Source organism: Aptenodytes patagonicus, chromosome 2, assembly GCF_965638725.1.
Source record: "Aptenodytes patagonicus chromosome 2, bAptPat1.pri.cur, whole genome shotgun sequence".
NCBI classification, from domain to species: Eukaryota; Metazoa; Chordata; class Aves; order Sphenisciformes; family Spheniscidae; genus Aptenodytes; species Aptenodytes patagonicus.
The window spans coordinates 124,224,571-124,332,392 of NC_134950.1; the positions used below are offsets into that span (position 1 = coordinate 124,224,571).

Genomic DNA, 107,822 nt, shown 5'->3' on the forward strand with positions numbered 1-107,822 from the left:
GAAACAACAAAAAAGAATATGCACAGGAACTGAACACCACCACATAGATAATAGGGGAAAATTACAAAGGAGGAACTCATGCTATTTTGGTATTGGGGTTAAATCAAATACTGCTGAAACAAAATGATACAAGGCACTAAGAAGGTCTGTGAACCTTTATTGCAAATAGAAATCTGTGATATATAAAAGATTTGAAGGAACCGCATCGAGTTTTAAATGCTCTTTTTCAGTTCAGTTTCTCCTATGTACCTTCACATGAACAGTTCACAACACGTTGTACCATCCAAATACACGCCAGCACATGCACTGGGTATAAAACAGGGACAAATATGTCAAGCACCACGTTACTGTGGGTTGAATCTTCAGCTGCTTAGTATTACACCTACTCTTCAGGGAATGGAAATGAGGGTCATGCATGCAGTAGTGATTAAGATAATCACCACTATTGGCGTTAAACAAAAAGGGTATGCCTTGATTTTGAAACTCATAGCAGTCAAGCGTATCCAGGAGAAATTTATCACAAGTAAACAAATCTGAGCCTTTAAGTTTTACAGGACAGCAAGGTAAGGGATAGGATAATATTGAAAATGTCAAAAAATAGAAGGTAAGTAAATAAGTAAGACAAGTAAATAACATCTCTTTTTGGAGGAAGAAGGAAGCAGATGTGCTAGATGGCTCAGCAGATCTGTTCTAGGGCTTCAGAGACTTTAACTCTCTGCTCTCCACAGACTTCCTAGGCTTAGCATTTCTATGCCATGCTGCTCCACCTGCAGAACGGGAGTAGAACTTACCTAGATGGCAAGAGCACATATCCATAGCAGGAGAAATGTCTGTGTTACAGTGTGCATACCTTAGAGCATATAGAAACTATGAAGCCCTAGTTTGCTTAGGCTCAGTATAGCCAATCACAGAGATGTGACATTTGAACCTGAGCTAGTCACAGCCAAATAGTATCTGATGGTTTTAATTAAGAACACCTACCACAGCTATGAATATGGACACGTTTAGGCTCCCTGAGTGGAGAGAGACAAACTGGATCCCTGGAAACATTCAGGGTCAGGTTGGACAGGGCTCTGAGCAACCTGATCTAGCTGAAGATGTCCCTGCTCATTGCAGCGGGATTGGACTAGATGACCTTTAGAGGTCCCTTCCAACCCAAACGATTCTATGATTCTATGAAACTGCAAAGGAAGCATCTGGTGACTAAACACTTGTATTTTAGATAGCTAAATTAAAAGGGGATATATCTCATCCTACACATGGATTAACAAACTAAAGCTCCAGTTCAGTAAACACCTGACTCTTGACATAGGATTTAACCCCTGTGAAGGGAACGCACAACTGGGAATGTTTGGTTGAGTGGAGCCTAACACTACAAAGGCAAAGTAGTTCACAGCTTATGAGATCTCTGCTAGGTCAGTTTGACAAATGAACACCACCATTCTGCCTGTCTAATAACAGTAACTTATGAACAAGCAGTACTCACCATCCCAGCAAGCTAAAGAAAGAGAAAAAGAAAGTTTAATTGAAAAATTTTGCATCTGAAGAGTTTTAAAAATAAATGCTGAAATCACTGGTGGAACATACACTGAATTTAGTTTCCATGGTTCTACAGATTTTAAGACTTTCAGTGACTTATGATGCGTGCATTATTGTCTTCCACTGCTATGTATGCTTGCAAAACTCTCTTTGGTTTTACTGGAGAATGGAGTAGAAGGACAAGCAGGACCTGGCCCTGCTCTAGACCAATTTGTGCTTACATACAGGTGAATTCACAATCTTTTTTATTTAATAAAATGTTGAAGTTCACAGTTAATACAATCATGCAATTTACAATATATGCACAACACATCAATGGCAGTCATCAGAACCATCAGAACATTGCACATATTACACTCCAGACCACCGTAACAGGAAGAAAATGTTTTGTTTAATACCTTAGTTTCTCTTCAAAATGAAAAAGAACAAACATATTTTCCAGTACCAGCAAAACATATGGAGTCTAGGTCTAACCCTGCATCCTAGAGATCCCGTCTCCTGGACTGCCTTCGAGACCAGCAGGTCCTGGAATACCCTATGAAAAGTAGCATGTTACATCTGTGGCATTCGAAGAACATACACAGGCGATGTAAAATTTACATTTTCTATTGGAAATCAACAGATTTCCTTCCTTATTCCTTTATTTGCTACATGCTTAAGTTACACTGACTTAAATACAAATGAGAAGTAAGAAAGAAGAGCATCAGGTCTGACATAATTTTCACTTTTATGAGATAAACAACCTGGATAGCATCAAAGCACCAATTTTATTCTAGTCGTTCAGCTCATTTTTGTTAAGCGCATTTTTTCATCCAATATGTTCAACGCCCATTTAGAAATACAATCCTCAAAATAAAATTAGCACATGCACATCTTTACTTTTGGTGGCAAGAGCCTCGTTTAATTTCTGGCCTTTTTGGAAAAGCAGTGCTGAGTAAAAACAGTCCAGTGGGACTGAACTCTTCTTGGTTTGTTACCACCCACAGCTACCAGCTCTCCTTTCTGTAGGGAGCAGCCAGCCCTCATTACGCCCTGTCACAGCAGAGAAGATCTGAAGTTATTATTCAGCCGTGGAAAAGCTTGGGGAAAAAAGGCAGAAAGAAACACACAAGAAGCCAGAAAAATCAGGACAAAGAAGTTAATGGGGAATAAATGGAATCATCATACTGCTCTTAAACCAGCAAATTTATTCTACAGCAGTTTTTTATCTAAAAGGCACAAAAGGAAAGTGAACTGGAACAGCAGGTAGGACATTCAGAAATGGTCATTGCTTCTGTTTAGTGTGACGTACAGAGGGACAGAGCATGGCCAGCATTAGCAACCTTTGAAAATAACAGACATAACATCTAAAAATCAATACAAGTGTGCGATCAGCACGTCAAGGAGGAGCCTATTAAAAAAAAAAAATCCATTAAAGAACAACAATGATAAGGTACTTGCCATTCTGCCTCTGTATTCTTTTAGTCCACATTCCCCTGCAATTCCCTTGTCCCCAGCTTCACCTTAGTTAATTGGAAAAAAATGTAATTAAAATGTGAAAACAGGCTCTTCTGATAAAAACGCAAACTTCTCAAGAAATTATGACAGCATTTTCCCACTGAAACACAGGGATATGAAAGACTGCACACAAAAATTTAGTCATGGATTCATGCAAAAACCCCAAACCTACACAATGACCAGACAATGATTTTTTACCAGGGAAAAAGAAAACAAGATGCAGCTGTTATTTTAATGCAGCATCATAAGATAACAAAAGGCATGGAACATCTTGTTTCACACAAGTGAAAGCACTTCTCCCTCTAATCTCCCAAAACCATACTGTTGACTGGGGTGTATTTTCTCCAAATAATACCTTCTATGGCAGAAGTGTGCTGCTTCTAAAATGTGATCTACTTGTTTACTAAAGCACACACTGATTTCCCAGGAGAAGAGTGAAGAGCTGGCAGTTCAATTAATTTAACAAAACGTCTAATCACTCCCTAATTACTGTAAAAATATTGGAGAAAGTATTAACGGGCAATTTCTGTGCACAGAACATTGAAAATGTCCAGTGATATCAACAAGAACAAGCCCCTGTCAGATTTTCTGCACCTATGGGGGAATGTGTATCAGTCAGCAAACTGTCAGAACGTGAGGCACTCCTTACTCTTCTTTACTCCATACACAAATGGCCATTTACCAGGAAGGTTTGGGTCAGAGGTCTGGCACGCAACTTGCCCACATTGTCTCCAAGCCATGATGCTCAGCAGAACGACTCTGCTTTTGCTGTGGCCATAGGTCTGCATCCACAGAGAGTACAGGTGTTAAGCAGCCTTGTTAGCTGAAGCCTAATGTATAATACCAATTTCACAGCTCAGTCCTATTTATGCAATCTGATCATCCAGCATTTTTATTGTTTTTAGAACTGGTTGAGGCTCTGTACTTCACATTCAGCTTGAAAAAAAGTTTGAATCTTTTTCTGGAAAGTCTGATTTTTAAATTTGTGATCCTGAGTTGGGACCCAAAAAAAGAAGGGAAAAAAAAAAGAAAAAAGAAGCATCACGTTTTTCCATGGGATAGGAATTTGTTGTTTCACTCAGTTGTCATTATTATATTACTTAATAAATTAACTGAAGGAAATCCTTCACTTGTAATTTTTTGAGCAATCATGGATTTCCTATTAGGAAAACAGGTCCTATCAAAAACTTCTATAAACACCACTTTTGTTTTGCAAAACAGTGGAGGGACAAAAGATTTTTTTCCCCAGCTAAATGTATTTTGGCATTTCAATACAAGAAACCTAAAATTCATAACAAGCCCACAGGGATATTAATGGTTGGCATATATCAAACACAAGCTTATTAAATAAAGACTGCCAGAATGAATTAGCTGGATTTAGAAACATATAGAAACACACAACAAGCTAGCTTGTTATCTTACTTTACAAATTACCAACTATTTTTTTTATGTTGAGAAAATTATTATTTCTGTGTTTTAGTTCTCTTTTTTAAACTCTTGCCATATAAAACATGTCAACAGACTGTTGGACTTGCAAAATTAGGAACTTGAAAGTAAAGGAAGGTCAGGACTTCTGCTGATAAATTTCCAATTTATTTCTCTCCAAAATTCTTTTTTCTCCTTTGTCCATATATTAGTAGCACAGAGTTAGCCTGAATGAATTCACTCTGACATGGTCATACCACACAGCAGAGCAAGACCTCCTTAGGTCCATCTACTTTTACTGTAGGGACGGCAGAAGCTGTTTTCCCAAAGTTCCTGTCTATAAGCAAGCTGGTCTGAAGCTTCAGGAGTAGGAAAAACCACTGCTAGTCCCACTTGTGTGGCAGCCTCTGGATCCTTAGAGGCCAGAAGAAACCTCTGCCTACAAACACTATGTCTGCTTAAACGATTAAAGTGATGCAATAAATTCAAACCTTGCTGAAAAGACAGCACCTGGAGCAGCTTTACCGAGTAAACTGTAAGAGGGACAAAGGCAAACAATAGGTGGGCTTTCCAAAAACCATTTCAGCTTAGGCTGCTTCCCTCAAAGTTAGGGCTCATTCAGGACACTTGGGCCTTCCCTTTCCATGTCTTTGTGAAAGTTGCTTCATTTTATAGCAGCCAGCATCAGATTGTTCTTCCCAGCAAAACACCTGCTCCGTTTTTATTTAGTGCTCACTGGCTGGAGAGGGGAGAATGGCAGATGAAAGCTTTCAGTCATTTACCACTTACACAGGTTACCCCTCCTCCTCCTTTAACAAAACCGAATCCTACTTCTTTTCACAAAATGCCAGGAAAATTCACTCAACGTATGGAAAGTTATCTACAAAAACTATTTTTGTTTTTAAAAAGAAATATTGGCAATAGTACCAGCCATTTTTGGAACGGCGTAATTCTATCAGCTACATCTGAGTTACACCTGTATAACCTCAATGCAGTAAAGAACAGATTATTTAAGCTCACATATATGAAAGCCAGAGAACTGTTGAGGTAAAAAAACCAACATATACCTTTCATCCAAAATATCCAGGAAATCCTTTATTTCCCTATAATGTAAAAAGTAGAGATAATTAAATTCACAGTGTCATCCCAGCACTGTTTTTTAATTGGCATTTGAAAATAATACGCTGTTTTGTATGTATAAATACCTACATTATATGTATAATATATACACTGCATATGTAAAATATATGGAAAGATACACACACACAAAAAAAATACTGCTGATGAGGATCTACTTACAGCTTTAGCTTGTCCCAGTCATGAATAAAGATTGAAATTATCATTACACTGGCAGCTAAAGGGGACCAGTCTTAGCACATGAAAATTCTTGAGGCATGTTTCCAGTAAATCAGATGTAGGGCAGAGGCTGGTATTTGTTGGTGGTGATATGCCAAGCTGTATTTTTCATTTCCAAAAAAAACCATACTAGCAAGAGCTTGGTGTTGACCAGGAGACATTGTCTTGTAGGGACACAATGTGCCATACCAGCAACATTTAAGGGCGATAACAACTTGTACTTTTTTGAATTCAAGGGATAGGCTCATGGATCATTTAGCCATTGGTGGATCCAAAATCTCTCTCCAGTATTTCTCAAGACCAAGCCAATAATGCTTCTGTCAGTGTGTGGGATGAGCATCTCCAGTTTGTCTTCTCCTTCCCGCACATTCCTTGCTCACAATTTCACCAACAATTGCCACAGTCTCTGGCTCTTCCCAAGGAAACCACCAAGGCCACACTGCTCACTTCTCACCAGGACCTTGCTAATGACTTACTGAATAGCATTACTTGTGTTTCACTTGTTTGCATAACGGAGCTTAATGGCTCCTTTAGACATATTCTGAATAAAAGACATTTTTGCAGCCACCAGCTCTTAAAAACCGTAGGAATGTAAAACTAGAAGGAAACTTGCTATGTGATTTGCCTGGTGTTTCTGCCAAAACATCATATAATCCTGCTTCTGAAAGCATCAAGATTTATCTAAAAATCTACTGAAGCCTCCTGCATCCTACAACCACTACCAGAAATATATTCTATTATCACAATATGAACTAGCTTCATCAACATGACAAATGATGGCTCTTGGCCACAGGGGCCTTACAGTCTAAGGTTAAGGGTGCAAAACGCACTGTGAACCACACTGATTTTAGCAATTCATTGTTCGGTCTCAGGTATGTGCTCACATAGAACAGCTAGTGAATTAGTCATAGTGAGTGATAATCAGAAATAAAATCAGTACTTGTGTAGGTTAGAGTTCTATCCCATATGCCTTGGGATAAAATTCAAATAGCTATAAATGGTGCCTATTGTTTGCATTTCCCCCAGCTTTCCCTCTTATTGTAAATCACTTCTAAAATAATGCAAAAAAAATAATAATTTCCTTATGATTCCTCTTTCAGTTTTACCTTTACTCCTTTTTCTCCAGGTAGGCCATATCCAAAACCACCATCTTCTCCCTGTAAACAGACCATTTTTATTTAAGTGTTTGCATTTGTACTCTTCTTGTGTCTATCTGCACCTTATTTTACTGACCAGGTGTTAATTCAAGTGCCTTGGAGTACAGAATCACAGGAAGTCTGATGTCAGGAATTGCAATACAGTGGGGAGGAGCAAGATGACTTCTACTCCATTTCACCTCATACATATGCACACTGTGCCCCTGAACTGGTCCAAAGAGAAGCAAAGTCTCTGCAGTCTGTGGGAAGTAAGATCTTAAAAGCAAATACAAAGGTGGAAGTTGGTCCTGGCTTGACCCGCAAAGACAGGAGGGATGTTAGGAATATGTACAACATTGTCTCCAAAGCTGACCCAGTCTAACAGAAGGGAAGGTATTATACATAGAGGAGAAAGCCAAGTCTACAAAAAAAAAAAATCCTCCTGCAATCATTGATTACTCTGAAAATACTACTGCACTGTCTCTAACAAAGCAAATCTTTAGAAAATCTAGCCCCAAAAGAAACTGCATTTTTATACTACTGCTAGAAACCGATCAAACTCTTGTTTATGCTCTCTTCACAACCAGCACCATTAGAACCATATTCCAAAATATCAGAGACAGAAAGTTTCAAACTCAAAACATAAAGCATATGGTCATTCTCTATTTACTAATTGAAATGATATTTCTTCCTGTCCTGGTTTTGGCTGGCATAGAGTTAATTTCCTTCCTAGTAGCTGGTACAGTGCTGTGTTTTGGGTTTAGGATGAGAACAATGTTGATAACACACCGATGTTTTAGTTGTTGCTAAGTAGTGCTTACACTAGTCAAGGACTTTTCAGCTTCCCCTGCTCTACCGACTGAGAAGGCTGGAGGTGCACAAGAAGCTGGGAGGGGGCACAGCCAGGACAGCTGACCCAAACTGGCCAAAGGGACGTTCCATACCATGGGACGTCATGCTCAGTATATAAACTGGGGGGCGTTGGCCAGGGGGCGGTGACCGCTGCTCAGGAACTGGCTGGGCATTGGTCGGCGGGTGGTGAGTAATTGCACTACGCATCACTATTTTGTATATTCTTTTATCATTATTATTATTGTTATTATTTTCCCTTCCTTTTCTGTCCTATTAAACTGTCTTTATCTCAACCCACAAATTTTACTTTTTTTCTCCCCGATTCTCTCCCCCATCCCACTGGGGTGGGGAGTGAGCGAACGGCTGTGTGGTGTTCAGCTGCCTGCCGGGTTGAACCACAACATGTGGCCAGAGCCATTACTAACATGCATACTGTGCTGGCTCTGCTTGCTTGTTTTTTTTTTTTCCCAAAGGAATTTAAGTACCATATAAACCGCAATCCAAAAAGAAACATGATAAAACTTATTTAAACTTCAACACACAATCGCTACTCAGATCTGCTACTGCAGACATCCCCTGGACCTTTGCCTGGGAAATAGTTCCAGATGTGGATTCCAAGAACAGAATAGGCCGGCCACTTTTAAATCAACAACATTAAGGGAGGGAATTAAACAAACAAAATTAATACAGTAATTTAACTAAGGGAACCTTACTTTAATTCCTGTTTTCCCAGGAGCTCCGGGAGTCCCCGCCAGACCCACAGCTCCTGGTTCATTCTGAAATAAACAAAAGGAGACAAATACTATGATGTAAAATAAGGAAACAGAGAAAACACACAGACTCTCTCCCAGGTTGGACTTACATTTTATAAAAATTGACTAATGCCATAAAATTTGTAGGCTACATAACCACTGTCTACGCCTCCTTACAGCCCTCCCCCTAGAAAGGAGCCCTCAAGGTTCCAGGAAAAAGGTTGATCCTCCAGATAACACACAAGATGACGTATCCATAAGATCAGCTCTACCTCCACTTCAGGCTTCCTGTTTGATTCTGGGATTCATCTGCAATCCACAGTTGAACAGAATGACTAAGAAGGAGGAAACTTGTCCTGGTTTCGGCTGGGATAGAGTTAATTTTCTTCCTAGTAGCTGGCATAGAGCTGTGTTTTGGATTTAGCATGAGAATAATGTGGTAACACACTGATGTGTTAGTTGTTGCTAAGCAGTGCTTATACTAAGTCAAGGACTTTTCCACTTCCCATACTCTGCCACCGAGGAGGTGCACAAGAAGCTGGGAGGGGGCACGGCCAGGACAGCTGACCCAAACTGGCCAAAGGGATATTCCATACCATGTGATGTCATGCTCAGTATATAAGCGGGAGGGAGTTGGCTGGGGTACAGTGATCACTGCTTGGGGACTGACTGGGCATCAGTCAGCGGGTGGCGAGCGGTTGCATCTTTTTTTTTTTTCCTTTCCCTGGGTTTTTTGTTTCTCTCTCTCTCTCTCTCTCTCTCTCGCTGTTTTACTTTCCATTACAATTTTTTTTTCAATTTCAATTATTAAACTGTTCTTACTCAACCCATGAGTTTTCTCACTTTTACTCTTCCGATTCTCTCCCCCATCCCACTGGGGGCAGGGGGAGGGTGAGCGAGCAGCTGTGTGGTGCTCAGTTGCCGGCTGAGGTTAAACCACGACAAAACTAAATGGGAGAAAACTGTAGGTGCTATTATATTACTTGTAAGTTAAAATTAAGAATATTGATAGAATTTGTCTAGAAAGTGGGTCAGAGAACATGATCCTATTTTCTCCAGGACTTTAATCCATTGTAGGTATTTTTGATATAACAAGAGTTTGGCTTAACCAAATTTTGCCACAACCTTTAGCATCCTCTCTCTGAAATATCTGGCTGCAGAATGACAATAACCAACTCATATAGTACCAACTAAATGTTCTCCTCCAGGCATGTGGCAGGGATTAGTTAGCCAACGTAAATAAAACTTGGCTTCCTAGTTGTAATGTAGCACACTCCACTTCTTCCTTTCCCTTCCCTTAAATAGCAGAAGCTTTAAAAACTTTATTATGCCATTATTACTTTTATTGGGATAGCACAGTTTTTCTAGTCTTCATCATGCCAATATTTTCTTCTGTCAGTTCCAAACAAGTACTATTATTTGTCCTTATATTCTATACTTAGCAAAAATATCTTAACAAAATTGCTAGCAGCTGTCCATCAACACGGCCATTTAAAAACCTGCAGAGCAAAATACTGACCGCTATTACAGGAGAACCCGTACTGCATCAGTAGCAATGGGAACTTTGCTTGAGCAAGCCAGGCTAGCATCTTTGTCTTTTGGCCTCGTATTTGTAGCCAAAGAGCAGCTACCACACTATTCTAAAGAAAGCCACACTATTCTAAAGATTTTCTGCAGAAAATCAACGGATGTGGGGTTTGGATGATACATCAGAGCAAAGGCAGATCTACCCTCCCAGCCCTTCACAGCTGGCTTCCAGAAGCTGTGACTGACAACTTCTGTTACTGAATGTGACCACAGACCTTTGTATGTAACACTCAAAGACCAAAACTAATGTGTTTCTCAAGAAGCACATGCATTTTTTCCTTCTTTTAAGCAGGTGTAGAAAATGCACCGACAGGAAGACGGAGCCCTCTCCATTTCTTTAGCATATTTTTAAATGAACAAGTCTCATTACAGGGTAATGAAGAGGAAAAGTACTCTTCTGCGTTCTCTTTACAATGGACACAGTGACAAGCATATTTTTCTGTATACAGGACAGATACATGAGGATTTCTATCTCTGTCATCTCTCAGGGTATTTACAAATGTGTGGAGTGGGGCTAGAAATTGATTTGACTATATGCTAACTAAGGCTTACACCAGTGAGAGTACTGTAGCTAGGGATACTATCCATAAAGCTGTCAAACAACTGCAGTAACTTTATTTCTTTTACAACAACGATAACAAAAACCCAGCAACACAGAGTAGTGTTCAGTGGACTTAGGTGAGGATTGGAATGGTGTGAATTAAATATTTGTATTCTAAAACACAGAGTAGAAATATTAAAAATTCTCTGTATCTTGCAGATCACCGAGTTGTTAGGGGAAGGGACATCAGAAAGGGCAATGCTTTCTCCAGTGCCCAGACCAGCATATCACATAATATGTGATATAGAAATGAAAACTGGAACAGTTAACCTGAGTGAAAAGATTAAATGACCACAGACTAGAGTCATTCCAGATAATAATGCCATGAAAATAGAAGAATAAAATGTCTTTCTGTAATACAGTATTGTATTTTCAACTGAAATGCTTCAAATGACAGTGTATCTAGCATGGACTATTTTAGAGTATAAGGAAATTGAATAGTTTATTTCCAAACAAAAGTAAGTTGATATGGTCAGATAACAAAAGTATTCTTCACAACAAACAGCTTTGTAGATATAAGGAACTGCGTAACCACATGACATTCATTCCTGGGGAAAAATGATATTACCAGAACAAGAGGCAGTTTCCGTGTGGTGAATTACAGCAGGAAAGAAAGTGGGACAAAACAAAGTCTAATGGATTAAGCAATTTGACCAGACCTTTGCTCTTAATGTGGTTCTGTGACTGGCTCTGTGTTCCTGGGAAAATCTACCCCGGCTCTCTGCTTCTGCCTCTCCTTCCTCTGCTGCTGATCAGCCCAGGACTAACTATTTGGATCTCAGATGTTTTTTCTAATAGGGTGCAACTCCACTTCCTAGAATAATGGTACTTCTGCTAGGGGGAGTGGAGGAGTCTCTAGGGTCATCATTAAGAACACAATAGCAGTCCTGGGTGTCATATGCCAACACACAATGTATTGTATAAAAATATTCTGATACAAGATTTCTTTAAGAAAAGGTTTTCAAATACTGGGCAAGGAAAAAAGTGGTCAGACATGATTCCTAGTCACTAGTTGGTGGTTGTGACCCACCTCACACAGCATGACAACTTGAGTGCTAACTGGAAGACAGGAAATCAATTCCCTTTTTGGTCACTGAACACCACACTTGCAAATAAACACACCTTTAACATCTACATAGCATGTTCAACCAAAATGCCTAGGACTGGCTGCAAAACACTGAAGACAGTCAGAAAACTGGACACCTTTTGGACAGAACTGACAAAAATAAGTGAAATTCAATTGAGAGATGTGCTTCATAAGTCAAACTGAAGCCTCCTCAGCTCACTATTGGCAGAGGAAGATAAAGATAAGCAGTTGGTTCCCATGGTAAATTGTTTGCTGGGAAACTTATCTTTAATTAATTTTTTATATGCAGTCTTATTTAACTGTCACATAAGGAAGCATTCAAGATTCTTTCCAAAATAAGAGCAAGCATTCCATGCCTGCAGAAAATACCGCTTTAAGAGTCTTGTTCTCAAGACAAAAAGACAGCATTTTTATGGATAAGCACATAACAGAAAAAATATTATCTAGACTTGAATGTTGAGTGGCCTCTGAAAAAAAACAAGTGAAAAGAGTTTTTCTTTTCCATGACAATCTTGGAATTGGGCACCAGAATAGCGAAGAGGATATATGTGAGTGATCTATAGGACATTTACAATTCAAAAACAGTCTGTTGCAAAGTTGGTGCTCACATCAGAAGCAGGGTAGGGCACAATAGTCCCAGTGTATTATATTTGATTCTAAAAAACGTTTATGGAGACCATGACTTTGCAGCACCAAGGTTGTCCCCAACTAAAATGTAGCATCAAATTCTACAGGATGAGGTTCTAAAAAAGTCAGGCGTTAATTTTGTAGAAAACAGAGATATTAGATAGAAAGCAGCCTTCTGCTCTCATCAATATGACCCCTCCCTTCACATATGTAATTATGTTTTCAACTCCAAAGTCTCAGGGAACAATGTTACAATGAAAACAAGACTCATCTCCTATAAGCCACTAATCGGCTGGCATTCCAACAAACTGGAGCCACATAAGCAATTTAGCTTGTACTGCCTCATATAGAGCAACTAGTATTTTCACTCTTTTTTACTGAGAAGCAACAATTTGCTTGAATCCTGCCAATATTTATTTGCAAAAGGACAACAGGAAATAGCAAAGTGAGGGACAGAGGGAGATCTGGGAAGGCTGCCACAGGTAGGAACTCAGCATCGTCTCCTTAGTGTGCCAGACAGCTACTGATCAGGAAAGGGGAAAATTTCTGTGGGCGAGGGCTACACTGTACAAGTGAGCTGGGTGAAAAACATGCCTGCAGAGAGTAACATCCTTCACCCCTCTCCTGCTTTCCACCCAGTAGCCCTGCCGGTGAGTTCAGAGCAAGGGCAATCAGACCAGAAAGCAGGAGGTTGAGCTGGTTTCACGACCACTGATCTGCCCAGTACAAAAGGCAGCAGCTATACTTCCCTTTCTCCACATCCCCCTAAAAACGTCCGAAGTTCAAGGGAAGGGAGCTCATGAAAACACATGGCTCTGTGGGAGATGGGAAATGTTTGGCAGTTGACAGAGGAGAGAATGGTAGTTTCAGAGAAAGAAGTGAGCGAGCAGGGGACTCTCCTGGGATTTGGGTGTTACTGGGAAGCATATCACCAGGAAGCCAATAAGAGGGCTTATGGGAACACACACTTGAGAGGTATTAATTCATACATATTACTTAATGTGTTTAACCAAAAACTTTTAGCCTGTCTGGCCAAATTATTCCACTGGATTGTGAAATCAGTCTGTTTACTTTGCTTTTGAATTAAAGTATTCAACTACAATCGTACACATCGGTTGACAATGCACAGGAGGTTGTAGGAAGGCAGAGCGTGGAACCAAAAGGTTAATACACTCAGAACAACACATCCATACCATCGCTGCTCTTGAAAGCAAGCCCTTACAAAAAAAACTGTGCTACAGGTTTTTTGCTACAGTGGAACAAAATTTACTCCCAGAAAGGAGACTAAGGAGCAAAGGCAGAAAACCTCTCTAAGACAGATTTTCACTAATTAAGGAACTAGAATTCCTATTAACTAAAATTATGTTAATGGTTAGATTAATAACATTAATTCATACTTGATAGTTTCTGCATGACCAAATCTGTGACCTTTCTTCTCTTTTTCTGTCTTAGCTTACTATAATGAAACCGTCAAGTCCTTTGTTAATAGCTTGTTATAGATAACTACAACAATGTATTAGGTATAATTGCAGAATTTATCACACCTTGGAAAAAATACTGATGCAGGAGAAGTGCCTTACACTACCACATTTTTCTCCGTTATTGCTAGGAAGGTGGCATTATTAGAAATATTTTATATATGCTGATAATATTTTATCAGTAATAATTAAGTTTTATGGAAATTTTTTATTGCTTTTGTCTCTTAGCAATATGTATCTTCTTTTCTGGTCAATACCATGTACTGAAAAGAAACTTGAGAAATCAATGTAATGAAAAACATTCAGATTGCAATCCTCATTTGGTTACACATCCAGTACCTTACAATTAAACAACACGGCATGCTTTCACTATATTACTACTGGAGGACTCTAACCATCCTGGTCTCCCTTTCTGTCCTTTCTGACCGTTAATGCCTTTTTGTCCCTAAAAACCGAAGTGTACAAAAGAGTTCAGTTAACACACACAAACCATTAGTGTTGGGTTTTTTTCCCTTTGTGAATAATAATAATAATGTTTACCTGAGGTCCTTTGTATCCTTGTTTTCCTCACAAGCCATACTGACGAGGCTGTCCACGATTGCCCTGTTTTTAAGTGACAACAAATCTTCATCTTATTAAGGTTTTCTCTTGTGACCTAACAGAGACTAACATGTTATAATTATTGTATTAAAAATGTCTATTTTTTTTCTTTACATCTTCCTGCTATGGATAACATATTTTCTTGCATTTACAGATGTCAAGAAAAATTCCAGAGGATCTAACCAACCAGTCTGATTTCAACACGTTGAGCACTGCAGACCCAGAATGAACTAGTAATCAACACAGCAAAAACAATCCAAAGGCAGTACTCCTGAAACCACACAGTGATAATGTTCTTGAAATAAAATCTTGTGTGTGGACAATATGCGAGGCACTAAAAATCATTTAATACTGTAGTCACGGGGAAAGACTTGCTGAGCACTAAAAGCAGCACCTTCTGCTTTCGAAGGCGTAATGCTGAAAATTGATACGAACAAGTGAGAAAAGAAGTTTTATGTAACTAACACTACTTACATGCAAGCTATAAATACCTAAAATTTGCAGTTTTATCTGTGCAATATTTGGAACATATGGTTCACAGTGTTTTAGTGTAATAGCATGAAGCATACACATAAAAGTCCAGATGAGGGACTTTTAAATAAAAAAAAATTAAATGTTTAAATTTAATTTTAAATTTAATTTAAATTTAATTTAATTTTAAATTTTAATTTAAATTAAATTAATTTTAATTAATTTTAATTTAAAATTAAAAAATGTTTCTCAAACAAATCTATTGCAACTACTTTGAATTCTCTTTTTCAAAATTCTTGATTAAGCTTCTATGTGGAAAAGGGCAGATATAAGAAAAGAATAGTTCTTAACTCTGGTCCCCGTTGTCCCCTTTGTCCTGGTATTCCCTAAGACAAGGTAAAAAAAAAGGCTGTGAGGCCAAGTTAGGTATCATCCGAATGCTGTTAGAAGTGGGTAACTTGTTGTGATTACTTCATTAAAACTTTTCAGCTGAAAGATAAACAAAAGCAAAATTTATGCTTTTTTACAAAAAAGTATACTTACAAAAAGAGTAGTCCAGTTTTGGCCTCCAGTGCCATTCTGAATGTTGCTTAGGAAAACGTATTTTTATTTAACAATAAGAGTATTGCTACTCACCAAATTAAATATTGCTATCAAAAGTGCATGCAAGGCAGAGGCTAAAAAGCATTCTCCCACTAAATCAAGCCCAAGCAAGTTAAGAACTACTTTTTATTTTCACTGTGTACAAGCTTCCTCTGTTAAAGGAACTTACCGGGTTGCCTACACCTCCTGATGAGCCATGTGAGCCTTTTTGTCCTCTCTCACCCTGTACACAGAAAATTTAATTTCCTTAGCATCACTGCAATTTCTCATTTATTCTTTTGTCCATTTTTGCATGCCAGACTTTTAAGACTGTCAAAAACTGTCTTGTAGGACGTCCCAACAGCAACATTCTCTGTCAAATTCTTTCAGTAAATAGCATTGGCCACCAAAAGCAACCAGTTACACATCTCTGAATGGACCTGGCTGATAGCACTATCTAAGAACTGGCAAATACCGTTACAGCTCTTCTCAGAAAGATTCCTACAGTATTAGTCTTCCTATTAAATAATGGTACAAATAAACAAGCTTGTAATAGTACTGAACTTCAGCAGTATGCTAATGAGTAAAATGTGAATCCATTGTTCAACCTTCTCAAAGGTTCAAACTGAAAAGCTCATTTTGAGAACGTAAGAAGGTTCTCGAAACCTCAATCATAGTTCAAGATAGTCTTCAGTTAAAACCCCTTAACCTGGAAAGAACCAGAGTTATTTGGAAAGCTTTACCTGTTCTGAGCATCTCTTTTCTTTCAGAGTGCACATAGAGCTTGTTTTGTATTTAATTCAAGAGCTTCTTTCAAAAAATTGTGTTTTGCCTTTGCAGATCAGAAAACACCTTGAGACTGGTAACATACTGCTCATGAGGGTAAGAGGCTATCTCGACCAGCTGTTGATCAGAAGCATCTTCAACACCTATGGCAAACACTGTCATGCCACTTCTCCACAGAAGAGTAGCAACATCACTCACATTGTCTTGAGAGAGACTATGGGTAACCAGAACAGCTATTTGCTCTAGCCCTTGCTTCTTTCTGCTCCCAGCACTTTCAGTAAAGAGTTTTAGCCTTGTGGCTTTAATAGCTGCACAAGTGTTGGCTTTTCCTGACTCAGCAGAAAGATCCTGTATTATCTGCAGAATTTCAGCTTTCTTTGTTGCTGTGTTCAGACAAGACACCACTTCTTGTCGATCAGTGTCCATCACCAGGCCAATTCTTACGCATTTCTCCTTCACGTCAAATGAGGATGTTAGGTTTTGCAGGAATTTTTTTAATTCTTCAAAGTTTGACTTTGAAGTACCATGATCAACTATAAACACGATGTCAGCAACCAAGTCTCCATCACACACTGCAGTGGAAAAAGGATGAGAGTAAAGCAATGTTAGTGGCCATCTTCTACGCTATGCCTATAATTAACTAAATATGGACTGTTGGGGTTTTTTTTCTAAGACAAGGTTTTCTGCTTTATTTTAAAGTAAAAGAAGTTTGTAAAAATGTTTTTTAGCCAAAGTTGACAAACTACTGAAAGACAAACTGATAAAACCTCATTTTAAGTTAAAATAAATGATCAGAAAAGCTAGGAGATATAATAGCAGAAGTGTTTATGGTTTTTATATGAAGCATATTCTTGTAACTTCAACTCTTGCCTGTATTTTCTAGTGTATTAATCCAGAAAATACATATGTAATGATATTGGTTGGACCATGCACGCTAAAAATCTTCAAGTACAGGGGGTTTTACTTATTTTTTAATCACTCACAGGGTCCATAGCCTCATAAGGAGTTGTATTTCATTAACAGATACTAGTTGTATCAATTACCAATGAGTAAAAGCAAAAAAAAAGATTACTTCCTCATCTCCATTCCTTTTAGTATCAGAGAGTACAAGTGCCTCACATACACCTACACATGTAAAAGCACCAAGTTTTAAGAATAATGCTAAGTGCAAAACATCATGGTCATGAAAGTATGTCCATCTCATCCATATTCCTACTTCCCTATTTTAAAACATGCTAAGGCTAGGCAAAGTACTTAAAACCCTGGCTAACACATTCCTATTCTTTGTTTTTCAGCAGCCTGTGTATCCTGAACGTTACACAAGTTGCTGGAGATGAGAAGGTACATGAGGCCTAGAGTGGCTAACATCAGACTGAAGGTCTAAGCCCTTAAATGTCATCTCTCACATCATTGATTTCCTTACCTTCTATTTCTTTAATGCTCTCCATTTGGAACTCTGCAATAATATGGGAGACGTTTTTAGAAAACATAGGGATGTCCCATTCCTTAGGAAAATAAGAAGAGAATGACTGCGTAGCCATCAAGCTCAGTTGTCACAGCTTCATGTATCCCAAGGGCTATCACTTTTACTCCATTGTCTTGTAACATTTTTGCTGACTCTTCCACATCATCTTCAGAAGGCAAAGAAGACAGGACCCCTAAAACCTGATTTTTATCTGCTCCATTAACCGGTTCTTCAAAATACCTTTCATAAATGTAACAGAGGGCATTGCCAGTTTTTAGCGGCGCACCTTGCAATGCTTGCATTTCTTGCACATGATCAACATATTCTTCTTTGTTTTATATGTGTCTAGTTCAAACTCTTCATGATCATCATCATTGTACTGGACAAGTGCAAGACGGTATTGGTTAGATTCCAGTAGCAGATTGTATATCAATTTGCTAATAAAGTTTTTCACGTAAGGAAATGCATAGTTTTCTGTGTCCTGTTGGCCAGGAAGCAACAGGACAATGTCTACAGTATCTGCAGAGGCCACACAAAAACATAGCATTAACATTTTTTAACTAAGTGTCCAGACACAATTAATATAATGTTGAGGCAATAAAATGACATAGTGCTCACTCAGCAATAGTTCAGGAACAGAAATAGAAAAGCTTAAACAGTTTCTACACCTAGAAGCTGGTCTACATAGTTTTTACTTTTTTTAAAAGCCTTTTCACTGTTGCAACATTTAACTAACGGGGTTCTAGACAAATGCTGACTTGCCCAACATCCGAAATTCTTGCTGACTTTAACAGAGGCTGCCACATCCGTGATTCCTCAAGATCCGACTGTAACTTCATTTTGAGGAAATGCTGAGGTCTTACATTTCTTATTAAGGAAATGAATTGTTTACGTTACTCCTAGTAAACAAAACGCTTTCAAGTACTCAATTTCTTTCAGAATTTGAATTCTTGAAAGAAATTTCTTTCCTGTGCCTTCTTTCAGTTACAAATATCAAGGGCCTGGATTCAGTTCATATTTTGAAATTTTTCACATTTTGAAATATTTCATGTGTCAAAACCCAGAACAGGAGTTCTATTCCAACTAACTAATTCTTCACAGACCCTTTAATACCAGTTGTTATGGAAATGGAAACAAATTTTTCAAAGAATGGAATAAAACACTGCAAAATCCATCATTTGGAAGTTGGCAGGTTCAGAACTGCTTGTCAGCACTAATTTTGCCACGCATACATCCTGTTTCTGCATGACAGAGTTCCCATGGGAAAAAATGAGAAAGTCATTAAAGACAAGCCTGTAGTTAACATGCAAGAGGGAGTACGATTTAACATTGCTCAGGAAACTTTCAGTTTATGCTTTCCTACGTTTGCAGTGATTGTTTTGGCAACCTTAACTTTGTCTCTGTGTGATGTTTGTCTAATACAGAAGAATTCATAGTTTCACTAACTATGTTTAGAGTTATTTGAGACTTTCTGCTGAAAAAGTTTTTTTTAAAGGAAACTCTACACATCCTTTGTCTACTGTAGCCTTTTCAGACAAGGTGGAAAAACAGCTTTATCCCACAAAAGTTGTATCCAGATTTAGGAAATTTGCATACAGCTAAAAATTAATATTTCTTTTACTTTGCAGCTCTTACCAAGGAGAGTTTAGGCAGCTGGATGAAACAACTGCCAGCCAGAAATGCTCAAAGCAGTAAAAGTTGCACTGCTCCTGAGTAGCACAACTGCACAGGGGTTGCCTGAAATGGGACACACTCTTTCTCCTGTAACAAATCATAACTCTTCCCCTCCTTCCCTTCCTAATGTCCCTCTGGATGGTAGAAAAAATCCAGGAAAATAATGTTTATTCCATGCAAGGAATGCATGGTTTAGGACCCCCCATCTGACAAATATTTTAAAAGTAATAAAAAGCTGCCCTAATCTCAGAGTAGTGTCTTCTAATTCCCTGCAAATGCATTCATCCTGTGGAACTCTAGTAGTGTAAATTGAAATATTAAGAAGTTCCCTACATCAGCAAGGTCTGATCTTCAGCACAGAAATTTACTGTGCCGCTCAAGAGCCTGCATGCCTGTTGACTCTCTTACCACTCTCACTAAGGATGCAGTTAGGGGAGAAATACAGCTTGCACTAAAGCTCCAGTGTAGAGTCTACTGCATATCCCAAAACTGTAGTTCAGAAATGCAATACACACACTTAAAAACTAGGAGGAGTCTAAAGAGGGGAGAGAAAAGATTAAGACTACAAGCAATCTTCCCATTTTATCTGCCACAGAGCTATTGCCTTTGTCCAGCTGAATGGTAAGGAGTCTACTCCATTAAGAAAAAGCCCACAGGTGATGTTGTGCTCCTTCCTTCTCTCTCTTCCAGCCGCCTCTCTGTACAGACCACACAATATACATTACAGATCACACATGCAATATTGAACTAGTGTTCAAAACCTGATATTTAGCCACAAGCCTATATTTGCTAACTGATGTTCCTTTTTTAATGCTACACAAAAGTTATCTTAACATTTGGAAACAAAATACAATATAGTCTAATTTTGCTGATGGATTTTTTTTCATTAGAATGCTGAAAATGATCATTACTTTCTATGGGACTCACATGAGGTAGCACAGCTTACCTTCTTGCACAGCTATGTCATTGTAATCAGGTATACTTATTAAGTCTAGAGTCTATTAACTAGAGTTCCACAGGATGAATATATTTGCAGGGAATTAGAAGATACTGCTCTGAGATTAGGACAGCTTTTTATTACTTTTAAAATATTTGCTAGATAGGGGGTCCTAAACCATGCATTCCTTGCATATGCTGATGTTTACTTGGATAATATCATCAATGATCTGTGGCATATATTCTGAGAATTTAGGCAGCTCCGCTATCACTGGATTTTTGTAGTGAAATGGTGGGGTGGCCATCTCAAAAAGTTCGTTATATGGAGTTTCTTTTGTCTCTACAGCTATTATCTTTACTCCAAGACTCTGCAAGCTTCTGGCAGCTTCTCGAACCTCATCTTCTGAGGGTTCTGATGTCAAAATCACAATTATTTGTTGCTTTTCTTTTTCATCTCCTGACTTTTAGAAAAAGGTTTCATAAATGTCATTGAGGGCATTTCCAATTAGCACTGAACTCCCACCATTAAGTGTAAAGTCATTCCTGATATGATTCACCATAGGACCCTTTCTTCTGTAAGCGTCCAGCATAAATTCAGTGGACAAATTATCACTGTACTGAGCAAGCACCACCCAAAACTGGTTGGACCTATTGGTAGGCTGTCAATCATACAGATCATAAAATTTTTCACCTAGGGGAGAGGTGAAGGTTCCATAGTGTTGGAGCTGTCAGCTAAGAGAACAATATCTGGAGGGACTGAAACACAGAAAACTTAGTTTGCTACATCACCTTTCTCTTCTGGAGCTATAACATCGTCGGACATTGCAACTGTCAAGAAATGAGACTTTGAAAGAAATTCTGCACCTCAGTTAAATGTGCTAGTGATCACACAGAAAAATGGATGCCTGCAGATAGGGAAATTTCTAGTCAACTGCACCATGACAAAATTAACCAGATATTCCATCAAGCGTAGTTTCACTTAGCAATCCAACAACATACAAATGAAGGAGGGCAGGACTAAGATATAACCTCTATCTTTCGGCTTTGCCTGCTTACAGCTAAGTCAGTCTTAGGTGGTCTCTCTTGCACACACGATCATTATGTAGATAAAATTTTCATGAAAAACATGGAGGAACAGGCTAGGAGGCAGATTGCCAGCACGGGAAATTCAGCAAAAAGGGCCACAGCAAACCATGTTTACACATACCCAGGAGCCCTGTATGGGGGCAACTGGCAGCTACACTATGCCCTGGCATGTCTGTGGGCATGAGTTGCAAGGTGGGGTCACGACAGGGATGAACCTCCTGCAGCCCATTTCTAGGCAAGGCTGCACTCTGGAAAATGGCCAGCCTCAGCTCAGCTCAGCTCAGCTCAACCCTCACCCCCCCTGCAACGTCTCACTTCATACCTCACTTCACGCTTTAGCTCATACCTCAGCCCTCCTTTCACACCTCACACTTCAGCTCGTATCTTGAATTTCACCTCACCCCCAAAATCTCAGCTCACACCTCACCTCACACTTCAACTTACCCTTCAAACCTCACCTCAAACTTCATCTCACCTCAAACCTCACCCCTCAAAGCTCACCTCACATCTCTTGTTACTTCACACATCACCTCTCACCTTACCTCCCACATCATATCTTACACCTCAGACTTCACCTGTTGCCATCCAAACTCAGCTTCAGCTACTCTGCATAGAAGTTTCTTTAACCTCTCAAGCTTCTGGTCAGCATTTAGTGCAAAAACGGCAAGCAAAGATTTTTTTTTCCCATTAAGAATCGCATTAAAAAAAGAGATAATAAAATACCAGTGTTCTGGGGAACAGACGTGTGTGTCTCAAAAAGGATGAAGAACAAAGCCAGCAGCATCTTCATCGCAAGGCAGAGTCCTCTGAGCATCCTCTCTGAGGGAGGTGAATAGAATGGCCACAGTCAGAAAGTTGAAGAAACTGTTTTTTCACCATGCATGTGTAATCAGGAGGAGTCGGCTCTATTGAGGTCCAGATGCATCCTGCTTTGTAATTTTTTTAAATTTGGGGGAAAGTGGAAAGCACTTAACTAGCTGCCTGTTGATCAAATGGTAATTATTATTACAAAAATTATTACTACAAAAAAAGTGTCTTTTGAACAGCTATTAACCTTAATGAATGGGCAATGTTTGTGACTTCAGGAAGGCTGGGTATCTTATATTGAAATACTATTTTCCATGAAAGGTTTTAATTTTGTTTTTTAAAGTAATCTGTGGCGAGAAGCTTTTTATACAATATTGACTGATGATCCAACTTCCGCTGACTTTAGTGGGAGCAAGACTGCACTCTGAGGCTTGATTTGTGTGAACTTATTTTAGCTGATATTCAGCGTCCATCGGGTAACAGCATTCAGATGCTGAAAGTTTATGGAAATAAACTAACAACCAAAGGAGTCATTGCTCTCCTGAACGTTGCTCCTGCTCTTGATAGCCAGTATGAAAGGAGGAGGAAAAGTCCCATTTAACAGTGAGCTTTTCTATTTGCACTACACTGAATTTGGAGAGCTGCAGGAGTAAACCTATGCCAGATAAAAGCTATTTCAGTGTGGGCTGTGTTGTACTTCCAGCCCTGCATGGAAAATGGCACTTTAAATGACTGAGCAGCCACTCCTGACCCTTTCTATAAAGTGAAGCCCTCTGCATGCCAGTTCGGTTGCCAGCTGGCAGGCTTTTAAAAGCAAAAATGATTCATAGAAATAACTTCCAGTCTTTCATAAGAAATCTTAAGTTATCTTGTAAATATTCCCCCCCAGGTCTCAGGCTATGATCTGTCCATGCCTGTAAACATCTGCTTTATGGAAATACTACACCCATAGCGGCCTGCACTTGGAGCCAGAGCTGGTGCCGGCAGCTCTGTAGGCTGGGTCAGGCTCCTGGGAAAACTGCTCACCTGCGAGGAAGAACTGAGTAAGAAAAGTCCTGGAGAAGCCCCGCCTGGATCCTCTGCCCTTTGCCTCTGGGGGCTGCACTGCAGGTTGGTCCCTCACCCTCAGTCCCTCTGTGTACTACACTGCAGGCATGCAACAGCCCGGCACCTTCCACACCCGGACCCCAGCCCAGGACACGACCACCCGGCTCAGCCTTGGAGTAGCTTCATCACCAGGGGCTTGTGGTGCTGCTCTAAGTAATTTGATACTTCCCCCTAAAAATTCTTGGAAAGCCACGTTTCCTCCTTTTTCTGACAGCATTGATAAAGCAGTCTCTTGCAGGACAGCATAGGACAGCTAGCTCTCAATCCCTGTCTTCTAAGGAGGAACACTGAAAAACCTAATGTTGACAAATGTCTAACATCAGTGGGAGAAGTCCTTGCCCAGTACCAAAGGAAAATGGGCATCTTCAGGTACCAGGTGCTGAAAGTTTTGGCAAGTGGCTCTGTAGGAAATCTTTGCTGTCACTTCAGATAGCTGAAATGGAATATTGTGTTTGTACAACTTGTTATTCTTGTCTGTTACTGCTATTTCACATGTGGCAAAATTCCAGTGATTCTCCATCATCCTGCATAGATCTGCTCTTGATTTACAGTGTAACTGAGAATATTGTTTGGCCCATGCTTGCTCTAAGAACATTTTAGTATCAATGAAATCTGAAGTAATAACTGAAATACTAGGTATAAACTGTGCTTGTTTTCATTTGTTTTCATTTTATCTTACAAGTCATAAATGTTCCATCTATTTCATCAAAAATAATAAGCTTACTTATTAAATATCTGAATTGAAATTCTGCTCTTAAGCATAGCAGAGCAAATGCAGGATTATTAGAAATACCTTCAATTTTTTATCCTCTATGAACTAAGGTAATAATCAAAGTACTCAATAAATGATGCCACTGTAAAACTTCAAAATAATTGTGCACAAATGGCTAAAAAGTGTAATTAATTTACAGATGCCTGCCCCTCTGAATGGACACAGAAGTAGTGTTAATTCTACTGTTCTTTTAAAAGCTTCTTGAAGGAGAAATTTCATATTACTGAGCAATGTTTTTAGGTACAAAGCAAACTTGCATTAAGAAAGGGAGGTTTGTTTCTTAAGGGTTACTCTTAAGAATGGTAAGCCCAAAGAAAGAGAAGGGTGAAGGCACACACATGCTCCCAAGGTTTAGAAATCACGAGGTTCAGACTGTATTTAAGGGTGCTGTTTTTCATCTCTAACCTCTTCTTTCATCCTTTATGTCATGCAGGGCAGGTACAAAGATAGAGAAGAACAATCAGTTCCTATGCGTGTACTGATGACAGAATCCTTACTGCAACAATACATTTATTTTCAGGATTATTAGTACGTCATTTACTAAATATGTATATATAAATACACATATATATGTATACGAATGATTAGGAAACAATTGGCATAATTTGGAAAGACAGCAGATTCCCTCTGGAAGGAGTGCAATAAAATAAGTTAGTCAGCCCTAAGCCACTGTGGGAGCAGGAAGTGATTCTCTGTTTCTGCACAACTGAGCTGAAGTTCTGCATAGTTTTGCCCGAGGAATTTCAGGGAGCTCTGGTGCTGCATTCAGGATTCTTCCCATAACAGAGAGGAAGAGAAGCAAGAAGCACCATGCCTATGCTGCCCTGCACCTCTGCAAGGGCCGGGTCCGCTGGCCAAGACTGGAGCGAGCAACTCCTCCAGAGGGGCAAAGAAGCTGGGGGATGCTCTCTCCTTCTGGAAGATCTTAGCAAGCAGATAGGTAGCTGTTTAAAAAACCCTACTAACCAGAGGCCAAATCTTTGTGAAGCCCTGCCAGCCACAAGAGAGCACAAGTCTCTATGAGGCACGTTCAGGAGGACACCACCAGCAAAAGACAGCTTATATAACCTATTTCTGCTCTTACAGCACCCTTGGAAGTGGTAGTTTTTCCAGATTCTCCCTATACAATAGAGTAGGACTTGTAAGTCTAAGGTTCATTGTTCATTGCTACATTTCTATTCGTTTTTACATTTTTTCAGTTAGGTGTCCTGGAAAGTGATACCCACTACTGATTTCCATGCATTGTCATTACATAGACTATTTCTTGCTCCATCCCACTCACAGAACTAAATTTTTTCTATTTATCAAATCCAATTGAATTAGCTTTCAGTTACATTTTAAACATTTACATTTTCAAGAAAAGGATCACCCAGCATTGTCCTCATGGCTAGGTCGTTACAGCAAACATGATTAATAACAGTGGATATCATTCATCTCCTATAATATTGCTTTTATTAAGTGTCGGAGCTCTGTAAGACTTTAACACCATTCACACATAACTACATCAGCGTGTAGAACAGATATAATCTGGAAGACTTAATTTACTTTCCTTAAGTCATCACCATTTCAAAATCCTGAGTGCATAGTGTTAGCCTGTGTGTGTATGAGTTGACATTTAAACATGAATATATATGCATAGCACAAAGGGAGAAAGAGAGGGAAAAAAACCAAAAACAAAACGACAAGTCCAATAGCTTTTAGGGAAAATCAGTAGCAATTTCAGAAACTCAAATCAAAGCTTTTGCAGAGTCACATATTAGCAAATGAATACAAAGAGACAAATTTCTCACAAGGAGAAATTTTTTGTTGTTTTTTTAAAGAAAACCTTTTCTGATGAGCAGAAGAGACAGTTTATAACACTTACCAGACAAAGGGAAAGGTGTCTGAATGGAACATTTCAGACCGTCAGGGTCCCTAAATGGCTTATGGGACTGATACCCTTTTATAGGGTTTCAATTAATTGGCCATAGAAAATCCTCCCACAATGGTATTAAATAGATACATTCTGGTGGTTTGAAAGCCTCTAAAAAAAATACATATTTGTTGTCTTCCCCTCTTCCTATTCTTTCCCTTTTTCCTTCTTCACTTCCCACCCCTTTTTCTCCGGACCAAGCACCAGGCTGACCTTCAGGGCTGAGCTGCTTCAGACATCAGGAGCAGCAGCTCTGGAATTCACATCTGGCTCCTCCATGACATCCCGCTTCTGGGATTTTGGCAGTGCAGTCACCCATGGCATCCCTCAGCCCTGTACATCCATAGCAGTGAGGCAGTGGCCAGCAGCTCCTTCAGGGTCTTCAAGGTTGCTGGTGCTCTCTTCCCTAGTTGGGACTAACATCTTGTCACTCCCAGTCACCATTTTTCAAGTCTTGACCAAACTGGTTGGGGATGGGGCATCGGCACAGTCTCATTGGAGTATACCAAGGAAAATAAAAGGGCTGCTACAGAGATTCACTGGCTCTGAATGCCTCAATAACACCGTGATACTTCCGGCCTTGCTATCCTGCGTTCTTGGACCACACTTTCATTGTTTCACTTCTCAAAATTCAATATATCTGTAATATCACAGTGACTTCTTGGAATTTAAAAAACAGATTTAGTGTATAGATGATGAACAGTTAGCCAAAAGCTGCAGTTGCTCTGTGTCTATGTAACATACAGAAACCTGTTGATTTTAAGCCTAAATTTAGGTGCTGTAGGAAGAAAATCTATATAAAGCCTTATAAATCTGTCTAGAGCCTTTGCAGCTATCTGAAAATATTTGTAGAGCTGTAGAGTATTTGTAGGCAATTGGAATTTTTTTTTTAATGCAATTTGTTGTTCTCACATTTATTTCCACTTCAGGTTGCGAGCGGATGATATTGTAGGACACACGAAATCTTTTTTAAGATAATCCCACAGAGGCCTGACAGCACTACCTACTTATTTATCTCCATTGATTTCAAAGGAAATTTCACCACAGTAAGAATTTGATAATGAATTAAAGCCTTGATTTAACAAAATCCTGAAATGCTTTCTGGATCCAGAGGCATCCAGGGTACAAGTAAACAAGCCACATCATGTTCACCCACAGACCTCACCTCAGAAAGGGAAAATTATCTTCTCCAAGATATTTATGGAGGAGATGTATGTTCTCCCATAGCAGTGTTTCACCTTCACAGGGCCTACTCCAGCTCTCTTCAAAATCATAGGAGTATTTGGGGCTCTTTTTTTTTTTTTGTGAGGGATAATAGTATACCAATCTCATGAGATGCCTGCAGAGAAAGTTGTCTCTGTTCCACCTCTACTGAATGAGTCAGTCTGACACAGACTAGAGCCTCTGGGACTCAGTGATCAGGTGTTACGAATTTCTGCCTCCCTTTCACAGAATAGAGGACACTGACACTTCTTCTGCAGTAACACAGGCCTCCAGCAAGATCAGCTGGTGGATGTAAATCACCTGGCAGAAGCTGAGCTTGAACAGGCCAGGAATGATGCAGATGGGAGAGGAAGGTATCTGGAAGGATTTGTAGCCATGATCTAGTCTTCTTGGATTGGCTGTGCTCACCCTTGTTTTTTCAATGCAGTTTAGGAATATTTTGGGAGTCTTCCTTATCAATAGTAAATTCTGATATGACAGCATTTGCTGTTATATCACTTTCACCGCCAGTGGTTCCCTTCACCACTGCTTGGCTAGGAGACTCTGCTCTGAGCCGGCCAGCTTTGGACAAACTCTAGTGTAAACTACAGCAATGCAATATTTCTGAGCGTAAAGCCAGTAGCTCTTTTAAAACTGCAGCAAAGTTACAGCCAAGCACTTTTTTTCCTCAGGAGCTCAGGCTCTGCTAATCTAAGGAGTCTGGCAGAGCCTGCTGCACTCCATCACAGATACTGGGGGTAAGTTAGGCATAGCTGAGATAGGGAGACAGGACCAGAATGGGGATAGGATAATTGCAACATGGTCTTTCACTACTAGAACATCTTCTTTGCCAACACTGGCAGTCCTGCATTTCAACAGTAATTATCTAGAGATTTGGCTCCTGATGGCCCTTCAGACATGCTCTTTCTTGGGGCCGCGGCTGCTAGCACTACCTTGCGTTGGGAATTCTGTGGGAACTCAGAGACTTCTTGTCACTGAAAGTGTAAAGAAAAGAGAATCTTTCAGAACTTAAAGCTGTGGTTTAAATTAGCCAAGAAAACTAATTGCAGAAGAGGAATCATATGTTATTTCCCCCTTAGATTCCCCTAGAGAACACTTGATCTTTTTCTTCATGTCACTGTTAGAGCAAACTCTTGCCCTTCCTTGCTGCAGATCTAAGTTAACTGGTCGTTCATGCGTTCTCAGCTATTTGTACAGGCTTGCAATAAGTATCTGGAAAGATGTAATACACAGCTTCTACCTAACAGATGCTTTAATTCGATAATGACATCACACAGTCCCTGGTTTTCACAATCAAACACCGTATTTCTCAAATGAAATGATCTTCCATCAGACACACTTTAGAGCTAGCAATAAGATATTTTTTTTTCCAAAAAGGGGGAGAGGGGATTTGGAAGCAAGTAATCCTCGATTTTCCCTAAGGTCTTGAAAACTGCTGCCAGACATCCCTGGAGCGTGAAACATGCATTTACCCAGAAAGAAAGCAGTCTGGGCAGAAATGGGTCATACAAGATGCTTCACAACACTGCTTGACTCCAGAAAACAGTGGATGTATGTGGAGAAGGTATCTATTATCCAGCAGGTGCATTCAGGTTTGATGTGAGCTGGACTTATGCCAGCTGCCTCTAAAGTCATCAGGATCTTTCCCTTGGCTTCAGTGAGAGACACAGTGATGTACACCTACTAACAGACTGACCTGCAGAGTTGTTGGAGAGGAGCATCGCTATGGGGCTGCCAAGAAACTTGCTACAGAGGTTCAGAGAATGTCTGGACACTTCCTTCTCTCTTCTTCCATTTCATGAGAAAGAGCAGGTCCCAAGAGCAGAGCACATACCACACAGAAAAGGGCAAAAAGATCAGTCTGGGAAGACAAAACAGACAGTTAGTGGACAGTGACCTTGCACGAAGCAGAGGTGATACCAGTGAGCAGAAGGCAGCGCCTGGATGAATTTGCATCTGCAGAGAAACCTCCTTTGACTAAAGACCCCAGTGTGGTGTTACTCTGTCAAATCAGCTTCTCAGTTCATGAAAACTCCTGGATTTGTCATTGATGGACAGCCTGATACAACATTAGCACCATCTCCAGGGGCTGGGACAGTGCCTTCACCTGACAGACCTGACAAAGATCTGGACTATGACAATATCCAAGCATGAAATTATCAGCCTTTACGAAACTCTATTACAGACTGCTACCAGGTTTCCACACTAACACAGGCTTTGCTCGGAGATTTGGCCTAGTTGAGGGGAAGAGGAGGGACAGGAAAGAATGGCTGATGACCACTAAAACATACTCCGTTTCCAGAAGCGCAGTTTTATGTGAGGCTATAAAAAGGGCACAGAGAATCTCTGGTCTAGAAATAGCAAATTAAAAAAAAAAAAAAATCAATCTAATTTCTTGGTTACAAAAGATTTGAATTAAAACTTGCTAGGAAGGGCTTGCTATTGTGCGGGTGATTCCTTTGAATCAGAGCAATGCCTGTATTTTTAATGGGCCTTTCTGCTAGAAAATAACACAAAGCCAGAAAGCCGGATGTTTTCCCTCAAACGTGCTTCAGATATTTTCTCTCTCTAACACAATCTGGCCCCATTAAATTAAGATATGTATCACTAGGTCTAATTAATATAAGATGCAATCCGAAACCTTTTACAAATTAGTACTAGATTATAAGCACTTTCACATCGTTATAACCCTTATAACAACAAATAACGAAATAAGCAAGGGCATTAAATTTACTCACTTTCATTCAGCAGAACTCACAGGCAGAGTTTTGGTCCCAGGGACATCTGTTCTCTGTTGATCACCTTCCTTTTCAGAGGATTGGGCCTCAGAATTCAGCTACTTTGGGTTACAAAACTTAGAATATGTGCATTTGGGTTGACATATGACAGTAGTAGCAGTAGGTTTAGTAGATCTACCTTCTTGCACTTTTTAAAGTACAGATTATCTTAACTAAGGCCCTCACCAGCATAAACATCATACACAGGTTTACTGGGGCAAAACTAAATTGCTCCCTAAACAGATTTATAAGTGCATGGCTTGACTCTCTAAATACAGCCTCTGATAACATCCATAAAGAAGCCATTTCCTTGTTACTTCTGAGAGGTTCATATTTCTTTTATAGTTTGGGAGGAATTGGGGATTGAGCAGGGAGAGGTTGCTCTTAATTCATTCAACTGAGCAGCAGCAGCAGGTACATCTTCAGAAGACTGCTTTCATTAGAGGAGAGAATGTTATCTCATGGCAGACAGTCATATCCCAGTACAAATAGTCATACCCCAGTTTCTACTCTGTTAATGGACAGCTATTCCTATATTAATTAATTTGTTTTTAAAAAGCAGGGTTTATTAGCATTGGCACAAAGGCCTTGAGCTATGGTGTTTAAACTACTTTCAAACTGGAGCCAGCTGCAGGAGAAGACATATGGTAGCAGAGGCTATGTAAGCATAGCTGTACAAAGGCACCTGGGGGACAGGGTGGGAGGAAGGGCATGCCCTGACCCGAGAAGATCACTACGTGCCACACCGTACACTAGAGATCCTTTTACAGTTCCACCATCCATTTACACCACAGCCATTCAAAAGAATGCCAAGGGTTCATAAAAAGTAGGTGCTAAGTACTCCATCATCTAGAGCAATGTTCTGAAGTTTAAGCACCCACAGCACAAAAAGTACAGTATCAACTCAGACAATGTATGAAATTCAGCACCTAGATTTCTCACAAAAGCCTGTTAAGTGCCTAGAAACAGCAACACCAGAATATTTCACTGGCATTATAACAATATTTCACAAAACCATTTCACTATCTGCTGAACACTGATGTTTTACAACTCAGTGAAATGTAGCAGTCAGAGAAGTCTGGTCAGTTGCCCGCAAAATAATTCTTTTCATATGTTACCTTGTGTAACTGATCTGAATTCCTATAGTATTCCATAGGTCTGAAAAGGGGAAAAAAAAAAAAGAATGCCTGCAAACGCAGCTTGCTGGACCATCTGACACAACCAGAAGGATGAGAGAGGGATTAGACAATAGGCCCCTAAGCATCCTGTGGTAGCTACCATATTCCTCCCTTTGGAAAAGAGCCCAGGGGATTTATGCCAGGGGTGAAAGGAGAAGGAAAAACAGATTAGGAGGCTTTGAGAGTCATTCTTCGAGGGGGGGGCAGCTGGTTGGTCGTATTCTGCATCGCTCCAGAAAGAGGATCATCAACCAGCCTGTTTGAGGTAATGAGATGGAAGATGTGTGTGTAGAAAGCCGGTGTGTGACTGAGCCGGTCAGTCCACACAGACATATAAATTTCTCCTTATCAAGGAGAGAGGATCCCACACAGTGGGACTCTTCCCTCACTGAAAAACAAGAATTTTGAGCCAGCAGCAAGACTAGCCCCAAATAACAAGAGCCAACTGAAAGGAAGCGATGGATTGCAGGCAGCTGAGATCCATCAGGGGACTCCATGTCTCCTGAACCAAAGAGAACCTGAGATATCAAAAATGGCTTCTGCTACAAGAACAGAGATGTTTGATTTTTTACTTCTGCCTTCCAAGCAAAAGAATTATTTACTTATCTGAACAAAATGAGAACATTAAAGTTCTAAAGAAAATAGATCAAACTGCCAAGCTGTCCCGTCTTAGAGACAAGATTTCTGTGAGTCTCATGTAAAAACCAACCTAGTTCTCCAAAAAAGGCATACTCACTTCTCATGTACACCTGACTTCAGGGGAAGGAGCCATTGATTTTGAAAGGGGAGATAAACTACTGCCCACTGGCAGCATCTGTGGAGAAACAGCTATTAGACACAGAGAACAGCATTTTGGAAATCTAGATATTAAACACTTCAGAATTAAAAGCACTGTACATATTGTAGTAAAAAGCAAACCCAGGTTCAATTTATTACTTCACAAAATAAATAGACCAGCTCTAGCCCCCAAACAGACAGCTAAGGTGCCCTCCTTAAGTACCATTTCCCAGTCACAAATGTAGAAAAAGAACAGAAACAGAGTGGAGTATCTCCCACTCCATGGCAGTCCCATTCTGTCACTTGCAAGAAAACCCAAAGGTGAAAGACCAACAGCTTCATCAACTCACCTGTCCCCACTCAGAGTTTGGGTCAGTAGCAGTAACCCACTAGACATTTTGTGTGGGGATGGGAATCTCCTGAGTTTGATTTTAATGAGCAAACATTGTACCACCTGGCACGAGAAGGCACGTAAACAGAAGATAGCGGAGGAAGCAATATGCTGCAGCTGAAAGGAGGAAAAGGAATGTGCTGCAGCTGGAAGGAGAAAACAAGATAAAGGCCATGAAGGCATTTTGTAACGAAAAGAAGGAGGAGGAAGAATGGGCCAATCTGCTAGAGCATAGCTGTGCATGAGCACAAGGCTATAACCTTTCTGCAAGCTGCAGGTAGCGCGTGAACACCTCTGCTTGCTATAAAAGATGCTAACAAAGAGCAATAAAGGTCTTTAGCTACTGCCTGCCAGAGTCCGTGCTGCTTTAATCCCCACAATTTTGACCCTTCCTCAGCTGAGCTAAGGGTGGTACTGTCACCTTTAGGCATTGAGTTGCTCAGCATTATTATAGCCCTAAGGCTGGCAGAGCCTCACAAGAGTCCACTCTGTTCAAAGTCACTGTTCACAATAGACTCCCTCTAGGTGATAGCCAAAAGCACCAGGTTCTGGAAATCCAAGTTCCTTAAAAGTTTGTTGAGGAACTCTTGGCCAGTAGTCCATGCAAATCTAACAAGATATCTATTTTTTTCTTCTCTGTATTTGTCTACAACAAAATTCCAGGTGAGTACAGCCACCTCTACAAATAGTGGCCCAAGGTGACAAAGTTAAATGCACCATGACTTCTAAAGACATAAAATGGGCAACAGCAGAGTTTATGTAAGTCAGCAGAGTGTGAAAGCTCAGCTAAGTCCCACCCTTCTGCAGGGCATTGCATTTATTATCTTTAATCAGAAGATGTCCTCAGGATTTTTTCTTTCCCTCAAGAGCAACCACAAAAATCTAATGTTCTAAAATGAATGCACTTGTCTAACCTTTGGTAACAAGGGAAAGGGACCAATGCTTATTTACATATGGGAAGCCACACTACGAGAATACACTTACATCTCTTTCTCAAGAACTAACAGAACTGAAATATTTGAGAATGATTGATTTTATTCACATGTTGGATTATTCAGAAAAAAATTAAAAAGCGAAGAATGACTCTATGGTAGAAAATCCTCTAAATCAAAGTGAAGTTCTAGTAAGTCTATGTCCTTTGAGAGCTAAATGCTTTTTGGTATTTTCTATAAGCAGGATAAATGCAAGCAAATGCATGAAAACATTTTGACATTAGTGTCTCGCATCCAATGTTATTTCATGAAAATGTCTGAGGTACTGTTTTGTTTTATTCAGTACATTTTGAAAGTGCACATTTTGGTATTTATGGAACAAAGTCAAGTTTCAATACTTTTATCCCTTTTAAACAATACACTGTTGGCTAACACAAGTTTCTCAGTACTCAACATGTATCAGATCAACTGAGAAATAGTTTTAATTTTATTTTCACTATTAAGTTACTAGATAATAACTTCACAATCAAGTATTTCTTTCAACTGAAACATGGAAGCTGAGTGGCTATGCAAAGCTTTCTCTTTCAATCCATTTTCCCCATCACCCTGATAGTGTAACTGAAGAATTAAAGTAATTTGTCTCTGGACTAGAAAGACTCTATACACAAGAATCCACATTCTTCTTGTGTTTCAAATCTATTTTTATTGCCTCCACAGCCCCCGTACCAGAACTGACCACACATTTTCTGCTCTTTGTCGTAGTACCACTTCAGAATGTAATTCTGACATTCTCCACTATCTTGAACAAGGTCACATGCATCTGGAAAAGGCAAATAAGAGACAGATTTAATGAAAGAAAGATTCACCCTTCTCAGCATTGTAATTTCAGGGAAAAGTAATGTTCAGTGCAAACTGGGAGATGAGAGAGGTGGCCAGTGTTCAAGGTCTTACAATACTTCACTAAGTATTCATCCACAAACCCACAGTGCCGGCATGGCCTGAAGTCCCTCTTCTTATGATTGATTTAACCAGAAAGAATGTCTGAAACAACTAGATTCAGTGGCATAAACAGAAGGAATGCTAAAAGGTCTTTAGTCTTCTAACATAGACTTTTTACTAAAATTATTGTAAAATGATTATACCTGGATTATAGGGACGAGGTAAATAAAACTTTTCAGAATGTCCCTCTTCTTTATTCCAACTTGTTATACTGGTATCCATCAGTAAAATTTCATAAATGAACATACATAGATGGTTAAATTATCCAAGATAGTCTCTTAGCCAAATCCCAGAGTAATACAGATTTAAATTGCATAAATTAGCCCAAAAGTAGGTGAGACTAGCATACTTTGTAGCAATCTGGTATTCAGTAAGTACAGATCTAATCAGCTTTCACCAATGTAAATTCAGAGTTACTCAAATGAAGTCAGAAGAGCAGCTCTAGACTTTGGTATCTGTATGACATCGAAGGGGAAGCACTGAGAAATAAAGCAAAATACTGATAAAATTACCCAACCTAAAGATTTAAAATGACATAACCTTCTTCTCCTAATCAACTGAAACGCAATAATCTCAAGCAATAGATCAGTACAAAGTACATCTCTCAAAAGGCAAGTTCTGGAACTGTGCTACATGTTTTTAGAAGTAAACTGTTGGGTCACTAATTACAGCTCAGGATTGGAAACGGCAATCCATATGTCTCCCGTAAGTGGCTTAGGTCACTGCTCACAACATCAGTGCAATGACCCTGACTATTTCCCCACAGGAAATATTTTATTTGTAAAGTATAAACAGTAACATATCTTCACGCTGCTGAATTTTCTGTGTTACCATAGAGTTCATGCACTGGTTAATGGGAGCACTGATTCAAGATTGTACATGTGCAGTTAGGCGATTGGACCAATTCCGTCTGTGCTCAGCAAGTCTGTCATGCACTGTGGAGGTATGGCATTCCCAGCAGTACATTAGCTCTTAATTAAAGATCCAATACTAAAACAGTTTTGCAAAAGCATTGGTCCTCTTTCATCAGGGATGGGGCTACCAGACATTCCCAGAATCATTTTTCAGTGGAGAGGGATGAAAAACAAAAGGATGGCAGCTGTAGCAACGAGCTACCACACCCAAACCTATGCAGACACCATTGCATTTTTTTCACAGAAATTCTCTCCAATTGTAGTCTAAACAACAAAAACAATAGTGTTAAAAGAATGTTGGTGACAACTTATCTCACAATCAGCTTCCCATACCTATTGTATCAAATGGCAAATCTGCAAAGAAAAATGCCTAATTAGGAAGCAAAGTAAAAAACATGAAGAATATTTTGATAGGATACCTCTGCTGAGGGATCCTGTTCTTCCTACAGGAACAGACTGTAGCAGAGACATATTTAGTTCCTCCATGTTGAGCTAAGTTAGCAGCAGGAGTAACTCAGTAATTACAGTGCAACTTGGGGATTTAAAATGATTAGCTGTTTTAGTAAAGGGGATTAGAACTTTAGATTATATTATTACAAAAAGTTACAAATCAAAGCTAAAGTCATAATGAAACCTGCAGTTCAGCCTTTAATTACAAACTCTACTGTATAGATTCGTACTGAATACAAACATATGGTGACAAAATGCTTTGGAAAATGTAATGGAAATGCTTCATACTGCGTAAATATTCAACTGAGCCCTTCACAATTTAGAGTCTTGTTACTGAATTAAAAAAGATTTTCATATTCTAAAATCATACCATAATCACTATAGGCAGCTCTAGTCTCTACTGTTGCCTCCAAGTTTTCCTCATTCTCCTGAGTTTCTCCATACTCTTGTGGCTTTTCTCCTTCAGTATCTTCCTCTGTGAAATACTCATTCTCTTCATAATCATATCCCTTTTCTGGCATTGTGTATACAGGTTCTGTGGTGGTATCTCTAATATTCTCCAGGACTCTACTTTCAGTTCTTTCAATGTCTTCTAAACCATGACCATAACCAGCTTCATCAGTTCCAGGAAAAGGCATCCTTCCAAGGAGAGGGGAAAAAAAAGAAGAAATTAAGTATTTAAGCACCAGTATGGCCTTGAAAAATGCATCTGGTTCATTCCTTCTGAATACCGTGAAAAAAATTTTTGATCCTGATCCTGTTTCTGTTAAAGCTACTTTAAATATAACTACTAACCCAAAGGGAGAAATCTTATGCTCAGAGATACACACTCCAAAAGTTTAACAAGCAATTCCAAACCTTTCATTCATAGACGCTTGCTGTTGTGTGTCTTCCTGATCTAAGTTTTCACACTCTTCTTGAAGTTCAGGTGAAGGATAGCTGTTCATTTCTTCTGTGGGGAAAGCACAGGTACCACGGGTGAGTTTTAAAGTCCTCCAAACCCCAGTATGTTTAATAAAAAGTACCACGATTTTTTTTGTTGTGAACTGGAGTTGCATCTTTCAATAAGTAACACACCGTATCTAGAGTGACTGGCACTATGCCCAGGAAAATGAAAATTATGTTAGAGATCAGCTAGACGAGAATGACTCCTGAACCAACCTTTTATACTTTTGTCTTGCTCTGTAATACATTATTTATCCTTCTATAGAAACTTTGACATCTCTAAGCACATGCTTCTGATGAGGATTTTAAATCAGTGACAATTTCCTTCTTGATATTCCCATTTGTATTTCAAAGCACCTAAGACCTGCTAATCTGCATGAATGTGTCTTGAAAAGGGAAGAAGTTCTTTCTCTGCTCTGCAGAGGAGGAATAACTGCAGTAAAGAGAGGTTACTGCAGTAAAGAGAGGTTAATGCCAAGTCTGCTAAATGTTTAAACTTGTATCTGCCCCAAAGCCTAAACAGGCATAAACAGCTCAGTAAATCTGGTCCTGCCAATGGTCAGAGGAGAAACGTAGGCCTAAATCAGGAATATAACCGTGTTCTCTTAGCTGAAGAATGATCTGTCTTTAGTGAAAGTGGAGCCAACAAAGCCACACATTAAATACAAACTTAAGGGAAAAAAACTACTTATGACTTTGGCCAAAGGCACCATTAGAGTATAATGCTGTTCTGTCATTACTGGCACTTCTATTAGTGTCCAGCATCTGCAGCAAACTAAAGATGAAAGATTGGCTAGCTAAACTATGACTAGAAACTGAATGATAGCGCATATACACTGACTACCTTTTTCTACACAGCATTTCTTTCTTTCCATAATTTAAGCAAACGCCGTTGCATGCTACTTACGTTGTAGAAGATTTAGAAATGCCCGGCTAAACCTCTGAGCATATACCATCTCAGACATTGAAACCCTGCCCAATGTCAGTAAGTGCTGGTCTGTGGGGGAGCTTGACAGCTCCATCAGCTGATTGTCACTCACATCATTGCCAAGTGCAAGAGTGAACAAGGTGAATCCTTGGCACTTGGCTCCGAGTGAAATCTCTCTCAGCTTCTCTCTGTCCCACGTGCTTGTTTTGCTTCCAACTATTGCAAATATGACCCTGTGTTTTCTTTGGCTGGGGGCTTTAAAGAATACATTTTCAACCGTCCACTGTAGGGCAGAAGCAATGGCTGATGGCCCTTCCAGTTGGTGAACAGACTCTTGGATATGTTTCTTCATCAAATCTTTATTGCTGTATGTGACTAGATCAAACTCCAAGGCCACAGGGGTCTGGTTTCTATCAGGCAAGAAGCCCATGGGAGCCTGCTGCACCAGTGCCACTCTGATGCCTCCATATGATTCGTTTGGCTGTGAGGAAACGACAAACTGATCTAGCATGTTGCTCACAAAGTCTTTGGCTCTCTGAAACTCTTTGCTGCTGATGCTGCGAGAGCTGTCCATTATGTAAGTGATATCCATATCCATCAGAACAGGGGGAGAAAAGGGCACCTCGCAGTTGGTACTCGGTTTGCATTTATCTAGAGAGGAAGAGGCAATAGGCAGCAAACTATTTAGCAATACAACAAAAGCAAGAGTTTAGAAAAAAAATTCACACAGTCCTATTCATCTATTTTATCTTTCCTAAGTTTTGATTAAAAAAATCAATTTGGCAACTTGAAATCTTGTTGTTTTAGTAAGGAACAACAGATGAGTCTTGCTGAACAAGGTTTTGAGATACCATGGGAAATCATTCAGGCATGAGAGCAAAAAATGTTCATAAGGTAAAACTTAACAGATAAGAGCTCCCTTGAGAAATTTTCTTCTGTCAAAATCTAAACATTGTAAAGGACACTGGAACAAACTCTGTTTTTCATCTCAGACTATTGTTCAGCATTCTGAAATATTATCATTTAGTAGCTTCTCCCCCCCTCACAATGTAGAATTTACAGTAAATGAGCCTGGTTTCCCAGAATCATAATGCTATTTTAAGTGCATTTCTGTTAAAAAGGAAATGCCAAACACAATAATTCATTTCACATGGCTGAGACAGCAACTAATTAAACAGCTTTTGTGGTTTTGAGATTCTAATTCTTACCATCCACTGAAGGGAAAATTCAAATTGTAACTTCTCAGCAGTGGTAATCTGTAACCAAGGAATGATCTGGCATGGAGGGCAAGAAGGCCCAGTTGCAGAAGGGGTTAAACTGGCTGGAAGCAGGAATGCCAGAGACAGAACGACTCCCTGTAAGGTAGTGAAGTTTCCCTTGGTGATGATAAGAAACAGCCACACCATTGTCTTGTAGCCATCCTGGAATTCAAGCACTCAGGGACCACCTTTGGGCAGCAGAGCTGGGCTGAGGTGCCCCATGCAACCACTCATGGGATTGGTGCTGGTGCAAGCGTATATAAGGAATCAGGTCTTAATGCATCTTTGAGACTCCTTGTAGAACCACTTATGGCAGTAGGACTATGCCCAATACATTGTTCATTAATATTTTTTTTTTATATTTAAGCACAAACGTGTTTAAGAGGTATCATAAAAATTCCCCAACACCACATTGCAAAATAAAATCTATAGGATTTGTTATGGAAAGGGTGAAAAGACCGATACAACAGCTGGAATTTGTAAGATGTCTTACCGAAGCAAAGTGTACAATATGTGATGCTCTCCAAACTTTCATCCTGTTGTCTTTCCCAAACAAATAATTGAAATCTTCTAGTATCATCAATCTATGTTTTAAAGCAGACACAAAAGTGACATTAAAAAGATATACACAAAATACAGATGTTTTCTCTTTGTTCTTAATACTCAATGTCATTACTATTTCTCTGTTAAAATAGATAGTATCCCTAAATTGGTGATTTCACTGCTATTGTAATATTGAACAGCTACACAGAAGACTTTTTCAGTTGCCATTCTGGAGCATTCTGATTGCCCTGGAGCATTACAGGGAAACCGCTTTGTGCCTAAAGGTTTAACTCCATGCTGTGCTATACAGAGACTGCCAAGTTAGTATAGCTGCTAATGACAATTAATTGCTGTTAGCACAGCTTATTAGCTAGGAGTAATGCATTAAGACAGTCATGATAGATTATTCAAAGCTAGCTCAGATATTTCTGCATGGTGTTGAATTTAGGTCCTCTGTTCACATTCACTTTATATGTTGTCTTTCTGCTCTTCCTAGATCAGGTAGGGACTCAACTTCTATTCTCTGTTTGTATGCAATATGGCTACTCAGGTCTTGATTGGGGTGGCTGTGTGCTACTGTAATACAAATGAGGGGAAAAATGAGTCATTGTGGGATGGCAATTGAATGCAAATGAAAGAAAACCCTCATGGTTTAAATTCATATATCAAGAGCTTTTCTGTAAAGGTCACCATATTCTCCCCTTGACAATGCAGAGCACTATGTTCTGGCCTGAAAAATACTTTCTTTTAAAAAAATGGGAAGACAGCTTTATAGGTATGAATGGAAATCTCAGCACAAGTAAAAGGTATGAAGACTTTTTTTTTTTTTTTGCCAGTGAAGGGCTATCACTTTTTTTCTTTTCTTAGTAGGGTGCTACAGAGAAAAGTGCAGGATCTCCTATCTCGGCTCTTTCTGGGACAAAGAGAAATCCTTCACAGTGAAGATGTTTTCTTGGGAGAGAAAATTCTAGCATTAGAAAATTCTAGCATTAGAACAACCTATGTGTTGCCTGTGATCAGCTGAAGAAAGACAATCTTCCCCAGTAGAAGATTTGACCACAGAAATGCTTGAGGAACCCTGAATAAACTCCAACAACATCCTACAATTTCACTGACCACCCAACCTCATCCAAATATGATTCAAGGGAAAAAACATTTCCTTGTGGACTAAGATAAATAAAAATGGCTGTATAATATCATAATATTGCAGGAAATGAATTTATATATGGATAAGCTAAAATGGTGATGAAAGAAATAATTACTTCTTTGCATTAAACTTAAACTTTGTGTGTGTTACACACAACGCATATACAACACAACTTCTGATTAATGTCTGTAAAGGATGTTATAGATAGGCCTCTTCAAAGGAATTAGAACTGGCAATGACTGTTTAAGTGATCTCCAAACTAAGGCTCCTAAAGCAAACTAACCAAAGCCAGTAAGTATCTGTGGCTACAGGCTGGTAGGATCATGAAGATTAAGCCACCTCTCAACTGCAAGGGCAGAAGTCCACCTGAAATAAAAAGTGAGGTTGTATTTTCTTGGGTGGTGGTGGGGAGGTTGGTTGCCTTCCCATCACTGTACCCATAAAGGAGAGCTGGGCAGTGAATCTTTTGCCTTTCCCGCTGCTAAGCAGCTTTTTTAAACTTTCCTACTCTAAAAACTGATTTATGGAAAGTTGGCACCTTTGTAAATACCAGATGTCATCATACGCATTTGGATTCGTAATCTGCTTATGCTAAGTAAACAAAATACTGATGCTTGCTCCTGTTTATCCTGTGGAGCAACCCAGTGAATAAACTATAAGCTTCCTTCTCATACGCCAGCAGAATGTTTTCATGATGCTAAATTAACATTCAGCCAGACAAATATGTGAATTGACTAACAGATATGAGGCTGCATGAGAATAAATGTAATATGAAGATTAAAGGGCTGACTTAGATGTTACTAGATCAGAACTTAGATTTAAGTTTTGCACTTTTTGTCACATGTAAGTAAACACAGTTTCTTTCTATAAGGATAATTTTGAAGAAACAGCAGCTGGAAGGAATTTTATTTCAAAAAAGTTAAAACTGAGCACAGATGATAAAAAAATAAATTGAAAAGAGAGAGAACATGGAATCCATATTATGAAACCTTAAAGAAACTTAGAATTGTTTTCCTTTGGTAGCTGGTAAAATGGATTGCTTATTTTTGTTTACTATCTTTTTATATGAAGTCATATTTTAAAACAAAAGTTGTTAATTTTCTCCTGTACTAATGGCAATACAGCTATCAAAAGAGGTTTTGCTTAATTTAATTTTCTTTTGAAAAAAAACGTGGAGTACTTGAAGCCTTCTACTACTACTTTTTCTAGGGCCACAGTTTATTAATTAAATGGTTAGTACATGTCACAACTGCAGAAGAGAAATGGCATAGGCAACCAAGTGAAATTAACACAATGTTATTGAAATTCTGTGATTTGGCCTAAAAGCACAAGTCATAAATAATTCATGTGCAGAAAGAGGTCAAATGGTGATCATTACGGTCAAGGGAATCAGCGTTTCTTTGTTAAAATAGTAACCTTTAATATACCCCTTTCTAATCGGGGATCGGACAGCTCCTGTAGAACTTACTGGCTTGAGAGCACGCTTTACTCAAATATTAGTCGATAATAAGCAAATGGATGACTGACTCAATTTCCTATAGTCTACCTACTTACTGAGAAGGCACGTCTGACATTTGGCACTTCACTGAAGGCAATAACCACTGGAGTGATATCCAAGGCACTCAACTCAAGTACAGCTGTGCTGATGGAAACATCATCCTGCGATGGACCATTGGCAAAAAATAGGGCAACTTTTCTTGTGAGGATGCCCTGACGAACACGTTTGAAGACATTTCTTGCAACAAATCTCATGGCTGCCCCAATATTACGTTTTCCAGTGGATCTCTCTAGTGGTATTCTCTGGACTGCTTCTAGCAGCAAGTTGCTTTTTTGGAATTCTGAGAATCGGATGAGATAGCGCATATTGGTATTGAAAGAAACAACGGAGACACGAGCGCCTGTTGGGCAATTGCTTTCACTGATCTTAATGGTCTTCAGCAATAACATAACAATGTTCCTCATTCTTTCAAATGTAGCTGACATAACATCTTCAGACATATCGAAGGCAAATACCACTTCAGTTGGATAAACTGGACATGTGTCTGTATGTTGAAATAAAAAATTTGTGTGAGAACCTTTCCACAACTCAAACGTTAGTTTTTTCTTCAAGTCTATAAAAGAATGGACATGCAGATGCCAGATGGGCTTACCTGATGAGCAAGCTGGAATGAAGAGGTAGAGAGCAAGTAATTTATTTTGGACTCATATTCATTAAAATAGTGACATATTCACTTGCCTTCACTAAAGAGCCTGATCCAAAGCTCAGACAACTGACAGAATCTTCCAGTGAGAGACAACACTCCTCTTCCACAATCAAATATTCAAAATACTGCAATTTTACTGGATGAGAATTAAAGAAATTGTTCTGGGTTCTGCTGAGCATACAAGTCTGAGAGAGAATGAACACTCCAAATCCGGAGGACAGGTGATACACAAATATTGTCTTCTCTCAGAGAATTCCCCAAAGGAGGTTGGCACAATGTCACAGAATTAATTTAATCTTAAATGAGGACAAGAGACATTTATTACAGTTTTTGTAATTAAGAGAGAGGAAAAATGAGCAAAAAGCGTAAGCCTGTTTCATACACCTCCTGAAAACCCCTCACAGTTAACAACTACCAGACATCAGATTGAACCCAGATTCAAACTACCAGTCTACAGGGTTTCCAGTGGAGTTTATTCCTTTTAAGAAGAGTGACTAGGTGGAATCAGAGGTAAAAGAAGATGCTCCCTACTTACGGCAGTTTTTTCGTGTAAAATTCACAAGTTCACAAGGCTGCAGGAGCAAAACAAAAAAGCAATTAATGGCAAATCCCAGACCATCCCAGACTGGGAATCTTACTATTGGTTTGAGCTGAAGGTCATATCCCAGCTCCTGAACTAACTCTCACTACAGCAAATCCAGAATCACACATTCCAGTTCCTCTCTATTTCAAATAATACAGGGGCTCTGCCCCTGCTGCAGAAACTAAGGGGTTTTTTAGACATGTCCTGTTGGCATTTAATCATGCTCTGGAGTATTAAGCAACCATTTATCCTTTCTTTATTTTGTGTAATAATCTGATCTAGGAGGTCACCAGGCAATGGCACTTCCATAGAAGAATGGGCATTTCAACAGCAACTCACATAGGAAGAGAGAGGTCCACGAAGGAGGAGAGGACCCGCTTTGGACATAGAACACACCTGCAATAGTGTTGCCTGCAGGTAGTTGTCCATGCAAGAATTAGATGGAGCCTTTACTCAGAAGTGTTCATTTTACATGGGATCAGGATTCTGAAGAAATCCTGCCCTGCTATTCCCAGTGAAAACAGCTGTTGCTGAAGAAATGCCTTCCTTTACAAGAGGGTGAAAAGTAACCCTAAACCTGAGCTGGTGTGTAAACTGATGTGAATGAAGAAACAGATAAAGGAATTAATGGTCCAACAGTTAGTCAAAGTTTGGACATGGTGTTAATCCATATGCATAATTGTTTCTCAGTCCTTGATTATTTGCACGGTCAGAAAAACCCACTGCACTCTGACAAGTATTTGAAAAGGATATGGTTTTCCAACAGCTAATTGTGCTTATTGCAGTCAGTGCTTATAAATGGAAGAAGACTAAAACTGTTAGTTCCATGCAGTGTGCAGTTAGCTGTAAGGTAGTTACTTACTTCCATTAAAATGGTGCCCATTGGTCCCTTGGCACCCTGAAATAAATTAAACACAGGTCCAGAAAATCAGACCCTGATAAGGTATTTCCGTCTATGACTCTGTAGCCCAAAGAAAATGCAGGCATACAGTGTTTACCTGATAACCATTTGTGAATTTGAAATATGAGGAGACATCAGTTCCCAGCAGAGATTTCTGTGGTCCTGTTCCCAACAGAGTTGCAGACTACTTCTCAGACCTATTTCTCAGTCCATTTTCCTTCCTGTTTTTATAAATGTTCAATACTTGTTGCCCTTAAGGACCAGTATAATTCAGCACCGGATTTCCTTTCTAAACAGCACTTTCTGTGGTGTGGTTCAGTTATCTGCACCTTACATCCTTTTCAACCTCTGATGTGTGATAGGCTTGCCCTCTCCTCTTGCAGGGTACAATAGCCACAGTTCTACCTCGAGAGATCCTGCAAGACCATACACACATCATGACTTCTCAACCAGGCTAGCTAGCTTTGGCTGCTCTGCAGCCTTCTCCTTGGGAGCTGTGGGCAAATGCCAGGATTCCAAGCATCTTTTTTCAAAATAAAAGTATTATTTAATCTTCATAACAGGAATAAAATACAAGGAAAATAACTTTTTTCCAAGACAGCTTGAAAGTTTTCATCATGTGTGCAATTCAGATGTGTAGCAAGACTACTGAAAATTTTCACTTACTCGCAGGGGGCTGCAGTGAGACACACCAGAAAAATTTGAACTCCACATCCCACAACCTTTACCATAGCCTCTCTCCACCATAAAACTACAGTTTACCAAGATCATGTACTTCCTTACATCCCCAAATTACAACCCCATCTCCATATTTGTTGCTTCCCCCTCCAATTAAACTTCCATTCCTCCATCTCCTGCCTGAGCTACCTTCCCCATCTCCTCTGCTGTCTTGCTGCTAGCACCATCGCAGCCACTCCATGCTTTTATCTTCTTATGTTTCCCAGCAGGTCCCAGTTCTTCTTTGGTACTGTTCAGCAAGAGTTGACTGTGAATTGCCTGAGCCCTAATGAACGCTACTTGCAATAGCTTATTAGTGGTCACTGAGCTGTGCAGACTCGACCCATACAGATAATCATGCCCCCAAGTTAGGAAGGATGGGTAAAACAGGCCTGTTTTGGCTGGCCCTGCCTACTAGCTGTACCCCTTCCTGCATCCCTATCTCTTCCACTTCCCACAGAATTCCCACCTTCCCATTTCACTGATGCACTGCTACTACAATAATCCCACCAAGCCCATACCTCCCAAGGTCCACTCTCACTTCTACATCTAAAGAGGAGATCTCGAGCTTGAAATCTCTGAAGACTTCTTGGACCCTGGATTGGCAAGGCCAACAGCTATCTGGCTCATCAGCACACAAAGTCTGTTTGTCTGTAACGTTATGTGAGCAGCTAAGCAGCAGGGAGGGCAATGCATTCCAGCTGGCACTCTTGGCCATTCTTGTGCCCAGCATCATAAAATAAAGTGGGCCAAGCACATTCATGGACCAGCACAGTGTAATGACAAAAAAAAAAATTGTTTTCTAAGTTGCATGTATCCCTTGGGCCATGTTATACAGATAAAGGTACTGTTATCAATAATGTTCCATATTTAAACTAAAAGAGTAAGCTTAAGAAAGTTTAACAAGAAAATAATTAACAGTAGGGATTGTTTTTGGTCACCATGGAGCTGATTTACAGAACTGCTGCAAGATAAAGATAGACACATACAGGGATTTTCCTAACTGCCTACAATGTTAGTCCTAAATCCTACTGAAATCCACGATCCTTTCCCCTGCTTAGATAGAGAATAAAACTTTTTGTTGTATAAAATGCAGATCACAGACACTGGAAAAGTACATCAAGACATCTACTTGTATATAAGGATTAATAGGTCAATTTAAGCTTCAAGTAAGTGCCTGCAATTGCAAGTCTGATTTTAAATGGTTTTTTTTTTAAATGAAAAAATACATTGGCTTTCAGCAGAACAATCCAGTTCTACATTTTAGTACTCTCTTCTTTTTTAATTAGATATTTACCCAGCCTAAAGACAATACTAAATACTGTGGAAGAAATTCTGCCCTGCATTGTATCGTTGCAGTTCCATTTCCAACAGCAGGTGCTCTTGTGCATACACATTCACAGGCAAGACGTAACTCTATACAACCGCCAGGCTGATTACGCATAGTTTACCAGATGAAACATTGTTAAATATTCCATTAATCTAACAGCAAGCTTAAGAGAAATCTGAATGATTTTGTAAAATAAAAATACATTACCATAGGTCCTGATGGCCCTTGGTCCCCTGGATCTCCCAGGGAACCTGGTGTGCCAGCATTACCCTAAAAATAGAAATACAAGTTTTATTCTTTATAATTGCACACACAGGTGCAGAATTTCAGCAGACAAAAACCTCTATAACTATATTGTGAGTTGGATCCTGCATTTACATAAAGATGACTACTATCCCTCAGAATTATTAGCAACTAACATCTCTAAAGACTTAGACCTGCATTCTCTCAAGACCTCTTCCCCCGGATATGGCAATAAAAGATCAGAGTGGGAACCAATTTCAAAAATTTTTGGTGAGGAAACACTTAAGACATAAGGGCTTTACTTATAGAACTGTTCACAGAGTTAACAGATTTATCATCCTTACTCTTCTACCCCTAACTCCTTTGGGTCCTTCAGCTCCTGGAATTCCCGGGTCTCCATCTTCTCCCTGAAAATTAATGAAATCCAGGACTTTACAGGAAAGGAGAAGACAGACAGAAAGACAGATAACCACTTCCAAACAAGAATAATGTAAAACAAGACATAAAGAAAGCAAACATGCCCATTTAATCATACCTCTGGACCAGGATATCCTATGAATCCAGATTCTCCCTACCAAAAGAAAGGACAAAGACTTCCTAAGAATCTAGAACTTTGTGATCTGCTTAGTGTTTAAAGTCTTTAAACTAAAAACTATTTCAAATTTATTCTTAGCGTTCCACCCCATTCAAGTAACAGTGGCTACTACTCTGGTCTCAAATAACACCATTTTAGATTAACACCTTGTTCATCTAAAGGAAGAGCATTTCAAAAATTTCCAACAGTTTCTGAATTTTCAAGAGTATTCCATTTCTCAAATAAGTGTTTTATCAAAACTTATTTAGGCCTCCTAGCAACATACAGTGGAATTCACATTCAGCAATCGTAAGTATAACATTCAGAACTCAGCGTTTGAATGCAGTTTCAAAATGTTGTACCCTCCATACTAAACAGTGATACCATAATATTTTGTTGGCATATTAGAAGTCACTTCATTACTTGTTTTCAGTTACTTCAGTTTTCGGTGTGTTCTTTGCTCGTATATGAGAAATACGAGAACTCTCACAAAGACCAATCAGAACTGAAGTGTGTCTTTCCTTGACATTAGAGTAACTATCAGAACTCACACTGCTTACTGTCCTTGTCCTTAAGAGTTCTTGTTTGTCCTTAAAACTGTCCTTGTTTTAAGAGTTCCCTCCCATGAAAGTGGACATGCTTGTCAAACATCATATGACTTTATCCTACAATTTCTAGAAAATTACATGCACACAGGCCCCACATACACCTAAGAGAGTGTAATGTGACTGTGAACCTGTATAATTAATAGCAACCTTAAGTAAAACCTATACTAAAGGCTGTTCTCTTAGCTATCAGGGGAAACCAACTCTTTCGGGATCAGTATTCTGGGGTGAATTGGTTTTTTGTTTGTTTTTATTAATTGCTTTAATACAGGCTCTGCCAAACCTTGGGCAGACACATCAATGTATAAGAAGGGCTTTAAGTCAATCCTTTAAAACAATGAATAATGACAAGAAGATTTAGCAGAAACCTTTTTTCCTCATTTCTTGTAACAAGAAGGATGTTCCCTGAAACGAACAAGTGGGAGACTCCAAGAGATTAAAAGAACTAGTCTTGCATATAACATATGTGTAACCTGTGAAACTCTCCCATCAAAGGAAATTGTTGGGGCTAAGAAGGTAAGAAAAGAGGTTGGATAATAAGAAGCATCAAGAGTCATTTTAATAAAAAGCCATTTTAGAAAAAGAAGCTCATCAGTTGGAGAGGCTCCTGGGAAGCTTTTCTTATCTTTTCTGCAGCTTCTGCAGCACTCTGCTTCTTCCACAAAAAGGGAGAGTGAAACAGATGGGCCTCCAGTGAGATCCATTGGACCACTTCTGTTTCACAAGCAATGGGAAAGGATTAGTGTTGTAACACTACACAAACTCTTTGAAAGGAGGACGGCAGCTGTTTCCAATATCCTGACCATTTTGCTCACGGACTGACCCATTGGTGCCACTGGTGCCATGATTTTGACCTCATCCTTTCGGTATACTTTTTATTTTAGCTGGATTCTTGTATGTTTTTAGAGAAGTAGGCATTTCACTGCTATTTTTTCAGGGCTGTGAAGGGAATGATAAGAATTTCTAAATATGTAGCAATCCAGAGGTTAATCCACAGATCTTATTGCTGACCATAGGAGCACAAGGAAGAATATTTCACATTAAAACAGCAAGGATGTTTGGAGAGTATCACCCTCACCTTGGTAATCAAGGAATCCCTCCTCTGAAAGAAGAAAACTTAAAAGAGTCCAAGGTGGCTGGCCCACCAATGCTTGCCAACAAAAGTGGCTAGTCAAGCAGACTGAAGTGGGGAGAAAGCACTGTGTACTCCAAGAAGTACAATCCCCCATATCCATATACATACATACACACATCAAGGGAAAGAGTAAGAGAGAGTGGTTCTCAAAAGAACATCCTATTGCAGAATTTCTCACAAGGATGGTTGTGGGAAGAATGAGCCTCTTACTGAACCTCAGAAATGCACTTTGGCCACGTCTTACATTTCTTTTGAATCAAATATAGATGGTCATGTTTGATTTGACACTGCAGAATGAAGACTGTGAGACATCCTGACTCTAAGCACTCACCTTAGCTCCTCTGCTTCCTTCAGGACCGTAGGCATCTCTGCCATCCATGCCCTGCATAGGTTGAATATATCATGAGTTAGCTTTTAATAGAGGATTAGACTCACATCCAATTTCATTTTGGAGTAAAGATCTCCCATTACAATGAGGTGCCCAGGCTATTAAGACTGATGAAGTAGGGCAAGCTATCACAACACAGTCTAAAAACAGTAGCAAATGGTGGCATAATCTGTAGAGAGAAAACAAGGATTAAGGCCACAGTTCCTCTCCACTGTGTGCCCTACCTCTAGCATATTCTCTCTCTCCTAGAGAACCTGGTGGGAAAAATATTCTCTCTAGCCCACAAGGAATCTGGTGTCAATAAGGAAACTGAGAACCAAGTGTGAAATAATTTTAATTGTATCAAATGGAGAAAATAGAAGGGAATGAACTGTACTGATTCACAACGATGGGTATTAAACTATAGGGGCCCTGAATTCGGGCAAAAAGACTCACAGGCTTGCCTCTCCATCCAGCTGGTCCCACTGGGCCCTTCTCTCCAGGGTCACCAGGTTCACCCTGTTATAATTGAAACATAAAAGGTATTAGTTTGGCTCATTCAGGATAATTCTTCTTTCTGAAATGTAAACTTGTCTGCTAGACTGAAGTGTGCTTATACATTTTATAGACTACTTGATGCCGGTCGAAAGCATTCCATTACAGACCATGTTTCATGGAAGGTTCTTTGGGGTGGAAATGGAAAGTACTTGGCAAATCAGAATATGCTGAGCATTCATGCAGCTAAACCCCAAAGACCTTCATTCAATAAAACTCCTATTGTTATACAGAATTACCAGTGAAAAGAGTGTTTTCTGGAAAAAAGTTATATTAATGGTAGCAGGACATAGCCTGGAATTCTACCAGCCTGAAGCATCTGTTGATAGCAGACAGTATTTCTCAGGCAGGCTGTCTGCACTGTGCTCTTAGTCCTCTTGCAAGTTTTCTTCAGTTCCTTTCTTGGTTTTCACTTTCATAATGAACTTTCTTCTAACAAGAATCCCAATATTAAACAGCACAAAACCAGATGGAGAAAATGGAATGTATGATGGATTAAATCCCTGTGTTTCTTCCCAATTTTTGTCACTGTTTCACTGTACGTTTTCACACAGTGACTCTTCTCATAGTAGCACTTTGACCTTCTGATACCTCTCTGTCACTGAATGTAATAACACACTGAATGTAATAACCCTTTAAAGAGACTGAAAGGCTTAGCTAACTGGTATTATTTATGCCTTTTAGATCCAGAGATGCAACAACACCTAAAATGAGATATTTTTATTTAATAAAGTAAGTCTCCCATATCAACGCACATTAATGAAAGGAAAGTAAGGGATAACATTTATTATAAGTAAGTGAACCATAGTGTGGACCACCTATTAGTATAAGCCTTTCTGTTTAACTTCATGTTGGTTCAGTTCTTCAACATGTTCATTCCTGTATAATATACATCATAACAGTCAAGGTTCCTTGAACTGGTTAGGAATCTTCACAACAAAAAGTTTAAAATAAGCAGCTATGCTTCACTGAATGTGGAAGTTCAGACTGGACATTAGGAAAAGGTTCTTCACTGAGAGGGTGGTCGGTCACTGGGACAGGGTCCCCAGGGAAGCGGTCATGGCACCAAGCCTGTCGGAGTTCAAGGAGCGTCTGGATGACGCTCTTAGTCATATGGTTTAGTTTTAGGCAGTCCTGCGAGAAGCAGCGAGTTGGACTCGATGAACCTTGTGGGTCCCTTCCAACTTGAGACATTCTATGATTCTATGATTAACTGGTACACGTATTTTTAATGGATTGGACGGATTCTAGGAATCATAGCACAAGCTCAAGGGTCAGCAGTGCCATATCCCTACTACATTTTGTGAGAAGCCAGGACCCACTGAGAACCATGACCACAACAGCAATTAAAACAGCCGTCATGGAAACACTAAAAACTTCTTAGCATAGCTCTGACACCTGTAAGATTACCTTGAACACATCACTTGCCTTCCCATGCAGTCTAAAAATGTGTATAAAACTTAACATTCTTCACATGTTCCATAGGAACAACGCAAGTGTTACTTCATGCATCTTCAGTCAGATTCTTGAATGAATGATGCTGTTAGATTGCTGCAATTAGGTACCTTAAAAATCTTTACCTTTGGTCCTCTCGCACCTAACTTTCCAACAGAGCCAGGTGAACCTGGGGCCCCCAGACTAGCCTGTAATCAGAAGTTATCAATTAAAAGCTGCACAATGAAGACTCAAGGGCTCATTGCACTCAAGGATTCATTGCCACTTGAAATTATTACAGAATCAGTGTATTAGCACATTAACAGGCTTTTGAGGACCATAGTAAGAGTTACTGGTCAAGCTACCATTCCAGTTATTTCCTGTTTTCTGTACGACTGCTTTAAAATTCTCAAAATGTTATTAAGTATGACACAAATGTTATTTTCTATCTACATAGATACCTAGTGAATACATGCGTATGTGCACAAACAATATGAATATCTATATACACACATACAAATGGGTGTGTAAGCACAAGCATCATTACATGACTGAAGCAGATGCCCAAGGCCAACAGAGGAGGACATTCCAGTCCTGAGTTACACTGGTGTAATTCCAGAATAAGAACCCCCAAAATCAACAGCATCACACAAGTGAGAAGATCAGCAGGCAGTGCTCAATAGTTACAATGTCATCATACACTAGCATTAAATCTCACAGGCCATAGTTTAATGAAACCACTGACCATTATCTAACTTTGCCCTCAACTACACCACTATACATCTGTATTTATACATGCTGCAAGCCATGCTGTTAGTCCTGATACTATAGAACTGAGAGTGGAATCTAGAGCTAAGGCTTTTCATTACGAACATGCAAAAGCTTGGTAACACTGAAGTTCACTTCCTATTCACCCACCTAAACTTATTTTCAAGGCTGTTATTTTAACATATGAGGCTGCAAATCAGTTTCCTTAAGTACTATACTGAAAAACCCTCAGTTTCTTCTTTCTATAAGTTCTTAAAAAACTCTATATAAGAATAATATCAACACTGAGAACGAAAAACCCTCATGTGTACAGCAGGAATATATTATTTAAAGCTAACCAGAGGGCCTGGCATGCCTTGTGGTCCTGGAGGTCCTCTGATCCCTTGTAGTCCTCTTGGGCCCTGATGTAAAAAAGCCATTGAAAAAAAAGTCAGTTCAATGTTGATAGCCTTTCAGTGAAGATTAGATTGCTGCAATGACCAGAATCCAAGTGCCTGTTTTGCAAGCGTTAATGCACAGGTGAAACTTCTGGCTGTTTGGTTGTAAAGATTTGCCTGTGTGAAGCAGCTGAGATGCTCGTTGCCTGAGGGCCATATTCAGAGAGCCACTGAAGTGTCTAAGATACCAAGGGAGCCATAAGCAACCCACTATCAACTAGGCACACTTTCTCCAAATGCCTGTATCTTAAAACTTAAAGTTAAGAGCATCTTTAGAGCATCTAAGAGCAGCTGAAATCTGGAAGCTACTATAAGTAGTCTACCACCGTAATTCTCTTCAAAATGACTGCACCAAGCAAATTTTTAAAATGCAAAGCTTTCCTCATTAGTTCTGTCAATCAGTATATAATTTTCATCATTTCAATGCACCCTGGAAATACACTATATTCAAAAATGCAATAGATTTTATGTACCTATTGCTAGCAATTTCTAATGAATTCATTTTGAAGATATCTGTTTGATAATATCCTGTAAGCTAGCGATGTGTTGGTTAAATTACTTATTTCTGCTATTCACTTTCCTCTTTTGATTCTACTAGAAGCTGCACCCACATAAACTGAAAGAGAAACTTGCCACATTTAATTCCTCAGGGTTACAGAGAAGATTTGCCAGGGAAGAATCTTACTCATAATAGTCATTAGTTGAAGTAAACAAAGCATTACAAAAGAAAAACAAAAGATCAAGACTGACACCTCATCTTCTCCATAGCTAACACAAAAACAACACAGAAGTTTTTACCTACCTGTGGGCCTGGAAGACCAGAGTCTCCTGGGTAACCTGCTTCCCCCAGATCTCCTTGCTCACCCTGCCAGAACAAAAACAACAAAAGCAACCAAACCAAACAAATTAACACCTGTCACGTGTACATCAACAGATAATTTCATATCTGCACAGAGTATGAGTTGATAGAATGCTTTTCAATGCTCCCAAGCAGCTTTTAAGCAGCTTCAAATTCCCATTGAAGAAAACTCAATTAAAAAGCAAGAGAGTTGATCATGCCTTCCTTTAGTTTATTCTTTCAGTCTTCACTATTTTGGCTTTGCTTTCGGAACACAGACTGCAGTGTTGTTCTTGTCTGTTACAAACACCTCTCTGAGGCTACACGACATCTTCCTTGATGATGAGAAAAAAAAAAAAAAACCATAAACTTTTCCAGCTCCCATCTACATAAAGTTGCCATCTAAGGATGAGTTAGTTTAGCTGACATGCATAAGAAATATTTGCTGTATGCTGGATTGAGTAAAATGGTGATAATTAGCACCAAGATTTTCCAGGCCTTGCAGATCTCCTTTCACCAGAGAATTATAAACATATGTCTGAAGATTCTCAGAAACAGATGGTTCTGGAAAGAATCTCCTGAGGAAAACTGCATTCAGAAGGTTGTACTTTCATTCTCCACCATATGAATGAAATGAAAGATAACAATAGAAAAAAAAAAAAAAAGGTATGTGAGCAAGCTTATTTGTAGCCAGCGTAACAATACAGTAACACAGAACATCAGTTACTAGACTGATACCAGGCTCATGCCAGCTGTAAAAAAATCAAATAAAACTAGATTTCCACAAAAATCACTTTGACCGCAATGAAAATGGACAAATTTCTTAGGCACACTCTACTAGAATCAAAAACCTATAGAAAGTTTTCAGCTACTTAAATTAACTTTGAATCAAACCCAGAAGAGTTGTTGTTCTTTTCTTTTTTCTCTCCCCCCCCTTATCCTCTCTCTCATGCCTTCCTTTCGTTTATTCTCCTTTCAGTCTTCGCTATTTTTCTTTGCTTTCAGAACACAGGCTGCAGTGTTGTTCTTGTCTGTTACAAACTCCTCTCTGAGGCTACACCACACCTTCTGTTCCTTCTGCCTGCTGACTACTTCTGACTGTTAAGAATGGCTAGCTACGCTTATTTTTTTTTAAACTATTTCAAAAAGTTAGTCTCCCTTTTATCACAAAAAGCAACAGATAATTTGAACTAGAAATCCTGGAGAACTGTCCTTTTCAGGATATGGTCAAAAGCAGTGTGTGCATGCTGACTGCAAGGGAAGTTAACTTTGTTGACAAGGGTGTTAGTTCAGTGCCTTTTATTAACAGCTAAACCCGGTACAAGTCCTTAGGCATTAGCTGGGTGAATTCTGGCTCACTGCCTGTAATTTGACTATTTGTCCCTGAATACCTCACCACCAATATCTATCTTCATCTGAAAGAGGGATTCATTTCCATTCCATTCCAGCACAAACCCTTCCTCTTCCAGAAGGACTGGCCGTATCGTATTTCCTTACAGAGCCAGATCCTGTGGTCCACAGAAGGGCCCTTGAAGACCCTGCAAACATTAGGACTACACAGTTCTGCTTCCTGGCCCAGGGACACCAGGAAGCCTGCACAGTGAAGTTCTCATACCTTGTGCTGATAGAGCTACGCCCTGTGGCAGCTTTGCAATACGCTGCCATGCAAGAGATCTCCGTAGGAGGACCCAACACCCAAAATCTCACCAAAGGATGGATGCCAGTGTCATATTGCAGGGTTTACTGTTCCATCTAGTTCCTCCAGGAGATGTGTAAGACAGAAGAGGGTAATTCTCTTTGCCATTTCCTTTTTACACCTCTTCAGTGAACAGGTTATTTATATAAGCTGTGCTCTGAACATGGGTTGAGACCTAGCTTTTAATGCCTACTGACATGCAGATGTTTTTTGTTATACTTTTAGAAGTCAAAGCTGGTCATCAAGCACTTAAATGAAAACAGTTTGGAAGTTCTCTGTTGCTGCAAGGTTCAGTCATCTCTCTTCTTCCCTACCATACTGCAAAAGGGTGGCCTCATCACTGGGGGAGGGGGCCCCCATGGAGATGAAGAGGGTTGTCTCAAAAGGTTCAACTAATTCTGCACTCTGTGATTTTAGTAAACAAGTTGAACATTTTTATTTTCTAACCACATCAGAGTTCTTGTGCTTATTAGTACAACAAAGATAAGGCACAAATCCATTTCCACAGACTTCAATTTTTGTCCTGTTACCCCCATAGCTCACTTGGATTATTTCTTTCTACTGTTACCTGACAGAAAAATGCAAAGATTGTTAGAGTTCAGCAGCAATCAAATGGAAAAAAAAGAAAGCACAAAGTTACATAAGTACTTAAGAAATGGATTTCTGAGCTATTAAGCAAGAATTGGAATAATTAAGAGGCAGGCTTGATGAATATTGTTCAATATTTTAATCTAAAATGTCTGCATAAACCCTGTAAAGAATTTCTGAGATAGAAATAGGAAACAGTAACTATAAAATGTTCGTATTCTTTCAAGTTACGCTGATCCCTGTGAGTAGCCAAAGCATGGTGCTTTCCCCCCTACTGACAGATAGTATCAAAATCGTCCAGAGTCTATTCCTACCTGCAATACCCCAGACAGTGAAAATTCTGGATTCTCAAAGTGAAATCCAAATTGGGAATTTCAGAAACCAGATGGGGCAGAGGTTTCAGCCCAAGGCCCACCTGTGTATTGCATGAAGCTGGGATGTGACTGGACTGTAGAGTTTGGGGAACTTGCAGGACTCTCACTTCTGACTGTCATTTCCCAGTGAAAAATTAATTTGAATCAGCTTAAATGTAAAAAAATCTGTGTTACCTGGCTGCAGCACACAGGAAGACAGTAATAAAGGTATAGCAAAAACTCTGCTCCTCTAAACAGGAGAGGGACAGAAAGCCCAGAAATGAGAATCAAATCAAACACTGTGCTGCTGAAGAAATATTACTACCATAAAAGACACCCCCCATCCCTCCCAGTAGCCTTTTTCCTTTGCTGAAACTTATTTTCTATATTGCATCATTATGGTTATTCTCACTATTATTTATTAACATTTTACACTTGGCCTTCAGTTTAAATGCTTGTTGCTGTTGCAGAAAAAGCACTCGATCCATGCAAAAGTTTCATGAAAAATCATGAACCTTTTGCCAAATTAAGAACACGGCAAGCACTTCAATTTACATACTGCATCCGCAATTAAAAACATGAGAAACTTATCAAACTGAGCAAACTGTTACCAGGTGTCCTCTTAACAGCATGTTTTGTACAGGCCGAACACTTTCATATTGTGAACTTCAATAAAGGAAACAGGGCTTTGGCACAGACTTTGAAACAATTGCTGCTTGAGGACTGAGACAAAGAGTGCATGCACTTCATCCTGTCTCCTCTTTGATACTAGGACTGCACTGGAATTGCATGAGTATGACTTGGAAAGAAGAGACGGGGTAAAGCTGGTCTGAATTTTGCCCTGACCGTGCTTGTGAGTGAAGAGTCACATCAACAACCTCTACTCAAAATGCTGGTTTGCACATTTATTCAGAAGCTACAACTCTGCCCATTCCCCAGACTCCAACACAGAGCCAGACTTCAAGACATACTCCATCCTGCAGGTACTGACAGTGTCATACATGAAACTGTGATGTTTCCCTGGGTTTATATGCGCTAAGATAAAGGGGAAATGCTATACCAAGGCATATACCATCTTCCTTATCTGTGTTAGCAACTCTGCAGAGAGACTGGGTCAAATGTGAACTACTTGTGCTAAAGCAATGTATTTCCTGGAATGATCATATAACCTATACTTGAGAAAGCAAGCAATAGGATAGAGATAAGGGATATATCTTGCAAGCAGATGTATGGAAGTCATGGGTTTAGATGTTCTTATAGACTCCTGCCAGGGTGATGGACAATGGAAAATGTTTGTTCACCCTGTCCTAGAAAAAAAAGTGAAAAGAAAAAAAAAAAAGAAATAAATCTGAGTCTTCTCAGGTTTCTAGAATTTAACTAATCCACTCTTGAATATAGCTGCTTTTAGATTTGTTTTGATAACTGTATTTTGTAATTTATACCCTGGGACAAACAAGCTTTCTTTTCTAAGAACACTATCTAAAACTTCATTTAAGAGAATGGCAGTGATGTCTTTACCAATTACATGTCAGGAAAGTTTCCTTTCTTTGTGGCTCCATGTGGTATAGGTCTAGGAAAACCAGGGCTACTACCTAACAGTGACATGAGAGAATTTTCCACCAGAGGATCTTTCTGGAATGATCAGTCAGCGTGCACTGGGACTGACCTATTCCTTACATCCTATACAAGCCTTCAAACTACACTATATTCTCTTAGATATCTACTTGGGAAATTAAATTATTTTCAAAATCTTGATTCTTTTATACGCTTTGAGCCAATTTTCAGAGCTGCAGTTAACAGTTATGTTTATGTTTTAGTAAAGCATCATTTAGAACTTGACTTAATTTTGCCTCTGCTGCATACGTGCGTCATGCATATATCTGTGTGTATGCAGCAAAGGAGGAAAACACTCAGACTTTTGGCCTTATGCTGCAGGAACACAGCCTGACTACTCATTCCCATCATCCTTAGCGACACTCTCTTCTCTATTTATGTTCCCACATTTGCCTTAATAATAAAAGTAACTGTCCTTTTATTTCAACAAAAGCTCCTTTCCAATTATAAATCCTTCAAGTCAGGAGGGCCTCTGGTACATCCACCTGAGATCTAAAGGTTGTCTTGGCTTGAAATAGGCTTTTGATTGTTAAACACTTGTGTCTTGGATCACACTGAAATTTCCCCCTTAAGAGGAGCAAACGCTGAGGCTGGACACGTAGCTGCATATAGATAGGTAGCAGCAGTGTCAGCCACTCACCTTTATACCTGGAGGGCCTCTTCGACCTGCTGCACCCTAGGAAGCAGTGGCATGAGAGATTACATCCAGAACACTGAGCAATATGTGAAACAACAGCTTATAATAAAATACATTACACATACAATCAAATCAAATACAGCTTATAGAAAGTAGAGATTATTTCCAAAGAAAGGTTTCAGGTAAAAATGAGAAAAGAGTGGATTTGGGACAGAAATTCTTACACAAGTAAGCCTTATCAAAAAAAGGCTTTAGACCCTTACTGAATGCAGAGGGAAGGCATCTCAACAAAATTCTGGAAAACATCTTCCCAGTCAGCTGCCCCTTGGCTAAAATAAAGAGAACAAGAGCCCTCTTCTCTCCCTCTGAGCTAAGAGGTCTGCACTGCTTCCCGCTGCCCACTGCTCAGCAGCACTAGTGAATGTTACTGTTAAACTTCACATCACTAGAGGCCTTTAAGATGTTTCTGCAGCCTGACTGAGGAGTGATCATCATTCCAGACTTTAGCATTAGGCACCTTTCTGACAGACTAGAAGAGGCGCCTTCGTAAGTTCCAGTCTCCAGTGGATTTAAAAGAGCAGCTCAGCTGACAGTGAGTTTATATATAGGCTTGAGCAGGCATATGGAACTTGCAGTCACAGGGAGGAAGAAGGGATAGATTTATCTATGGTGAAATTATGAAGCAATTAAGGCTCATAGAAAAGGTTGAGTTTAAGGCTTGTGACTTCACATGAATCAGACCTAAAATTAATTGGACAGCAAATTCCTGATTTAGAAAAACCTAAACCACATTGCAATACGCATAAGCTACTAAATGTGAAGCCAAGTATGTTTCACTATGAAAATTTTAGAAGATTTTTGTTCCCTCTCATTGTAGGAGTTTTAAGTGTGGGATAAAAGGAAGAGAAAAATTTGGTTTTCTCAATGGGAACCTCATTGTATCTTGTATCAGTTACTTCCACCTTGTATTGATTACTATTCTTACATCAGGGCCAGCATCACCCTGCTCTCCTTGGAGTCCATGTGGTCCTGGGTCTCCCTGCAAAACAAAGTAAGGAACAAGCTCTTTACTCTTTCTTTTTCTTGTACTTACACGTTCTTCTTTATACGATCCTTCTTTGTTTCTTCTCCTAAGTAATTTCATTGCAACCAGTTCTATCATGCTACATGCTGATTCTTGTTTTCTGCAAATCATTTACAATCAAAAATTATAAACCGGAGAGATCATGCTTACTTTGGATTTCTAATCCATCAGTTACTAACAGCTGATACTTGGTCAAGGCTTTTGTGAAATCATATTTGTTGACTTCAGTCTTTCAGCTGGACTTCTTAAGATGAGAAAGTTTGATGAGGTTTGTTTCCAAAAAGTCATCAAAACACAATTATTCTCCACAAAGCGACCCTAACAGTTTTTCTGCTGCTTTCAGCACTCTCTACATAGACATATATGCACATACACGTCTCAACATGTGCAACAACCCTACTCGTTCAGATAGAATGAAACTTCTAAAATAGTGGATTTTTCTCACGTTGCTAGTTTTCACCCTCTTAAGCTTTCATCCACCATCACTTATATAATACTGTCCAACTACTTATCATCTTTGCTTATTCTTTCCAAACAAAGTGCGACAGTAAAACGGGCTGTGCTTTTCTGTTATGTTTCTTTTCTTGCAGTACCGCTCAAACACCTCGTAAAAATTCAGACATCACTATATAAGCACATATCCCAGCTCTTATATTGTAGATACAGGTCAAAATGGAATTTATCTACCACCCTAAGGAAATAGCAGTTACATAGTAAAATGAGTACAGCCTGTTGATAACCATGCATTTTTCCCAGCATGGTTTTTAATGTATGCTTACAATCCATTACTAGAAGCCTCTCAGGATGGTGATGTAAATTTGTGGTAGAATAATATATTTATACTAAATCCATACCTTCCCTTAGCTCTATATTATAAGAATATTTCCACAGTCTTTGTTAACCTTTTTAACCTTTTTTTTCTTTTTTTACAGTATCAAGCACTTCTCAAAGCTTTCTGTGTTGCAGACATACACTAAAGGCAGAATACAAAATAAAAGAGCTGCTTAGTCACCGGACAGCCAATAGCACTTAGCAATTATGCAAATCCTCTCTCGGTAATATAGAACTACTTGCTTACTTGCCGTGCTGGGTTTCCCTTTTCACCCTTAGGACCAGGAACATTATTGCTAGTCCCAGGATCTCCCTGGAAAAGTTAAGCAGAAAGCTCAGCATTTTCAGTGACCACACCTTTATTACTCTGATTACAGAGGCAGGATATGGAAATAGGATTAATGAGATTTGTCATTGCAGCCAACAAGAAATACAAAGGCTATTTTAAATGAAGATGCTTGTAAGAACACTATATAGGCAGTTCTGCAAAGTCCGCAAGTTTCTTTTGCAAAGAGATGGAAAGAAATATTACTAATGGGCAACAAATTAAACCCTGAAAGTGTGAAGCTGTTCTGGTTGTTTGGGTATAGTTAATTGAGTTAAGATCATAACTAGTTAGTGAGTTTCAGATGGGGTTACACTAGAATGGAGTTCCATTTAGCCACTTAATGCTAGACACAGGTGAAATCCTGATCTCTCAGAGAGGCAAGTTACCATGACACCTAATTTTTTTTTCTTCATAAGCATTAAAAGACAGGAGTCAACACTATATTTGACTGTTTGGAACAAAGGTCTTTGAAATATGTGTGAGAAGACTTAAAGTTGTGATACAAGAAGTGTGGTGTCTCCACTGAAATTTTAGTCCTCAGGGACTACATTTATATAGGGCTCTGGAGCATGCAAGGAAAAAATTGTCAGCATGAAGAAGTAACTTGCCTTTTCATCATTATAAATTGCTAACCAAAAGTCAGTGCACAGGGTGATCCAGAAATTCCTCTGTGGGGTGGCAACCACCAGGGAAGACTAAGTAGCTCCAAAAGGAGTTATGTTGCCCATGGCAAAAACAAACAAACCAAAAATGCAAGGAACAAGCAGGACACCTGAGGCTTAAACACCTGCTTCCAAGCAACATATCAAAACACATCAGTCCATCTGCATCTAAAGAGTTCAGGACTCCTGGAATATGCCATACTTCTTGCAGAGTAGTGCACCATCTAGGATTGTGAAAAACTCTTCAAATCACATGTATTTCAGGCAGGTCTATCAAAAAATCCAGGCACAAATCAGTGCAACCTAACAAAAATGAAGGAATACACTTACATGATCTCCTCTTAGACCAGATTCTCCTCGTTCACCTGGTTCTCCTCTGGGGCCTTTTCTGCCCTAAATTCATAAAAAGATCACAAGCAATTTGGGCACAGGTAGAAATACTATCTGTGGTAGAGGAAGGCCAGATAAGAGAACACAGATCTGTTTAAGTCAATGGAGCTACACTGATTTACAGCAGGAGCCACATCATATTAGAGAACAGGCAGCTATTAAAAACAACTCACAGGCATTACAGATAGCATTACACTTTGGAAAGATGTTTCTATAAAACCTAAACATTACTATAAAGGATACTTCACCCGCTTTCCCGTGTTGCCTTTCTCTCCAGAAGATCCAGGAAATCCACGTTCTCCCTAGACTCACAAAGGGGGAAGAAAGAAGAAAAAATTAACGGTTCTTCTTTCTGATAAATGTGTGTCCTGGTTTCGGCTGGGACAGAGTTAATTTTCTTCCTAGTAGCTGGTACAGTGCTGTGTTTTGGATTTAGGATGAGAACAATGTTGATAACACACCAATGTTTTAGTTGTTGCTAAGTAGTGCTTACACTAGTCAAGGACTTTTCAGCTTCCCATGCTCTACCGACTGAGAAGGCTGGAGGCGCACAAGAAGCTGGGAGGGGGCACAGCCAGGACAGCTGACCCAAACTGGCCAAAGGGACATTCCATACCATGTGACATCATGCTCAGTACATAAACTGGGGGAAAGCTGCCCAGGGGGGCCGCTGCTCGGGGACTGGCTGGGCATCGGTCAGCGGGTGGTGAGCAGTTGCACTGTGCATCACTTGCTTTGTATATTCTTTTTATTATTATTACTACTATTACTAGTAGTAGTAGTATTTTAATTTATTTCAATTATTAAACTGTTTTTATCTCAACGCACAAGTTTTCTCACTTTCAGTCTTCCGATTCTCTCCCCCATCCCACTGGGGGGGGTGCGGAGCGAGCGAGCGGCTGTGTGGTGCTCAGTTGCTGACTGAGGTTAAACCACAACAATGTGGTTCCCAAATTTTGTCTGGCAGAATCCAACTTCAATCAGATATGCAACTCTAAACACTAAACAACAGAATTTCTGTTCAGGTTTAAAGCCCATTCAAAGGCACAAAAATCTGTACTTTTGAACCCTGAGGAAGGTGTCTTTAATTGCACTGCACATTTAAAGCAATGATTACCTGCTCTCCATCAGTGCCGTCAAATCCACTCTCACCATGTTCACCCTGTAGCAATAAGCAAAAAAACCCTATTAGCATCAGTCCATTTGCCTCTGAGCAAAGGAAGAAGTGTTCACCCTACTTCTGGAAACCTGAATAAGAATAGTGGTTTTCAATGGCTAGCAAGAATAATTAAGAATAATAATTATAAATAGGAATTAATAATTCAGATTTTTAATGAATTATTAAGTTTTAAAACAATTCATAGTTAAGAACACTTAATAAGAACAATGGTTATTAAAACTATAGATCTTCATCAGGATTTAAATTCTGCTTTTCCATCTGTTAGTTTTCAAATCTTTTTCCCAACTGCAGCACCTTCAAAATCTAGATATATTCCAAAATATAACAACTATTATCTGATCTAACATGCTGATAATCTTGTAATTCTGGTGTCAACCATCATATGTGTTTGTATTGTGGTTTGGGGTTTTTTTAATACTTTTATACTGTGAACGGTGTATTGAAAATCTAGAAAGAATAGCCATGATAAAAACAGTTGCAGAAGACTGATCTTGGGCTTTAGGACATGTTAAAGAAACTTCATTACTGTTTCAGCAATGTGATGCTTGCAGTCACATTCCCATTCAAACACACACTGCTCTTCTCTTCCCTTTGTATGCAAAAACGAGTCACCATATTGCTACCATTTATGGAAGCCATTTTCTCACAAAACACCCATCCCAACCTTAGGGAGTTTGCGATGTTAACCTCTTGTTCAGATGAAGAGTGAGGCTTCTGAATAGAGTTATAACTGTGAGAACCTTATTCATTTATGTATGCTCCACAATGTTTCAGACCTGGCCAAATAGCACACTCAATTTTTAAAGGCTATTTTGAAGAGCTTCTTCCGTCTTTCTTTACTAGGATTAAAATGAAGGTATTAACTGTGAGTTTTTATTTGTAGTAAGAAATTAACTTAGCAGAGACCACTACCCTGAAAGCTGAAAGGATATTCAACAAATCACTGAAAGTGGCACAAGAGCATGTTGTAAATGCTACTTAAACCAACAGGAGTCTGACTCTGATAGAGACTGCAGATACAATTGCTTTGTAGGTTTTGATGCTAAACTGACTTTGCAAAACCACCTAGTTAAAGTTCCTGAGGAAAATTTTCATTCATTTATAAGAGTTTTGCATGTACTACAAGAAAACTTAGCTGGCTGTACATTTTGGTAAGATTAATATTCAAGAAATTCTTGTCTGTGACATAAGTATTCCAGAAAAATTTTGAGCACTAAGTAAGCAATCATGACTTTTATTGAAGTCTTAATTTTTCCCTCATTTGTTTCCTACCTCAGAAAACCTGAGCTAAACTTCGTAGTATTAAATATTCAATATTGCCTTTTTTTCTCCAAATAGCTATACTAAAATGCCTTGCAGACTTCAATAAACTGCCTCAACCTTACTAAGTTAGCAGTATTGAATTACATTTTTTATGTGCTGAAAGTTTCGTATTTTTAGTTAAAATAAAATTGGTGGATATAATGACACAACATAATGAAGACATTCACATAGTCATTGGATTTCAGTAGAATTTGTGCTCCTGATAAGTCCTACTGTACAATTCAACTTGGAGAAATCAAAATCTTCAGCAAGCACTCTCCCTCTTCTATAGTAAGATGCTTCAGATATTTAAAGGAGGACAAATTACTTCAGGGAACAGAGCAGAAAATGGAAAAGGGAAGAAAAACACATGGGAGGATTAAAAAAAGTCAGTAGAGAGCAGTACTTTAAATAGAGCTGAGGTATCAGAAAAACTCTCTGAACTTTCTCACATGTACAGCTGCTCGGGTTTGGAAACAAGTATCTTCTGAGTCTTTGAGGCTCTGAAATCTTTTCTAGGAGTGGTTTTGCATCAAAGCACTCAATACAATTTGAATTCCATTTTAATTGCTCTAGCTTGGAAACTAATATTGCCATTATAGATCATTGTCTTCCAGGCTTCACATTTTATTAACTAATTGGTGACAACATCCTTTTGACGAACAGGTATGATTGAAAGGTTAAATAAGCAGAATTGCAAGATCAGTGGATGACAAAAACAGCGGAAGAGAAGTTTGGATATTGAAAAAGTGTCAGTAATGATTCAGTGAAAATGCTGTCCAAATGCACAATAAATATTAGTCACAATCTTTTTTCACCCCTTTCTGCTCTGCTTCCTCAACAATTAGAATATGAGATTCAGCTGACCAGAATTACCACCTTGACAAATTATTAAAATAGCCAGTAAATAAATTCTTTTCCTGTCAATTAGACTAAATCAACCAACTATGACAGCAACCATGCTAAAAATACAAGTAAGACTGCTGGGTTTTAATAATGTCATACCTAACAGCTCACACTTAAATCCATTCTTATACAACCATAGCAAAAGTACATTAAATACTCTAAAGTTTTTACACTGTTTTCCTTTCTTGTCGATATTTTCATCTTACAAGGTAACAAACCTGAAAGGAAGCAGAACACTGTTCTCGAAGAAAATTGATCAGTGCACTGGTTTTGGCTGGGGTAGGGTGAATTTTCTTCATAGTAGCTTCTATGGGACTATGTTTTGGATTTGTCCTGAAAACAGTGTTGATAAGACAGGGGTGTTTTCGTTATTGCTGAGCCGTGCTTACACAGAGTCAAGACCTCTTCTGCTTCTCACACCACCCCACCGGTGAGTAGGCTGGGGGTGCACAAGAAGTTGGGAGGGGACACAGCTGGGACAGCTGACCCTAACTGACCAAAGGGATATCCCATACCATATGACGTCATGCTCAGCGTATAAAGCTGGGGGAAGAAGAAGGAAGGGGGGACGTTTCGAGTGATGGTGTTTTGTCTTCCCAAGTAACCATTAGGCATGATGGAGTCCTGCTTTCCTGGAGATGGCTGAACACCTGCCTGCCGATGGGAAGTAGTGAATGAATTCCTTGTTGTGCTTTGCTTGTGTGTGTGGCTTTTGCTTTCCCTATTAAACTGTTTTTATCTCAACCCACGAGTTTTCTCACTTTTACTCTTCCAATTCTCTCCCCCATCACACTGGGGGGGCGGGGAGCAAGCGGCTGTGTGGTGCTTAGTTGCCAGCTGGGGTTAAACCACTACGATCACACATGAAAACACATACCTGACTTCCTCTATAGCCTCTGGCCCCCTGAAATTGAAAATAAACATAGATGAAACTTGGTGAAAGTGTTTTTATCAAGCTTGAGAAGCAGGGCACAATAGCTTGCGGTGCAGAGGCATGCTGGGCTCAGTATTCATAGTCCCTACTGTAAAACCCCCTACTGCCACATAGGGAATTGACCCCTTTCCTGTGGGAAGACAGTACAGCCTTCATTTTCATTCCCATTCTTTATAGTTTTACCTAAGGCCAGTCTAGAGTTGGTGGTGGAAAAGTCATTGGCAAGTTGCTGAGTCAGCAAACTCCTTAGCTATTTGACCATGCTTCGGTTACACAAAATACCTCTCAAAAGAAGACAGCAAAAATTGTCTGCTATTCTTACAGCTGGGTCTTACTGTCCATGCAAGCTTCAAGAAGACAGTACAGGGATTTGTCCTTGGTACAGAAAACAGGTTTGTGGGAAACAAAGTTAGGAAACACTTCAAAGTGACATACTTGCCTTATAGCCTCTGACACCTGGACATCCCCTGTCTCCTTGAGTCCCATTGAAACCAACTGGGCCTCTCTCCCCCTAAGAAACAAAAGAGAATGTTCAAACTCATTGATACAATGGTTTGTATGTTACTGGTTAAGTCATCATACAAGATTAAAGCAAGACAGAATTATATCACCATTCACTGCACTAAGGACACAAATGGAAGTCACCTGGAAATTTTCATACTGGCCATAAGAGAACAGTCAATTACTAGTTTGAGATGCACCCTGGTTCTCTGCTCTCACTACCATGCCATGTTTTAGACTGCACTACCAATCTCTGACTGAAATCTCTGTACTTGAAGGTAAGCCTTTTGGTGAGCTGTTTTCTAACTGAATATTGAATGCCTTTCCTCTAGTCACTGATCTCTGAAGACTTCTATTCCAGGTTTGTTAGGATGGAAGCTCTAAAAAAAATTGGAAAGAGAGCAGCATCTCCCAGCAGATCCCCTTAAAATTGCTGTCTAAAAAGGTAAACAATGACAAACAAAACGAGAACAAACACACAGTAAACATGAGAGCTCCTGTACTACCATGCAAAGGAGAAGACAAACTTGAAGAGCCTAAGATCAGAAGAACAAAGACCGTTCTCTTCCTTTTCTCCTCTTTAAAGAAAGGTCTCTCTCTAAACTAGCAGAAAAGCAACATGGATCACATTCTAGATTAAGTTAGAGAATGGTGCCACAGAGCTACACCATTATATGAAGAAACAGAAGTTTAAGCGTTTTGGCCTGGCTGCATTGCCTATGTGAAACATTAAGACTAATTCCTGAGCTGAGTACTACACCATGATAAACCAAAGCTGTCCAGCATTATCTCCTCAACCTCCTTTTCTTGGGCCATCTTCTGTAGTCTATTATCAGCAGTCTGCTTTCTGCTGTGTATTTACTACATTTGGATGCTTCAAATTCTTAACTTGTGGCTGGAAAAAAGTTTAGCCTTTAGCAAGGAAAATTTACAACATGGACGTCACTTGTAGGCTTCACACGCAGGAGACAAAGAAAGTTTCTGAAAGTGTGGACATGACTTCTTCTCATCCTTCCATAGTAAAGAAAAGGAAAACAACGGGACCAGAAAATTCAGAAACAAGACACCTGTAATTTACCTGTTCTAGAAGATTATTCTGGATTCTCAGAAGGTCAAAAATAGAAATTCAATTTCCTACATAAAAACAAATTCAAAAATGTTTTCACCCCTTCACCACTTCAAAAAAGACAAGATTTAGAATCTTTCAAATCAAAATGCTGTGGTGAAAAATTTGGGGCATCCCATTTGAATGTGTTCAAAATGTTTCTCATTTTAAAAAACCTCAGGGTTTTAATTTTAATTCTTACTTGTATCATGTCATTCGTACCTGTGAAAGGATGTGAAAATAGTTCTATTCCTGAGTAAGAGAAATATTTTTAAGTCATTCTGGAAATCCCTTATATGGAATTTTATTCTATCATTCAGCAAATCAGGCCACCTGAAAAAAAACACACTCTGTGGAAACTGCCCCAGCAGTTACAGCCAGTGATTTCCAAAGAAATTGTAAGACTACTATCACAATGCATTTTCTCGATAATCCCAGATGACAATTGTTCTTTTCCAGTATTGCCTTTCTCTGAATAGACAGTTGGCTTGCCCCAGGCTGCCTCTCCAAAGGCAAATTCAGGCTGACCAATCTACTGTGAGAACTGGAACTACTCCAGTTAAGTACAGAGAGAAATCCTTGGCTGCTTCTTGGTTTGCAGGCTTCTCACCTGCAGTTAGGAGTAATATTCATGTCATAGGTGCAGTGTTGTGAACCTAGTTCTGTGTTTATGGTGCTAAGGAAATTATGCCTTATTCTTTGTGGGATTTTTGTTTGTTTCTAGACAGCAAAAGAGGAAGAAATACTCCCAGTGGATTGGGCTTTGGCTTATGCACATTATGTTGAAGTTTATGTCAGGAACAGCACACTGCAAAGGATTTGGAAATCACCAAAACACGCTACAAAATTTAGATTTGTTACCCAGTCATAAGATATTCACTCATGCTAAGACGGGAAGGGATGGCCTTTTCTATAAGAACTATCAGCACAGAATCTGGTACAGTCTGTCACGAAAAATGAGTATATGAGTTAGCCATAAATATGCCACATAAAATGCTGTTGTGTGATTCTTTCTAATTGATTCTTTTTCTGCATTGGAAGTTATTACTAGCTATGGTGAGGTACAGATGCACACAGAATCAAGTCCGTCTATTTACATTCAGATACATGTTGCTTAAACACATTTTAGGTTAATGTTGATGAGCACTGAATGAATGAGTAAGTGTAGACAAGTTCAGGCACCAACCAACATCTTAACAGGAAGGAATAATGTTTACTTACAATCCCACCTTCCTCACCAGGATGGCCAGGAGATCCTCTGTAACCCGTACTTCCCTGAAAAACAGGAACTTGAGATAAGTAACACTGTTCTCCAAGCACACTGGGTTCATTTCTATCAGATTACCCTGCACATGGAGATAGAAAACATTTCCTGAAAATTAGATCTGGTTATGCTGAGGAGGGCAGGCTCCATCAACTGCATTTACACAGACACTCTGCACAGTCCCTATGTACTTGACATGGCTGTGAAAAAAATAAACAACAATGTTCAATATAAAAATTCAGTATGTTACTTCAGGAAACTGTCTGATGGGTTAACAACGCTCATTGGGATATTTGGTCAAATTAAACATCTTCCTTAGTGATTTGGAAAAAGAAGCATTATACAGTAATGAAATTCTAAGGTGAAATGAAAAATCTAAGCAGTTGAAAACTTGTTGGGACAAAGATATTGCAATACCTTACAAAGACTTTTAGGAATATTGCAACTTTGTATTTGAAGTGATGCAAACCTCATACCCTCAGGGCAAAAACTTGAACAGAGAGAAACTAGAACATAAGGAGTTTCTAGGAATGAAAATGAACAAAAATGAGACATGAATTTGTGCTGCAAAAACATGCTTGTACAATTGTAGGCTGTACAACCCAGGCATCATGTGTGTCTGCCTGCAAAAAAACTATGTCTACATTCTGAACACTGTTTTGTCTAAGCATGTTAATCTAGACATTTTAGTAAAACAGAAAGGTGTAAGAAAATCAACAAGAGTAATGGAAGAAATCAGTAAATTGGTTTATGAATAAATATTAGAAGACTATATTTTTGCTAAGAGATAACCAAAAATTCATTTAACTGCAACCACATAACTGAAGAGTGTGAACTACAGATATAATTTACTTAGCATGCTACCGGAAAAAGTAGAAATAATGGAATGAATAGTAGTGAAATGGAGACTACATATACTAAAACCCTTAATAATGAAGTCTACCGGCATGCTGTAAAAGTGGCGATGTCTGTAATACTCAAAAGGCGTAAAACAGACAATATAAAATCTTAAAGGAAATAATGTAAATTAGTACTGTAGTGGATCAGAAGAAACTTATAGAAGAGGATATTTGGAATAACCAGAGGCACAAAAGGATAAGGCTCACACCTAGTGAAGAAGGATTATTTTCTACTCTCAGCTTGTCGGCTGGAAGTTTCTCATTCACAATAGCTAATAATCCTCTTGGTTATTCAGACTTAATTTTTTTAATCCCTCTCCACTTTCTGCTGAATGGGTGAAGGAGAGTGCTTAATGATTTTTATATGTACGAATGATTTTCATTACAAAAATACTTTTGCAATAGGAACATGCAGCAGAGAAATGATCACATTTCATGTTTCTCCTTCATCTGTCCTAACAGCAAAGGTCATGGGCACACGCATGCATGCTCTGAAATACTACAAAAAATGAAAACACTTAGAAAAATAAAGCAATTCTTAAGTGTTGTCTATCTTAGCTCTCCTACCTTCCTTCCAGGACTTCCCTGGCCACCATGATCACCATTTTCTCCAAGGCATTTACAAACAACCTTACAGCATTTCCTTTCTGCAACAGTATCCTGAAAAATGACAAGAAACATTTCATTTATGTATATTAATCATAAAACAAAGACTGATTTTTTCCCCTTTTGTTTATATCACGGAAGGACTTACAAGATTTCTCTGCAAGATGTTTGCAATCTCTGCAAACCCAACACTCAGAGGTTCATTGTATTCAAACCCTCTGCCAAACTCTATTTCCCGAAGTTCCGTCAAGTTCTGTGTGTTGTCCAGGCCAACTAATAGAAGTGCATCAAGACCTCCAACATAAGCATAGATTTAAATTAGTGAATGCCTGAATTGTATCATTTAACCAACAATATCATCGTGAATAACAGCAGTTCTCTAAGAGACTTACGTTTCATGGCTTCAACGCAGTATGTCAAAAGAAATCAAGCTATTGAGAACAATGTGTAAGAGAAAAATCCAGACCAGTAATTTTCCAATTAACTTCTCTCCCCAGTTGTCAGACCAGACTGCTACTCAGTGCCCAAACAGTAGTGTAAAACTGTTTTTTCCTGCAGAAGTCAGAGTTGGGTCTAACCTCTGGTGCTGTACTCATCAGTGAGAAGGGCTGCCCTGAATTGCCCCAGCTGCTGGAGCTGGACTCCAGAAGCCAGAACCATCCCAGGCCCTCTGCACCCCTAGGCGTGTTTCTGGCATCATCTGCCAACCAGTGACAAGCCATCATGTACACTGGTTCATATGGAGAAACAAAGTCTCCCAGTGACTCCTGAGGAATGCCATATGAGCGTGGAGAGGTAAAGTTATGTGGAAAAGTTGCAGTGGGGGAGCAATACATTGGGGCCATTGGTAGTAGGAGGCTGGAGCATCAATGCGGTACTGTAATACCTTTAAAGCGAAGCGAGTCAGCTGCTTTTCTGAGATCTTCCAACGAATCATCCAGCCCATCTGAAAATACTAACAGAACCTGTCAGGACAGGGAGTAATGCCAAGTCAATTGAGAAGAGGCTAAAAGTTGAGTCATTGTAAAAAGTACAGTTTGCATTGAAAACTGGCTATGAGGTGGTCAAATTGCACAACACTGTGGTAGATTTGAAACGTGTGCTGGAAAAAGTGCTGAGGAGCAAGGAGAACAGAACACAAAAGCCTCTCTTCCCTGACAGCACTCCCATTTGAGGGATTTGTCTTGCTGACCAGTTCACAGCATTGCTATTAATTATATTATATCTGCCATCTTCTCAGTATGCTAGGTGGAAGGCCAATTCTGCTGTGATTTATCCACTGAAGAGCTTTGATGTCAGAAGAGTTCTCCTATATGTGAATGTGGAGAAGAACGTAGAGCAAACAAAAATTTCCCTTTCTGCAAGAGCAGCTCCAGTTGGCTGTCACCTGAGCCACACCAGGAAGTGAGTGCACCCTCTCTGGGTCCAATCCTCCCTCCCTGCAGATGCTTATGTCCCCTTGTCCCACATAGGCAGTGCACCACCCTGCTCCACTCTCTGCCATATTTTTCCTTGTTAAGACATAAGGCTTAGCTCACATAAGGACACTAATCCTGACCCTTTGTATTGGTGACGTTCCCACCTTTTCAGGTCAAAGAGCTATAGTTAAGCCTCTTTCAGGGCTGAGGAAAGCACAGTTTCTTACAGTTCCTCTCCAAGTTATCAGTCTCTTCCCATTTCTCTCCTCACCTTCCCCCTTCAAACCAGCAGAAGTCTTCTCAGGCCCCACTCATCCAGTGGATTAGGTTTCCCAGAAAGAGGCTGCACAGGTAAATTGTCTCCTGCGCCCAACGGTCATGACTAAGTCCTCCTAAACTCTCTGACCAACAAGTGGACAAGCACAGCCAGAGCTCCTTCCCTCCCATCCTTCTTATTTTACATTACCTACACAATGCACAGCTTCAACCAATGCGAACTCTAGAGAATTACTTCTGTTAAGGCGAATTTTTCCACAGATGACAAAGGCAAATGAAGTGACTGCCACAGCAAACATCCCACTTCTGTGCTAAAGCAGCAAGGAGACCAGAATCTAAGAGCAGGCAGAGTTAACTCTGGTCATGGAAAGTTCCCAAACATCCAATACGGAGGCACTGGTACTGATTCTACATTTGCTCGAGCAGAGTGTGATACAGTAGAGAGCTGGACCATGGATGGGTAAACACATCACAGATTGTTAGAAACAACACTGTAGGCCTGGGCCTGATGCTTTTTTTTTTTTGTGATCTTTTCATTTTAAAAACATGGCGGGGGGGGGAATGTGGGGTGTTAGCATGGGCATTATATATGTTTACAAAGCTTTCATTTACTTAAAGCTCTTGTTGGAACACATCTGAGTCTTGCTTTGTCAAAAATGCTGGAATTAGGTCCAACTCTTTTGCTGAAAAACAAACAAATAATAAAGAAAAGAAGAAACGCAAACAACAGAGAATCCCTATCCCTGATGAGGTTTATAATTAATAATCTTTACAGAACAAGCATGTTATTGCTCAGGATCCTAGGGAGATTAAATTGTGATTTCATGTGCATTCTAAAGTCTTGTACTTTCAATTTGCACATAAACAGTATCAGAAAGGAATATTAATCCACTGGTAAAGTGCTGAGATATGCAGCATATTTATTTCTAGTAATAATGCATAAGCAGAAACAAGCCTTGCTTAACTTTAATCTTCAACAGGGATCTAACAGAATTGGCAATTAGGAGGAAAAAAGCACTGCTTTTACTTGTATGTCAAACAACTTCTCTCTACTGAGTCCCAAAAGAAGCAAAATTGTATGTGGTCACATTCACTGTTCAGAACAAAATGACATTTTAAGAAATCTTTGGAAAAAAATAGTATTAAATATGCACCAAATTACAACCTAAACTGGTAAGCCATACCTATGCAAATGCTGTAAAAAAACAGAATGCCAACTTTCATCTGAAAGCAGGGGAATTCATAACAATATGGCTTTCTCACTCCACATCAGACTAAAAGTAACATCTCATAAAAGTTAAAATAAGGTTCATAGAGGAAACCCCTTATGTATTTTGCGAGAGCTAACCTGTCCTTCCTCAGAAGGAAGGTCTTCCCGCATGGAGACCTTAGTAAGTGATAATATTCAAGTAGCTACTACAGGACATGCTCAGTGCTTTACTGAGTCAGTGCCTTAAGAATAAACTGTCAGGGCAATGACTCTGAAACACTCCAATGAGATCTAACTTACTTTCACCTAAGTGGAAAGATTCCCCATTCACTTCAGAGGATATTAGATCAAGCCTTATGCTTCTCCCTTCACCTCAGTTCAAGACAGATGAATTAACTGCAGCGTCTATGCAGATTTTCTTGAGCATCAATTATCCATGAGAAGAACTCAGCTTTGTTATTTGAAATTATTTGACAAGTTAACTACACAAATAAACTTCTGTAAACAAATTTCTTGGACGGTGTTTTCTGTGACTTCTGCTTAGAGCTGCCATTATTCTGGACAGAGATTCAGGATCAGGATTTAGAGTTTCTGAAAGAGAACTGTTTCCACTACTCAAAGTACAAGGACATTCCATGGTAGATATAAGAAGGTTTTCTGTATGAATACTCATGATCATATGTATTAACCCAAATGTTCTGGGTACCATCTCACTGCAGGAGTGCTTAGGGAATCGGAACTGATATATGCAGTTATATCAGGCAAATGAAAGAACAGGAGGTTCTATATAAACATAAGGAAACACTTTTTTACCGTGAAGGTGACTGAGCACTGGCACAGGTTGCCTAGAGAGGTTGTGGAGTCTCCATTCTTGGAGATACTCAAAAGCCGTCTGGACACGGTCCTGGGCAGCCTGCTCTAGTTGACCCTCCTTGAGCAGGGGGGTTGGACAAGGCGACCTCCAGAGGTTCCTTCCAACCTCAACCATTCTGTGATTCTGTTTATTGGATTCACCAATTCCTGAACCACCTTTTTGTCTCCCTGGAGTACTCAGCATCAGAGTCTGTAAACATCAAACTGCATAATTTTTCCAAAATATATGTTCACACCATTAAGTTACCTTAACTTTAGCAGAGGTCACACTAAAGAACTTCTCCTCAAATGCCTGTAAGAAGTCTGCATTCAGGTAGGTGTCCACAGTGGTCTGTGCGTCTAAGAAATTCCGGATGATCTCTTCATTATAGTCTTCAAAATCAGAGTCAAAGATGAATTGTTTGGTCTGTGCCAATACTTGGAACTTGAATCTAATGTTGACTGGAGAGCCAGCATTACAGCTGGTATTTGGCAGCAATTTCATCTGGAGTAAAAGCTTGGGGAGGAATGCTTGCAATTTCTGTTTCAGAAGCACTGTGGATGCTGGCCGCATGCGCCTTGAAGTATCAATTGCTATAGAAAGATCTATGTCGCAATCTGAAAAAAGTAGAAGAAACAGGAAACGATAAACATACACTATTTGTGATCTTGTCTTTTGTCAGACTCATGGGAGTGGAAGAAAATTCAATATGGTACATTTAAAACCAGAAGTCAGAATCAGTGAGATAGGTTTTCCATAAATATAAAAAACCATCAGCCCACCAGTTTCAGTAGGGCTATGTGAACTTGCAGATACTAAGGACTACATTACTGGACATATGTACATACCCAAACTGCAAAACAGGTCACTGTTCTCCAGCTGTCAAATGTCCTCAAAGGGCACAATCTTGCAAATGTTTCCGTGAGCTTTGCTACCAACTGAGAATGTGCAACACATATTCCAATTGCAATGGGACGCTTTATGGCTGACTGTGCTTCATCACTTTGTCACAAGACCAGATGATACATACAAATGTAGAACAACAGGCCAAAGAAACAAACGTGAGAGAAAGAGGCAGCATTGCCTACATGCAATGTCATATATCCACTGTGAATAACAGCTGCTGTAAAGTGAGGACTTACCTTAGTTATGGAATTGCTTGCACAGCTCCTGATAACAACAGCAAATACTGCTGTGTGGTTAATTCCTCCCCCCTCCCCAATTATCTTGCCCTCATCAAGCAGCTAAACCACTTGGCTTATTTCTTTCGTACCTTGATTCTTCATGTGTCATGCTGAATTTTATTCTGTGCCCCTAGATGCCCCTAGACTCTGAAACACTTATCAAACACAAGGTTGTTTTCCATGTTTGCTAGTTTGGGCTAGTTCCTATAGACCGTTATTTGATATAAGTTTCATTACAGTTTTCTGGGGTTTCCCTCACTTGTGAAAAAGATCAATGTGTTCAGCTCTTTAACCAAATAAATCCAGAAATAATTTCACCTCAGAGCAGCCATCATTATGTTTCAGTATTTTCACTTGTGGTGCAAACTGCCCCCTAGAGGGTATGATTTGCATGCAGCAAGAAAATCTTTAAATGTAAAAGGTCATGTTGAATAAGTTTTCATGGCTAAAAAATCTGACATTCAGGCCTCAGAGCAACATAAGAAACCTATACAGCTTTTCTGTTTAGTCCACAAGAAAAAATTTCTCTTAAACAGTTAAATATACCTATACACACATATATGTCTACACACACACCCCTTAGTCATGCCCCTTAGCCAGGTTGTGAGGCTGCACATCTGATTTCATGATTCACAGAACACTTGTGATGCAAAGGCCATCATCAGTTCAGGGAACAGCATTTTTCTAATTGTGAGGGATGTTTCTGATTAAGCATTTCCATGAACATAAAATTTATTGGATATTTCTTCCAGTATGTGTTCATGTCCAGTACGCACACAGTATGTTTTCACAATGAGATTTTTCTAAGATCTGGGTCTTCTTAACCACGTAATTTGGAGGGAGTGCAAAGGGCAACCATGGACTTGGCAGTTTAGCCCTGACAATTGGTCAGCCACACTGCCTAGCTCTTAAAACATACCCTGCCAACTCCCTAGCGTACCAGCAATAATACCAAAACAGCAGTAAAGCATTCACTTTTGTGCTACTGTGCTGTTCTTGAGAATGTGTAAAACAGCTTCTGGTAGGTACTCCATACTCTGTTGAGAATCTGTATTTATTTGCAGGAGTAAACACCTCTGTGTAGCTAACCTCTTTTCCTAATCACCTGTTCTCCCACACACATCCACATTTTCAAACTGCCCTGTCTTACTGCTGCAAAGGTATCTTTTTCCCCTGTTTTCTTTCTGTACCTTGAATGCAGTTTTTTAAATTTGAAAAATCTGGCAGTTTAAGAGAAGGTGACTGGAAAAAGAGGAACTAATAGATTTATTACAGGAAAGAAGGTCAGCAAAAATAAGAAAACAGATGACAGGACAAGATAAAACAGGCTTCACAGGAAGTTGATCTTTGTTTTATAAGACAATTTTATGCAGAATTTAACAATAAAAACATGCATCAGTGAGATCAAAGCCAATATGCTTTCCTTAACTCCTCTCTCTCTAGACAAGCATGCCTGCATATATATCAAGTTTACTGCTGCATCTCCCATTAAATCTCCCTGTTCTCTAGCCATGAAACACCAGGAGGTGCTACTGCATCAGCCACGGTCACGCTGTTCCATGGCAGTGCACCCCCCGTCCACAGCAGCCCTCTCTCTCTCTGCTTTCAGGAGCCGGGGGATGCCTTTTCAGCTGGAGGTTTGCTCAGCTTTTGATGGGAAAAACAGGGAGTGAGGGTGCAGAGCTCATACTGAAACAGGCCCAGCTGTCCTCCTCTCTGAAAACCACCTGAGCAGATATAATTCACACAGAGAGTAGCTTCTGGCTTTAGGAGAGAAGGCTCAGCTCTTCATTTTGGCCCCCAGCAAACACCAGCCAGTTTTGCTGTGTTTAAGGTCTCAGGAGTCCAGGGTGCAGGAGAGGCAAAGTTATCTATTTGTTCAGCTGTTGTTACAAAAACTCTTAAGACAAGCAATGTGGTCACCCCAGCGTTTCTTTCTCACAGGAAGTTTCTGGTCACTAAGGGAATGAAATCTGGAGAGCTGGGTAGGATCAGTTTTATGGCATAACAGAGAGAACAAAGAGCATGTATCCAACATATGTAAAACATCACCTATATGGTGAAAACACAGAGAAGACAACAAGGAGTTTTAAAGGACAGTCGCAGTCTCTGTAAGGATGGGCACAGAGAGAACAACTTCTCCAGCACTGTCTCTTCCTGCTATCCCCAATCAATGCCATCCACTTACACCACAGTAGGTCCCCCTCACCTTCAGTGGCGGAAGAGCTCAGCTTTTTGATTTGTCATTCACTACATTCTTCTTTTGCAACTTAACAAACACATCTACAGTATTATCTTACTACATAACTGGCATGAATATGGAATTTTAAAGAGCAATTGTGTATGTTTTCTGCTTCAGTCTTCCCACCTGACAAGGTGACCGATACCGCTTGGTGCTCCAAGTCGGAATAAACTCAGATACAAAACCAGCATCTGACATCTGATAAAAGTTGCTACATTAATCAAAGGCAATACTGAACCTTTATTTTCTTCAGGGTTCGGAGCCTCTCAGGCTGTATGGCATCCAAGCTACTGTTGCCACTACTACTACCAAGAAGATGTAGTAAGAGATACCACCTTCTGTTTCTTATATAGCAAAAGCTTTTGGGTAGCATCTCAGCATTACTGTGGATTTGCTGCTCACACCTTGCCAATACCTCCCACATATCCAAGGATGGATTTTCCCACACCCCTTCTCCATAGTGCCTCTGTGAGACTTAAGTTTTGTCAACAGTCGCTGCTGACAGTCCCACTGAAGCAGTATGGTCAGCTGTAGATGACAAAGCTAGGTTTTTGGAAGGCTCTTTTTTAAATATCACTGAATTGTCTGTTTCTCTCTTTTGATTAGGATACCTTGGGCATATCTGCTCTGGCTCCTTTCAGACACTGAGGAGCTATGAATACAAATGCTAGATGTGAAGCACTGTCTTACCTCAGAAGCTGTTTACCATAGCAAAGAGTGTAATGGTTCTTGACTGAAGCAAGGTGCAAGTCTAGAAAGTTGCAAGACTGAGTAACCTGAGCAGTACTCTTTGGTAAAACAGTTGCATTGCTGTCCAGCTAGCTCAGGTACTTTTATCAGGGACCGCATGTAGCCACGTGGATATTCGCCATTATACACCCAACAAAATATTTATGTTACTTACCCTGGCTACGAAGATCTTCAGATTCACAGACCTCATTGACAATACTCCTCTCGATGGTTTCCAGTGCATCAAAGTTTTCCACTGTGAACACTCCTTGCATCACCAGCTATTAAAAGCAGCTCAAAGGAGTTTATAATCCCTATGCCAACTGCAAAGACATGGATCCCATCGCTTCTCAAAACCATTGCTGCATCCTCCACCCTGTCAGCAGAGTACCTGCCTGTAATCACTACAAGGTTCTGTGAGACTCCTTGGCTCTTGCAGCCTCCATTGGCAGGCTGAAAAAGGCTCTGGACAAGCCTCAGCCATTTGCCAGTGAATATAGAGGGCTGCAATTGCTCGATTCTGTTATCTGTTCCTTTATCATGGTCAGTATAGAACTCATTAAGAGAAAATTCTTTCTGGGGCTCTTGGCTGTACTGGACTACTCCAACATATACTTTGTCCCCAGAAGTAACAAAGCTGTCCACAACTTCCAACATGAAGGTGTCATGACAGAAAAGTTACTTTTTGATATGCTTTCTGATCCATCTATCAGGAATACCAGATCTGCCACTTGACTGCTGCAAACTTAGGGAAAAAGCAGAGGGGAAAACAAACAAACAGAAACACCCACCCACCCACCCAATTAGTGAGGAACATAACCTTGACAGTGTTTAATCTTTTTCTTGTTCTCTGCAGTGTAAACCTTTAGTCACAGAAGCTGTTCACAGCAAGGCCATGCAAGGCCAACCCGTCATCTATCCCACTTCAACGCAGAGACTTTCCATGCATAGATAAAATCCATCCTTTTCCACTATTAACTTGCAGAAGAAACCACAGATCTTTATGTATCACCAGCTGAGAGAGTCGTAACAACACAGAGCTTGTAACCAAAGACAACCCTCAGCTGAGGGAGGACAGACTTTATCTACCAGTAAGTCAGATTAACTGCCCCACTCACCACACTCAACCTCTTGCTACCTGAAGGGCCACTGTGAGGAAGAAAAATACTTGAACTGCATGACTGCTGTGGAGAAAGACAGCATGTTGGTACCCCTGAAGTGGAAGGAATTCCTGCCTGTCATTTTCATTGCAGAAGCAGAGTTCCCTAACCTTTTTATTGGCAGTGCATCATAGCTTTGTGCAGAGTAATCTTTCTTGACCTTCAGCAATCTCTTCCAGTTCTGCTCTGCTTGCTTTGTTCACTCCAACAGCAGTTAAGTTGATTTCACCTCCCTTCAAAGCTTTTATGGCCATGGGAAGGTTGGCTCTATCCAATGGTGCTGTTGGTTCATCAGAAAGAGGGATCCTGGTGACAGCAAGGAAAGATGCACACCCACCCTAGTTCACACCAAATCTCTACCTGGCAAAGCTCAAAGCTCTTGCTGTGAAGGGCTGACCTGGCAGAGGCTTCAAGTTGAGTACTGCTTCTCTACTCTGAGACCCAGAGGAGAGTTGAAACTTGAAATTTATACACACCAATCACTGAGTCATTAACTACTGCTTCTATGAGGCACTGCACATTTTTGAACTGCAGGTCTGTAACACCAGATGATCCATGCACTACATAGGGGCTATTGGACCCCTAACCCCTAAGCCTGGCCCTAACTCCTAACTCCAACCCCTGACTGTGACCCCCAACCCCTGACCCCAACCCCTGAGCTTGACCCCTGACAGTGACCTCTGACGCCTGAGCCTGACCCCAGACCTGGTTCTAAGCAGGTCAGCTCTTATCTTGATGATATTTGGGTCAATCACCGCCAGAACTTCATAAACCTCACTAAAACCTTTCTGAATGTTCATCTCCTCTTGCATTAAGTGCAGATGGTGCACATACCAACAGCAAGCCTGGCAGCTCTGAAACGACAATTATCTATGTACTTCTTACCTTTTTTCATACTTCGCAACTGTAATGGGACTACAAACGTTTTTTTCACAATCTCATTACAAAGCTGTTTCTTTATTTTCCATCCAATATTTGACAGCTGTAGAAAAAAATTCAGGGTGCTGACATGTTTCCTTGGGGGATAAGTTGCAATTTTATCAAGATTGCTACTCTCTGGTATTCTGGATGCCCACAGCATAGACAGTAATACCTTTATGTCTTAGTTTAGATGCTGCTTCAGTGTAATCATCCAAGGACTGGCCATTGGTGATAACCACAGCAATTTGATGCGCTCCTTGTTTTTTTCTGCTGCCTGCTTCTTGAGTAAAAACCTTCTTCCTCAGGAATTCAATGGCATTTTGGACACGAGGAAAAATTTCTTTACTGAAAGAGTGGTTAAACATTGGAACAGGCTGCCCAGGGAAGTGGTTGAGTCACCATCCCTGGAAGTATTTAAAAGACCTGTAGATGAGGTGCTTAGGGACATGGTTTAGTGGGCATGGTGGTGTCGGGTTGACGGTTTGACTCCATGATCCTAGAGGTCTTTTCCAACCTTAACGATTTTATGGTTCTATAGCTGCTCCAGTGTATGTTTGCTCTCCTTGATATGGTAAGTTCTTCAAGCAGTTCAGGATTTCCAATTTATCCTTGAATGTGTCCAGGGTGAACTCTAGCCTCGGTTCATTACTGTACAGCACTAGCCCAACTCTTACATTACTCGGACCAATATCTAGAGCATTAACAATTTTTAACAGAAAGGCCCTTATCAGCTGGAAGTTTTTTGACCTAATTTTGCTGGATTCATCCACAAGAAACAACATCTGCAACAGTTGCACTGGAACGCACTAACAAAAGGAAGATAAGATTAATGTAGGTCACACCATGGGATAATTGGTGGGACAATCAGAATAGGTTGTTACAAAAAGGATCATCTCAAGGTAATATGCAAGATGGTGCTACAGTAAAACATGAAATCTAAATCCCTATCAGTGCTGAAGAGCAGATATTTATATATTGATTTTCACAGTAAAAGAAATCCGTGAAATAAACACCATACCTTAACCAGCCCCTTACCCACACTACACGAAAGTCTGCAAGACAAATGCTTTTCTCACTCTCCTGCAGAGTGACTGCTAATCAGGACACCCAAGGATATTAGGGAAGTTATTCTGTGGTTAAATACAAACTCTCCTATGGCAATTTTCTACAAACAAAATTTAAGCAAAATCGTCCTGTCAGTCAAACAGGCAATTCCACTGCAGCCAACCCCTCTAAACCACTGCCCTGTTCCCCTTAGTTAATACAGGTAATTACAACAAACTGTGCATAGGCAAGTATTGTCACCACCCTGACAAAGGTGGTAAATATTTTGTCAATATAGCACCCCTGTAAAAGCAGAACTGCCAGCCATTTGCACTCTGTTCTTCCCTCACAGCCACCTGAGAAGTTGCTCTGGATTATTAGAGTTAGAAGCTACTTGGGCTGCTGTTTTCACTCTGATGATACACTATACCTGCTGGCCCACTTGATCGGATCAAGGTTATAAAGCTTCTGAAGTGAGGCTTCCATATCACTGACAATATTTTGCTGGAGAAGGTCAATGCTCTCCCCTTCGTAAGTCTGGGAAGTCATGCCAGAGGATGCTCTCACCTTTTCTTCTTCCTCAAAGTATCCAGCATCAGCTGAGACAACTTTTACCCCCACCTCTTCTAACATCCAGGCTGCCTCCATGATATTGTCTCTGGATCCAGAGGGTGTGATGACCACTACAGCCTGCGGAGTGCCTTTGCTGAGCCGGCTTCCAGCACCATCCATGAAAAAGGTTTCCTGCAAGAACTCCATGGCACTTCCAGCCTTTGATGAGCCTCCAGTGAATGCAATGCTCTGCTGAATGTGGTCAAGCACCTCTTCTTTATTTTCATGTGTGTTCAGTAAAAACTCCACCTGTCCTATGCCACTAAACTAGGCTAGGCCAATCCTATACTTGTTAAGCCCACCATCTAGCTGTCTGACTATTTGGGAGATGAAATGTTTTACTTTCCCACAGGTTGAAGGCCTCATGTTCTCAGTGGAGTCAGTAAGGAAAATGACATCAGCATATTGTTTTGCAAATGCTGCATAGAGGGGGAAAAAAGTGACAGATGAGTTGCCAAAAGTAATACTGTCAACCTATACCCAGGCCTGGCTTTGAATGTAAGCTAAATGAAAATTACAACCTTTTCATCAATCTCCACAGTCTTAAGTTTAGACTGAAGTTTTAAGTCTACAGCATACCATTAAGCATGCTATATAATCGCTGTAATTCTGTATTTTGACAAATTAAACAAAGAATTCTAGTGAAACTAGCTCTGCAAAAAAAGTCCTAAGAAAAATGTCTTGAGAAACTCTACATCTGACAGTATTTATGCAGACAAAAGTTTCATCTTCCTCCCACTGAAACTTCAGTGAGATTGCATGCTTTACCATTCCATTCCCCTGATACTCCATTAACCAAGGTCTTCTACATCGCTACTGGAATCTAGGTTGCATCTAAGAACTGGACCTATGTGAGCACTTCAGAATACACTTACCTTCGTAACAACCCCATGAGGAGTTGCTCCAAAGGGCAGACAGTCCCTCTGAATATCAGAGAACATGAACAAATTAATTCTACTTCACTTACAGTCAGTGAAAACAGATATGCATATCTGGAGGGCACATCAGATGCAAGACAAATGAAACTGGACCTAAACACATCCTTCAGTGTAACAGTTTCTGATGGAGAAGGGGATTAAAGCCAAGTGGCCAACTACGAGCATAGTCTCTAACACCTAAACTTTTCTCATCATTGAGAAAAACTAGTTGAAGTATCCACACTGACCTCTGCAAAACCAGGAAAAAAGTTTCCTTTTTAAATTGTAACTATGTTACATTTTAAATATTTATCATTGTTTTAAACCCCAATTTTTTGTTTTGATTTTACTTTTGCTACCATGCCTCTTTTATATCCCTCCCCCTTTCACCATTCAACAATAACAGTCCTTGAAGAAACAGGGAAAATACATTTTCTGTGAATTTTGCTGTTCAGCAAATGTACCAAAAAGATGGGAAAAAATGGTTTCCCTTCATTTTTGTCACTCCTAGAATGTTCAATTTCTGAACTAGGTTTTTGGAGGAATTAAGAGAGTTACCAAAAGCAGAGCTTAATCAAGAAATAATTTTCTGTTAAACTGTTCAATGGCATCAAAACAAAACGTTTGCTACAAAAGGCTCCACGAGCTCTAATCAGATGAAATTGAGTATGCTTCATAGAATCTGTGAATCTGATCCTGATTTTCTTTGCAATACATTAAGGCTCAGCTTACAGAGAGCATGGAGCATAAGCTTACCTTCCTATTTTAACAGTTAAACCTCACTGACTTCAACACAGACACTGAAATGTGTTAAAAAGAACAAGGACATCATCCTGAACTGCAACCTAACTCAAAATTGGCCCCATTGTTTTCAATCACGTTACATGACAGTAACACTGATGTAAACAACATCAAAACCAGGACCACTTTTCTACACCCTATTTTCACAGTTACACAGTATGAGCAGCTGAAATGGCACAAGTATAAGGACAACTTCTTACCTTCGATCTGACTTTCAATTGCAAAGCAGAAGTTTCCCAAAAGTCTTGTGGAGAGATCTTGAAGGTCATCAAAACTACCAGTGCTATACCGATATTTACCAAAAGGTTTGCCGGCTATTTGCTGAAGCTCAGCTGTATTCTGGACACAAATTCCAACAACATAGAGAGATGCCTCTGTTCCTCAGTTTTCTGGCAGGCAATTCAACTTCATCACTGGATTCTCCGCCAGTGATTAGAATGGCTACCTGCGGGACATAGCCCTTAGCTCCACCACCAGCAGGTTCAGTGAAATACGCTCTGCTAACAAAATTCAGAGCTCTCCCTGTGTAAGTTTCTCCACTCCTATACAGCAAATTCTCAATCTGCTCCAAAACATCACTTTTCAATAAATACTGATTCAGCAAGAATCCTTGGTAAGTCTCATCACTGTATTGTGCCAGCCCAACTCGAATCGCATCAAGGCCAACATCAAGACTTGAAACCAAGGTGGAGAGGAAGTTCTTCACCTTCTGAAAGTTTTCCTGGCCAATACTTGTTGAAGTATCCACTAAAAAGACAACATCTGCCAATGTGGCTTTTCTGCAAGCTGCCCAAGGAAGATCACACAGAAGAATGAACTACTATAGCTTCTTCTCCAGCTTTATTCATGAGCAAGGAAGAACTGACTGTACATTTTATCATTCATGAAATAAATTGCAACTGTGTTGCGTGTTTCTGCCTTCTCCTTCCTCCCTTCACCTTCCCCCCTCCCACCATTATTTTGAATATTTTAAAGGTAGACAGGTACTCAAAATTTATCACAGTTATGAGTTGGTATTATTGAAAGCTAGTTAGCAATATACAGAAGACGCAAGAAGTTAAAACCTGTATTTTGGCAACACAGTGTAATTCCATGTACTTCATCTATGCATAGAAAAAAAAATAAAGCTGGGAAGAAAACATCTCTTTCAGGACATACCATGGGCAACCTGGGTGGCTGGTCCAGTTATCTCCTCTAGCATAGTACAAAACATCTGTAGAATACTGTAAGAGAGTCCCTGCAGAGAAGCAAAATTTTCCACTTCACAGACATGCTTATCAGCTGGCTCACTATTTCTTGAAGCTCAGACAAAGCAGAACCTTTAACACCTATGGCATACAACATGATGCCAGCATCCTTGATTGCTGTAGCTGGGTTTTGAACATAAACTTCAGCCTGTCCATTTGTTATCACCACAGCGATGTGAGGAACGCCTTCTTCCTTTTGGCTACCAGCACTTGCTACGAAGTGATTCTCTAGCATAAACTGGAGGCTCTGCCCCGTCTTGGTGCCTCCTCCTTTGTAACATAATTTCTGTATCTTCTGTAAGATACTGTTTTTGTTATAGTAAGTGTTCAACAAGAATTCAGTGTATGGCACATCACTGTATTGAATCATACCAACACAGATTTTGTCTAGCCCAATATCAAAGCCATTGACCATTGTGTACAACAAGTCTTGCATGATCTTGAAGTTCTTTGTCCCTATACTCCAGGATCCATCTACCAGGAAGATGATGTCCGTCATAAAAGCTTTCCTGCAGACTGAAGAAATATTTTGTAACTTTCCTGTTTTCCTACGGGATGTGTAATCTAGAGGATGTGTAATCTAATAGAAGAGTAATTTTGCCTCCTTATTGCTTTTCAGAATCTAAGACCTATTGGCCTTTTGCAGAAAAATCCTTCCATCTATCCTGGTAAATTCCCAGCACCCATGAGTTCCTTCTTTTCCCCTGTTCATCATACAGAGGGTCAGAGGCTACATCCTTCTGTAACACCATTCTTAGGCAAAGGAGAGGTGCTGAAATTCACACTGACACAATTTCCATACACAGCCTGCTCAGAACTCATACGTAGTAAATGCGTATGGTAATTGCTGTACACACACCTGTATGTGAACCACAATCATAAGAATGTGTTGACCTGCTCTCAAGTGAGCCCAAAGGAAAAGTTACTTATGCACTTTGAGCTCCATTCTGCAAGCATACATTACTAAATATTTATTATCTGAGGGGAAAAAAAAATTCACACCAACTTCAACGGGACTAACCACATTTACTTGTAGTAAATACTAAACTCATGTGTTTCCACACCTTTCGGAAGTGTATGACACTAGTAGGGCATGGATGAAACAGTTATTATTTCCCTAAACCAACAGTCATGCAGAGAATGTTCTGCAACTGGACAGAACACTTTCTCCAGCAGATCTTCCAGAGCTGACTACAAAAATAAAAATGCTAAATCCTGTGACTTATCTTGCTCTTGGCGGTCTTACAATCCTAAGAGTTTTTCATTGCTTTTGAAAATACAGAACCTCAGCACGCATGAACAAAAACAAATTTTAATGAACTGTTGCATTTAATTTTGCATATTTTAGGACAACTCTCCTACCTTAGTTTAAATATATGTTTCATAAAAACATACTACGTTATCCCTAGTTATACAAAGAATAAATTGTCACTAATTCTTATTCTCTCTCTGGCATTGGGTATAAATGGAAAAAATTAATTTTGCTATCAACTTGAAGGAGAGTAATTTCTTTAGTGTATTACCAGTCTGTTGTGCATCTGTAGAGCAGAAGGTGGAAACAAAGAGAAGAACAAGAAGTGGTTTCCAGTCATCCATTTTGAAAACCTCCCTAGAAAAAACAAACAAAGACAGTAAGAAATACAGAGCACAATTTCCTCAGAAAGAGATTTTTAATTGTGGGGGAAATTTTATTAACAACATGGAGGCTTTCTAGCTGCATGCAATTTAAAGCAGCACTTTAAAATCATATTTTCTTCCCTCAGCTTTTAACATACAGGCCTTGAACACAGAGCTGTTAGAGTTTGACACTGATTTACAGCATATAACCAAAATGAACTCTTCACCGCCCTGCTCTCACACAATCATGCTTTGTTCTGATTCACAGATATATTTACCATGATCCAAAATTCAACTAAAAGCAAGCTATTCACAATGTCAGATTAATGGGAGTTATGCTTCTAAGATTCCCCTCTAGCCTTGAAATTCCCCACCCACACATCTATTTAAAAAAAAAATTTGGTGGTGGTATCTATATACAATAGACATAGATAAGAACAAACATTCATTTACAAATGAAATATGCCAGTTGGCCAGTAATGAAGACACTTGCCATATAAAAGTACCACAACTCAATGCTATGGGAAACAGGAATGAAAATCTCTCAGCAAGAAAGTACAAAATTAAGCCACATTGAGCTTAAGCACACTAAACAAGTGAAAACAAGAGAGTTTTAAAAAACTTTCAATTCTAGAACACATGTACGCTAAATAGCTTAAAGAATAAAAAGAAATAATAAGCCAGAGCCTTGGAGGCCAAGCATGCAAAAAAGGATGAATATGAAAACATTTCATGTGTTGTTCTTCTTTGGAGCTGCTGAAGTTCTCTTTCTTTTCTGACTAGTTCCAGCTGCTCTCCTCCTAGTTCCACCCTCACATTCTGTCCCAGATCAAAACTGAGAAAAGATTTTTGGTAAAACTTATGAATATAAAGGCCAAATGCTTCTGCATGGTGACATGAGTAGCAGAGAACCAGGTTGGCTAGGTACACCCAGCAGGGAGGATGAGAAAATCAGGTACAGTGCGCATTTATTCTGCGACCTTTGGTTATTCAAGTATTTAAAACAGATGAGTAAAAGATGCCACCGCTGCATTTCAGCCAGCCAAAGTCACTCCTCTCACCAGCCCTTTGTTGCTGGTCCTCTGTCAACTGAGAGCACATCTCTTCCCATTCTAGGGGAAAGAATAGCTTGACAGAGATGCTGTCCATGTGGTACTTCTTTCCCATGGATGTGCATGTCAGAGGTAATGCTGTTCAACACTGTATGTAGTCTCTTCCTCAGGCCTCCAAAACACAACTGTTGGCAGCAAGGATTCTGTGGAAATTAGCTGAGGAGAAGGACTGAGGAATGAGTCACTGAGGAGGGTGAGGTAAAATTCAGCAGCCTGACATAACTCAGATATTACGCTCAAATGCTCAGTGACTAAAAAAGACATCCCCCTGGGGCTACCCTAAGAATCTCATACTTAAGATACAGCCTATGTTAGAGGTATATTGCTCTGGAAGATGCATGGCTATTGACTTATGCGCTACCACCTGTTTATTACCAAAATTTTATACAAAGCACTGTTGAGCTATCAGTAATATAAAATAAGCCAAACACTGTTCTGTCTCAGGCTATCTTTTGAACCTGTTGGTTGATCCTGGCAGACGCTCAGATCAGAAGAAAGAGACAGCTTGAGCCACTTATATTCCAGGCTTGGGTTTGACACAGAGTGCAACCTCAGCAAACTCAGGATACTGGCTTGGTTTTTTTTCTTTGTTTGTTTGTTTGTTTTTTAAAGGTTTCAGGGCTTCTGGAATTCTGATGAGAACAATGAATCTAGAATTTCATTTTGGAGCTGATTTACACACAAATTTCCCCAACATCTGTGTCTCTGCCATTGCTTAACATCTAATAATTACGTTGGCATGAATACTGCCTAAACTTAGAAGTAACAGAGAGGGAAATGTATGTGAAGACACACACAAGCAATCAGACAGCAGGCAAAAAACAAGCTAGTTTATCCTCCCAGCAACTGGAGGGCTTCCTAGGCATGCTTCTTGGAACCCAGGAGCATCCTTCTCAGAATCAACCAGTCTCAGACACAGGTCAATTCCTCCTGTGGAACGATGTGGAACTGAATCTGTACAGAGGGAGAGGATATCCAAGCAATGGCTACAGCATAACAGGTTAATCCACACATTAGTCTTTTCAGTATCTTCAAGGTATGTGCTGGGGGCAGGGTATATCTACCTATACATGCAGATTGCTCCTCTTTATTTCCATCATTTTTGTTTGATAAACTTCCCTTTGCCACTAGTCACCAAAAAAGTCCTCGTGATCAGAACAAAGGTCCATCTTGCCCAATCCTTTATCTTTGACAATGGCCATTAGCTTAAGGAAAGAGCATAAAAGGAAAATTAAGGAATGTAGGTATCTTCTCCCTTCCACACAGACTGGCTTAAAGGTTTCCAGGTTGCATTTGTGTGAAGATCATACTTCCATAAATTCTTCTAATCTTTTTTGAAACCAGCTATACTTTTATATTAAAATCACAAACCAATTAGATTATCATATTGTAAACATCATTTATATTCTACTGAAAAAGCAAGACAAGTACCTGTGAAAATACAAGTTGATGATCAAATGCTGCTGTTAACAATACATTACACTGATTTTTAAACTATATCTTGGATCTGTAACGACAATTTAGTGGAAACACTACAGCTGGTCTAACATCATGGCACAGGGCTCAGTTCCAAGTTCTTAGGGTAACAGTATGTAATATTACCCTAGGTCTTGTAAATAACAAAAAGCAATGAATAGAAATCATCTGCTTGACTCTATATTCTACCCTCAGGCAATAGCAAAACTTTGTTTCCAAGTATCAACACACCAAGCTCCACTGTAGCTCTTGAAGAGTTCTTTGGAATCTTCTCTTGTGGGGAGAAAAAAAGCCACATTTCCTATATTTCAAGACATTTATCACATATGGGCACTCTCTACTATTATTAGTACTGCAGTAACACAGAGATTCCAGATGTAACCAAGGTCCCTGTGCAACAAAAGGGGTTCCAGATACCAAGTGGTCCTTAAAAAGAACGGAAGGCAATGCTGGGGTTTGTGCATTGTGGAAACCTTCTTCATGCCTCTGCACATCGCAGTTTTCTTTAATAAGCACTTCTAACATAAGAGAAACTGTGGTATGTCATATATGAAACCACAGCAAATCAAAATGTTTTGCAATCACCTTATATACCATCTTCAAAATTAAACTTTGTCTTGGATTTAATTAATTTTTCTGTATGTATTCCTGATAGTTACTGAACCTCTTAAGAGTTCTCCTTGATCACTTTGACAGACATTTGATTCCCAGTTATTTGTTTTCACTACTATGCCTCATGACACCTGCCTTTTTTTTAGACGTTAATAAGCAAAAAGTTTAAACTGAGACACAATTAAATATTTTAATGGTATCCAAAATAAAAATAATCATGATTACTAACTTTCATTACCGTATTATGCAGTGCCTACTTTGATAGCACAGTTATTGTGCCAGAGGAGCAGTAAGCATCTTGAACTATCTGGTTTTAATAAATCGCACATAGATCTATAGACACAGCTAGAAATGTACATATTCAAGGGCAGGTACGTAAATGCTGCCAGTATTTCCAAAGCCTCTAGTTATAGTGGTGGAGATTTTTAGAGAAAAACACTGAGTTTGTGAAAAACCTCAAGGGCACCCATATCGCCATGCTTTGAAGGTGTATGTGGTGAGCAAAATACAGTTGCTGTTTTAGCAAGGGGCTAGAGTTTCCTCAGTAATGTAAACATTCAAATTCTGTACCAAAGTCTAGCTCTTACTGTTATACCATACACAATAATCAGTGACTGTTGAGCTATGCAACTATTTCCATACCTCCTAACAGCTGTAGTCTCTCTTTGCCTCCTTCAGCTTCCTCCAACCTCATGACTCAAGAATGTTTGCTGCTCATAGGGTCAGATACCCCACACCTGCAAAATCTCTCCCACTCTTCCTAAACAGTGAGTGCAGATGGGAACCTATTTCCCATTTGCTGTTTATTTTTCCCTTCACTAGCCTCTATTGACATCAGGCAGCTTCTTTAAATACACAGGGACACTGCAATTTTAAAACATGTGCAGACTAGCTTCCCTACTTGTACCATTTATTATACCTTATCTTCACATAGGAAATTCCAATCATGCACTACAAACTGCATAAACAGAGGTACTTTATGCCTTCTACGTGTATTCTTCATTATTTGCTAAAGTAAAATGAAGAAGTAATTTAATGGAAAACTCATGTCATACAGCTCATAGATACTATGGATCAAAGCCTAAATAACCCACTAGAAACATGCAGTGTCACAGAGAATTACCAATTCTGCATATTAAGCTAGCAATATGTTAATTCCAAAATGTATTTGAACATAAAACAGTATATACAAGGTCCTAGCATAAGCTACTTAAATATTCATATCTGTAGTTGTTTATATAAATATATAGGCATCATCTAAGATGCTAAGACAGCAATTCTCAAAAATCTAAGACTTCTTTCTATTTTAATGCTATTTTAGGAGACAACAGTATGAAAATTATTAAAAGCTCTTAGAAAACAGTATAAAAGAATACATATTTTAAAGCTTATTTTACTGCCATCATTTTTCCTTATTTGTTCCCAGAGACCCACCAATATGTATGCAATAAATCTCAAAGGAAGAAAAAGATCAACAGTACTCCTGAATTCTTTAAATGCTTCACAAAGATTGCTTGCAACTATATTTTGTTTTTTCTTTTTTAATCAACTAATGTCCCAATTTTATCTTCATTTGCTTCAATGTTTTACTCAGGTAAAATAAAGTCATTCTGTAATGTTTGCTGCCAGAGCAAAACGCACAGTCAAATGTTAATACACTTCTTAAGCACACTATCAAAAGCATGGAGATTTTGAAGCAACATCTGTTTTTCACCTATAATTTATAACCACGTCGCATGCAGGATCTCCCTACACACCCTGGTTTGGGGACATTTTCCCTCTTCCATTTGTTTATACTAAGAGAAGGAACACAATCTTTCTTGTGACAACTTCAAATCCCATCTCTACCCGTGCAAATGAATGTGATCATGTAGCTTTCTCCTACCTACTGAAGTACTCCAGTTTGATTTCTTCAACTTTTACATGCTGATTTTATTCCTTCTGAGGTCTTTGGAAAAAGCCGGAGTCCTGGAGTGCAGCAGACAGACAGCTTCAGCTCACATGCCACAGTTAGTTATCCCTTTCCTCCGCCACCCCCTTTTCTCTCGCTAAAGCAAATTTAAAGCCTGGATTCTATCTGTGCAACTTCCTGGTTTCACCAAATGGGAAAACCAGGAGAAATCCTTCCCACTCTCCCACCTCAACAGTCTCCTCATATGTCCACATATTGAACTTTCACCACTGAGACATACTAATACCAGAAGGATGAACATTGCTTGTAAAAACAATGCAAAATATTTTCTAGGTGTCAGCTCTTTATGTAAATGAAGAAATCTTTTTATCAGCTGTCTCCTCTCTACAGGCACATTTTTTTGCTACAAGTACATTATCTTTTTGTTAGTACCAAAATGTCTCAGGAAGAAAGTTGCAGCTTTACTTGCTGCAGGTTTCTCAGAAAAAAGAAGAGTTTCCTCATGATTCCAGGTACAATCACATGGCCAGACAAAGATTCAAGCAAGGGCACCCTGCGTGACTTACCTGACTTAGGAAGTCAATGTGATCAACGTGAGGTTCAAGATGCTCCAAAGAGTGGTTTCATTTAGAAGGGCAAGAAGCCACAGCTGGAAAGGATGTGGCCATAAGGATAGGAACACTCCCACATACACACACACCTACATACAAGCACACAACCAGCCCATTAGGTGTCTACACGCAGTCTTAAATGGAAAAATTGACTGACATTAAAAGTCAATTTAATTTACTGTTAGAATTGGTGTCTGCCTGTCTGCAAACTAGTGGGATGGATGTTTACTTGCTGACTTGATTCTAAAGAATGGAGAGACATAACTATTTTCCATTTCAGTATTTGGTGCACCTTTTATAAGCTTATTGCCTATTTTTCTTTTCTGAGTAAAGCTTAATAATTAGCATGTTATTATTCTGTAAGCCTTAAACAGTCATTATCATTCATACTTGTATCTGCCTGCTGGCTTAAACAGCACAAATTGCAATGAGTACACACTAACAAAATTTTAAAAATGGACCCTGGTATCCTAGCAGCCTCAAACAGTTCTTAACCTACCATGAAATTAAAAATCAAATTATAGTTTCTCTCTTCAGTCAAGAGGATCCCCCAAAACCAAAGCATCTATCAGAGAACCCAGCTAATTGTGATGTCTCCATATCTGAAGCAACCATACCCATGTAGTCCCTCCTGAAGTCAAATGTGTTGAATGTAATAAGTACATATTTATATTCCCTCAGGATCAGTGCTGAGCTCTCAGCACCCTTTAAAAACCTTCTCTATCTACTCACCTTCCCCTAGTTCAGCATGACCAGCCTGCACTTCCCACAATGCACTGTAGTCTCTCCTCCTCAAGGAACAGATAAAGCAGGTAGACAAGAGGAGCTGTCCTTGCTGCCTGCCAGGTATAAGAACCAAAAATTCCATAAGATTCAGACAACAAAATTTCTGAAACTGCTCTGATGCCTGCCCCCCACCCCCCAATACTTTGCTTCTGGGAAATCTTCAGGGAGAAGTCCATTTTTTTCCCCAGAAAGCTAATCTTTATCACAGAATAAAATAAAACAAATAGCTGAAAACGCAATTAGTTGAAAATAAGGTCTTACCAGAATACTTACGCATCTACCTAAGACCACAGCTGGCTACTCTGAGAGCCTGACAAGCTTTCACTTCTTCACTTCGCACGCTCTGTAAATAGCTATTTACTAATCACACCCTAATTTAATTGCTACACTCAGTTGAAGTTAAAGTTTGCCTTTAAGTGTATGAATTCAATGAGACTATCCCACGTTGTCATTAAAATATGAACATTACTGTACATGGCACCATGGCTTTAGGCTTTTCTCCTGGTTTAGTTTCCCCAAAAAAGAAGTCAGGCGGAATGCTACATTTCGTCTTTCATCCCAGATGGGGGAGAGAATTTGAAAATCAAACCCTGTAAATGGAGCTGTGAAGCTGAAGAGTCTCTAGCCTTGTTAAACGAGTTCTTACCTAGCAATGACTCATTTTGATCCATAACAAGCTCACTTTCAAACTCCTAACCATTTTGTTCTTTGGCCTCATTAAAAGAAGGGTGGAAGGGGACCCCATATGATAATTTGGGATTGTAATCAGTAATGTGTATATATACATTTATATGTATTTCACAGCAAGGTGGGTTTGCCTCCTACTAAGGGTTTTGTTAAAAGGGAGTAAAGGAGGTCAAAAGAGCTCCTTGGTATGAGGAGTACTTTTCCCAAATCAGAAAGTCCTTGTGGAGCAGGAGATGCATTTGTTATTCTTCTTCTCTCTTTCCTATCAATCCTGGCTTTAGACTAACTTTGCATAAGACGTAGTATCATGTCAGTACCAAAGAAGTATCATGGCAGTACCAAGGATCAAGTTTGTCTGCTTATAGGAAAGAATACAAAGGTGACCAATAAAAAGCATTAAAGCAGGAAACCAAAACCATTTGACAGGTCTTGTAAAACGGGCCAGCTAAACCCGGAGGATGATACAAGTAATTTGTCATATCCTTGCTAGTTCCTTTGACTGGAAAGTAGACAAATGTGAACAACATAAAGGCTAAGAATATCAACTTTACCCACATATGCTTCACTGACTCATTTAGTAAAGGATATTAAGCGAACTAAGCACAAACATTTCATTCATGAGAGCAGCTTCTCAAAGCCAAAAGTGCTTAAGAAAACTAGCAGATGTGACTCTCCTGCTCCCAGGAATACTGAGTGGGAAAGCATCCTATACACAGGAGTAAGTAGTCAAACCCAGTCTCATCTGGAACAAATTATTTTTATAAAAAGTCTTGCTTTAGAACAGAATAGTGTAAGTACCTCATGTCGAACTACCACAAAGTGGGGAATTCAAAATCAAGGGCAAGAGTTTACATGTAATGTTACAGAAGTTTCTGAACCACCAGTACATAATCTGCTAACATATGCTAGACGTACCTTTGAAATAGGACTCAAACAATCTGAGCTTACTGGTGGTGGCAAGATGTGGTTCTTGTTTTATAAAAGCTTTATGTAAGAAAATTGTGACCTCGTAATAGTCATAGATGTAAAACGACTGCTAACATCACTCAGCTAAAAGAACCTAATCGTCCTCTTATTTCTAATACTGAAAATTATACACAGTTTTACCAGAATCTACCACTTTTGATAGCAGGAAAATATGAAGCTAGAAAGAATCAAGACTTTTGCTTGTGAACATCTTCACAAGATCTGCCCTGAAAACAACTGGAAAACTGTCGTTTCATAGCTAGAGATGTGAGGTGTATCTCCTCTTTCTTGCCAGTTCTAGGCATTGCTTATAACTAGTCTTTTAAAGAAAGTACATAAAATTTAAACCAAGCTTTCACTGAAATGCAAGAAATATATATCCTGCAATAAGAAACAAAGAGAGCAGGATGCTGTTCATTTTAATGTCTCCTCTGAAACTTTCCAGTGCTTTTCTCATTGCTGTAAGTCTTGGAAAACTGAAAAAACAACAGCACCTTTCCTCGTCCTATCTTTCCTTACTGCAAACCACCAAAACTACCGTATCACCCAGAATTAATTCAAAGCTCATCACGTCTTGTCAAATGAGACGTCTTTGTAATATTAACAAAGCAGAGATTTTAGCCCAAGGACATTACATATACATTTCTGAAGCATCCTAATATTATTATTAGGTGCATATTTTACTTTGAATCATTTGGAATAAATTTTGTTTATCCAAAGGCTCTTTGCGTATTCACTGAAGCAAACAGGATTTGTTTCACTGAATGATACTGTATTTGGATTTGAATGTGTGGAAGAATTATGTAAATGATTGTATGCAGGCAAATCAGAGCTGAATAGCTTTATGGCCATCATCTTTACAACTACAGCTGTTGCAAAAGCAATGAAAATTAAGCAGCATGTTTTATATATTGCCACATTGTGAGAACAAACCAAAGCAAATGCTAGAAGTGTGGAAAGCTGACACTTTCTCAGGTGTCTAGAGTACTTATGCAGGTAACCTAGAACATGCCTTTTGTGACACTCACCATGCACTAAGTATAATGTAAGTTAATGCATATGCAAACATTCATTAATAATCCTCAGAAATAGTGTCACTCTATTAGAACTCTTAGTAGGATAAACAGTTTTGCAAGGAGCAAAAGAACTTTAAAATGTGGCTTCACACTGAACTAAAATAAGAGCCAAAAATTCCATTTTCTCCTTGAAGGGAAATTAATTTGAAAATTACTTGGCATCCCTCAAAATCCTGCATTTTCTCAAAAAGTAGCGTTCACTCATTTTTTGGAAATACCATAGTATCAAGCTTTTAAACACTGAAATGAGCTATATCACACTTGCAAAATGAGGGTGCTTTTTGCTTCATTTTACAGAGGGAAGCCAAGGAACCAAGTTGTTAAGAACAAAAAATCTGCTAATACAGTGTACTCAACTTCAGATGTGGCATTTCAGAGTACCTAGCAGTCAAATCACAGCTCTTACTGACCTCAGTTAAAAAAAGCTAAACTCCAGCATTAAAAAAAAAAAAAAAATCAGGCATGCAGAGAAAAAAAAAACAAACCACCAAAAAAGCCCCTGAACTCCTAGAACACTCAATTAGAGACTACCTGTCAAAAGTTTGTCATCAGTATTACACAGGACTATTTTGGCAGATGCAGGAATATCGTTTGAGTCTCTAGAGTAGCACTGAAGGTGCTGAGTCCTCTTCCTTCAAAGCCCTGTCCCTTTTGCCCCAATAAATCCAGCAAGGTTTGTGCACATAACCTCCTTCACTACATTTTTTTTAGTCCACAAAGCCAGTTCTTCACACACAGTGAAAAACCTATGTAGGAAAAATACTTTGAGATAACACACAATTAAACACTGGTTCATATTGCATATGCACAGGGAGTCAGTCGTGGAATTTGGCCTCTACAGCATCATCTACAAAAAGAATCCTCTGTTTCCTTAGGACCACACAAAATAAAACAACAAAAATAGCTTCACTGTTTTTTCCCTGAGCACTACTAATTTCCTGGCCAATGTTTCAGTTCGAGTGTACCATATGCCTTCATTTACTTACTGATTGGAATTCTTACATAAGCAATTATGTTTCTACATTTTAATTTTGCTTCGGAAGGTTGTAGGTTGAATTCAGTTGCAAAAGGGCTTCTAAATAAATGCTTTTACTTCATCTGATGTCAGAAAAACTAAAAAAAAAAAAAAAAAAAAGGTCGACTTTTACACACTATTTTGCCCAAAATGGTGACATACAGATAATTTAACTGCAGTTCAGTTCCTTTTTAAAGCATGCTAATTACTTCCAAACACTGAAAGCAGAGCTCTTGGGATCCTCTGAAAGTTGAGCATGGAAGTGGGTCCAAGTACAACCTGGTGATGCTGGTCTCAACAGACAGTAAGTATCTCTTCAATGAAACAGAGACAGCAGCAATTATGTAACCAAATACATCTAGAGTTGATCTAGGTAAGAAAAATGCTTGGCCATGGTGCAGAAATGTTTGAGATGTCTCAAACTTAAATTGGAAGGAAAATGCTGAAAGCTCATTTGCCCAGATCGGAGATGGTGATTCAAGACAAAATTCCCTTAGATTAACCAAAGGGGAGAGAGCACAAGACTAAATCTTAAAGAGAAAAAAAAAATTAATTTAATTAAAAATACTTCACCTTGTACAGTATTAAAAGTAACAGTCTTCCTAGGTATCTTCTCACTTACATACACAGTACACCAAGCTTGTGCTCATCAACTATATATAGTACATCTGGATGCAACTTCTCTTTCAGATTCTTTACTTAATGGATTGGAGATGGAAAAGCACAACACTCTTCCAAATTGTTTCCACAGGGGTTATGTTGTCCCTCGCCACCTTTTTATAATGTGCTCATCAAATGCAGCATTTAAAAAAAGATGTCCGGGCTTCCCACTCCCTACTAATTGCTCTAGTCTCAGGATACAGCGTATGTAATAGCCACATGCTGGAAGGCTAAAAGAAAAAAAAAAAAAAGAATAATAAAAAGAACAAGCAGTGTTAGAGAAATAAAGGACTTATTTATGTTCTGCTGAAGCTCACAGAAGGTTTCTAGAAATTGCATTGCTGTCGACAGCTAATAAGAAAAATCCCAGATCTTTGCAGTCAACAGATTATGTGTTATATTCCACAGTTTCAAAATGTTTTGAGTGCTTTACAAGGAAATTAGAGGTTCATCCATTTTTTAAAATATTACCTGGAAAAACTTAAACAGATTGACTAGCAGAATGGCAGTGGTCAAGATGTCCATAACTTCATCTGCGTCCATCACAATTTCATTCAATAAATATGATTTGCATGAATACCTGAAAATCCTAAAAGATTTAACTAAAAATGGTTAATTCTGTCAACAAAGTCTCATCTGTTGATTAGGCTGATATAAACCCTGTATCATTTATTCTTCCAACTACTGAAGCAGATGGCCTTTACAATTGTAACCAGACAACTTAAAAGCATAGATATAACTACTGGCTTGACCAAAATATATAAAGGCCATGAACTGGAGTAGAATTTTCAGGTCATTTTAATGCTACTTTTTATAGAACAGACAGAAAAAGTGGCTGCAATTTCCAACTGCTTGCTCAGGATATGTCTAGAAACTTGTCAGAGATTTACTCTGTTAGTAGGGTATCTAGCACACTGTCAGACCACCTGCGCAAAGGTGCTTTTTCAGAGTGGAACGACTCGGGTTTAAGGCAACCATTCCAAGGAAGAGTTTGAGGAAAATCTGTTCCTTTTGCTCCTGTTGTTCCTTTTACTTATGTGGAACTTTTTACGTATCACCATAGGCCTGAGAGAGACCAGGGCTCGTAAAAGAATACTGTTACAACAGCTTGATAACAAGGTTAATTACACGCTGCACTCCTTTAGAAAGCAATGGCCCTACCATTTGATACTCTACCATATTTTCTGCTTCCTGAACAAATCCGTATCTCAAGCTGTTTGTGGTAAGCGTTCTAGAATTTAACAATAAACCTGTTTTCAATCACTAAGCAATGTTTTAAGGGATGTAATTTTTCTACAGTGGAATATAAAGGTATTTAAACTCCATTGATAAGCTTAACTAATAAACTTGTAAGGCTGCCTCACAGAGAACTTCAGATTTTGAATTTGTGCCAAGGATCAGAACACACTGTCTGCATATACCATTTATTCAATGAAGGAAGAAAGCTGGAAGAACCCCGACTTTATCTCTTCACTTTTTCATTTTATTTTCAACTTGCTTTAACCTACAGCTGTGTCATCTTTTTTTTCCAGGAAACATCTTCCATGTATCATACAGTCTCAAAACCCACACACTTTTTGTTCTCTTCCGTTTTATAGCAATCAGCTGTCTCAGGAAAGACAGGCAGCTTTTTTTCCAATTTATTTCCTATCCCACATACTCCTGGGGATACGAATCAGCAAAGCATCAGTGACTTCAATACCACAGTTTACAGTAGATAAGGATCTGGTGTACAGATAGGGCTTTCATTCCAACCTCTCCAGTAATCTCTTTCCTTAGAAGGAAAAAGAAAAGCTATTGCACTTCAGACTGCCTGGCACTGGCAACAACCAACTACTGTAAGAGTGACTCTACTGGCCACACTACTTCAAGGTACTAGAGAGATCTTTTGGTTCATTTCCAGTGAAAGAGAGATTTAGCAGAAAAGTCCATCCCTTCTGAACGCAGTAACTGAAAAAAGTGTAAAAAACAGGGCGAGATGCAGCCATAATGTGGATGAGCTAGTAATGCCACTGTAAGCAAGGCTAATGCTGAAACAGAGATCACATAGTCAATGTTCCTGGTGAATCTATCCCTGCTCCCATCACAAGGAGCTCTACACAGTGTGGACTACAGCACACCAAGTAGTGGGGCAATTGCACTGTTCTGTTTTTTGAGAGAAGATGTAGTGGTTTGAATTTAAAAAAAAATGCATTCCTTCCAGTTTGCTGGCAGAAGCATGACAGTCTCTATGAGATAACAAGTGATACGAAGTCTTCTACTTTTGGATTATGGAGATGCAAAAGAAGTAAATTTCTTACGATGAGCCAGTAAAAGCAGTAAGTCAAACTATGGTGTTCGCTACTTGTAACAGATTTTCCTAACTGAAAACAGAATCCTATCATGACATTGATTCCAGGCCCCAAACTAAGTTGTCCTTCATATCTCTCCTTTTATACTCTGCATACTTAATCCATCAAAACTAGTGCTGTCATCACTGTCAAGTTAAATTTGGAAATTTACATGCCACGGGCAAAGCTACCACTAAACCTACAATCCTGAGGCCTGGTCATGAGAAAAGCTAGCTAATCCACTTGAAAAATTTAAGAATGCAGCGAGAAAGGACTAAATGACAGTAAATACACACTATCTCTGATTGAAACATCCTTCTCATGGCTACACATTCACATGGGTGCACTTCTGCAAGTCTAATATTTTCATACCTGATTGACACCATCCTGTTTTTTCATGAGACTGTGCAGCTCTCAGATGAAAACAGCTTTCAAGGTAGACACATAAACACTTGTAGTACATACACTCAAGGAAATACATTTAAGCAATTTTTTGTGCTTTCTGCAGAGTTTTTTTGCAGTGAAAAATAGGTCACAGCAAATGAGGTGAATCTGCTCAGGATTCTGCTAAGAAGTTTAATATTTGACTTACTGGACACTGTAGTTGCCCAACACTGTTCAGGATCTGCATCAGTCTTTAAACGCAGAGTATACCTTTAAATGCGTAATATATTTTCTTCTTTCTTTTTTTAATCAATGAACAGGATGAAAACACATCAACCTAGCATCTGGAAGTGATAAATCATGCAAATTTTAAGTTGGATAGAAATTGTCTCAGTTTACCTGACAATAAGCACAGATGTGAACAGACTAAACAAAGTAAAAATTTTGTGATTTACTAACTTCTGCATCTGCCTTAAAGGGTAGCTTTCGCCCACGTACATGTACCACATATAGTGCAAATGCATATGAAGACAGGGCCTGTCAGTCTGCCACAACTGCTTTGTTTTAGACAGCTCAACCTTAACATGAAATTAAAAATATCACCAAGAGCACCAGTTTATTAGTCACGAGTTGCATCATTAAGCTCGCCTAATAAACTCCATGTGGTATAGCTTCTACTATAGTTTCATCTCATTTCATAAACCCTATTTATGGAATAAATAAAATCAAGGATAAATTAAAGGATAATGGAAAAACTATCTTCCTTTTTTCCTGTAAATTACAAGATACTGGTCTGTCAGAGGTGGAGAGGCAGACCTATAACCCATTCGCTAAATGCCAGTTTCCTACAAAACAATAAAAGCACTGATACAGATTTCAACTGGCAACACTACAGTGAGCTACAAAGTTTTCTAAAATAAATCTGACACCAGATACCAAAAAAAAGTTGGTTGCAAGGCAAGCTTCTCACCTGAAAGGATGATGATGTTTAGTTTCATCAGCTTGATGCATCGCCATTTACACTCCATTGTCCTAAAAGACAACTAAAGACTCATCCGCTATCCTTTTCCTTCCAAAGGCATGTCAGATTTATCGCTGGCTGTAGCAGGCTAAATTATCGTTGCAGCACAGCTTCCATTTTATTGTGCCTTTTATTGAACAACTGATTTCAAGTATCAAATACTGTAACGTTTTGCTAATCTCTCCTGTACCTGGAGGGCAGGGGGCCCACTGGTCAGTGTATGGGACTGACACTGCTGAATGTTTGCCCTTCCTAATGGATCACTCAAACCATATCTATTGCAGAATACCTGAAAAAGTTTCTGGACCACCATGGTCCTGTGGCACATTCATGGGATGACAGTATACAGGTGATGCCTTAATCCTGTATAGGTAAGAAATCCTCGCTCCCTAGGAAAATCATACTTGATACATCAGCAAGGGAAGGTGAAAATTCTTCATAAAAACACATTTAAGAAACTGACTTTAACTTCTTATAAATATCATTGGCTCAATTTTCAACTCTGCAGTGACATCTCATGGCTCCACGGTAGTTCCAGCAGCAAACGCATGCTGTCAAAGAACAGCAACAAAACTGGGGAACACAAATATCTACATGTAGAAAACTGGCTAGCTAGCATTGACATGAGATGATCTAATCCCATTAGTTGATAACACCAAACTCATTTACTCTCCCAAATAAAGCTGCACACAGGCTTACATCACATGTCAAGAATGCTAGTTTCAAACAAAAGGAAAGAATGGATGGGGAGAATTAAATTGTAAGAAACTAGGCAGAGCTTAGTGAAGTTAAGGAGCAGGGACAGAGGAGCAGCAATAGCTGCTGGAAAAACTGATTCCCACCCTTTCTAGCACAGACAAGCTACCATGCCAACAGTCTGATGCCTTAGGTGGCTACCTGTTTCAAGTAGAAGACAAAAGACAAGTCTCTTAGTTTCAAAGGATTGAAGCCATCACATGAGTATCATTACAGGGAGCTTTATATCTGCGTTGCAGAAGCCAGCAAGAGGTGAATTAACCTCTGTATAAATAAAGTTAATGTGTTCTTACAAAACAACTTATCAAAATGCTCAGTCAAAATTGAGTCCTAGGACTAAACCTATTCCAGTCTAACAAATCACTGCATCTGTATACCCTTTCACAATTAAATGCAAGATGAGTCTCTATTCCTTAATTAACTCAAAGCACGATATCGCTTTCTGGGTCAAAAGAAAACTACTATATAATTGATTTTCTTATGATGAATAGCAAAGGTTTTAACTAGGTCTCTTGGGAGCCTAGTTTCTTTTTGCATACGTTGCTGGAAACATTAAAGTACTTCATAGACAGAAGCAAACTGGGGAAGGGAGGGAAAGCAATAGGCAGGCTTACTTTGTTGTTGCTGAGGTTAGGTTTTGAACCCAATACAATTTTTGTGCAATTATTTGTGAAGGGATCAAACTCAGGCTTGTGGTGAAAACTCAACTGCCTTTACCTGCGCTACCATACCACCCCTGCATCATTACATTTTCACTCCAGCAAATTAAATCTTCATGTCTTTAGGGTCTTGATTTGAATGCATGTGCAGTGTCTAGAAGAACACTCACTGAGCTGATAAACTATATTTCCATTTGATTAATTTTGTGTCCTACTACAGATGTTGAAAAGTCTGAGTATTTCAAACCAGGAAATGTAATGAGTAAAACTTTTACAGCTTTAACGGAGAAAAAAGTATTCTAAAATTTAAGGCTATGCATTCTGCTTTATCTCTCAACTCTTGGCTTTTGAAGTAGGTAATTACTGAAGTCAAACCTTGCTGTGGCAATTTTTTGGTATTTAGTGACAATAACAGGGATTTCAACCAAAGGACATGTAGACACCCCCATCTTTTACGGAAATATGTTTTCCTTCTCTGGCAATCACTGGTTTTCATACAAAAAAAAGGAAATTGGAACATCTGGCAAAACTACCTTTGCAATGTTCCTAAGAATGGAGGGTTTACTGAGCGCTCTTATATAAACCGGAATACTTCCCACTTGATTGGTACATGAAGATGAGATTAGATCAAGATAATAAAACATGCACAACTGCACACCCTTACTTCTTTTTTGATTTCCTTTTAGTGTTTCATAACCTGTATTACCCTCACCTAAACATTGATTCTGCTTGGTTTTTACTTCTGTTCTTCTGACATATTGTCTGTTTTTGAAGATTGTGATCTATTGAAGAGCCTCAAGTTTATTGCAGGGTGTCATATGAGAGAGAAAGAAGCAGCAATGTTTACATCATCACCTCTAATTACAAGAGAACTTCACTGGACAACTCAGACCTTTCAAGCCCATGTGTTCTTTTTCCTGCTCCTTTTTTCTCCCATGTGATCCAATCCCCATGTCCCCAGTGGTGTAAAGTAACAGTGATTGCAGAGACCAGCAATAACGCAGCAGATTCACCCAAGCACAGAGCACGGTAAAAGGGCTAAATCAAAGGTACGGATCTGACTGCAAAATGACTATTCAGTCTAGTGGAAAAAAAGGTGACCAAGTAAAGATATGACAGATGTTTATAAAGCCATGAGCAGCTTGGAGACAATGTCTCTTCAACAAAAGGACAAGATATCAACTGAAGCTAGATGCTGGCAGATGCACAGCAAGCAAAATGGAGGCTTGTGTATTGGGTACTTCAGTTGTGGAACACTTTGCAGCAGGATGTGAACACTATGAGTTCAGATAAGCACAAAGGAAGAGTGGACAAATTGAAAGTAAAGTATATCAGAAGTCATTAAATATAAAGACGCCACCTTTTAGCTCCAGGAGTTCCTGATCCTTGAGTATTACTACATTTCTGCTGTGTTTTGTACTCTTCTTTATATAGATGCATTTGTTTGTCAGAGACAGGATAGTAGCTTAGAGGGACATTTGGTCATATTAACTGTTGCCATTCACACTTTTATGGCTAGTTATCCAAATGCTAAAAGTGACACCAAAAGATAAGCACACCATCCAGCCCTACGGATCAAGTAGAACCCTGTTGTAGCATTTTATTTATTACCTCTGAAAAGCAAAAGATTATGCCTGTTAAAGAACAACATTAATTTTTACCAAATGGCACTCATACTTGCCTAAGGACAAGAGCTCTTCTTGCAGCACCTCTCTCACACATGACTTCCAGGGAGGGGGGAAAAATAATTTGAAAAATTTTTGCTAAGCCAAGGATCTGACAAATTCATCGTCGTAAGGAACACAAAGATTCCTCTTAGAACTCAGGTTAAAGAAGATCACTGCAGAGAGCCCGAAGTTCAGCTCTAACAGTAGGGTCCACTTTAAAAAAAAGCACATGCACAAGTCACTTGTAAAACAGAACAGAAAGACAATTTCCTGTAAAGAACACTGGGGATTTTGTCCTAAACAGTTATAACTTCCAGAATGCTCCAGTTCCAGCTCTAAACTGCTCCTTTGTCTGTTTCTAGGCAGCAAAACAGGCAAAAAATTGTTCATCCAGCAATACTGCTGGAGGTTCCAGTTCTGGTTTCCAGACCATGTTCAGTGCCAACTTCCTTGCCTGCAGTACTAAAAAAACAAACAAAGTGCAGGAATTGTCTTAGTTCTGAGAGACATCTTCATATCATCCTTCTGTTCACTGTCTTCTGAGGTAGACATTATTTCACTGAAAACCAAGCAAATATCCTGTTGGCTTTAAACTTTAAAACATTCAATACATAAGTAAAAATGCAGTAAAAGTGAGATGGTCACATGCAAAGCCACCACCAGGTGGAAAGGTTATAGGATATGATAGCCAGATTGGAAGTGACATTTCCAGGTAATGTTTTTCTGTCCTTTATTCCTTCTGATTGTACTTGCCCATTTTATTTGGGTAGTTCAGAGTACACATCCTGTAACGACAAGGATGATAAAACCCACTACATACTAGATTTTACTCAGTGTTATTTTATCACACAGTTAAATACTGCATAATGGTCCCACAGGACTAAAGGGAGACTCTGGTTACTTACAGAAGGAAAAAATAATACCTGGCTTTTCATTTGAAAAACTGACTAGATTTTTTTGGTATGCTTGTTTTATTAATAGCTGGAGAGTTATGGTTAGGTTAAGGGATTCAAATGTAGTGTACATATAATTTCTTTTGTTCCAGCTATACAAACACTCATACACATGAACAACTTATTCCTAGTGAAATTTTCAAGGATAAAGTAAAAGTTTAGAATATGCAACAACTGAATGAAGTCCACCATTACATACACATTTGTACCCCGAGGACTTCAGTGTCATTATTTTTTCTGCTGCATTCCTACGCAGGGCAAATGGCATTACTTTAGCACGTTGTGAGATCTGCCTGCTGCCTGTCTACTTACCTGCTTACAATAGTGTGCCTGGACTCCTGCAAAAACACAAACTCAAACAAATCATGTCACTTGCTGATACTAAAAATGGAAATAATCTATAGGAAAAAACAGCTTGACTGAGCACAAGTGTATTTATGCACAGGGGGAAAGACTGAGGAAAACTGAAGATGTAGGCTTGGTATTTACTCCAAATGCTATCAAATTAGTTCTCTGCGACGATTCATGAGGACAAACTTTCTCAATAGAGTGACAAATACCAAGATGGATCAAAATGGTCTTAGAGCAATTCCTAGGCATCCTCCCATTACAGGTGTCCTGAGCAGTTTTTCCTCACTCCCTCATATACATTTGTTCTTTCCACCTAGATTTTACAGCACAAGGACATGAAAACGTTTTTACCAAAAAGGTATCTCCAAAATTAAGTCCAATGTCATTAGTACAGTAATGAAGTTCATTCATGAAGGAAAAAAAATCTTCGACCATCCAATGTCTTGCTGGCCCTGAAAGACAGTAATAAAGAGTATGGACATTTGATGAAATCCTGCAAGAATTTACTTTATTGAAGAAGCGTCCTTTTAATGAAAGCAAAAATTTGTTTCTTAATTAGAGTAAGCATAGCAAGCAAAAGAATCAGGAAGTTTACAAGGCAAATTTTATGGATCAGCTTTATCATCAGTATCGGCAGGAGGATAAACTATCCAGTCATCCATCAAACCAGCTTATTTGTGATCCACAGAGACCATTACACAGTGATCCCAAGGATTTCCCAAGAAAATCAGTCTCCCCACAGTCCACTCAGCTGACCTTTTTAATCCAAATGTTGTGAATTTTCTTCAAACCTTCCACATTGTTGGGCATTTCCATGCCTAAATGAAAGTTGAAATTTAACCCATTTTGATAGTGAGCAAAGCTTGAATGCAATGTAAGATTGGTCTCTTCCTCAAGGGATATGATACTAGTCTTGCAAATGGGTGTATATAAAACAGACCAATGAATTCCACCTGCCCAGATTCAGCTGCAAGATTAGGAAGCACCTTTTTCAGGTTCTGGAGTCTCTTTCACGATGTATATACAGTCTCTCTGAAACAGCCATCAATACTTCCCTTGTACGTACTCATGTTTCTACAAACAGTTATAGATGCAGTTCTGAAATGGATGTTTGATAGAATTTCTTTGGGCCACAGAGTTTACAGGAAGCAGGCACTAAAAAAAACATCTACTCCAGATGTTATAGTACACCATACTGCACCCTGAACTCCTACCTAGATAACATGACATCTCGGATGTCATATTCTACAGGAAAGACTACCTCTGCCAAGCTTCTCCAAACAGCTTGGAATTGAAAATGAGTTCAATTCAGATGAACCTAGCATCTAATGTAAGTTATAAGCTTCAGAGAAGGGGGGCGGGGGGCGGGGCGGGGAAGAGAGAGTCAAGAGAAACCAATCATGCATGTGAAAGGAGACACTCTCAATTAAGAGTACGATATGCAAACAAAATTACTGTTTGGGAAGGTCAAGTGTAATCTCAATCAGCAGTTGCCCCAAGCACATTACACTCTCAAAGACAGTATGCACGAAGTAGTTTTTCCTTCTCACTGATCTCACACTTACTATTTAGTACTGCAGGGTGAAAGCATTTATATGGCACTTGGCACAGTGCAGCAGATACCAGCAAAGCTATAGTGTGAACTTGATGAGTAAAGACACATTCTTACATGAACATCCTTCCATCAGCAGAAGCCAACACTCTTAATACCCAAACCTTCACAAGACCAGCAGCCACAGGAGTGTACCACCTGTACACGAGGGCCAAAGCATGGGAGGTATCAGTGGTTCTAACCTACATCCCCTTGATCACCAACATGTTGCAACTGGGTCTTCAACAAGGGTCCTCCCTGTGGGATTCAGCAACATCAGCTTAGGCAGCAGGGACTGCTTCCTTCTGCAACTGTGGATTTAGTTTAACCTATGACCTTCACTTCAGGGTACACCTGCTGTAAATAGCACAGGGTGACCCTGGGATGGGAACCCGAACTCCATGTAACCTCTCTATGTGCCTCATTACCCTCCAACAGGTCTTCAGTCATGCCTTACATGTGTAAAATCAAATAGCAACTAATCCAGTCCCACTGACTGCCTTGGCTTTACCGAGTCGCCCGCTAACAAATCTGAGAGGAAAAAAAAATACCCTTGTTTGTAATAATCTAACTCTTACTTGCCTTCAAGCTAATCCCTTTATGAGTGTATTGAGTATAAAGAACAAGGTTTTGGTGGTGGTGATGGGGCTGCAGCGGTGGCCGCTGTGAGAAGAGGTATGGGGCTGCCCTGCATCAGACACAGCTGGCTTGGCAATGGACTCACTGCAGGCCAAAGCTGAGCCAGTCAAAGTTTGTCGCACCTTTATGAAAAAAGTTTTAAGAAAGGACAGAAAAA

At 39.4% G+C, this 107,822-nt stretch overlaps 2 protein-coding genes across 2 annotated transcripts; both read right to left on the reverse strand.

Annotated features, from left to right (window-relative positions):
• Nucleotides 1-34,061: 34,061 nt before the first annotated feature.
• COL6A6 (collagen type VI alpha 6 chain) lies at nucleotides 34,062-101,045 on the reverse strand. Its single transcript, XM_076332109.1, is given in 46 exon segments — nucleotides 34,062-34,234; nucleotides 36,148-36,416; nucleotides 36,636-36,729; nucleotides 37,630-38,301; nucleotides 39,403-39,493; nucleotides 42,154-42,641; nucleotides 42,750-42,761; nucleotides 43,339-43,375; nucleotides 44,249-44,284; nucleotides 46,542-46,604; nucleotides 46,922-46,984; nucleotides 47,113-47,148; nucleotides 49,223-49,273; nucleotides 49,715-49,777; nucleotides 51,394-51,456; nucleotides 52,354-52,416; nucleotides 53,255-53,317; nucleotides 58,182-58,217; nucleotides 59,164-59,217; nucleotides 60,341-60,406; nucleotides 61,414-61,476; nucleotides 61,722-61,775; nucleotides 62,591-62,635; nucleotides 65,739-65,765; nucleotides 66,235-66,306; nucleotides 68,623-68,676; nucleotides 70,132-70,224; nucleotides 70,319-70,464; nucleotides 71,057-71,135; nucleotides 74,195-74,544; nucleotides 78,258-78,349; nucleotides 78,351-78,747; nucleotides 78,750-78,827; nucleotides 79,294-79,385; nucleotides 79,387-79,683; nucleotides 79,685-79,813; nucleotides 80,121-80,303; nucleotides 80,305-80,481; nucleotides 80,704-80,940; nucleotides 80,942-80,969; nucleotides 81,642-82,238; nucleotides 83,738-83,901; nucleotides 83,903-84,323; nucleotides 85,679-85,681; nucleotides 86,308-86,393; nucleotides 100,999-101,045. Coding segments are annotated over 46 exon segments (6,504 nt in total).
• LOC143156041 (collagen alpha-1(XII) chain-like) lies at nucleotides 84,732-85,536 on the reverse strand. Its single transcript, XM_076328938.1, has 2 exons — nucleotides 85,468-85,536; nucleotides 84,732-85,364 (listed from the first exon to the last, which is right to left on the reverse strand). Exons 1-2 carry the CDS (start codon nucleotides 85,534-85,536, stop codon nucleotides 84,732-84,734), a joined length of 702 nt encoding a protein of 233 aa, XP_076185053.1.
• Nucleotides 101,046-107,822: the final 6,777 nt, after the last annotated feature.

Bases quoted from the DNA above. Each gene is read 5' to 3' on its own strand.
- LOC143156041 (XM_076328938.1), bottom strand. From the start codon at position 85,536: ATGGTGTTACAGAAGGATGTAGCCTCTGACCCTCTGTATGATGAACAG. The intron at 85,365-85,467 runs GTGCTGGGAATT...CTCTTCTATTAG, and splicing joins GGAAAAGAAGGAACTCATGG to ATTACACATCCTCTAGATTA.